The 144,179-nt window shown below is 39.1% G+C and overlaps 1 protein-coding gene across 1 annotated transcript; it reads right to left on the minus strand.

Moving 5' to 3' along the window:
- Window positions 1-5,713: 5,713 nt before the first annotated feature.
- LOC149229021 (putative E3 ubiquitin-protein ligase RHA4A) lies at window positions 5,714-101,894 on the minus strand. Its single transcript, XM_089378447.1, has 3 exons — window positions 100,412-101,894; window positions 100,057-100,148; window positions 5,714-6,834 (listed from the first exon to the last, which is right to left on the minus strand). The coding sequence occupies exons 1-3, from the start codon at window positions 100,619-100,621 to the stop codon at window positions 6,366-6,368; spliced, it is 771 nt and encodes a 256-aa protein (XP_089234573.1). The 5' UTR covers window positions 100,622-101,894; the 3' UTR covers window positions 5,714-6,365.
- Between the last annotated feature and the right edge of the window lie 42,285 nt (window positions 101,895-144,179).

Consider the following 144,179-nt stretch of genomic DNA (forward strand, 5'->3'; position numbering starts at 1 on the left):
ACATGTTGATGTAGGTAAGGGTTCACCCTTGGTAGTGTTGGGATTGCACTAGTGATATGTTGAGAAGTGAGGATAATTTTCCTTGTGAACTGATTAGTGAATGAATGTATGAACTAAAACATATTATTATAGAAATTTTGGGTTTCTACATTATTAACTCCAAGGTTGTATGTTGTTGATTATAGTTCTCTTAGTGCATCTCTTTCACTTGGGTATGAATGCATGCATGGTCATGTGCTTCTATATTCATTATGTAGAATTTCCTGCAAATTCTCTACAAATCTACCTCTAAGATCATGTAGAAAATCTGACTATAGATTAACTCGATAATGCAATATACCAAAGCAAAATACTATAATCTACTTCTACTATCAAACTTGTGGAAGCTTAAAGATTGAGCAAGATCGAGTTGAACACATATAACCAGAAGAAGAAGAATCAATGCACATGAAACACAAAAAATACTCAGGGGAAAGCCTCAGCTAAAAACCCCACTATCTGTATTATCATACAAGGTGGAAATACATCAAGATTACACAAAGCCTTAGCTCTCACAGCTATCCAGCTCTCAGTACAATCCTCTTGGATGCTCACAGGAAAACAAGGCTTCTCACAAACCTTCTCCTCTGCCCTCTAAGCCTCCTATTTCCTTGCGTTGTTTCTCCTGGGTGATCCTATTGTTACCAAGTGTAACACTGATCTCACACCCTGTAAAACTATGCAATCCTCAAGGAACCTTATTCCTTCTGCATGGATGAGTTTCCTTTATAGGAAAACTCATGCAACTGATAGTAACTTGTCCTTGACATTTAGCTCAACTAGGTCTTTCTCTGAATAGGAATGCATGAGTTAATGATGAGAGAATATCCAGTTATCTAGAGTACACTAGTTGGATGCATGCATGCATTAACTGACTGAACTCACAATTAGTTCCTCAAACAGTTTGGAACTAATTTAACTGGACTTAACTCAGTAAACTGAGCTAACTAATTACAACTCAAATACAACTCAATCTTATCTCATTAATTAAGGGATAATCTCCTTAATTTAAGGAATAATTGTTGCATGACTTCACAAAGACTTCTAACTTGAATTTCTCCAACTAATTAATCCAAGATGAATTAATTAATTATTTTTCAAGCAGCTGGTGAGACTAAATTCGAATTTTAATTCTCAATTTTATTTCAAAGAAAAATTAAAATTGGAATATACTGGATTCTTTTTTTATCATTTCTTGTTGCTATTTTTAACACATTATTGCTTAGTTGGTCGGGTTGATAGAGTCAAGGGAGGCATTTTTCCCTACTTTACAAAGTTGTTTACTTATGTGTGTCTTTAAAAGAACCACTCTTGGAAGTGACTCGATTTGGTGACTTTCCTTGATGGAATGTGCATGCTTTTGGTATTGAGGTTTTTCCTTAGAGATCAGTGGTCTTGTGGAGCATTTAATGACCCTTGAAAGCCCTTAGAAAGCTCCAAAACCCTTGAAGAAAATTGGCCCCTGGAATGCACTGTAATACTGGAAAACAACAAAATTTGTAAGTCTTTGACCCATAGGTCGCAGGTCGGAGGTTTGGGGTAGTGAAAAGGGTGTAGGTGGAAAGCTAGATCCAACCCCAACTAAGTCGAAGGTTGGAAGTTAGTAGCCCAACCCAAGTCGAGAGTCGGGGGTTGGGGAGGCATTAAAAAGGTAACTGGCACATATAGTTATGGGCCAACCTTGATTAGGTTAGGAGTCGGGGGTCAGGCCCAGACAAAAGTGGAATTGTGCATTACAGATAAGGTTGACCCCGACTGGTCCAAGAGCCTGATTACCACACAGGCCAATGGCGAGCTGCCATGTGTCAATCAGATGATGTGCAAGGTAAAGTGGGGTCAATCTTTGAGAGGTCATATCTCCCAATCTAGAGGTCAGATTGAGGCGAACATTTATATCACCGAATTCGTCTCGACGAGACAAACGCAATGGTGATGGCCATTGTGATTTTAGAGGAGTTTGAGAAAAGTCGAATTTTTTTTGTCCTATTCCCATAGTTGTACCTTGGGAGCTGGATTTGCATAGTAATTACCTCCTTCTAACTCTGGTTGGGTTATGGGGTTAGGTGGGGTGTTATGCTTAAGAGGAACCTTAAGCCTATAAAGGGCCTCCTTCAACTTGATTTAGAGATATTTGGTCATGCGCTTATTGACTTATGATAGTGACTATGGATCAAATTTCTCTTCTTATCATTCAAAGGGTTTCCCAATTTTCACCCTTGCTTCCACTTAGTACCCAAGTTACTTGTGAGAAATTAAGGAGAAGGGATTGTTAAAGGCATTGAAGACCATTGGATTATAGAGAGGTCCTTAAGAGAAATGAACCACAAGGAGAAAGTAGTTGGAGCCACGTCACCATAGCAAAGGTCTAGATATTATAGATGTAAACTTTTCTACCTGTTAAGAAAATATCCTTTTTGCCTCCCTCCATAATATTTTCTTGTAGGTAATTTCATGTTGTAACTTGAGCATCTATGCTTTTCTCATTGAATCATTCAAGTAGATTAGAAAGCTTATGTCTCACTCAATTGAAATAGATCTAGGATTTATATTTAGGATAGAGAAGGGTTTTTGTCATACTATATGCAAGTTACTTGGAGATGGTTGTTCTCCTCCTACTCTAGTTTAACTATTGCTTGGAGGACTCCTCAAAGAAAGTGTTTTACATAGTTTTCCTGATTTCATCTTCCAAACTCTAACTTAAATTTTGTGTGATTTTAATAGAATAAAATTCCATAATTATTATTATGTGTCATGGATTCCCAATCTTCAAGTAGGAATCAAGTAATACACACTCAAGAAAAATAATCCAACAATAATTACTAAGTTATTAGTTCCTACCAAAATTTAAATGAAATGATATAGCCTTAAAGAAAAATATTTATTGTCCATTATTAATTATAATCATATTTAATAAACTTAATCTTTGTAAAAAGATTGAATGGTAATAATATATACTATAATTTTATAACCTTTTAAATTAAATCTATATGAATTTAAAAAACATCCAATATTTTCAACTAAGATGAAACAACAATAATATATCAAAATTCTAACACAATAATATTAAAATTAAAATTTTATATATAAAAACTTACACTTCAAGGTTTATAGGGTTTATACTTCTAATTTTATGTTATTAATTATTTTTTTTCAAATTTAAAGTTTTTTATAGAACTGGAAAGAGATTGATCAATTTTATTTTAATACTAGCCTAGATCCATCCTAACCCGGATTTATCAAGCGCCGAGAGGGATCAAATCTCTTGAGGTGCAAACCTCCTTTTTTAGTGTAAAACTTGAGGAAATGTTTACACATCGAGAGATTTGATCCCTATCGATGCTTGATAGATCCAGAGTTAAGATGGATCTAGATTGCTTATATAATATTATATAATATCTATATTTGTATTTATGTGTCTCTTTCTTATTCCCTCTCTCTATCTCACCCCCCAAACATACACTCTCTCTCCATATCTATCTATATCTCTCCCTCTTCCTCTCCCCTTTCTCTCCCTCCCTCTTCCTCTCCCCTTTCTCTCCCTCCCTCTTCCTCTCCCCCTCTCTCTTCCCCTTCTCTCCCTCCCTCTTCCTCTCTCTCTCTCTTTCTTCCACTTCTCTCCCTCTCTCTTCCCCTTCTCTCACTCTCTCTCTCCTTCTCTCTCTCTTCCCTCCTGCTCTCCTCTCTCCCTCACTCTCTCTCCATCTCTCCCTTGTCACTCCCTCTCTCTCTCCACCTTTTTCGTTATATGTCTTTCCTCTTCATTCTCTCTCTCTCCCCATCCAACTCCATCACTCCCTCTCTCTTTCCTTCTCTCTCTTGAGTCCTCTCTCTCTTCCTTCCTCCCCCAATCTCTCTCTCTCTCTCTCTATTCCCTCCAACTCTCTCATTATCTCCCTCCCTCTCTTCTTCTCTCTCTCCCATCCATCTATGTGTCTCCAATTCTCTCTCTTTCCTTTTCTCCCTATCTCTCTCCACTCCTCTTCTCTCCCTTCCCTCTTCTCCTTTCTCCCTCACTCTCTCTCCATCTTTCTCTGTCATTCCCTCTCTCTCTAACTCTATATCTCTATGTCTTTATTCTATCCTCCCTCTCTCTCTCTCCTCCCTCCTCTGTCTCTTCCTTCCTCTCTCTCCCTCTCTCTCCTCCCATCACACACACTCTCTCTTTCTTTATCTCTCTCCAACTTTAACTATGTCATTATCTCCCTCTCTCTCTCCACCCCCATCTCTTAAATTTGATCCAATTGTATCGTGTTTAAGAAAGTGTCTAACAAAAAAAACTCAATCGGTTGTAAAATACTAAACCTATATTTTGGATCAATCATGTCAAAGAAAATACAATAATGAAAAATTTAAAAGAATCATGCATTATCTTTCCTCTATTATTGTTAGTCACTTTGCTTTGTCTCATGGCTTGGAACCTTAGTTATATAGATTTAATTAAAAAAATGGTAAAAAAATAAATTAAAATAAAATATTTAGTAAATATTTTGATTGTGAAATAAGTTATGATTTTTGGGCATTTGGTATTGATAAGTCATGGTATTGTAACAAAGCATGTTCACAAGTTCATAATATCAATGGCAAAGTGAGGGTGAATAACCATGGTTAAGAATTTTGTCATATTGTTATAAAATAAGTTGACTATGGAAAAAGTTATGTTTTTTGGGCATGTGGTATGGATAAGTCATAGTATTGGCCCATGGTATTGTAACAAAGTCTATTCACAAAGTTCATAATATCAATGGCAAAGTGGGGGTGAATATCCATGGTTAAGAATTTTGTCATATTGTTATAAAATATGTTGACTGTGAAATAAGTTATATTTTTTGGGCATGTGGTATTGATAAGTCATAGTATTGGCCTATGGTAGTGTAACAAAGCCTATTTATAGGTTAATATCCATGATAAAATGAGAGTGAATATCCATGGTTAAGAATCTTGTCATATTGTTATAAAATATTTTGATTATGAAATAAGTTATGTTTTTTGGGCATGTGGTATTGACCCGTGGTATTGTAACAAAGTCTATTCACAGGTTAATAACAAAATCAAAATATAACAAATTGAAGTTTATTTTTTTTATTAATTTTAACTTTTTAATATTAATTGAGTCAACATTCAAATGTTTACTCCCATCTCCCATCCTGGGGTTTATATTATTTTCAATTTTATATTTATTACTTTTAATTTTGTTTATTACTCTTGACTTTTTATTATTAATTGATACAACATTTAAATGTTTACACTCATCCCGTATATCATTTTTTATTTTTATTTGTTTTTTAATTGAACTGACATTTAAAATGGTTACATGCTTACATTACACCTACACATCTACCCTATACTCTATGATATCAAATTAAGCTTTTTCTTTTCTTTTCTTTTCCTTTCTCTTTCTTTCTTTGGACGTAAGGAATCAGCTTATATCATTGATTTTTTTAAACCATCCCAGTGAAAATTACAATATTTGTAACTTAGATTACATATTAATGCAAATTGAGGTAATATGGCATGTGCCTATCCTAGCACAACTGGCAAAAGGTAGGTTGGTAAACCATTATGTATTCTGGTGATAGTACCATTAGCAAAACGTACGTTGGAAAACCCTCATGTATCTAGGTGATTTAATAACTTCAATCTAAACATGCCTCACCAGCTGAAAACAAAAAAAAAATTGAGGTAACATGGAATAAGTAGATTATTAGTTGTTTGAAGAATTTGCGACATTTGTGCCTTATTTATTTTTTGAGGTTCTTCAAAGACCATTATTGCTATTCCGGACTGTCAAGTTGTTGATCAAATTCCAACAAACTCAAATGGAGCTTCAAACCTCGTGCACCAAAATACAAAGTATCAGATCACAGCCCTGGTCATATGCGGAAGGAAATTCATGTGGGAGACCGGCCTTAGACTTGCAAATTGCAATCATTCATATAATATAATGAATGAGCAAAAGAGATCAGCAACATAGTTGTCATCATCAGCAAAGGAGAGGCTTCCATCGAAATACGATTGGCCATTAATACACAAAACCATTTAACATCCCTGAAGCAAACACAATTAGCTCACACTGTAGTTGATGCACCCAAAAAGCAAACCAGGTTACACATAATCACGTGATTAAGCTCCCAGCTAGTGAATGGCTTGTGTTATGTTGGCAGCATAACCATGTACTGGCAGCCCAGAGGGATTGAACTCACTACCACCAAATTTACAAATGCCACCTGTGACAATCATACCAAATATTCTGTATTAATGATGTTCTGAAGTTGGATATAGATGTTAACATGGTAAAATACCCAGCTAGAGTACCCATCCTATTCCAATTATGTTCCATTAGGCTCAATGCAGTACACACAATCTGGTTCTACTCCTGAACTTTCATCCAGTCGCAATCTTCTAGCACTATATTCAATGTCTTGCATATTCAAGTTTATTGTATCGGTGGCTTGACCAGTTCGTTCATCTCTTGGTCTGGTGTGATCCTCTCGCATCACATCATGGATATTCGACCTTTCTTGTGCTTGTATTTCTTCCATGGGATGTCCTTGCTGGTGATGCGATGTCTGAGGTAGCACTTCAGCTAGTTCGTGAGCCAGATGGGTAGTTGCGAGTGTTGCTGCCAAATCTAGAGGAACAACTTTAGCTGCCTGGAGAAGGGATGTCCGACAAATTGGGCATGTGGTCTTGTTTGAAAGCCACTTATCAATGCAATCAAAGTGGAAGGAATGTCCACAAACTGCCAAACGCTGCAGCTTTTCGTTCATTTGGTAATCCCCAAGACAAATGGCACATCTGCGCATAAAATTTACAAAATAAGTCATGTAAGAATAAGCAGGGATAGACAGGCACTCACATCTCACCCAAATGATAGATAGGCCAATTTAGTATGAATATCACACCGTATGGCGAAATGCTAGAATTGCCCGCCAGGAACTGACATCAACAGTTCAAGGAAATGATTAAAAGGAGCATAGGACCAAACTATTTTTTCTCATTATTTAATTCTCAATTAAAGATTCACATATTAATGGGATTATGGAGTTTACAAAATAGGGAAGCTGAATTAAAATCATCTCCTGAAAAACATAGACCCAATATGCCAGGAAAGGACAGCATCATAGACAGAAGGAGAATGGCAATGGTCATACTATAAAAATGCCATCGAGAGTAACCTTCAACAACTGAAGATTTTTCTCCTGCCAAAATCTTGCTGGGGCTTACTGAAAGTATTTCTAGAATGTATGAAAGTTGGTCGAAGAAAGAAGTGCCTCCTCTTAGGTGCATAGTGGCATTGAGAATGTTTCAAGTTTCAACCTTCCTTTCAGAATAAGAGTAAAGTTTGCTTTATCTCTGATTACATTTGGAGACAGTATGACAGTATGGGAATTGACTTTAGTGGCTGACAGCTTTCTCGTATACCACCACTAGCCAAAAGAACAAATCCAGTTCATTCACAATGCCTGTGTCACTTCTAAAAACTCAAAACTGTGAACTTGAAATAGAAATGTGATACGGATATATAAGAGCAGATTCTTTTAAGACACCTGATTTATCGGAGAAGATTCTTTTAAGAAACTTGGTAACTTTAATTCTCAATCAAATAAATTAGTATAAAATTCATCTGCCATAAAAAATTAAATCATTTAGCAGGTATGCAGTGAGATAAATGTTTCCAATTGTATCCTAGATTTTTACTCATTTGAAAGTTGAATATACTGGTGGGCTAAGTTGCAGTTAAGACTTAAAATAGCATACAGATGCTTTTAATCAGACAAGCATACTGTTCCTAAGCTTTCCAAGCACTAGAACCCATCTTCACAGTGGAAATCGGACGGAATCACAATCTGTTTTCTTACTTATGAATTGTTTTTTAAATCAAGCTTGTTTTTTAAAAGATAATTAGTCTTATAAAAAGTACTGACTTCTTAAATCACAGGTTCATGTTTACCTCCCATCACATGTTCCCATAGGTGGAAATAAATGCATAAAGAGCTCCATCAATTGAGAGGAGACTCCTTGACAAAAAATTTAGGCTTACTGATAGTTATGGACAAAAGAAGAATACTGAAAAATTATTTTACTGCCAAAGTATTTGCAAGTAACTGGAATGAGTGCTGTCAGGGATTCTGCATCCGATTTTTCTGATATGAGTATTTTTTCCTGGCGTCCTTTGGAGGAGGGTAAGATCCTCACCCTCATCAGGCACTGCAGACAAAGGCCCAGCTTTGATATTTGAAGCAGTGTCAGCTGCTTTAAGAAAATAATTGAAGCTGCAAAGTTGAAGCCAAAGTCAAAATACCCCTCCTCTTGGGAAATTTGTGAGAAGGATGGAGTATAATCCTTCTTTAGATCTTCCAACAGATGTACCCAGAAAGAAGGTATTGATGCACATAGAGCAAGTACTAATCGGGAAATTTCCAGAAGCATGGCTAAATACCAAAGCAGTAGGCTGCTGGAAACAAAAGCAATTGATGTTGCAGCTAAACGGTATGGTCCAGCCCTGCATTTCAGGGAAGGAGTTTTCTGCATTCCACTATGAAAATTTGAATTAAAGGAAGACCAAGACTTTGCTTTCAGAAATGGACCTTGGTTTCTAGGCCCATGTGGCCTGTACTTAAACAGATGGCCATTTGAATATGATCATGAAGAGGATGTCCCATCAGTCATTCCAGTATGGGTATGTCTTCCTGTTGAATCTATAGAGGACGTAGAATCTTTGAAAGCAACTGGAAATAAGCTGGGGCATTATCATGATAGATCTAATCCCCAAACATGGGATTTACAGTTGTGCTGGAATCTATGTGAAAGTTTATCTGGAAAATGGCCTCCCAGAGGCACTAGAACTCATGCCAGATGGATGGACCCATACCCAGAAGCTCAATTACCAGCAAACCTTATTCAAATTTAACACCTATCATGAATATGGTCACTTTGCAAAAGATTGCAAGAAAAACTTGTAACAGCCAACACAGATCTAGAAAAAACAATTTTAAAAATCAAAAGAACAGTGGAATGCTACTTCAAACATAATTAAGTAATGACAAATACTAATCACGATGAAGTGCTCCAATCATTGTAATATAAGCTGGAATATATCTTAGGATATATATCCCAGCTTATATTCCAATGATTGGAAAATTACATGGTGCTTAGACTTCACCAAAACCCCGAGCCAATGCTCCCTCTATGATAACAAATTGGGTGTCCTGGGAGCATCTTCATCCTAGACTGAATAAAACAAAAACCTCAAACACAACACAAGGGAGAGGAGGTTAAAGAAGGAAGAAAAATTCTGTCATATCCAAAGGGAAAGAAGATATCATAAGAAGAAGAACCTAAGGTAACATGGGAAATGACCCAGGAGAAAGACAAGAAATAACGATTGGATTAGTTCCTGCTCTGTCATTGTAGGTAGCATCCCACTCCTAGCGCAGGCAAAACCCAGAACCCATGGAATTGCCTCTAGAACAGACTTCGGTCTTATCCTCTTCCTTCTGACGTTGAGGATTCTGCACACACAAAGGGTAGAAAGACGAAGGCAATAGTTTGCAAGGAAGAAGAAGCTAAGAACAAAGCTTTGAAACTCAGGCCATGATCCCTTGGGTTTGAATAGCAGGACCAAAAAAAAATAGGTAAACAATGATCTTTCTTGAGACGACTAGGTAGTAAAGAAAAAAGAATGGTATTAGCACTTAATAGTGGTATTTCTGCAAGAAACAGAACATTAAGAACACGATTTTTTCAAAATAAGAACACAAATATAAAGATCTAGCCATATCATTCAAGCATACCCTAGGGGATTTTCAGGAGGGTTATTTCTTCTATGGGATCCCTCTTCTCTTCAGTTGTGAAGGACTTTGCTGGGACAACATCGAATCACTTGTGAATGTGAGGGGATGACTACCGGGCAGATCTGTTAGATAACCAATTTGTATTTGCCTAATAATTGGAATTAAATGAAAAACTATTGGGAAAACTTCAGAAACTTTGTAGCAGAATTACTCTTGAATAATAATGTTAGTTGGCGCCTTCAATTTGTCCTGAACTCACAAAAAAGGGAGTGTTTACATTGGAGATCAGTTGAGGGAAAGTTTTTAAGACTTGATATCAAATTTGAAGATGGTAGATATCAAACCAACCAAGGAAAAGTATACGTGGATAAATAGAAGGATAGGTAGGAGCTTCATTGTTGAAAGGTTCAACCAATTTTTAGTGCACAAGCCATTTTTAGCTGGGGGGGTTACTCTTAGTTCTAGTATATTCTCAGACACGGTTTTTGACCAGAAACCTATCTCCATTTCAATCACAAGTTAAAAAGGATTGGGGCCAATCCTATTCCTCTATGATCTAGCTTGGTTTCAGCAAGAAGAGTTTTAGGACATTTTGAAAGATGGGGAACCCAACCGTACAGCTCTGCTTCTATATATGGAAAAGAAAATTTTACATGTTTGGAAGAAATTAAAAAACGGATTGTCCCCGAAACTCAAATTCCAACCATGGAAAAGAAAAGAAGAACTAATTGAAGTTCAATCCCAAAGAGGGAGAAGAGTACATAGTAGAGCTCCAGCTAAGGGAAGAAAAATTCTCATGAAGGATTTATGAAAGCACAGCAAAGCAAAGAACATCATTGAAGGCTTAAGTCAAGCAGTCTATGATTGGAGGGAGTCAAAAATACAAAATTCTTTCATAAATAGGAAACAATTATCAGATCTCACAAATATAGTTTCTGAGTGGAGAGGTTATCAGAGACTTTCAACAAATAAAGGAGGCAGCATTCCATTGCTACAAGGGATAGTTTTCGAACCTAGGTTCAACGATCCATCAATCTACAAAGGAGATGTTCTGAGTGATTCTAGCAATGTTACTTGGGAGCGGGAGCGGGGAGCAGGAGCGGAAGCGGGAGCGGGAGCGACCATTTTCAGAAGCTCCCGGTTTGGGAGCGAATCCGGGAGCGATTTTTTAAAAATATATATATATATTTTATATTTTTTAATTTTTGATACATATATGTCAACAAAAACATGTAGAATGATGAAATAGACATAAAAAACATAAAAAAACATAAATTGATCATTGAACCATATCACATCAATCATCTAGAAATTATAATCGTCATCAACCATGTCCACAAGTTAGTAAAATACATATTACAACTGCAACATATTGAGTCTTATAAATCATGATTCATCAAATTCAATATTAAAGTTTCAACTTCAAGCTTTCAGAATTGAAAATTCAATAACATTTATCATCATTGATCACCAAAGTTGTACTTGTAAGCCAAGTTTAACCATTACAAGAAGTAATATCGAAGATATTTCTAAGTCCTAACTTCTAACTGTTAACATGATATGAAATGTTAAAAATTTATAAAATGAAACATGAATAATGAGATGAAATGAAACAACTTTAGTCTTTCACAAAGCATCATATTCATAATTCACAATCATTACCAATGAGTTATAATTGCCAAGGCCCAACTTCAAACTTCAAATTTTCATTGTCACAGTGATATAATGTTTACAAAAAATATCATAATGTCATAATGATATGAAAGAGTCAAGAGTCAAGAGTCAAGGACTCAAAACTCAACAGTTATGAAAACTAAAGTCTAATAGAAGCTAAAAAAGACAAGTAAACTGTAAATCTACAAGTGGCCCTTGCCACGAGAGTCTCCAGGAGTATAAGCAGGTCGTGGTGGTCTTCTAGGAGTCTCCCGCACAGACCCACGACCAGAACTAGAACCTCCACGCAAGGGTGTCGATGGAGGTGGCGACAACAATGGAACAAGACTCGGGCCTCGAGCACTGCTACTGGATGGTGGAGGTGGAGGTGGCATGGCTGCTGCAGCTGCTTCATTTTCATCCCGTACAAGCTCCTCTTCTAGTTCTTCAATATGTACAATGCCATCCTCCAAATTGTCGTCCTCAGGGTGATTGTCCCAAATTTTATATGTGGGATCTTCATTAGCCCGATCACAGTAATGGCTCAACAACCTCAAGTTGTAGTGCACATAAACCAAGCTTTCTGCTCGGTTTTCGTTGACTCTGTTTCTTTTCACATTATGTATATAACTGTAGGTGCTCCAACACCTCTCTGCAGAAGAAGAATTTACAACCTGTGAAAGAACTTTTTTTGCCAATTTTGGCAAAAGTCCGTGGCCGCCATATGTTTCCCACCATGTGAGAGAATCAAATTTATCTTTGTCGTCCATTGCATGGAAGTTACCATACAAACCAGTGCCACTGAAGTATCTGCCTATTTCAAGGCGCACAGCTGCACATTCCTCCCTGTCAGGCACCAACTTTTCTAATGCTTCCAGATATCCTTTAGTTACCTCTTGATCTAAATGGGGTTTGGTCCTAACCCCACCCCCTGCTGCAGGTTGGCCCAACCAAGATGTAGAGTAGTATTTTGGCGTAAGGATATACGCTAAGCAATGTAGTGGAAGGTTAAGCCTATTCCACCGTTCACACACACAATCATGAATCAGTTTGTACAAGTTGGGATCTTTATTATGAACAATGTCTTTTATTTCCCCCAACATGGTATCCATTTGCTCATACACCTCGCCAATCACTGGTTTGTCTGTATCTGCAAACCGAATCATGTGATAAATTGGCTTGGTGAAATCCAATACCTGCCTCACAGTTGTCCAAAACTGCCCATCAAGAGCGGCCTCCTCCACCGTTTCAAAACCTGCCATGTCAGCTACATTTGTAGCCCTTTCCTTTAACACCTGCCAATGTGGACTTGATACCATGCTAGCTAATGCCTCTCTTACCTTCAAAAGGAGCCTGAAGGTGAGGTAATAGCTACCAAATCTAGTCCTCGCAATCTTCAGCAACTCCAATCTCGAGTGACTGCGGAAAAGGCCATGGGTATTGCTATGATTTGTAATAAATTTTATCATTTGTTTTCCTTTCTTGTACAAATCACCAATCCATTGGTATTGTTCATTTTTGTTTTTGACAATATCGTGCAATAGAAGGTTCAATGTGTGAACCAAACATCCAGACCAAAATATGTTCGGGTATTTATCCTCAATAATTGCTCTCGCTGCCTTACAATTAGGAGCATTATCAGTGATGACTTGGATGACATTGTATGGGCCAATACGCTCAATTGTTTCAAGTAATGCTTCTGCAATGTTGATAGCGGTCTTGAACTTGTCTGAGTAATCATGTGCAGCTAGAAAGATGGGACCACTAACAGACACAGCAAGAACACTTATCAATGGCTTACCTTTTACATTTGTCCATCCATCAGATACAATGGACACCCCATTGCCAGTCCAAGAACTTGTCATTTTATTCAAAGAATGTGATATTTTTGCTTTTTCATGATCAAGGCCAACAGTTCTTGCCTTGTCATACCCAGGGCTCTTGTATCCTTTAGGGGCATCATTTATGGCAGAAACCATTTCGTGCCAATAAGGTGAGTGTAGAACATTGAATGGTATCCCACATGCATAGAGGAACCTGTAAACTTTTGAATCCACATCATTCCTACACCCCTCATCAAGGAAATCTGATATGGTTCTACGCCTTAAAGATGATGACCCTGTGCCTCCATGTCTATATCCACTGCCTTGGGAGGATGCTGAAGGAGTTCTTTGTGATTGTGATCTTGGTTCAAAGGAACCCCTTGATCTTTTTGTTCTGTATTGGGCGTCCTCCTCTTCCTTTATGTATTTGGCTCTATCTGCTGTTGACACCGTTGCACAAGTTTTGATTCCTATTTGTTTCTCTCCATCCCATGGCCTTTCCCGCAGAGGTGTCTTCTAGCACGGGTGTATGAGCCTGTGTAATCAGTGTTGCAATGGGGGCAATGAAATTTAGTGGTTCCACCCCCTCTCCCTGTTTCAGCCCTGTGAACATATTTCCACAATAGAGTTTGGTCTTGTTTAGTTTTTTGAGGGTCATGTTCACCCTCCTCCACCTCCTCCTCACTGGGGTTTTCACCCATTTGACTTCCTCCGGCTTCTTCATCCACCTCTTCAGTTTGAGGCCCCCTCTGTTTCCTACTCTCCACCACCATAATAACCATAAAAGGGACCAAGAAGAGGAAAATGCCAATAAATATCCCCAGGTCCATGGTGTTTGATGTTTGTAGGGTTTTGAGTCTTGAATCTGCAAATTAATTTAGTTTATTGGGATTAATTCATTTAATTTATTAATTTAATTTAAATACATGATTTTTAAACAGTTAAACTCAAACAACTAAATTAAATCAACTAAATTAACTACCTAACCAGCTAAACTAACTAGATTACTAAGTTACTTACCTCTACAGGCTTGCTCCTCGCTCCTTGGCAGTTGCTCCTCGCTCCTCAGCACTTGCTCTTCGCTCCAATGCTCTTGCTCCAGCTCCAACTTGCTCAATGAAGTGATAATGAAAGTTTTTTTGGCCCATTGGCCTTATAAAACAAAAAAAAAATTCAAAAATTTTTATTTTTTTCGGGTCCGGCGGATTTTTTTTCCGCCGAACCGCTCCCGGCCCGACCCGATTCGCTCCCGGAGCGTTTTTTAATGCCCGGGAGCGATCACGCTCCGGGAGCGCGGGAGCGATCGCTCCCTGAGTCGCTCCCTAACAGACCAGGGAGCGTAAATTTTTTTACGGGAGCGCGCTCCCGAAAATCGCTCCCGTCCGGGAGCGCGATCCCGAGCCGCTCCCGCCCGGAGCGCGCTTCGGGAGCGGGTTCGAAGGGGGGGGCACTCCCCCGCAACACTGGATTCTAGGATTAAATCAGATTAGAACAATGTTCTATTTTGAATTCAAGTGACTATGGAGGTTCAAGGAGGGTCATAAGGGTTAGACCATTCAAATAAGGCCGATTGGCTCGATGGCTTCTCATCGAGCCTTGACAGACTAAGTTACCAAAAATGTGAACTTTAAGAGTGTTGGAAACTAGGCAATCACTGAAAGGGGGGCTGAATCAATAATTGTGTTTTTTAGCAACGACCAATTTCAAATTATTTTAACCTTTTAACCTTTTATTTAACAATTAGCAGAGTTATATAGGTGTTCAACAATTAGCCATGAATTCAAAAGCAAACAAACAAGCAACGCATGTAGACATCAAATATAGGTGGAAATCCATAAAAGGAGAAAACCACGAATTTTCGTTGTGATGTAAACTTTAAAGAAAGGCACCCACTCCCTCTTTTACATCAATTTTTGTAGGCTCCTACCTATAGGAGGCTTCAACCTCTCTTTTCTTTTGCAAGCTACAATTTGCTGGAAGCACCCACTCCCACTTCTTACAGGCTCCAATCTGTTCTTTTTTAGGCTACTACCTGAAAGGAGACACCAATCCCTTGATAGATTAAAAAGTTATTTTCTTGTCTTACCTATTCTTTAATTCTGAATTCTTCCTTCTCTTTGACTCTGTTCTATACTGTCTCTGCCCCCTCTACAACTGTTTATCTCCTCTGCTCCTCTTCCTCAAGTCTTTTTATACTTCTCTATTTTCCAGGCAATTCACAAACTAGGTCACACAAAATTCGATTCACTAGCAACTCAACACTCCAAAATATATCTTTATATAACTCACTATCTCTTTGTATTCCAACGCAGGGATTTGAAATTGAAACACTGTCTCTTTGTATTCCAAAGTTGTCTCCTTGTGGTCCACCCATTTGTTTCACATTCTTTCAAATTTTGAAGATCAAAACAAAACAAATGCACCCCGAAATATTCAAACATAAGCCAACTCCATTGAGTGCATAAACCATGCCATGGATAAATGATCATAATCATCGTAAATAGGAGGGACCTTAAAACACAAGACATAAAATTTATGAATACTTTGTTCAAATTGCAAGTTAATGATATTGTCATTTATAGAATCCAGAGAAAGAAAACATGTTCTTTCCACTTCAAGATGTTTCCCAGTTTTCATCTCTCCCAGTTTGGATCCAAAAACCATTGGGAATCTGGTATCTAAGCTGAGAAGTTTGAGAAGAATATACTCATTGATGCAATAGATAGCCTCATCAAGCACTGTTGCGTGTAGGCCTTTATATCACTTACTAACTATCACAATGTCTAATCTCATCTTTGCACTCCATAAAGTGCTAGAAGTACATCGTTTCACTGTTATTTGATGGTAAAAATAGGCCCAAACCTATCTACCCTTATCTTCATCATAACTGAGTCATATAGACATATGAACACAGGGTACCCTGCCGTAATTTAAGACTTTATATGCTAATTAAACTCTGCCCATCAAAATACTCGATCAAACAATTCTGAAAGGATAGGTATATCACTGCCAAATTTACATCCACTGTTTAAAGAGGCTGCTTTTTCTCTAAGTTTGAATTGAATAAGATCATTCTCTAACAAGCTTTGATGGTTGGCTTGCTTCAGAAATTAAACCACCAACACAAACCTGTTCTCATCAAGAATGTATATCTAGAACTTGTTTCCCTTCAAAATTGAAGTGTTTGACGAATAACAGGTGACACCAACCACTTGTTCATCTTTGAGTCTCGCCTTCCATTTGGAAATCTTCCATTCCTTTAAAGATTTTACCTTCTCATCAATTTCCAGCCTCTTGTTGAGAGATTCTTCATTCATTTGCTCCTGCATTTCCTTCAGTGTTGCATCTTCAACACCATTTACATCTGACAAAACCCTGTCAATTGCAACATTTGTTGCAGCAGATACTAGAATTCTCATTCCTTCCCCACCCTTGAAAGTTCTCGTGAGAAAAAATGATGAAAACAGTCATAATATAACTCTTTCCAGACCCAAAAGTTCCATGTACAAGACATATTTCTGGCTTGGGTGACAACAATCCTGGATTTGAACTGTTAGAGTTTGTAAACCATTTTGCCACGACATGGATAACCTTCACCTAATCTTCATTTAGATTGTACCTTCTGATAAATGGATCTACGTGAGGATATGGTTTATCATCATATGTGTAATTCATTTAAGGAACATCTTCCAGTTTTACATCACAAGAAGTACTAGGCGGTTCAACACAACCAAATGAAAATTAGTCCTCCTCACAAAGGCAGATCATGCATGATGTCTTTGTCATCCCATAACCCTAAAAAATTATACCACAAAAACAACCTCTCAAAAGGTTGATAACTTCAGTAGATATCAATGTTGTGAAAAGCGCGAGCGGGATTAAATCGGCGCGGGGAACGAATCGGAAAAAATCGTTTGGTACAAAAATATTCATTTTTTTTCAATTTTTTTAATATCTAAACCATCTACAACATAAAATAAATACATTGACACATAAATATGATAGAAAAATAATATATAAGATGTTTAATATCATTTCTAGTGCTATAATCACACATAACATTGAATCATGTCCTGAATAGTAAGTCCTGACTCCTGAGTCCCAACTCAGCCTCAAAATATCAACAAAAAATATGATAATGTATCTCATCATGTCATAATGTCATATACAATAAAATGAGGTCTAATCCTATTGATTTCCTCTGCCCCTCTTGCGAGAAAATGCCACAGCTTTCCCTTTCCCTCTAGATGTAGACGCTGGTGCCTGTGCTAGTGGAGATTGCAGTGGAGTTTGTTGTGCTCTAGAAGCTAAAGAACTAGAAGTAGGAGCTATAGGAGGTAGACCACGTCCTCTACTGGTGGCAGGGGTAGCCCAAGCAGGTGGTGTCACCTGGAAACATTACAATCTCCCAATTCTGAAAAACTAATAAGTTTGCTGGATTTTAAATGAAATCTAAAATTCTACTTTCTCCATATGAAATCCAATGAGGCTAGAACCACTCTCAAACATCCTGAGTCATTTCATGGTAATGTTAAAAATTTAAGTAAAAGGATGAAAATGAAGATTAAGGAGAATGTCACTTTTACTTTAAGAATTTAACATTACCATGAATAGCATATCCATACTAGGGCCTAGACTTGATCATTAAGCTGCCCCACTCAAAAATTATTTGTTTCTTTCAAAAAAAATTGCATGAAAAAACCCAAATGACCAAATGAAAAACCAAAATTTTTTTTATAAAATCGTGCTGTCCCGGCAACCCCGAGCTTTTTCTCGGAAAAAATCGCGCTTTTTTCGGAAAAAATCGGCAAAAAAAAAGCCGATTTTTTCGTGTAAAAAGCGCGATTAAATCGGCGCGAGGAAAAATCGCGCTTTTCACAAGACTGGTAGATATAGGTGATGCCTCATAAAACATCATTCGAACACGGACCCCAAGTTTTTCTTTTATTTTTTAAAAAACTAGCATGTCCCATATAAATGATGGGACTTTCCTATTGATAATTGTTTGCTTCTTAGCAATGAATGCAATATTGAATAGACTTTCTCGGCGAGGACCAAAAATCTTCACAATTGTTATCACCTAAAAAATGATCACCTAGCCATTTCTAACTAGGTGGATCGAAATACACCATGAAGGATTAATTTTACTATAGTCAAATCACTTTCACCATAGGAAGTAATTTAGTAAACCATTTTTATTAAATTATTTCTTATTAAAATAAAAAAACCCCCATGGGAATAATTGAATAAATCATTATTTATTTAATTTTCTCTCGAAATAATTATTGAATCATTATTTGATAATTATTTCTTAACACATTTGACTAAATCACCTTGGAATAATTAAATAAATCACTATTTATTTATTATTTCTTATTCTTATTTTTGGAATAATTGTTAAATCATTATTTAATAATTATTTCAAATTCACACTTTTCTTAATCCTTGCAAAGTGATTAATAAATTATTTTATTTGTTAATTACTTCAACTATTTTCTAAATAAATATATTTGACCATTTTGAATATCTTTTCCCTCTCCAAAAAATATAATAAAGTATTCCTAACGGCTAGATTTTGATTTGGTCAATAATATTTTATTATTTTCCAATTCCTAATTGAGCCCAATACTTTGTTATAAATAAGAGGGTTTTCCATTCATTCTTCACCATGATCATTATCATCGTCACCACTATCGTCTTCCCACATTTGAGCTCCCACTTGAGTTCCATTTTGCTTTTGGGTTTTTCTGCATATTGAGAGAGAGAAACAGATCGTTGAAGCACAAGGACATCAAAGGACCCATCCCATGGAGGGGGATTTTGCAGACCCATGTTGTAAAATCCTCTTCACTAGGTGTTTTCTAATAAAAATATTATTCATTCAAAGCTTCTATTGGGTTATTACATTGGTTATTTCTTATTGTTCTATGTTTTGGCTGCATATGATCTTTTTACTGTAGGGTTTTCTTATTTTGTCATTGTAGATCTGAAGCATAAATAACCATATCTTGTTGTTAGGGTCACTTGTCACCAGTGACTTAAGTGAAGCATTTTTGGTACACATACTAAGAATTTTCACACTAACAAATGGCAACTCCACTAGTATAGTAATTCAAATCCTTGATGACTGTCATTTTAGTGTTCTTCAATGTTTTTCTAGCTATTTTTAGCCTCTCAATTTTTATTTTTAGATCCACTTTGTTTTCTCGAAAAGTTTTTGGTTTCTATTGGTTTTCTACATCTTTCTGCAGGTCACAGGTACCAACCGAGCAGGGGACGGAAAAATATGGGTGAAATCTGCCAAGCCAGAGTTGTTGGAGCAAAACACACTTTTTGGCCCATTTTCTACATTCCAACACACTTTTCAGGTCAGAATCTGCATTTTGTCATTTTTCAGAAAATTTTCAGAATTTTTCAGATTTGCCGACTATGTTGCATGTGTACTAGGAAGGGTTTCTGTTCTTTCCAAAGTCACCCCTAGGCTTAGATTCTCTTAGTAATTTCTCATTGAGGAAGGAAAAATCCCCCTAGGGTTTAGAGTACACCTCCATCATTTAGGAAGATATTTGTTGAGTTGAGGAGTCTAGGGTACAACACTTTCAGCCACTAATTTCTAGGGTTTTGTCCACTGTTTTACAACCCTTTTAGATATGTTTCTTCATCATTTTACTCCCTTTAGAGTTTGATGTAGCCTTTCCCCCTTAGGATCCTCTTGAGTGTCCTAGGTTTTTGGAGCTTGCCTATCTTTTGCAACATTTTTAACCTTCGATTTTTGTTGTTTGTCTGCACCATTTTAGATTAGTGCCTTAGACATTAGATCCTTTGGCCATTTATGTGTCTTTGAGTAGCTTGTTTGCCACCTCTCTTTTAGCTGCTTGTTTGCCTTCTTGGGTGGGGGTTTGTGTGATTGGATTTGCTCTTCATTTTATTGTCCATTTTCAATATTATTTATAGTTTTTCTGCACTTTATTTTCAACAGCACATGGTATCATAAAAGATGCTCAATTAACTCATCAACTTGACACATTATTTTCACACACACACACACCCTAAGCAAACGTGAACATGGTTAACACCACCAAGCCAAGACTTGAAACACTACACCTTAATAATTCAACACACAGATTAAGCCCACTTGGGCACCAGGGCCAAACAATTTGTGTAGTTAGGTGTAGGATCGGTGGGATAGGCTTCCAATAACACCCATCGATCACTTACATTGAGACATAGAAGTTGACATATTAGGGAGCTTAAAATCCTTCACCATCCCATAGTCCAAAGCTGGAGTGCATCAGAAACCTGATTCAAAGGGGGTTAGGCTAGGTCATCGTGTGAGCGGTTCTCCTCGGGGCTACCCAACCCGTGGCAAGGAATCCTGTGCGGTGGCTGATCACCAAGAAGCTCAAGACTCGACCACCCCTGTGGGACAAAGGTAACCATAGTGACCAATCATAGGAAAACACCCTATAGGACTGGCTGTGGGCAGCAGTTGGTTCTCTACCCCACCTTTCTCTAGACAACTCTGCTTGCGGGGATCAGATTCCATCAAGTAAGAAGTCTTTTGGAAGGCCATCTGAAACAGTAGATTTAGGACTTATTTGAGGATTTAGATCACCTATAAGCTAGAGGTCATTTTTCTTTGATAGGACGCGTTTGCTTGAATTAGAGTAGCATATTAATATAGTTAGTTTACACTTGGCACCACTGCACTAGGTGTTTGCTTGTTGTTTGTTTCTCTTTTTCTCCTATCATCCCCTTTTAGTCTATTGAGTCATCTTTGTCTTGACATCATTGCGCCCCCTAGGCATTTGTCGCGGAGACTTCGTGGCCTTCACCCCCAGTTTCCTTTAGGACATCTTACTCCTCCCCGTCGAGTTAGAGTTCATCCTCCTAGTCCTCCATTAAGTCCTCATTCTGACTCTGGTTCTACTAATTCTTCCAGTTCTTCCTTTTATTCCGCGTCTTCCCAACCCTATACCGCCATGTCAAGCACCAACGTGGGTGTGGTAAACCAAGGTAACCCCACAAGTAGAACCTCTACCAGTATGGTCACTAACCTCCCATTGCTCCCCTATATGGTTGGTTTGAGCCTTCTTGATTTCAGCCAGCTCATCAACGATCCTCTTCTCCATGACCCCAATTGGCCTGCTATGCCTACCAAGCTTCCTTCTGACATCCCCAAGTTTGAAGGAAATCCTAGAGAAGATCCCATAAATCATGTTCACTCATTTCATATGTGGTGTTCATCTAATTCCATCACTAAAGACTCCATTCGTCTTCGTTTGTTCCAATGCACTCTTACTGGAGTTGCTGCCAAGTGGTATGTTGACCAACCGCATGCCTCCCACTCCACCTTCACGACTCTTGCCAAAGATTTTTTTCATACTTCCAGTTACCCCTCCGATATGACACTGTACCAAACTCTTGACGTCTTTCTATCAAACTTCTGCCACCCGCCTATCTAACCATGTTCAAGAATGGCGTAGAAGGAGGAGCATGTGTAGGGCTCCTGAATTTGAAGATCGTGTCTATATGGATTGGTTCCTTAGATTTCTTTTGGCCCCCATTGGTAAAGATGTTGCCTCCCACTTCCCCCAGTCTGAGGAAGAAGCGCTCCAAGTAGCTTTGAAATATGACCTGATCTATGCACAATCAGGATATGTTTATACTGTCCTTCTCAATCTGCCTCGACTTGGTGCTACTACTGTGCTAGGGGCATCTCATGTCGCTGACGATATCATTGGATCTATCTCACACCCTCAACCTCCACCATACCCTCAACCTCATATGAGTTATGGTCAATCCTAGGGGGGACCAATTCAACTTACACCTATCCCCCCTGCTCCTTCCCATGGCAACACTTACCAAGGTACAAGCATGTCATGTGCATATCCTCATCTGCATCAATCGATGCCAGGTCCAGTTGTCGCTTCACCTGGTTATCCCAATGTTGCCACCAATTCTTTCTATCCTTATGCATCGCCTAGCGCTCCAGCCCCTCCGGCACCAGCGCCCCAACCTCCCATGCCTCCTCCACCTCTGCCACAACAGAAACCACCTCCTCAAGGTCAAGTGTATGCTTAGCAAAGTGCAACCAACCCCCAACCCTAAGCGAAAGAATAAGGGGAAGGGTAACCGGAACCAACCATCTCAAGGTAACCAAGGCAACCAGGGTCCACCACCTAATGCCCCTCAGGGTGACCAACCTACTCCCGCAACCCAGCAACAGGGTGGACAACCCAAGCAAAACAAGGTTCTTCGTATGAATAAACCTTGTGCCTGTTGTGGAGTATTTGGCCATTATACTCACGAATGTCCCCTTTACCTCAGATGCGCCAAGCATGGGAAGCTCAAGCAACTGCTTCTAGAGGACCTCAGCCCATTGCTCCACCTCCTCCCCCTCCTGCTTCATCACAACCGGTTGTGCTTACAAATCCTTTTCCCCATCAAGGATATGTAGCTGCCCAACCCACACAGGGTAATGCAACTCCTCAACCTTCACAATTTGGCCAAAACAATTACCAGATCCTCATGATGAATTCTGATGAAGTCAACACCGAACAAGTCAACCTTTAGACTCGATCGCGCCAATACGACAACCCCCCTACCAAGTCAGCGACCGATCCTCAACCTAAACTTTCCACTGAGCCTCTATCGTCACCAAATGGCACCTTACAGATCCCTCTACCTAAATTTGAGGTCCCCCCCAAGATCCCCAAAGGTCCATTACATCGAAATGTTGCTTCTTCTAAAGCCGCCCATACCTATAGCATAGTAGATGACTTGGCGCAGTCCCCTGTTGCCATGTCAATGCTGGAAGTCCTCCAGACGTGCCCATCCCAACGAAAAGCTATAATATCTACTTTAGGTGTTGTGGATCCCTCTGACGATCGTCTGATTGTTTTTGACATTGACAAAGTGGAACATCCCCCCCTTCCTTCCTCAGTTGCCTTTCAAATACTAGTCTCCATAAAGAACGCCACAGTCCAGCGATGTATCATAGACGAAGGCGCCTCCACCTATGTGATGGCCACTAGTGTTTGGAAGCAACTTGGTTCCCCTGACCTGTCCCCATCCACTATCACTCTTCGTGCTTGGGGCGATCACTGTTGTCAGCAAGACTGTCTTAATTGATATTGAATTCATTGATGCCCCATTAGATTATAATATCTTGTTGGGTCGTAGTTACACCTATGCCATGTCCTCTATCGCATCCACTATATTTCGCAAGATGTGCTTTCCCCACAATGGAAAGATCATCACTATCGATCAACTAACTTACTATGACCCTCAGTCTCAGACATCTCCTCAGACCACTATCTCATCAATGAATGGAAATAAGATTATCACTTAACCGATGTGTCTCCTGGAGTCTATAAAGATTCCACGCTGCTTGGGGCTTATTATGGCCCACCGCCTATCCTTTCTGAGCCTAGCTCGTCCAGTTTTTGCATGCTTCAAGCATCACGGGCCGCCCATAAGTGGTCTAGTACGCCTTCAAAATAGCCAGCCCCTCCGCAACCTCCTACTCCCAACTCAACCCAGTATTCAGGTACAATTCCTCCAAGCCCATTTCCTTCTACTGGTATCTCTCCCAATCCTTTTCAGCCCGGAACTGTTCCCCCAAGTCTTAACCATCCGGGAGCATTTCCCCCAAGTCATTACCCTTCTAGTCAGATACCTTTCTTATTCCTGCCACCTGGAATATTTTCTACCCTTGTTATGGCTACGTTGAGTTTACCTAACATTACCTTGGGGATCCCAATATGGTACATTGATCCTCCCGCAAACACTCCTAATCAACTCAAACCTTACACAGCTTTGACCCCGATTCAACCTGTTGTTCCTACCCCTTCCTTTGCTTCAGTTCCACAACAACCTCAACAAGAAGCCAATCATGTTGTGAAAGCATCTAGTGAGGGGGGCAAAGCCCAAAAAAAGGGACCTAAAGACAAGGCACCCCAAACAACTCCAGTTCCTCCTAAATCGCTAAAGCCTGCTCCTCCATGCGCTTTGTGTGATGTTGTTGGGCATGCCACCAATAATTGTCCTAAGCTCCCTCATATCAAGAATGTGGTGTCTAATACCTTTCCCAACTCTAACATTTCTGAGGTCCATGTCACCTTACCCGAGTCAGCTAAGAAGAACAAATCCTTGCACATGAATCATGCTTGTGCTTTGTGTGATAATTATGGCCATTATTCCCATCACTATCCCTGTTTCAAATATTTTCGTGATACACTTCAAGTGCTTCGCGAGTTAGATGTCGCTCGTAGTGATTCCACTTCTCCTCTACCTGCGGATTCTGGTCCCGTTACCCACCATTTTGTGGGTGATATCCCTAGGAGAAATTTTTTTTCCAAGATGGTCGTCAACCGACAGCTCCTTGCAGCCAGCAACTAGCTCGTTGTGCCACTTCTCCGCCACCTGAGCCAGCGATGTGGTTCCTCACCCATCTATCATGATCGTATGTTTGAATGTGGGCCTCCCAAACCTAAAGGTATGCCTTGTCATTTGGTAATTGAGTATTGTAGTTTGCTTATCATGAACACTTCTAAGCATGGATTAATGGGGGGATTCGGAGAATAGAATGAGCTAGTTTTGTGCTCTTGTCCCCTAGACCCCTTTTTGGATATTAACCTTGGATTCTAATCTCGTGGGATCTCTTTTACTAACCATTTGGCTTTAGGAATCGTATTTCATGGGAAACCCTGATTTTGGTTGGGTGGTCCCACTCCCTCATCCACATATACTACCCCCATTCCACTCATTTTTACCCCACTCATCATTTCTCCCGCATGGGTCCACATAGGGCTAGCTCTCCCCTTCCTCGTGCCCACACCTTGGGTTAGGCCTAGAATGATGCCCCAGAGGTTCATGCAGCGAAAAAGAAAAGTAAAAGCACAATTGGCCACATTCAACAGGAAAATGTACCACAAAATGCAAAATATGCCCAGGACAAACACATTTAGCACATGGGAAACAGACAATACATGAGCTCAACCCCATCATCATGGCCATCACCATGGCTCCTACAGGTTCTTTGAGTCTCCTTCATCATATAGGAACCTATGATTGTCCCAACCCCTGGTGGGAAATGAACCACCCTACTATATCTCACACACCCCTTGAGCCCCAAGCAGTTAATTAAAGAAAAATCATAAAAGGTAAAAATCATATAAGGACAGGTGGAAAAATCAAGGTCGGGGCACCTCATGTACCACGATTGCTCCTTCCTATACATTATATACCCAAGTGTGGGCTTCCCTTTTACTAGCTACCCTTGTACCCCAACATGTGGCCCAGGGTTGCCCCTTTTCATTCCCTACTCCATTCATCTCTTTATCACATGCCACCACCTTTTAAAGGATGTACCTTGGACATATTATCCCCTTTAGAAGTAGAAACCACCTAATGGGATACCTCGTTAACCCCATTTGGAGCTTGGAGACATTAGCACACGCCAAATTTCATTATGGAAGGGCATGCCATTATGAAGTCCCCACCTGTTGTCCATGGTTTGTAAGCTCTTTTACTCGATTTCCTTGATGACTTGTAATGGAAGGCTAGGGGACACATTGGATCTTATGCAAGATTGCAGATGGTCTCCATCTTGGGTTTGTTCTCCCTATACAGGGTCCTAACCCTCTAGAGGACTACATTGGCACATGCAAGGTGTGTGTTGAGAGCCATGGGCCTCCACAGCGGTAGACAACACTCCATGGATCCCCAACGATGCTCAAAGATTGCTCGAGATTCACCTATTGGACGAGGAAGATGCACCTGGTTCACCTTTACCCAGCCAACCCCACGGATGTACCATGCACTTGGTAGATGGCCCAGGACTTGTAGGATGATGTAGCATCACTTACACCATCATCTGAGCCCTTACAGATGGTCTATAGGAATCTTCGAATTACTTGGAGACCCAGGAGGTCAATTGTGTGCCTTCACAACCATTGGGAGCACCACATGTTTATTATGTGGAGAACAAGGGGCCAACCCCTTGTCCATTACTTTTGGAAGTCCAAGTGATCATTTTGGCACTTATGGATTTCATCAGACCTCTTAGAGAGCCCAACAACATGCATTATTCATCATTCGACCTCTTGGGATGCTTATTATTTTATTTGTGAGCTAGTTTGGTGGGCTTGTCCCTAATAGATAGTTATTTGCACATGATTTGATGGGCTAATCTAAGCTCAAATTAGGTAATTTGAACTCCTAGTGAGTGTATAAAGAGGAGAGACATGAATTCATTTGTATCATCACTTTGGATTGGATCATTCTTCTCTTAAGAGAATTTTGCACTTTTTCTGGGATGATGAATTGGAGCATGGATGAATTTTGATGTTTGGATTGGAGTATTTTATCTTGGAGCTTCTTTATTGTCAAATTGTTGATGGTTGGATATGTTCTATTACATGTAAGTAAACACATTAAATTTTATTCTTATTTTTACTTTTGTCATATGCATTGAATGGGATTTCCGTTATACTAGGGCTAATTGCTACATTGCGTAATTGTGAAATTGTGGAATTATTGTTTCTATATAGCATCTCTCAATGTATAGGCCATGTATATTGAATGAAATCTCCTAGGGATAATTCTATCAGTGAATTTATCTTGATAAGCCATCTCTTTTTTCCAAGTGAAGTATAAAAGCTTTGAGGTCTCTTCTTATTGCCCTAAAGGCCAAGCGAAGTAGTCCTCAAGGCCTCCTTGACTGAAATACGAGTTCATTTCTCATCATTCTCCTAGACTCCATTCTTCCCAAGGAATTAGGCACTAGTCTACCAATAGGTGATCACTTAAAGAACATTTTTCTCCACCTCTTTCCTTCCTCTTCTAGGTATGGCCAAGTTGGGTCACCAAGGGCATCACTTTTCTGACGAAATAGCCATAGAAAAAGTTCGATCTCATAGCCTCTACTGCGTTGGTGTGTCCTCAAAGCTTAGCTCTGAGATCAAACTTTGCCTTGGTATTCCCTAGGCTAGCACCTCATAGGATCAATTTGACGCTTTCAATTGGAAATTATTTCTTTGATCCTTTCCCCTTCCTTGTCTGGGTTAAGAACATCATCGGTTGCTAGATTCTCTCTCCTTAACCTGGGTTGGGTTCACTTGGTCCCGTGTGGTCCCATACCTTTGAAAGGTCAATTCTTCAAGAACCATTTGGGAAGTCAAGTTCAATAAGGAATTTAGAATTGGGAAACTCCTTTACAAGGCATATTCCTCTAACCTAACCCTCAAATCCTCACCTCCTTATCCTAGAAATATTTGCACCTTGCTTGAAGAGCAAGTAAGCTCCATTCTTTACCCCCTTCTAGGAAAAGGATCATTAAGGTTGCTTTTCATCCAATTTTCGATCCATCCTTCACAAGTGACTTCCATATACTAGGTCTCCTCCCATCGGTGAAAGTCCATAAAGAGTAGGGAGTCTTAGCTGAGGTGACAGTGGGTTGAGTCTCCATTGTTGCCCTTGGGCTAGCAATTGTCTCCTTTAGGAATCCCGTTTAGGACCCCTGCTAGTTTGAGCAGTAACAGGTCCCACTGTTATGCCAGAACAAGAGGTTTCCCAACCCACTATTGTGATTCCCCCTCCTGATGTCAAGATGACGGATAGTTCTGCCCCTATTCTCTACCTGTCATCATCCATGGGATCGATCTATTGGGACTCTCTTGATGTTTCCTATTGTGATTCAGTCGAACCTTCCTCGGCAAACACTTCGATCTCAACATCGGTAGATGTTACATCTACAAGTCATTTGTTGCCCCTTGTTGACGATGCACATGTGAACCTTGTCTCTCATGCCTCGGGTAGCTTCTCTTCATCAAGTGGTCTCTCTTCCTCCTGTCCTCCCATCTTTCACTCTGATGCAGACATCATGGAAGCCATGACCACCTCTAATTATCCTTGGGATGATATGCACCATCGTGCATACTTCCTTCCGCAGCAAACCCATGATCAATATGTTGTGGAGTCCAAAGACTTCATCCATGGTGAGGTCGATTGGTTCAATAAACCCTTACTTCGAACCCATGAATTCGAACCACATCCTCCTTGTGGCCATTAAATTGCCACTCAATGTTTGGGTAAGGAGGCATACACTTTCGCGAGTCCAAGAGAAGAAATTCTCCCCAACCCTCCTAGTGTATCTGGTAGTGTTGACTCTAGTTCCACTATTCTTCCCCACCTCGAATAACTTCTAGAGTCCCACATCCCTCTAGATCACCATGAGGATGATCCACTTAATCATCCCTCTATCTTAAATCAACAACTCAGTCCCTTTGACATTGTTGTTGTTCAACCATCGTGTTGTCTAAGTGAGCATCAATTCATTATATCTGAAGCCACTCTTTGGTATGGTGACACCATGTATGCAGACCCCAAAAATTCAGTCTGTTTGACTCATATATGTAGTGCCAAATGAGATTGGTAATCCACGATTTCCTTTCTCATACTACAGCACCTATCCATTCTTCCCATGAGAAGACAACCATAAAAAACAAATGGTGAACCACATCATCAAAATGTGTTTAGAGACCACTATTCTAAATACATTTGACATGTCCATATCATGCTATAACCATACAAACAAAAAATGGGGGGCAGCCATGCCCCTACATCTCCTCATCATCCTCTAGAGGATCTCGTGCCAGTCAGGCTGAATCCTCGAATCCCTTATTTGAGCACTTGGAACACAATGGCGCTCCACAAACTCATCTAGCTAGGGGCATCATTCCCACCTTTGCATACCCAATCAGTCCCCTCCATCACATATGCTAAGGGGCAGTATCTCATGCTCGGGGGCATGATGGCACCCCTGGCCACCTTCTCACTTGATCAATATTAGCCTTCGCCTAGATCTCAATGATCTAAGTAGGTCAATTATCCTTTCCTTGCTTGCATATTTTGTTCTACCGGTCTCTTCGGCGAGCCATATACACATCGCATATCGTAGATGCTTGATACCATATCTTCAAATATTCTACTCTATGTGATGCCATACTTACCACCCAGTCCCCATGTTTGACTTGGTGGGTGGGGATGATCCTAAACCTTCTCTAGTATTTCATTCTTGTATCCCTTTCTTACCTTGATTCTTCACCGGGAACCATCCTTCCAAGAAGCATTAAGGCCATTTTTAGACAAGTAAGGACACCTACCTAAAAGTTGCAAATCTGAATTCCAACGATCAATTTGTCTGCTACGAGCTCGCCAAGATTTAGGGCATTCTCTTCTTTTCCAAATTCTCCAACAGCTCACTATGCAAATGAATTGGATTTGGGGGCAAGAATCTCTTTTATAGGAAAAACCCTATTTTTTCAGTTGCCCATTGCAACCAAACCATAGCTCAATTTGGTGAACAATCAGCACCGTTGGAAAGCTCTCACCAAGTTGTATAATGGGTCTCTTTTTGGTTTTGGTAATTTGACACTTAACCAGGAAGCCATTTTTTCCAACCACTTATTAAAATCTGTTGACACCTAATCCGAAACGGATGAGGTGAAGCTGGACAGTCATCTAGAAGATGAACTGATCCGTTGTGTATATGTATAAATAATAATTGTCTAATGAATAAAATCACCAGTTCTGTCTTGCGCTCATTAATTGCTGGAGTTACCCTGGCCTGACATGGTATCAGAGCTCAGGTCCCAGTCCCTAAAATAGTAGTAACTCCTGTCTTGAGAGCTGCTCTGGCTTGATTCCCTGGCTCTGCCTCTGCCTTTGCCTGAATTCGCTGCCCCTCTGACCTGAATTCGCTGCGCTCTCTGACTGCCAGAGACTGCGCCTCTGTCCATAACTGCGCCCTAACGCCTGTCTCAGGTCTGCTCGACTGCCATTGTCTCATTATAATTTCTGAGAAACGCATCTGCTCTCAGACTTTTCCGCGCATTTCATTCCTCCATTTGTATAGCAAATATCACTGTATCTGATAGGCTGCTGCATGAATTGTTTACATAAAACTTGTCGAGTTTGATGCCCGCGCGTTGCATTTGATAATACAATCTCAGCGTTTCTTCCCAGAGGCCGTTTTTCACATAATCTATGATCGCCTCCCTCCATATGACAGCGTTGCTCCGTCTTTTTTCGGCTACCTTACTCCACAGGACCGTTGTGATCATGCGGGCATAGAGTTTCTGTTCAGGATTTTCTGAGATTTATTCTCATTTTCTTTCACGAGCTCCTTCAGTGTGTATGTTCCAACATCATTTCGATGCCAATGAATGATGTGTCCATATTGTTGTTGCTCTCCGCCATCTTTGCCTGTGCAGGGACTGCGAAAACAAAGTAGACAAGTGCCCGGTTTGCCACATTAAACGGTTTTGTTTTTGTCATGATGGGTCGTGCGTTGCAGATTCGTTGCCTTTTCAGTTTGTAAATTGCGAGAGGAATAGGAAGAGTTTGTTTGATAACAGTTAAGAGAGAGGGAGGTTTTAATTCAAATCGTTCTCTGCTAAGTTGAAGAAACTGCTGTCTCTCTTCACCTTGAAAACGTTTCCGCTCCTGCACATCAATGTAATCCGGCCTCACCGCAGCGTTTTCTAAGTATTTATGACATGGTACAGCGATGATATAGTGGATGTGAAAGTGGAACTAGAATTTTTTCATTAGTTCTTTATATCATTTCTTAATTTTTGTAATCTGTGCATCGCTTTTGAGATTGCGGGAATTGAAAACTGATATAGTGAAGTCATTCTTGCGCTCATTGATTGCATTATATGAGCGCCCTCTTTTTCAAAACAGTGGTATATGTTGAGCGCCCTCGTTTTTTTCTTAAAACATAATATTATGGAAGTGATATAAAGAAATGGTGATATAAGAAATGCTCATGATATGCTGATGAAATGTTAGAAGAAAAATAAAATGCATAAGGCTATCATATAAGGATTTTTTTTTCTCTCAACAGAAGTTTTTTGGCAGAAATATTTTTTTTACAGAATGCATTCAATCATTTCTATGGTAGGAATAGTTCTCACTGGCAAGGAGAACTATTCAGAATGGTCTCGGATGGTAAAACACACCCTCATCTTCAATGAGTTGTGGAAAGGAGTGTGTGTCGGAGAAGAAGACAAAGACCCTGTGCAGCCTACATCAGATAAAGAACTTGTTATTTGGGAAAACAAGAACAGCAAAGCCTATGCATTGATCGCAGCATCTGTAAATGAGGAAGTAAGTCGTCATATTTCATCCTATTCCACTGCCTTTGAAGCTTTACAAAAGCTGAAAGAACTCTATGATATACATTCTGCACTTGAAGTTGTTCAGCTCATGATTAAACTCTTCACTCTTGAACTCAAAAATAATGATCCTCTTGCTCTTGCATCTGAAATAAAGTCTATAATGCATGATATTAAATCCACTAAGGTTGAGCTGGATATCTCTCTTATTGCCTTTCTCAAAGCACTCTATCCTACCTACTCTAATTATCTTGAGTCTTTACAAGCAAATGGAAATCTTAAAGATATAACCTTTGACACTCTTGTGAAAAAGTTTGCTGAAAGAGAGAAAGCCTTTGGAAAGAAAACAGTCCCTGAATCTTCTGAAGAGACTGTTTGCCTTGCTCATAAAGAAAAGCATACTGCTCAAGATTCTACAAGAGGAAGAGGTGGACGAAGAGGAAGAGGAAGATACTTCAGAGGCAGGGGGGGCAGACATCCTCAAGAAGAAAAGGCAGATCTGCATTGCATTCGCTGCAAACGAAATGGATCACATGATGCTTCTACATGCAAGCTACCATGGGACAAGGTTGAGCAGAGAAGAAATCAGCAGAAAGGTAAAACTGATGACACAGACAAAGGTAAAGCACCTGAATCCGCTCACTATATTGAGGCACAATGTAACATTGGAGTAAATGAAGATCTGTTTAATGCTTCACTTGCTTTTTCAAAAAATGACTGGTTGCTTGATTCAGGAGCAACCTGTCATATGACTCATAGGAAAGATTTCTTTGAAGATTTCACTGACAATGTTGATGGAGCAGTATACTTTGCAGATCAGTCAAAAATCAAGCCATCAGGGCTTGGCACAATCAGGCTTAAACTGCCTGGTCTTCCAGATTTTCTTCTGGATCATGTTCTATATCTCCCACAACTGAAGAGAAACTTGTTGTCCCTGGTCCACATCTGCCAGCAAGGTCACTCCATTCACATGTTTGATGGCAAGCTTGAGGTAAGAAAGGCATCTGACCACTCACTTGTCATGAGGGGTATAGAAGAAGAAAGACTTCTTAAACTGCAAGGAACCTCTGCTCATGCACAACATTTCTCATATATTTCTCATCATGAAGAAGGTGCACTTCCATCAAATTTATTATGGCATGCTAGATTTGGACATTTAAACTATGATAGTCTCCGCTTGTTGAAGAAAAATGGTGTTGTTGGTTTGCCTACAATTCCTAGAAAACATAAACAATGTGATGCTTGCATTCTAGGAAAGCACAGCAAACAGTCTTTTCATGATTCACATTCAAGAGCACATAGGAAGCTTGAACTTATTCATTCAGATTTATGTGGTCCAATGCCTGTTTCTTCTGCAAATGGAAATAAATATATCATGACATTTATTGATGATTACACCAGAATGTGTTGGGTTTATTTTTTGAAGAACAAATCTGATGCTTTTCAAACATTCAAGAATTTTCATAAATGGATTGAAAATGATGCACAATCTCATATTGGGTCTATTCGCACTAATAATGGAAAAGAATATACATCAAATGAATTTGAACACTATCTTCGCCAACATGGGATTAAACATCAAACAACTGTGCCTTATAATCCTCAACAGAATGGTGTAGCTGAAAGAATGAACAGAACAATTTTGAATATGGTACGATCCATGCTTTTCTTCAAAAATGTAAAGACAATGTTTTGGGCTGATGCTGTTCTATGTGCTGCATATATAAAGAATAGATGTCCATCTAGTGCTATAAGAAACAAGACTCCTTATGAATTGTGGTATGGACATGTTCCTTCGGTAAAACATCTCAGGATATTTGGTTCCACCTGTTATGCTTTAATACCAAAGGTACATAGAAACAAACTTGGTGCTAGAAGTCGTAAGTGTATCTTCCTGGGGTATTCAAACACATCTAAAGCATACCGCCTTTATGATGAAGTAAATAAAAAGTTTGTTTTATCTAGAGATGTCATTTTTCTTGAATCATCCAAATCTGACAGTGTTGTTGAGCGGCAACTTGATCGCTTGGATAGATTCACAAAACCGAAATCATTCCAAGAGTTTGATAATTAGATTCCACATCTTGAAGGGGGGATTCCTATACTAGATCAACATGTGGAATCTCCTTCTGAAGAACAATCTCCCTTGCATGACACTCCAACAACGGATGATGCTTTAAGTGATGTAATTGATAGAATTGGGAGACTTAATCTTGATTCAGTCCCAACTCAATCAACAGAACAGCCTGGACCATCTCAGAAAGGTCCCCCAAAGTGGCTGACAAAGACACTTGAAAGTGTTCATCCTGATGAAATTGGAAAAACAGGAACCAGAAATACAAACCGACAAGATGGAGGTGATGTAGATAACTCTAATTCACCTGTTGATATGGATGTTACTTATGATTGTGAATTGAACTTGTCTACAGATTTTGAACCAACTTCCTTCAAAGAAGCTGCTTCTCATGATGAATGGAAAGAAGCGATGCAGAAGGAGTACGATGCCCTCATAAAGAATGGCACTTGGAAGCTGGTTGATCCTCCATTTGGAACCAAACCAATTGGCTGCAAGTGGGTCTACAAGAACAAGTACAAAGTTGATGGCTCACTTGACCAGCACAAAGCTAGGCTTGTGGCAAAAGGTTTTGCACAGAAGGAAGGGGTCGATTATGAGGAAACTTTTGCTCCCACAGCAAAATGGGCCACCATCCGGACACTCTTTGCACTAGCTGCTCAGAACGGTTGGAAAGTCCATCAAATGGATGTAAAAACTGCATTCTTGAATGGAGATCTAAAGGAGAATGTTTTTATGTCCCAGCCTGAAGGATTTGCTGTGAAAGGACATGAACACAAAGTATGCAAACTTGTGAAGTCCTTGTATGGCCTCAAACAAGCACCACGAGCCTGGTATGAAAAACTAACTGAGCATCTTCTGAAACTCAACTTCAATCATTTTGATCTTGATGATGCAACTTTATTTGTCAAGAAAGTTGGCAAAACAGTTGTATATCTTGTGATATATGTAGATGATCTTTTAATGACAGGGAACAATGAAAGCTATATTGCATCCATAAAGAAAGAATTAGGAAAATTTTTTGAAATGACTGATTTGGGCTATGTTCATTACTATCTTGGCATTGAAGTAACCCAACATCCAAAGTCCATATTTCTTTCTCAAAAGAAATACATTGGAGATTTGTTATATAGATTTGGCATGACAGAGTGCAATCCCCTTTCTACTCCAATGGAACAAAACTTGAAGCTCACATCTACTGAAGGAAAGGAATTTGAGGATGCAACAAAGTATAGACAACTTGTAGGAAGTCTCATCTACCTCACTACTACCAGACCAGACATTTCATTTGCTGTTGGAATCCTCTCCAGGTTTATGCAAAGGCCTTGTGAGGGACATTGGTCTGTTGCAAAAAGAGTTCTAAGGTACTTGAAGGGAACTCAAGACCTTGGAATCAAGTATACACAGGTGGACGACTTCAACTTGATTGGATACTCTGATTCAGACTTCGATGGAGACAAAGAAACTGGGGTATCTACTTCAGGATATGCTATGAGTCTTGGATCGGGAGTTGTCTCCTGGAGATCACGCAAACAATCAGTACCAACAGATTCCACAACAGAAGCAGAATATGTGGCAGCAGCTAAAGCAACGAAAGAAATTGTGTGGCTCAGGAAAATTCTTGAAGATTTGCAGGTAAAACAAATACAATCAACTCCACTCATGATTGATAACACCTCTGCAATAAAATTGGCCAAGAACCCAAAGTTCCATGATCGTACTAAGCACATCAATACTAAATATCATCTGATCCGACATCATGTTGAGGCCAAAACAATCCATCTCCGTCATTGTTCCACAAACGAGCAAATTGCAGACATCTTCACCAAAGCGCTTGGAAGAGAAAAGCTTGAAAGATTCAAAACGATGCTTGGACTCACCAACATCCCTTCAGATTAAGGGGGGGAATGTTGACACCTAATCCGAAACGGATGAGGTGAAGCTGGACAGTCATCTAGAAGATGAACTGATCCGTTGTGTATATGTATAAATAATAATTGTCTAATGAATAAAATCACCAGTTCTGTCTTCCGCTCATTAATTGCTGGAGTTACCCTGGCCTGACAAAATCAAATTTCTTCATATGAGTCGCCCGTACTCAGGTACCACTTTACCTTTGCACCAGTCGACTCACTTGTCAATTTTCATCATGAGTAACCATTTTTTACTCATGTTTTTCCAGTCCCCTTTGGACCTCCCCCATGTGGCAGCATCATCGAGTCACCCTTGTTCAAAGCGTCAGAGATGAGTCACCATTCCATCTATGGATTCTGTTCCAAGTCCCCTTGAGTCCAGTTAAAGTGTTAATACATCTGTGTCGCATTCATCCCATTGTGCTCATATTTGGCCTCAAGCTATACTGCTCCGTCTTTGAAAAGCCTCCGTCTAAGTAACTGACCATCCCCTCTGGAATCAAGTCAGTCGCTGCCAGGTCACCCATGCATATCATGTTCTGACAAGGGAAGTCGTCAGTCTGCCTCTGTTAGTTTTTGGTATGTTCTATGCTAGAGCAATTTATTTAAATTTTCACAGTTAGCAATCACATCAGCATTACGATAAACTGTAGATAGAACATAAATATAATACGCAGAAGACAAGCCAAGACAAGAGGACACAAGATATGGCGCAAGCCAGGGACAAACCTCACAATGTGTGGGGAAACCCTTTGATCAAATCTTCTTTTATCTTCAAAGTTCTGCAGAGAAAGAGAGAGAGAGAGAGAGATAATACATTTGCAACAAAAGTCAACACTTTGACTTATCTGGATTTGAGCATAGATAATTGTTATAGACATTTTTGTGCCTCGCAGCATGGAGCATGAAATGTCAATAATTACAGGGATCCTCAGTCCCTAAACATGTTGTTCTTACCCCTAGAAGAACAAGGTCAGCAAACCACAGCACTTCCCATCAGTTCTCCACCTGAAAACACTCAAAAACAGGCTATTTTTGGATCATGTCAGCTGCTCCACTGAGCATCTGCGCTGAATGTCAACTGCTCCTCTTTGTACCTGCGCTGAAAGTCAACTCCAATGAAGGCTACCTGCGCTGGGCGAGATTGGCCAAGTGGCACAGTCATTCTGCAAGGTGTCAACTGCCCAGGAAGCTTCCAAACTGACACTTGGTTCAAGGGATTCGCCCTGTGATGAGTAAGAAGGTCTTGATCTCCAAGTGGAAGCAAGATTCTCCAAGTGGATTCAAGAACTGAAGATTAACTAAAGTGGGAGAGGACACTAGTCAGCTTTATGCCAGCCTCAAGCTGACTCATCCTTTCTCCAAATCTCCTATATATAGAGCTCTTCTATGAGGTCTAAGGAGGCTGGAATTTTGTGCAAAGCAAGGAAGTGTTGTTGGTTTACAGTTAGAGCTATTGGGTGATTGCTTTTATAGAGGAGAAGAGGGGATTTCTTGCTGCTGGGGAGGTGCTGCTGGATTGGAGCCATTGATGGTTGTAACCTTCTCAGAACCTTTTACTTCTATCAATAAAGCTTTGAATGTTCTCCTATATACTTGTATTGCATCGATGTATTGTATTTACTTGTATATCTGATTCACTCTAATCCATGCATCAGTTATGAGTACATGTTTCTTGTAGTTTCCCTCTCTTGTTTGTGCAGGATCTTTGTGTAGCTGGGCCGGCAAGAGAACAAGGAGCTGGGAGCAAGGGACGAAGAGAGAAGACAAGATCGACAAAAGCGAAGGATATCGGTTGGTCAATCTTTTCTTCCTTCTCTGTACTTTCATAAAGGAAAAATATCAAAGCTTTACTTTCAGTTGTTGCTAAGGAACTATCACCCTTAGAGTAGGGATAGGGTCATTCCGAGTCGGATACTTTTCCCCACAACAAACTAGCGACTCCACTGGGGACCGTATCCGTTTGATTGTATTTGGAGTATCTTTGCTATTCATTTCTTGAAGAAAAGAGTACCAAATCGAAAAGCTTTTGACTATATCAAAAGCGAAGTAGAGGGGCTGCTACTCTTGCTCATTTTCTGAGCAGATTCATGATTTGAAGAGCTGATCTACAAAAGACTCTTGTGCTCTTTGTGATAGCTTTTCATCCTCTTGATCATCCCTTAGCTTGTACTTGACCTATAGCTTTTTATTTCAGCAAAAACAGTGAATTTTTGAGCTTTTTATGACCCGGAAATCCTTGTAAACGCAACTCTCGTGTCTCAGTGCAGGCTGTCCAAAGGCAGTCTGCATTTCAGCGCAGGTACTCCCTTCGGGAACTGCGCTGAAAGTCAGTTTGACAGACCAGAGCCTGCGCTGAACCAGTTAGGCTATGTCTTGCTGAGGTTTCCCACTGAGTCTTGGCCTTGTTTTCACTGTTATTTTGCTGCTGATTGCTTGTCATTTGTACTTGCTGTAAACCAACTTTCCTTGACATTATTCCGCCTCAGTTGTATGATGAAACTGTGATTGTTCTTTCAGTATTTCTTGTTTCAGTTACAGTTTCCCATTGTGAAAAGCAAACCAGTATAGTTGTGGCCTCTTAGATCCTGAACTGTAAAAGTGTCTTTGTGGTCTTAAGAGCTAGTTTTGTTATTGTTCATGGCTGTTTGAGTTTGTTTGTTTTTCATTTTGTGGTTTGAATCTATACATTTCCAGTGTCTAAACAAGTCGATCTTAAGGTGTCTTTTGATTTTGGACAAGCTTGTTTACTTTCGCTTGAAATTAGATTCAAAGTTATACAACAGTTTCCTTTTTGTCTTACATCAACATTAAGGATAAAGAAAAGAAATATCTGCATTGTGCATGTGCATTATTGACAGTTTGTATGTTGATTTAGGAAAAAGTGCATTTAGTGTGTGTTCTATGATCTGTGTGAAAAGTTGATGTCTTTCTTTTCCCTCAGTAGATTAAGGTTTTCAAAGTTGAAAGATTGAAAAGTTTTGCTTCTCATCTTAGATTGCATTTAGGAAGTTGTATATATACATCTCGTGGTGATCCTCAAAGGCAAACTGTTAAGCAAGATCAACATTAAAATAAATCCAATTTACATAACAACGCTTTGTAACATAACGCAAACATCTAGAGGTCTAGGTAGAGACGTGTTCCGGTGTCGTTAAACATAGTGACTGTCGATCTCTACGAAGGTGGGTGATTCCTCCTGAGGGACGATAGCACTAATACGGACTTGTGCTCCCGCGTACCGTCGCGTATATTGGGAGACCCCTATAGGCATTTATCCTGTATCCTTAGGAAGCCGTGTCCGCCGCCCTACTGATCGCGATGCAATGAACACAGCATTCACGAAGATCGACCACCCGTACCGTAAAACATATTCTGTGGTTTCGCGAAAAGTTTGGCACACCCTCTGCCTAGAACTCCAGAGCAGTTTCTTTTGGCCTTTTTCAAACTCTATAACTGAAAAAGTCCAACCGAGCATTTGTCACTTCGGGCTCGTTAATACATCGAAGGCGACTAGAGTCATCTTTAGCTTTTTCTCGACTCTTAAAACATGAAAAAGCAAAGTTGTGTCTAAAGCGTCGTTATAAAATTTATTTTAAGCGGAATAATCATCACCCTTCCCTCGTTGATCTTCGAAGTTAGTCCACCACAAGTGGAAGTTCCTGTAGAATCGCTAAGAAATCTTTTGGATAGACTAGATATGTCTGAACAACCGTCGACATCTAGGACTGTGTCGTCCGACACAGTTGCAGCAGAGCCTCCTGCTGCTACTCCAACGATGTTCGCTGGTATACCATCTGTCCTGGCAAATTGTCAACAACAAGCCGGAGTCCAATCAGGGACAACGACATGGTTAGTTCCTATTTCTTCATCCGGATTATCATCTGGTATTTCTTATGTTGAAACTCGCCAAATTGATCCATTTGGAGGTCAATCTGGGCAATCGATCCCCTTGAGTTCCGGATTGATACCATATGGGGGGCAGTATGCCCTTTCATTACCTCCTCCGGGAGGATGCCCATCCGTGAGTTCACAACAAAGTTCAGGTCAAACTGGAATTACATCCAGCGGTTGGGTACCAATACTGCCTCAACAACCAGGAGTTGTATATTCTATGCAACCAGTCCGCCCTGTGTCGAATGTTGCCACTATACCTGGTATGGTGATTGCGTCGCAAGTACAAGCGTCGCCTACTGTATGTCAACCCCAAGTTTCTCAGGTTGCCATACAACAGCCTCTTGTCTCGACATCTCAATCGCAACCTCAGGTCAGTGCCTCCTTATCTGGAGTGACTCAGGATCAAACAAGTACTGTGACTCCTCATCTTGGTCAATCATCTAGTATTGGGCATCAGCAAATGGTCCAACAACCAGAGCTGGTTAGAACTCAACAACTGCAATTCCAGCAATCATATCAAGGACCTGAGCAACAAGTCTTTGTACGTAATGGGCAACCATACTATAATGGTTATACCCATCAACCATGTCAAAGTTGCCAACATTATGCTGGTATGCAAAGACCCACTGCTCAGGCGATTCCATCTTATCCTGGATATGCTTCGCCTAACCTGAATCAACAGTTGCCCTTTGTAGCAACTCTAGAATTACCAGATCTAAACCGGCTGACAAATGATCCAATTGCTTATGCCCCTTGGTGGCCAGCGATTCCACACAAACTTCCATCAGACATTCCTAAATTTAATGGAAATCCTGGTGAAGACCCGTCGAATCACGTGATGACATTCCATCTATGGTGTTCATCAAACACCCTGAATGATGATTCGATAAGACTTCGCCTTTTTTCAGAGGACGTTAACGGGTCCAGCGGTGAAATGGTATATTGAATTGCCTAGAGCTTCGTTCGACAACTTCAGTACCTTAGCTACAACCTTTTTAACCCATTTTCAATTACCGATAAGGTATGAAACGGGAACAGAACTCCTTACCAACTTCAAACAGACAACGGCCACTCATATATCTGATCATATACATGAATGGCGACGTCGTCGTAGGATGGTAAAAACATATGTTCCCGATCAGCTATTAGCTGAATGGTTTATAAAGTCATTACTTCCGGCCATAACGGAAGATGTGGCCAAGGGGGGAGTCGTAACAGAAGAGCAAGTTATAGCTCGTGCGCAATATCTAGACTTGGTTTATACTCAGTCTGGCACGCTCTACGACAAAATACCTGACGCCCCTAGACCGGAATTCTCAATTCCTCCTCCTCCTAAATCAAACAATGACTCTCACGCCGGCGATGACGTGATTGGCAAGCACAAAATTTACAGTCAAAATGCAAATGAAAAACTTCTTGCCTCAGAAGTAAATGCCATGTCGACCGACAAGGGCAAAAAACTGAAGCAACTAGGGGGCAAGAAGAAAAAGACAGGAAGAAAAAGGAAACCCCCGGCAGGGTGTCATATATGCGATGAGGATCATTGGACGAAATATTGTCCACATATAGCTGAAGTTAAGAAACTCTTCAAGAGTTCAAAAACCCCAGCAGTATTGACTGATCCGTTTCCTAATCCAAGTCAAAATCTGGTTGCTAATCAAAATGCTTCCGGATCCCAAGTGCTTATGTTGTCTACCTCGAAGCAACAGAATAATGCTTTGACAAGGAGTAAAGATTACGGGAATCCAAAGCTGTCGAACAACAAGGTTAATGAACGACCTAGTAGTTCAACAACAACTTTGACCGAAGTTGTGCCACCCATCGTTCCTGAGCCAATGATAAAGTCGCCAAAGGGAGTAGTACACAAATCGACATTTAATCCTCGTGCCAAAGGAGCACAGAATTATAATATAGTAAAGGACCTGGCCCAATCGCCGTCCACTATGTCGACACTTGAAGTACCACAAAATTGCCCCTCCCAAGAGCAAGCTTTATTATCAGCAATAGGTGGGATTGGCCCAATGGATTCCAATCTTGTGGCCTTTGATCATAAAGGATATGACCCTCAGTTACCAGCTCAACTAGCTTTCCTTATTCAAGTGAAAGCCCTCAACAAAACTGTTCATCGAACAATTATTGATGAGGGGGCATCTACATGTCTTATGTCGATGAGTTGCTGGAAAGATTTAGGCTCACCACCCTTGTCGAAATCGTCAACGACGTTAAAAGCATTTGATGGACGATCATACACTCCATACGGGATTTTAAGTAACTTGCAAGTTGAACTGGGGGGCAAAACAGTAGGAATTGATGTTGAAGTAATTGATGGAAACCTCGATTACAACATCCTACTAGGAAGGCCCTGGATCTATGCCATGGCCGCGGTTGTGTCGACCTACTTCAGGAAGATTGCATTTCCCTTCCAAGAAGGAATTACAATCGTTGACCAACAAACTTTTCTCCCCAACAGTTCACAAGTTACAAGAAGCATTCCAATGATCCATGGAAGGAATCATTTGCTTCAAAATATCGGAATAGGTCTCCTAAAAGACCCTGCCTTAATGGGTACTTTCGCCCTACCGCCTCCAAGTAATCTGGCGGGAGTGGCCACGGTGGAAACCTACAAAATGAAATCTAATCCAATCTTCTGGTTGGATTCGGAAGATTCCTAAATATTTTGTCGGCTTCGAGGATAGTTCCTAACTCATGTCAACCTCGTTAAAAAATGAAATAAGGAGTCCTGAGGACGGTTCTAATCTTGTGTCAACCTCATTAAAAAATGAAACAAATCCCCGAGGTAAACCTTCATTCCAACCACCAAGATGAATGCAATGAAGCTTGGGGGGCACCCTCCTTTGACATGCGTCATTATGATGCTGGGGGCATGCAAAAGAATCGAGCAGTTTTTGTGCAGAAGTTCATGCTCGTTAAAAAATAAACGTAAATTGTGAGCAATCTTTCCCTAGCAGTTCAAGCTCATCCAGAAAAAATGAACCGGTAAACAACCTCGAGAAATGTAACCTTTGAAAGCCATATTAAAAGCCCTTGGTCGTGTTTATATGCCATCACCTCCACTTTTCATTTGGCCGATCATTCACCTCCATTTGTGTGTTTACCTCTTTTGAGAAACAGCTGCGAAGAGTGATTTCACTTAGCCATCCTTGTGACGCTGCCGTGATTGGAGAATTCCAACCTGTACCTGGAATCTGCTGCTATCCCTGTTCATCACTCGTTCCTCAAAAGACGAGTCTTCTTTGAGCTCTTTTCACTGACTCGTAAAATATGAAAAGTTTGCCGAGTTTTGGCCTTCCAGCTCGTTAAAGCTACCGGAAAGCTATCCCTCCTCTAGATTTTAATCTTTTTGGACCTGAGGGATTATTGCACAAAAAGATCGAGCGCTTGTTTTGTTCGGCTCGTTAAAGCAACCGAAAATTCATCCCTTCTGTATTGTTTTATACTTTTTCGGACTTAAGGGATTAGATGACGAAAAAGGAATTTTGGAGTTAACTTTTCGTGCCTTTTCAGACTCTCTAAAAATGAAAAGGACCGAGTTTTCCTTGTCGTTAGACTCGTTAAAATGATTAAATAGCGACAAACTTGTCTTTAGACGAGAACGAGTTTCCCTATCGCTAAGCTCGTTAAATCATAGCGATGGGCTTGCCCGAAGGGCAGGTTATAGAACAAGCATATGTTATCCTCCTCAAGCTTGACAAAAATAAAGAGGTACTGGTCAGAAATGACTGGGGAAAAATTGGGAGAACATCAAAGCTTAATGGTAGCAAGTCGCTCTTGAACATGACACTTTTCTTCCGTACCACATCGGGTTGGGTTGTTTCATTCACCGGACTCATCACCATGGTCTTCGCCAAACCATCCACATTTTGGGGTAATGCTACCGATCCATCGCATCAGTGTCGTTATATGTTCAAGAGAGGTCATTCTGAAAGTGTCAACCGTGTCCCATCCACTGCCATACATTATCCTTCATCCATTCATGATCGCCACCCTGAATCATATGTCACAGTTTGTTTTCACCTCCACTAAAATCATTAGCTCCGTTCCGTGTCATTGATGTGGGATTCATTAAGACCCTCCTTTGACGGATCGCTTCTTGTCGACTTCAGCTCATTATCCAAGAAGTTGATCTAGGAACAACCCTATCAGTACTTTGAAGCTTGCATGCCTCAATGGCAAGTTTCTCACTTCCGGCGACAGGTATACATCAATGACCTTCGACCAGAAGATTTTGCGTGGCGTTCGACGCCAAGTCCTTTATTCACGCCACGCGAATTGTACTGCAGTACCTTGAGGGTCATTATCATTATCGGTGATTCCTCTCGCGCTTGTTAACGGTTTTTCATCATTGACCGGTAATCAAGCGATGTCTTTCCATGTTCGACTTCAGCGAAATTCTCACATGGATCGACTTGTACTTAGAGTGAAGATCGAACGAGTTCGAAGACCCCGGATCTAGTTTCATCCATCCGGGCTGCGATATGTATTCAGGAAATATAAAAGCATTTGTCATGTACATCATTGCAGCAGATGATCATCCTATTCAAAGGATGATAATTTCAGCAGAGAATTATCTGTCTATCATCAGACGATCGTCTGTTCTATGTACCAAAATGTATTTATAAAGCTGAGCATGGGAATGCCCGCCTCAGCTAGATCATGAAAACAGAATGAAAAATAATGTATTGTATTGTATTGTATTACAGGACACCTCTCAGCACTTGAATGAACTTCGGATCCTCTGGATAAAGCATTTCACCCGATAAACGACCTCATACTTTAGGGGGCAACTGTTATAGACATTTTTGTGCCTCGCAGCATGGAGCATGAAATGTCAATAATTACAGGGATCCTCAGTCCCTAAACATGTTGTTCTTACCCCTAGAAGAACAAGGTCAGCAAACCACAGCACTTCCCATCAGTTCTCCACCTGAAAACACTCAAAAACAGGCTATTTTTGGATCATGTCAGCTGCTCCACTGAGCATCTGCGCTGAATGTCAACTGCTCCTCTTTGTACCTGCGCTGAAAGTCAACTCCAATGAAGGCTACCTGCGCTGGGCGAGATTGGCCAAGTGGCACAGTCATTCTGCAAGGTGTCAACTGCCCAGGAAGCTTCCAAACTGACACTTGGTTCAAGGGATTCGCCCTGTGATGAGTAAGAAGGTCTTGATCTCCAAGTGGAAGCAAGATTCTCCAAGTGGACTCAAGAACTGAAGATTAACTAAAGTGGGAGAGGACACTAGTCAGCTTTATGCCAGCCTCAAGCTGACTCATCCTTTCTCCAAATCTCCTATATATAGAGCTCTTCTATGAGGTCTAAGGAGGCTGGAATTTTGTGCAAAGCAAGGAAGTGTTGTTGGTTTACAGTTAGAGCTATTGGGTGATTGCTTTTATAGAGGAGAAGAGGGGATTTCTTGCTGCTGGGGAGGTGCTGTTGGATTGGAGCCATTGATGGTTGTAACCTTCTCAGAACCTTTTACTTCTATCAATAAAGCTTTGAATGTTCTCCTATATACTTGTATTGCATCGATGTATTGTATTTACTTGTATATCTGATTCACTCTAATCCATGCATCAGTTATGAGTACATGTTTCTTGTAGTTTCCCTCTCTTGTTTGTGCAGGATCTTTGTGTAGCTGGGCCGGCAAGAGAACAAGGAGCTGGGAGCAAGGGACGAAGAGAGAAGACAAGATCGACAAAAGCGAAGGATATCGGTTGGTCAATCTTTTCTTCCTTCTCTGTACTTTCATAAAGGAAAAATATCAAAGCTTTACTTTCAGTTGTTGCTAAGGAACTATCACCCTTAGAGTAGGGATAGGGTCATTCCGAGTCGGATACTTTTCCCCACAACAATAATTTCCTATAATGATGAGATCAGTTGAAGACATTCTGCTTCAACTGAATCTCCTAGGTGATGACTTCACCTATCCATTTTGTTCATCTGTTGCACCTTACAATGTAGCATCATCACGCTGCATCATGCATCTTCATGCTGCTCATGATCACTGTGCTGCCCATGATCTCGCCAAGCTTCATGTTGTCCAAGCTGCGTCATATTGTTCTATTGTTGAGTTGATGTACACAACTTTACTACCCTCCATCATCATGCTGTACATATTTTGTTGTTGTCATCATGATGACTGGTTAGGGTACCAAGCACTATTGAAACAGTCCTTCAAACAAACTCTACTCTGGATATGTTGTTGATTTGGGCATATGTACAAGTCCTCAAACTCATACACAATCCTAGACTGTGGTGTTATGGCCTGCGGCCTAACACACAGTCTTTCTGTGGCTTCTAGGCAACATAACCCTTGCTTCTTGTCCTTCCAACGAGATCCCAACAGATCTATCCCTTAGCTCCTCTAACTTGGTTCTTCTACAAGAAGAGCAGTCACAAAAGAATATACAAACAGTCCTATCTCTATGACAGTGCTCTTACCTATAGTGATTCGAACTTTCCTTCTTGTTGTCAGCAGGCTTCGATTAGCTGTGATAGTGACTATTCTGGGAGTGCATATTATCTGTGGTTAGGGCCTCCTTAGGCCAGCGAAGATGGACTGCATTAGGCTACGTATGAGGGCCTGAGTATAAGTCTACAGGTCAGCGTATTAGGGCCTCCACATAAAACTTCTGGACAGTGTAATATATTCAACTTCTGAACAGTGTATTATGTGCATCCATATTAAACTTCTGAACAACGCATTAGGTGCTTCCATACTCAACTTCTTGACAGCGTATTATATTCAACTTCTGGACAGCGTATTTATCACTACGTACATCATTATAATGATTGTTGCGTATGTTAAGGTTGTCCAACGTTTACAAACACACTTATAAAACTGTGCAGCGTTTACAAACTGTATATAAAACTGTCCAGCGTATATGTAAGACTGTCCAGCGTTTGCCCAGCATCCAGCATTTATATTATGCGTATGAATATCCAACGTCTACGGCTTAGGGTATTTGTAGCAGTGCCATATATAGACTGCGTATATATGTTTCCATGTATAACCATGCAACCAGATTCACTGCGTGCCTTGTATAACCACGCTACCAGATTCACTGTGTGTGTATATCTATGTTTTCGGGAGCAGAACAGCGTATGAGAAGACTTGTGAACAGCGTACAAGAAGTCTTCAAGAACAACGTGTAAGATAGCTTCAATTACTGCGTTGAAATCCTTTATGACTACGGCTGGGTCTCCATAATTGCGTATAAGGTCTTCCTTTCCAGCGTATGAGATATCTCCATTTGACAACGTATAGGAGACTCTGTTAGCTACATAGATCGACCTGCGGCTAGGGCATCACCATAAGGCCAGCATATTACTCTTGGTGTCTCACTCCTTCTCCAAAAACCCAAGACGTGGAGAGGAGGAGATCACTCAAGAAAATGTGTGTAAATGACATCAAATCCTCAACTATTTATACCAAAAACACATGGGTTGAATAGAGCCTACATAAGAGCTGGTCGGCTTGATGATAATTACATAATCAAAATAAATTCATATCTCCATAAATACTTATCGGAATCAGATGATCTTAGGATCAATCCTACACCTCTCGACGAGAGGGATCCAATAAAAATATCAGTTGCCATAAATAAGCCAACCCACATGGAGTTTGGCCCTAGTTGCCAATTTAACAGCCTCTCATCTTGTATCCTTCCATCACTATCCCTGGTGTCAGTCCATTAGTCACATTGCTATGACCCTCGTGCCTTTGTTGAGGAATCCTCATTGCCTCACCTCTGGCAGGCCCTCTTCTATCGACTTCAGCACATTTATTCCAAGAGAGTGGTCTAGAGGGCAGTGTACCTTGGTTTCATCTTTCATCATTGTTCGGTTCCTTGGATCAAGCAAAGGGAATCATCATTTCCCTTTGACTCGGTTGTTTCTCGCGTTCTTGCCTCCAGCGCATTATCGCACGATCGAGAATTGTACACTTGATTGTGCGGTGATCCAGCAGATTGTACCAGTATTCCCCAGGTGTGTGTGAGATGTTCCAAACCTCATGAGGGGGTGGCCCTTCAGGTAGCCCCCCACATTCCTGGACGTTAGCCGATTATGATCCGCCTCAGATGCAGTTCCGTCGATTTGACTGGCTCGATTACCGCCACTTACAACGCCCACATAATGCATGTCTCATTCAAATGATACATTCAGATCTTCAAAGCCCTTTCCTGTGCAGCAGGGCTTCTTTGGTTGTGATCCCCCCTCCCCATGTCAGCTTGAGGGGCATTATGTCTCATGTACTCAGATCAACAGATGTTATTGTATTCAGTCCTGGCCTCTGTTTTCCAGGCACATTATGTATATGGGACTCATTGTATTATTGTATCACATTCTGGCCCATTGATGCTAGCATATCATGTACTTTGTAGCTCAGTCCCACATTGTTGGGCACACCATTATTATTTGTACTCAGTTATCTTGGTGGGTATGGGTATGCCTCCCCCGCCTCATTTGAGATCATGTACTCCAAAATAAAAGGAGACTTATATCAGCTTAGTAGGTCTCGCCCCCTCCATTCCTCCGTCCTTCCTTGCATTTCTTCAGTTGTCTCTCTCTCTCTCTCTCTCTGACTCCCCTTTGGTGTCTGTGGAAGTGTAACCTACAACGTATTTCGGTCATACGATTTGCTCTTGACACTTGTACATTAGGGGACAATCTGTTATCACCTAAAAAATGATCACCTAGCCATTTCTAACTAGGTGGATTGAAATACACCATGTAGGATTAATTTTACCATAGTAAAATCACTTTCACCATAGGAAATAATTTAGTAAACCATTTTTATTAAATTATTTCTGTTTAAAATAAATAAAAAAAACCCATGAGAATAATTGAATAAATCATTATTTATTTAATTTTCTCTAGAAATAATTATTAAATAATTATTTGATAATTATTTCTTAACACATTTGACTAAATCACCTTGGAATAATTAAATAAATCACTATTTATTTATTATTCCTTATTCTTATTTTTGGAATAATTGTTAAACCATTATTTAATAATTATTTCAAATTCACACTTTTCTTAATCCTTGCAAAGTGATTAATAAATCATTTTATTTGTTAATTACTTCAACCATTTTCTAAATAAAGATATTTGACCATTTTGAATATCTTTTCCCTCTCCAAAAAATATAATAAAGTATTCCCAATGGCTAGATTTTGATTTGATCAATAATATTTTATTATTTTCCAATTCTTAATTGAGCCCAATACTTTGTTATAAATAAGAGGGTTTTCCATTCATTCTTCACCATGATCATTATCATCATCACCACTATCGTCTTCCCACATTTGAGCTCCCACTTGAGTTCCATTTTGCTTTTGGGTTTTTCTGCATATTGAGAGAGAAACAAATCGCTGAAGCACAAGGACATCAAAGGACCAATCCCACGGAGGGGGATTTTGCAGACCCATGTTGTAAAATCCTATTCACCAAGTGTTTTCTAATAAAAGTATTACTCATTCAAAGCTTCTATTGGGTTATTACATAGGTTATTTCTTGTTGTTCTGTGTTTTGGGCTACATATGACCTTTTTACTACAGGGTTTTCTTATTTTGTCATTGCAAATCTGAAGCGCAAATAACCATATCTTGTTGTTAGGGCCACTTGTCACCAGTGACTTAAGTGAAGCATTTTTGGTACACATACTAAGAATTTTCACGCTAGCAACAACACTCAAAATTCCTAAATAAATTTTATTGTAAAGTCTAGTTACACTAGAAAATATTGTTAATGTCAAGACTGGGATATCATCCATTAGCTTCATATTGTCCTTATTTCAACGGCCTAAGTATTCTGGCTATCATTCAAAAGGTCCACACACTCGTTTTCTTTTCACACCATTGACATCAATGACAACTTTTCCAACATTCTACCCCTCTGGCATTAACGGCAACACTTTTTGCTTCCTCATTGCTTAGTTGTTTTGTTGATTCAGTCCTCCCCCTTTTTTTCCTGAGAATTATTTCTCCTTGTTGCAATTTTGTTTATTACCTCCCCCTTTGACATCAATGGCAAGGGGTTGGTTTCTAACTACTCTAGCTTTCCTCTGACTTGCATATTGCTTTGGCATCTGCACACACACAAATCTCTAACATCGTAACACATATTGATTTCGTATCCACATACATACATTGCTCTTCTCTACTCTGCCATCCGCTTCCAATGTCAAGAGGTTGGTAACTGCTCTGACATCCTTTGAAAATCTTGTGAGACTTGGACAACCACACCACACTGTAACGCTAGACTATAGTAACGTAGACTACTAGAATGCAGACTACTGTAACGCCAGACTATACTCTAATTCCGATATAGACTATGTAATAGACCACAGTTTTGTTACAATCTACGTAACACATATTGTTCTGATACTGTTGTGTAATGTTTGTTGCTAGGCTTACATGTGCTCAATCTATGTAACACACACTGTTGTGTAACGTTCCACATGTTGGTCCGCAGTCTATGTCACATAATATTTTCTCTTCAAACTTAGAAACGGTGTCATGGCACATGGGTAGCGAGTACCAACTTATAAAGGATCACTCTTTTTCCTTTATATTTCATAAAATCTGCTTGAAACTATTGAATGTGGAATAAGGACTGTTTGTTCCAATGTCAGTCGAAGAGCCCCCATTTGTTTCACTTTGCGTGGAGGCAACATTTCTCCCATTGTTGTTCATTCATGCTGCTCCCCCTGTGATTGTTTCACTTTGCATGGAGTCAGCATCTTGCCCATTGTTGTTCATTCATGTTGCTCCCCCTGTGATTGATGTAAATTTTAACAAGAATTTTCTCATTCACACCCACAGACCAAAGAATAGTTAAATCTACAAGGTTGTGTTTGAGGGAAAGACAGTTCTTTGACTTCTCATTTGAGTGAGTTTTGGCTCAAAATTTTGTTGTATCTCATGTTTCATTTTTGGGAATAATGGTTTTTGTGTATTATTTTGTGAGCGCTTCCATCATGATAGTGCAAATCCTTATTTTTATGTTTGAAATGAATTCCTGTAAATGGTAAACTTCAACATCTGAAGAGAGCCTATACGTATAATGTGTACTAGTCATTCATTTACTGCATAAGCTCTCTATATATATGCGACTTATCAAAATGACCCATAGAAATTGAATGAATTGGTGGCAAGAAACAATTATTTGTAACTGGATTCAATGGCAACCAAACTATGGGTTTCAAGTGTTGGCCTTCTGATGATTGAACCAAATTGATAGCTCTCTATATAATGAAATTAGCCCAACCTCTGTGACTTTGCATGCACAAGATGATGAATAGTCTGTCAGCTCCATTTGTTCATTATGTATGTGATCACGAGCAAATCTTCATATGATTTTAACAGTAAAAGTATGTTGTTGTTTCCGTGACTGTATAATCTCCTGGTAAGATTTTTATTCCCTTTTTCAATCATTCAACAATCTTTAGATGCCCCTTTTTTAGTTGAATTAATAAGGAGAAGGAGGAGGTACTATTCCCAATTTTTGCCTTAGATATTTAAAGGGCTCTCTTTCCAAAGGCTTGGTGAATATATTAATTATTTGTTCTTTAGTTGATATATACTCTAGCTTTACAATCAGCTCAATAATTTGTTCACTAAGGAAATGATACTTGATGGGAATGTGTTTAGCTTTAGAGTGAAAGAACTAGATTCTTTGATATGCTTATTGCACTTGTATTATCACATTTGATAGAGATTAGTTCATTGTATGTTACCTTCATGTCTTGAAGAGTTTGTTTCATCCAAAGTACTTGTGTGCAACAAGCTGCTGCTGCTATGTATTCAACTTCGATAGTAGATAATGAGACTGAGGTTTGCTTCTTGCTCAGCCAAGCAACTAATGATTTTTTTAAGAAAAATGCACTGCCACTTGTACTTTTTCTATCATCTATGCAGCTGGCCCAATCTACATCTGTGTAAGTTTTCAGTGAAAATTCTTTTCCTTTTGGATACCACAATCCATAATCCATTGTGCCTTTTAAATATCTGGAGATTCTTTTTGCTACTAAGAGGTGGACTTACTTTGGAGCTAATTGATGTCCAGTCTTGAAGCTGTTAGGTATAGTAAGTTGCCAATCATAGATCTATATAGCTTTTGATAAACTTTCAATTATTCATCATCCTTGCTTAGCTTGCATCCAACAACCATGGGAGTGGTGACAAGGGTACAATCCTCCATTCTGAACATTTTAAACATTTATTTGAAGTATTTCCCTTGAGAGATGAACATACCTTCTGAGTTTTGCATGATTTGAAGACCAAGAAAGAAAGAAAGTTCTCCAATCATTGACATTTCAAACTCTTTCATTTCATTAGCAAACCATTGAACTTGGCAGTTTTTTTTTCTTTCAAATATTATGTCATCAACATATACAACTACAATCAAAAGTTCTTCATAGTCTGATTTTATGTACAAGTTGATGCCAACTATTCCTCTCTTGAAGCCTTGTTTTTGAAGATATTTGTCCAAACGAGAGTACCATGCTTGTGGTGCTTGTTTGAGACCATAGAGTGCCTTCTTTATTCTGCTAACATCATTAAGATTATCTAATAATTGGAATCCTTTAGGTTGCTCTATATACACTTCTTCTTCAAGCTCTCCATTAAGGAAGGCAGAATTCACATCCATTTCATATACTTTGAAGTCTTTGTGACAGACAAATGCAAGAAACATCCTGATTTCTTCTAGTCTTGCCACTGGAGCAAAAGTTTCTTCAAAGTCTAATCCTTCTACCTGTGCATAGCCCTTGCATACCAAACTTTCTTTATTTCTAATGATCTTTCCTTGTTCATTCAGATTGTTTTTGAAGACCTACTTTGTGCCTATGATGTTTTTGTTTGTTGGTCTTTGTGTCAGCTCCCAAGTCTCATTCTTTTCTATCTGGTCCAGTTCTCATTCATGGCATCTATCCAATGTTCATATTTTCTTGCTTCAGAAAAATTCTTGGGTTCAATCATGGACAACATAGCAATATGAGCTTGATCTGATGTGTCAACAAGTTTTCTTCTTGTTTGGACCCCTACATTCTTGTTACCAATGATTTGATTTTTAGGATGGTTCTTTTGTACATACCTTGAAGGTGCTTTCGAATGGGTCTATGCTTCCTCAACATCTTCAAATTGTTCTTCCTCTTCTTCACTGATTGGTTGATAAGAGGGATTGATAAATCATGTCTATTTTCTTTTGTTTTAGCACCTGTACCCTTTGATTTTAGTTGAATACCCTAAGAAGATTCCTTCATCTGCCCTAGCATCAAATTTTCCCAATTTTTCATCATTGTTTTTTATATAACATTTTCTACCAAACACTTTGAAGTGTTTGATTATTGCTGGTTTTCCATGCCATAACTAATAGGGTGTCTTGCCATAGTTAGGCCTAAGATGTGCTTTATTTAGTATTGAACCGTTGTGTGAATAGGTTCTACCCAATAGGTTTGTGGTATGTTCCTTTCTTGCATCATACCTCTAGCCATTTGTGGTATGTTCCTTTCTTGCATCATACCTCTAGCCATTTGTTGTACTGATTTATTTTGCCTTTCAGCTCCTCCATTTTGGTATACTGTCTCTTTATTCCTTGTTCATCACATAAATATTCAAATTCATTTGATGTAAAAACTCCTACCCTATCAGACTGAATGCACTTTATCTTACAGCCTGTTTAGTTCTTTGCCAGTGCTTTGAAGACCTTGCATTTCTCAAATGCCTCTGATTTATCTCTCAATAAGGCTACCCATGTTAATCTGGAAAAATCATCAATTACTAAAGTAACGTTCACCTCCAGGTGCTTCTGTTCTAGAAGGTCCACACAAGTCCATGTGTACTAGTTGAAGCGGCTCGCTGGTTGATAGTTTATCTTTAGTCTTCAAAGGAACATGAGTTTATTTCCCCATTTGACATGACTTGCAGATAGGGTTTTTTGGCTTGTTAATTTTGAGCAGATCTCTTATAACACCCTTTTTGTTGAGTTTGATGATATGATCAGCCCTAGTCTTCTATGCCACAACCAACACTCATATTGTTTGCCCAAATGACATTCTTCACTATCTTCCTTTAAAACATATACATTGTTTGTTGTTTGTATTCCCTTGGCCAATATATTTCCCACTGTACTTGACTTTATTTCACATTCTTGATCCCTAAAGATTACATCGTATCCTCTGTCACACATTTGGCTCACTTAGCAGATTATGTTTCGGTTCATCTACAAATAATACATCCTATGCCTTGCCTCTGCCATTATTCAAGCTTACTGTACCTCTTCCCATTATTTTCCCTACTTCATCATTGCCAAAGGTGACATTTCCAGATTTGTTTTCATTTAGAGACAAGAACTTGCTCTTTTCTCTGGTCATATGCCCTGAACAACTACTCTCAACATACCAATGATTATTTTGGTTATGAGCATAAATAACAAGGCCACTTTTGTTGGTTTTCTTCTCTTCCTTTTTTCTTTTCCACAACATGGATTCCTCTGGCCTATGATTACCCTAAGACTGTGGTCTGAAGTTTATGAGTTGACATTCATAAGACTTATGCCCAAAATTGTGGCAATAGTAGCATTTAGTGACATCAAAAAGTGGGTCAAATGGATTGTTGTTTCTGCTAATGTTTGCTCTTGCATTTACAAATCTATTGCTGACTTCATTTTTTTTCTTATTTCATTCCTTCTGATATATTCTCTACAATTCATTGTTTTGTGACCAAATTTTTTGCACAAATAACAATAACCATAGAATAAATTTTCATACCCAGGGAAATATGGTGCTTGTGAATATGGTCTCCTTGGCATCTGATAAGTTTGTCTTTTGAAGAAATAGGGATTTTGGTAACTTAGTGCCTACTTGTCAAGTCTTCTAGTCTGTTGTTGCTGAGTAGGATTTTTTATTTGCTGCTCTTGAGTGGGATTCAACTTTTGCTAATGTTGGGTGGTGTTGTTCCTTTGTTGTTGTTGAGGTCAGTGATGATAACATTGCCGAGACATCGGCGATTTTCAGAAATATCACCGAGAAAATATCGCGATATTTCCTCTCACAAAAATATCGCGATATTTCCGAGAAATCACCGATATCTCGGCAAAAAATCGTGCAACGATTTAAAATATCGCCGGGTCGGCTGGGCTGTGGCTAGAAAAGGGAAATTTGTCTTTTTTTCCTCATTTTGGTTTCTGAGTGTTGGAGAAGGAAGGTGAAGAGCTTTGTGGTGGTTGTCAAGTAGGGATTGAGTATCAAACAGCGATTATCGCCACCAACTAAGAATTTTTTGTGGATCAAAGATTGAAGAACAGTGAGACAAACTTCATTTCTTCCATTAACAAGTATGCTCTTAAAAACCCCTATGTTAATTATTTTTTCATAGATTTAGGGTTATTCATGCTTGCCTCTTTGCCTACCAACATTTTGCTTCTTTTTTTTTCCATTTGCTATGATTTTCATGCCCATGAGCCAATGCAAGGGTTTTCTCCATATTTGAACAACAAACTCCTTTTCTTTTTTTTAACTTTCAAATGCACCCTCTTATTGCCATTTTTCATTGAATTCACATTGCAAATAATGTAGCAAAAAAAAAAATGAGGTGGTTATTACTTATTATTTTTTGTGTATGGGTGTTTAAACTTTAATCATTAATTCCATTTTTTTTGGGTGTCCTAGGTTTGAATTAGCTCACTACAAATATGCCAAAAGCCTTGGACCAATTTTGGGAGTATGGGGAGCCTGATAGTGGGACAAATCAAGCATATCTATCATGCAAATTGTGTGGGACCAGGATGATAGGAGGGGTTGCGCGATTGAAATACCATCTGGCCAGACTCCTTGGACATGATGTTGGGCTTTTTACAGTTAGTGCGGAGCTTATACAAAAATCTCTTGAAGCAATTGATGAGAAAGATAGAAAGAAGGAAGAGGCAAAAAGAAACAAGGTTGAACGTGCAGGTAGATCTTTCGGGATATCTTCTTCTGATTTTGAGGCTAAGGGTAGTAGGAGGGGCTCCACAACATCACCTGCTATTGCTAGTGCTAATGTTACTTGGAGTGCGAGGTCATCATTTTTTGTTCCACAAACAGGACATGGAGCACAACCTTCCATAAAATCAATTGTTAAAAAAAGGGAGAAGAAAGAAGCATATAGAGTTATGGGGAGGTGTCTTTTCTGGAGTGACTTACCTCTCAGCATCACCAAAACCAATCCATTTTGGTAGCCAATACGTGATGCTATTGTTGTTATGGGCCCAAGGTACAAAAGTGCTACATATGAGGAGTTGCAGGGGCCAATTCTTCAAGCAGAAAAGAAAGACATCAACTCTATATTGGCGGAGTTGAAACAGACATAGGAAGTGTCTAGATGCACAGTGATGTCTAATGGCTGGACAAATAGGAAGGGTAGGACCCTTCTAAATTTCTTGGTAAATTGTCCTAAAGTTACCATATTTATTAAATCAGTGGATGCATCAGCACATATAAAAGATGCAACAATGATATGTGAGCTGTTAGATGGGCTCATCCAGGCGATTGGTGTGCAGAATGTGGTGCAAGTCATAACAAACAATGCAGCTAATTATGTGTCTGCCAACAGGATGCTTATGGAGAGGCATTGCACATTGTTCTGGACTCCGTGTGCAACACATTGTATCGATTTGTTGCTTGAGGATATGGGGAAACTCTCCTTCATCAAGGAGGTGATTGATATGGCTAGGAGCGTCCCCAAGTTTATTTATAACCATGCTTTTGTTCTTAGCCTCATGAGGAGATACAGTCGAAACAAGGAGTTGTGGCGTCCTGCAATCACACGTTTTGCCCCCAAATTTATTACTGTCAGTCTTTGCTTCGAAGCCAATTTTAGTTGAAGCAAATGTTTGTTTCTGAGAAGTGGCGTGATTGTCCATACAGCAGGAGACATGATGGGAGATCCATTGCAAAAATGGTGTACACTGAAACATTTTGGCAGGGAGTAGAAGTGTGCTCAGTTAGAGAACCTATAGTAAAGGTTTTGAGATTAGAATATGGAGACAAGCCTACAATGGCTTATTTGTATAAGGCCATGGATAGGGCCAAGGAGGCCATTCGTTCTTATTATGTAGACAAGGGTTTTGTTGGGCTTGATAGACATATGATGTTATGGGATGTGATTGATATTTGGTGGACAAAGATGCTTTATCGACCATTCATGCAACAACACTCTTCCTCAACCCCACATTTTCATACAAATGCACCTTTGATTTGATGGCGAGGTGATGGAAGGGCTCCATTCCTGTATTCAAAGGATGGTACCTGAACATGAGCTTTGTAGAAAAATCAATCGCGAGATACAGTTTTATCGGGATTGTGTTGGCCTATTTGGCTTTGATGATGCTATTAGGGAAAGGACCCTCTTCATGCCACGTAAGTGACAAGTCATCACTCATTAGAATTTTCAATTTAGAATTTACTTATTTATAATTCTAGATTTTTAAAATTCAATTATGTAACTTTTATTTGAAAGTTTAATTATGTTTTAAGTTTTTGATTTTTTTATTTCTTTATTTTGTTGTAGATATTTGGTGGCGAAGCTATGGTGCAAGGGCACCAAATTTGTAGAAATTGGCCATAAGAATCCTGAGTCAAACATGTAGCTCTTCAGGGTGTGAGCGCAATTGGAGTGTATTTGAGAAAATACACTCAAAAAAGTGCAACAGGTATAACTTTGAGCTTCAGCCTTCAGTTGAGCAATTACATTTATTGTAATTTTAATTTTTAATTAACGAACCTTAAGTGTCAAAAGTCAAGACTCAAGACTCATTAGTCTTTTTTACACTCTTACAGGTTGGAGTTCTCACGCCTCAATGATTTAGTGTATGTGCATTACAATATCTGACTTCGAGTGAAACAAATGGAAGCACCAATGGATCCAACTTCCATTTCCTTAGACAATATTGATGTATTGTCTCAGTGGAGGGTGGAGTCTGAGGTGCCCATCTTGTTCTAGAGGATCCATTAGAACAAGGGCAACAAGAGGAGGAGGACTCGGGGGAGGAGTAGCACGAGGAGGAGCAAGAGGAAGAGGAGGAGGAGACTGTGGGAGCATCAGCATCAGCACCATCTGCTATAGATATAGGAGAGCACAGCTCCATACCTAGTACTCATTATTTGACATTAGGTGCAGGGACAGGGCCTTCTACTACTAGGGGCAAGCCTGGCAAACAACCCATCATGTTTTCCCGTAAAAGGGGGAGAGGGCATTGATTTCAGATAGATAGCTGCTAGTTTTATTTGTTTCACTACATATAACTCATGATGATAAGATACTTTTATATATGTGATGTTACTTTATATTGATTCTCCACATTTGAGTCCTTGATTGGACAATTATCAGGGATCAACACGGTTTGGTATCACCTTTGATGTATCATTTTTATTTTACATCATATATATCAGTGCTTTCTTCATATTTATGGAACAGTGTGTTTATTTCATGTTGTTATTGCCTTATATGTTTAAAAATCTGGAAAAAAAATGAATATATTATGCATTTTTTATGCTTGCCGATATTGCCGATAAGATGTTTTCTGGACCCTCCTTGATATTTTGTCGATAGCAATATTTTCAACACTAGTTGAGATGCATTGTTACCTTGTTGTTGTTGAGGTGTGTTGTTGACATCCTTATTCTTTAGTTGTTGATTGCTGTCATTATTTCCTGTGACAATTTTAATGAAGTTGATGGTCTTTTTATCCTTTGTCTTCTCCTTACTAGTTTATCCTTCATAACCCAAACCAACTTTCATAAGAGGAGATCTTTGAGCATTCAGTATCTCATCCAACTTTTCAGACCCCTTAATGTGTTTAAGGTTCATATTTAACTCAGCTTGTGTTTTCTCTAGCTTCTTTCTTAGAGCAACTACTTCTTCTTCCAACTTCTCACATTCTTTTCCTTTTTCTTTTAACTATTGTAATAGGATGTATTCAACCTTTTTGGCCTCTTCTAATTCAACTTTAACTGGAGAAGCTCTTCAAACTTAGGCTATTCTTTAACATATTTCATCAAAAAAAAAAAATTGTTTTCTATTCTTTTGTTTGAGCCTGTCAATTCCTTCTGAAGCACTAATTAGCTCTCCTTCAAGGTCAACTTCACCCTCTTCTTCTTCACTTAACTCATACTCATTATGTTTTTTAGTTTGGGACTCTAGGGCCATAAGCATAAATTCATTAATTCCTTCTTCATCAAAAGATTCATTTGTGTCTTCAAAGGAACTGCTATCTTCTTGCGTATAAAAGTTCTTTTTTATAAATTTCTCCACTCTCTTATATATGTTCTTTTCTTTACCTTTTGACTTATTCTCTTGCTTTTTAAATGGACATTTTGAGGCATATGCCCTACTCTTCCACAATTAAAGCACTTAAAAGGAAGTTTTCCTTTATACTTACCAGTCCCTTTCTTCAGTATTCTCACAAATTTTGCTTCTTCTTCATCTTAGTCTAAGCATGAACACTCTTGGTCTTCTATAGATTTATTATTTGCTTTGAATGATGCATCTCTCGATGTAGACTTTAGTTTTGTAATTCTCATTTCATATGTTGTTAGAGAGTCAAGCAATTGATCCATTGGTAGAGTTCCAATGTTAGACATTTCTTCAATAGTTGATACTTCAGGATTAAACTTAGCAGGAAGAGACCTCAACATTCTTTGGACTATGGTGGATTCCTTAATGTTTTCATCAAGGCCTCTCATTACATTTGCTATTTAATCAACTTGAAGAAAGAATTTTGCGATATCTTCATCATCACTCATTCTCAAAGACTCAAACTGCATTCTGTAAACTTGCAATTTAGCCATTTTTACTTTACCATCATCTTCATTAATGTTTTTTAACTTATCCCACATTTCCTTTGTAGTATTACAATGCATTAATTTAAAAAAAATTGATTCATCTAGTCCACTAAGGATAGCATTCATGGCTTTGGCACTGAAGGAAAATTTTAGTTTATCATCTTTATCAACAATGATAGGTGGTTTCTCATAACCATGTTCAATCCCACCCCAAACATCTACTCCAAGGGACATTAAATATGTCTTTGTTCTTGTTGGAAAATGTAACATGGTTTGGTCTTCATTATTGCACTTGAAGTCAAAATGTAATATATTTGTCAAAAGAAAGTGAAAAGAATTTTATTATTAAATTGAATTGACTTATTAAAGCATGGGTTTCATGCTTGGGTCAATTATAGGTCAAGCCTCCATTGTAGGCTTTAGGTTGTTGTCAAATTCATTTATTGTTTGACTCCTCCATCAAGTCATCCTCTTCGACAAAGTCATCTACTCGGCCTCTTCATCAATGTCTTCAATTCGGCCTCAAATAAACCATCTTCAAGCTAATATATTCATGTCAACCTTATAACAGTGACACATCTCTTCATGATACATGTCGGCTCAATTATGATGGATGAACAACTATAAATACAAGCCTAGAAGCTCGCATTTCACAATTAACAGAAGCTCGAACTTCAGAGGGGAAGTTCCGGTGGTATAACAGAGACAACAAGTTCGGACAAGAGACAAGTTTTTTAGTGTAATTGCAGGAGCTCAGATAGGGTATAGAGACTACAGTTTGGTGCTATGTTAACTACAGTTTCATGCAATTCGTTGCTCTCATAATTCGATGTTACCACAGTTCAAAACTATCACAGTAAGAAGGGTTTGAAGGTCACATAATTTCGGTGATATGTCATAGTGACTCGGTGCTACATTTTGGGTGTCATCTCAGTTTGGTGACACTACAGTGATCTCAATTCGGAAGTATCACAGTGACAGAAGTTCAGTGATCCTACAGTAAGAAGGTCTTGGTGACATGATGATGTCTCGGTGCAAACACAGTTTGGTGCTAACACAATGAGGAAGTGAAAGGAGGATGACTTGATGGAGGTATTCTCGAGTCTAAGTTGTAAGGGTCTTGGTCATCTCATCTTGAATCTACTGAAGGAAGAATTTGTGACTGGGTTTTCCCCTCGAGGGGGGTTTTTCCCTGGCAGCGTGCCTATATCTTGTGTTCTCTTCTATTTGTTGCTTGGCATTAATCTTGATGATAAGAAAAGATAATTAAGAGATCTAATAACTAATATTGAAAACATCACAAGTTAATGTCATTAAGAGGAAAATCATTTAACTGCCATGGTCAAGGTCAAAGGTAGTTTTATACATCTTTGCATTTGTCTTAAAAATCATGACAGTGAAATCAACATCCCTCAAGTTGACAACATAGTGCTATTTCAATGTTGCCACAGAGAGAAAATTCCAGTACTTCTACAGTGAGAGTTCGGTCTTTTTAGAGAATAGGTTCTAATTATTTCAGTGATGACACAATCTCTGCATTTCATTGATGGCACAATTTCTACATCTCAGTAAAGGCACACTTTGGCATTTTGTGAAGGGACTGTATTGGTATTTCGATGAAGGCACAGTTTGATAAAGTATTACTTCACTATATACATTGCAAAAGATGGTTTCGATACCACCACTGTGACAAGGTCTCGATACTATTACAGAGATGATTTCAGTAACCTCAGAACTCGCACTACAGTGAAGACTCTCGGTGATATATCACAGTAAAGTAGTATCACAATGAAGGAATTCGGTAATGAATTATAGTCAAGAAGAAAGAAAGTTGAAGCACTAATTGCTGCAGCAGTGATATATACAGTAAAGTAGTACATTCAGTCTACAACTCGTTGAAGATAAAGGATCTCGAAATAGCTGCCTATGAAAATCTACCAATGATCTAAGGTATCTATGACTACAAGAAGTATCAAGAAGTATTCAGTTTGAAGGGAACCCAAAGTCTGTCCTATGAAAAACACGAGGTACCAGCTCAAGAAAATCAAGTAAATATTGTCACATAATAAAGAACACTTGTCACAAGTCTAATAAAACAAAGGTATGTAATTCGCAAGGTATGTATGCTCATAAGCATTTGAATTTCTATCATCACTAATGGTTCATATAATTCTTATTTCTAACTAGTCTAGGATTTAGAATGTACTATCTAGTTAACATATTAGAACCTTAATCCTCTCCCTCTAGGATTTACAAGTAATCTAGGATTCCAAGCAAAAGTCCTTGATTGAAAGAAAGAATAACTTTTCATAGAATTCCATCCTCGATGGCTAGGTAGGAAATCTAACCTAAGATCATGAAAAACCTAACTTGTTAGGGTTGAAATGATGTTGTCTGAAATCCCGAACCTTTGAAATTTTGGAATAGTAGGGTTTGCTTTGCTGTGTTATCAAACCCTAGATATTTTAGGGTTTGGTTGGGTCTATAAGCAAAACCCTTGTTATGTATTTAGAGTCCTAGGAATGAAACCCTAGGTATGGGTCCATTTGGTTGAAACCCTAGTCTGTTCTAGATCGGTATATGTCTAACATATTAATATTGCCTAACATATGATATGATATGATCCTAGATATATGTGCTGACCTAAGTGTTAACGGTCATGAGTCCTAAGGTTTAGAAACAAGCCCTAGTGGTCTAGGATGATGTTTGAAAAAATCTAGGGTCTTGCAGCTAAACCCTAGTCGTAGTTAAATTCTCTAAGTATGCGTGATATCACAACCTGGAATCTATGAATCTATATAGTGATTGTTGAGACTTTGTAGAAGGAAATCTAGGGTTTACATCAAACCCTAGTAGATGTTAGTCATGATGTTGATTAAGCTGTGATTGGTTTTGATTGTTGAAGCTCATATATGAAATCTAGGATATGTATGAAATCTTAGTGAAGAGTCTAACATATGAATTCTAAAAGTTGTTAGATTCATTGATTTGATCTGTTCTAGGGTTTGCTATATGAAGGAACTTGTCGCTGAAAAAATATTGGAACCCTAGAATAATGAGTTTGAAACCTTGATGAGCTATGAATGTGATTTAGGGTTTGTAACTAAACCTGGGCGAAAAAAAAAAAATAAAAAAATAAAAAATAAATTGAAATATAGTATCTTGCTAATTATGTTTGTAAAAGTCTAATGCTTTCTTCTATTACAAGTTTTGATATGGCTAACTTCATGCTTCTATAATTTTGGTTGTACTTGTTATCTAAGTCGTGCAGGTACATCATCTTCAAGTTGGTGAAGATGATCGTAAAGTAAATTTGATATGATAAGCATGATATATGAATGACTCTGATAAGAAGGATGGAAGCCACGAAAGATTCTCTGATGGCGAAAAGAAGAAGTTGGTCTCCCTAAGTTAAGAGGGAGCCTAGATAGAAGAATCACTCTGAGTTAAGAGGGAGCCTGGATAGAGGAAATCTCCCTGGATGAGAGGGAGAGCATGATTTTGATTGGAGAATGCATTTTGAAGGATATGTTGCTGCAGGTGAAGTAGGAAAGGAAAGTGTATGATTGAGGAATATTTTGTCAAAGATTCAGTTTATAGTCCTACTGTGTTGAAAAGCAACATCAGTTGCCTGAAAGACCCCGAAAGTTTGAATTTGATTACATACATGTGAAAGTATATTATTGATTGGGGTTGTGTTTGTACAGGTGAATCTCTTGAAGGTTTTGATAACATGCTGGTTACCAATCAGTTTGATTGGGAGATATTTGTTATCTGTGATCTATTTGATCAAGGAGTGTTGAGGCTTTGTGAGTGAAGCATTGTCTGGGAAGACATTGGGCCAGCACTTTGTGTTGATGTCTAGGTCCCGAAGTTGGAAGGGTAGCGTTGGTCATTGAGCTCTAACACACACCTAGATCTTTGGGTTGATGGTTAGCAAGTAAGCCTGATGGTACCTAGCAAGGTTGAAAGCTTGAGTCCATCTTAGTCCCACCCAGATAGATTGCCCTAGTCAGGAATCTAGTCTGTGGCATTGCGGTGCCTAAATTGTTGAGAGACCAATGGATAGATTGCCTTGGCCAGGAATCTAGTCAAGGCATTGGAGTGAATAAACTTCTTCATAGATGATGTGTTTTGAGATCTTCCATGTACCTCTTTGATTATATGTAAACATGAATACCTCCTTAGTTAAGAGGGTGTGTTGGAAAATGTAACTAAGTTTGGTCTTCATTATTGTACTTGAAGTCAAAATGTAATATATTTGTCAAAAAAAAGTGAAAAGAATTTTATTATTAAATTGAATTGGCTTATTAAAGCATGGGTCTCATGCTTGGCTCAATTATAGGTCAAGCCTTGTTAAATTGGCAACTAGGGCCAAACTCCATGTGGGTTAGCTTATTTCTGGCAGCTGACATTTTTATTGGATCCCTCTCGTCGAGAGGTGTAGGATTGATCCAAAGATCATCCGATTCCGATAAGTATTTATGGAGATATGAATTTATTTTGTTTATGTAATTATTATCAAGCCGACCAGCACTTATGTAGGCTCTAGAAGCCCAAACGTCATGTCTATTCAACCAATACATTTTTGGTATAAATAGATGAGGATTTGATGTCTTTTGAAGACACAATTCTTGAGTGATCTCCTCCTCTCCACGTCTTGGGTTTTTGGAGAAGGAGTGAGACACCAAGAGAAACATACGTTGGACATGAAGTTGCCACTATGATGCCCTAACTACTGTAATGCCCTAGCCACAGCCGCAGGCTTATGAGGATGCACGCAGAGACCTTATACGCTGTTAATGGAGACCATTAATACACAGTCCAGGGAATACGCTGATGTTTTACACTGATACGCAGATCTGGGAATACGCTGTTCCTTACACGCAAGACTGTCTCGTGATAAATCTGCTTCGTTGTCATATGGAAGAGCCGCAGCCATTATATGCTGATCATGAGGAGAAAGCAATACATAAAGGTATAATATGCATATGGGAATGAACCACGCAGTCATATGTTACGCTGGTCAATAAGCTGGGCATAAATACGCTGGGCAGCAACTCATAGAAATGAACACACGCGTCTACGGTTACACAAGGCATAAGATACATACCCTGGACATGAAGTTGTTCATGGTTACACGCAGCCTAGGGTTTCGCAGGGCACAAGATTAATACGCAGGTCATAAAGATCTATCCTCCACCTAGTCGCAGTAAGGGTAGGAACTTATACGCATAGCATGAAGACAAGTCAGTCAACGTGATGCCATCCAGAATCATTACACGCGTCAACGTGAGGACATCTGGATTCAACGCAGTTAATGAAGAGTCCTTCATCGCAACAATAGCTACATATACTCAGTGAATATATACACGCTGTCACTCAGGCAATATATATATACACGCAGTCAAAGGCAGTCACAATCTACACAGTCAACGTAATGCTCTCATCTTTTATACACATGGCAGAGAAACCATACACGCTGGAAATTATGCAGGCTATGATGGATGAAAAAGGATATTAGTATATATATGTGCTCCTGCTAGCTCAGCAGTAATGTCTCAGCATCAATTTAGGGATGAGCTTCTCAATCGTTGTCACAACAGTGATCTCTCAATTATCACTACAGTTTATATATAGTGTTTATGTAACATGATGAAACTGTCATTATAATAATGAAGCCCTAAATGAAGTTATCTAACAAAGAGCACAGTGAAGATATAAATAGATCTCATCATTGGAAAGATGCTGTTGTAACAACTTCAAAAGGTACAACCAGCATGATCTCGGTAAAGGAGCAGCAATGGTGCAACTGTGATGAATGATGCAACATCATGATAAATGAGATCATGAGCATGGGCAACATGATGTAGATCATGGGCATCATGATGTATGGGCAGCGTGATGTATGAGATCATGAGCAGCATGATGATATGGGCAGCGTGATGTATGAGATCATGAGCAGCATGATGATGCATGATGGTGCTACACGGTAAGGGGCAGCAAATGGACGGGATGCAGCACGATGATAGGTGAAGGAGTCACCTTGAGAATCAGTTGAAGAAGAATGTCTTCAACTGATCTCATCATGATACGAAATGATCTATGCTAGATCTAGATAAGTCAAAGTATTGACTTTTGTTGTAAATGTACTCTCTCTCTCTGTCCTTCTCTGCTGAACTTTGAAGATAAAAGAAGATTTGATCAAAGGGTTTCCCCACACATTGTGGGGTTTGTCCCTGGCTCGCGCCATATCTTGTGTCCTCTTGTCTTGGCTTGTCTTCTGCATTTTATATTTATGTTCTATCTGCAGTTTATCGTAATGCTAATGTGATTGCTAACTGTGAAAATTTAAATAAATTGCTCTAGCATAGAACATACCTAATCTTAACAAGCCTCCATTGTAGGATTTAGGTTGTTGTCAAAGTCATTTATTGTTTGACTCCTCCATCAAGTCATCCTCTTCAGCAAAGTCATCTACTCGGCCTCTTCATCAATGTCTTCAAGTCAACCTCTTCAAGTCAGCCTCAAATAAATCATCTTCAAGCTAATATATTCATGTCGGCCTTATAACAGTGACACATCTCTTCATGATACATGTCGGCTCAATTATGATGGACGAACAACTATAAATACAAGCCTAGAAGTTCGCATTTCACAATGAATAGAAGCTCGGACTTCAGAGGGGAAGTTTTGGTGGTATAACAGAGACAACAAGTTCGGACAAGAGACAAGTTTTTCGGTGTAATTGCACGAGCTCAAATAGGGTATAGAGACTACAGTTCGGTGTTCTATTAACTACAGTTTGGTGCAATTTCGTTGCTCTCATAATTCAATGTTACCACAATTCAGTACTATCACAATAAGAAGAGTTTGAAGGTCACATAACTTCGGTGATATTTCACAATGACTCGATGCTACAGTTTTGTTGTCATTTCAGTTTGGTGACACTACAGTGATCTCAGTTCGAAAGTATCACAGTGACAGAAGTTCAGTGATCCTACAGTAAGAAGGTCTCGGTGGCATGATGATGTCTCGGTGCAAACACAGTTTGGTGCTAACGCAGTGAGGAAGTGAAAGGAGGATAACTTCATGGAAGTAGTCTAGAGTCTAAGTTGTAAGGGTCTTGGTCATCTCATCTTGAATCCACTGAAGGAAGAATTTTTGACTAGGTTTCCCCCTTGAGGGGGGTTTTGCCCTAGCAATGTGCCTATATCTTGTGTTCTCTTCTATTTGTTGCTTGGCATTAATCTTGATGATAAGAAAAGATAATTAAGAGATCTAATAACTAATAATGAAAACATCACAATTTAATGTCATTAAGAAGAAAATCATTTAACTGCCATCTCTATTTATTTTCCAACAGTTCTAACTTTTCAAAAGGTATAATTAGGACCATTGAACAAGGAAGTTTTGTTTGTAGAACACCCTTCTTGACTAGCCATTTCTATGAGCTATATCTTCCTTCCAGCTATTAGGCTGATACAAAAGGAACCAACTCTTATACCAATTGTTGGAAACTAGTAAATCACTGAGAAGGGGGGTGAATCAGTAATACTGTCTTTTAGCAATGACCAATTTTAAATTATTTTAACAGCCTTTTAACCTTTTCTTTAACAATTAGAAAATTTATATAGGTGTTCAACAATTAACCATGAATTCAAATAAAACACACAAGCAACACATGCAAACACCAGATATAAGTGGAAACCCATAAAGGGAGAAAACCACAAATTTTTGTTGTGATGTAAAGGCAAGCACCCACTCCCTCTTTTACATCAATTTTTGTAGGTTCCTACCTACAGGAGGCTTCAACCTCTCTTTTATTTTGCAAGCTACAACTTGTTGGAAGCACCCACTCCCACTTCTTATAGGCTCCAACCTATTATTTTTAGGCTACTACCTGAAAAGAAACACCAATCCCCTAATAGATTAAAAATTATTATGCTGGCTTGTCTGGTCTTTAATTTTGAATTCTTCCTTCTCTTTGACTCTGTTTTGTACTCTGTCTCTTCCCCCTTTACAGCTGTTTATCTCCTCCGCTCCTCTTCTTCAAGTCTGTTTAACTCCTGCTCCTCTTTCTCAAGTCTTTCTGTACTTCTGTCTTTTTTCAGGCAATTCACGAACTAGGTCTCACAAAATTCAATTCACTAGCAACTCAACATTCCAAAATCTATCTTTATATAACTCACTATCTCTTTGTATTCCAAAGAAGGGATTTGAAATTGAAAAGCTGTCTCTTTGTGGTCTACCCATTCGTTTCACATTCTTTCAAATTTTGAAGATCAAAACAAAACAAATGCACCTCAAAATATTCAAAAAGGAGTAACATAAGCCACCTCCATTGAGTGCATAAATCATGCCATGGATAAATGTTCATAATCATCATAAATAAGAGGGACCTTAAAACATAAGACATAATATTTATGATTACTTTGTTCAAATTACAAGTTAATGATAGTCATTTATAGAATCCAGCGATAAGAAAGCACGCTCCTTCGACTTCAGGATGTTGCCCAATTTCCATCTCTGCAAACTTCTGCTCAGTCTTTTCTTGTTTCCATGTGCATCTACTCTGGAAGATCATTAGTTATATTAGTCAGTTTGCAACTAGGTATGCAACAATCAGAATGAGTTATTTGTATTGACTCCAACCAATTCTAATGCTCCTAGCCTCATCAACCCAGTGCATAATGATTGATTAGTGTGATCGCTTTCTGCCAGGGAATGTCCAGAGCGAGTTCACTTCTCCTTGAACTTACACATGGTTTGTTGATGCAGGAATAAGTTTGGATCCAAAAACCATTGGCAATCTGGTATCTAACCTGAGAAGTTTGAGAAGAATATACTCATTGATGCAATAGATAGCCTCATCAAACACTGCTGTGTAGCCTTTATATCACTTCCTAACTATCACAATGTCTAAGCTTATTTGTGCACTCCATAAAGTGTTAAAGGGTTACCCTTTCACTGTTATTTGATGGTGAAAATAGGCCCAAACCTATCTACCCTAGTCATATAGAAATAAGAAAACAGGGTACCCTGTTGTAATTTAAGGCTTTATATGCTGATTAAACTCTGCCCACCAAAATACTGAATCAAACAATTCTGAAAGGATAGGTATATCACTGCCAGATTTACATCCACTGTTTAAAAAGGCTTCTTTTTCTCTAAGTTTGAAATGAATAAGATCAGCCTCTAACAAGCTCTGATGGTTGCCTTGCTTCAGCAATTAAACCACCAACACAAACCTGTTCTCATCAAGAATGTATATCTAGAACTTGTTTGCCTTCAAATTGAAGTGTTTGTCGAATAACAGGTGACACCAGTGTTGCGGGGGAGCGCTCCCCCCCCCCCTCACTCCCGCTTCCAATCCGCGCTCCGGGTGGGAGCGGATCGGGAGTGCACTCCCGATAAAAAAAATTGCGCTCCCTGCCAATTTAGGGAGCGACATCGAGAGCGTTCGCTCCCGTCACTCCCAGAGCGAATTTTAACGCTCCGGAGGGATCGGGGAGCGAACGCTCCTGATCGCTCCCAAGCGTTAAAAATTCGCTCTAGGAGCGAATCGCCCGACGCCCGGAATGATCCAGGCAGAAAAAAGCCGCGGATGCGAAATTTTTTTCTAATTTAAAAAAAAAAAAAAATTGTTTTAAAAGCCCAATGGGGCAAACAAACATTTCATTATCACTTGTATGAGAGCCAGAGCAAGGAGAGCAAGAGCAAAGGAGCGAGGAGAAGTGAGGAGCAAGTGCCGAGGAGCGAGGAGCAAGCCTGCAGAGAGGTAAGTAACTTAGTAATTTAGTTAGTTTAGTTAGTTTAAATTAGTTAGGTAGTAATTTAGGTAGTTTAATTTAGTTTATTAACTATATTTAGCAAAAAAATTATGAATCTAAATTAAATTAATAGATTAAAATTATTAAATTAATTAATCTAGATAAATTAAATTAATTTACAGATTCAAAACCCTACAAATATCAAACATCATGGACCTGGCTATATTTCTTGGGATTTTCCTCTTCTTGGTTCCTTTTATGGTTATTATGGTGCTGGAGAGTAGGAAACGGAGGGGCCAAAATGAAGAGGGGGATGAAGAAGCTAGAGAAAGTGGATTTGATGAAAACCCTGGTGAGGAGGAGCTGGAGGAGGGTGAACATGACTCTCAAAAAAGTAAACAAGACCAAACCCCATTGTGGAAATATTTTAACAGGTCTGAAGCAGGGAAAGGGGATGGAACCACTAAATTTCATTGCCCCCATTGCAACAATGATTACACAGGTTCATACACCCGTGCCAGAAAACACCTATGCGGGAAAAGGCCATGGGATGGAGACAAACAAATAGGAATCAAAACTTGTCCATCGGTGTCAGCAGCGGATAGAGCCAAATACATAAGGGAAGAGGAGGAAGCCCAATACAAATCAAAAAAATCAAGGGGCTTCTTTGAACCAAGCTCACAATCACAAGCACAAAGAACTCCTTCAGCATCCTCCCAAGGCAGTGGATATGGAGGCACAGGGTCATCAGGTTTAAGGCGTAGAACCATATCAGATTTCCTTGATGAGGGGTGTAGGAATGATGTGGATTCTAAGGTTTACAGGTTTCTCTATGCATGTGGGATACCATTCAATGTTCTTCGCTCACCTTATTGGCACGAAATGGTTTCTTCCATAAATGATGCCCCTAAAGGATACAAGAGCCCTGGGTATGACAAGGCAAGAACCATTGGACTTGATCATGAAAAAGCAAAAATATCACATTCTTTGAATAGAATGACAAGTTCTTGGACTGACCATGGGGTGTCCATTGTATCTGATGGATGGACAAATGTAAAAGGCAAACCATTGATAAGTGTTCTTGCTGTGTTTGTTAGTGGTGCCATCTTTCTAACTGCACATGATTACTCAGACAAGTTCAGGACTGGCATCAACATTGCAGAAGCATTACTTGAAACAATTGACCATATTGGGCCATACAATGTCATCCAAGTCATCACTGATAATGCTCCTAATTGTAAGGCAGCGGGAGCAATTATTGAGGATAAATACCCCAACATATTTTGGTCTGGATGTTTGGTTCACACATTGAACCTTCTGATGCATGATGTTGTCAAGAACAAAAATGCACAATACCAATGGATTGGTGATTTGTACAAGAAAGGCAAACAAATGATAAAATTTATTACAAATCATAGCAATACACATGGCCTTTTCCGCAGTCACTCGAGATTGGAGTTGTTGAAGATTGGAAAGACCAGATTTGGTAGCTATTACCTCACCTTCAGGCGCCTTTTGAAGGTAAGAGAGTCATTGGCTAGCATGGTATCAAGTCCACATTGGCAGGTATTAAAGGAAAGGGCTACAAATGCAGCTGACAGGCAAGGTTTTGAACTGGTGGAGGAGGCCGCTCTTGATGGTCAGTTTTGGACAAGTGTGAGGCAAGTGTTGGATTTCACCAAGCCCATTTATCACATGATTCGGTTTGCAGATACAGACAAACCAGTGATTGGCGAGGTGTATGAGTAGATGGATACCATGTTGGGGCAAATAAAAGATATTGTTCATAACAGAGATCCCGACTTGTACAAAATGATTCACGATTTTGTGAGTGTATGGTGGAATAAACTTAATCTTCCACTACATTGCTTGGCATATATCCTTATGCCAAAATACTACTCTACATCTTGGTTGGGCCAACCTGCACCAGGGGGTGGGATTAGGACCAAACCCCATTTAGATGCAGAGGTAACTAGTGGATATTTGCAAGCATTGGAAAAGTTGCTACCTGACAGGGAGGAATGTGTAGTTGTGCGCCTTGAAATAGGCAGATACTTCAGTGGCACTGGTTTGTTTGGTACCTTCCATGCAATGGAAGACAAAGACAGATTTGGTTCTCTCACATGGTGGGAAACATATGGCGGCCATGGACTTTTGCCAAAATTGGCAAAAAAAGTTCTATCACGGGTTGTGAATACTTCTTCTGCAGAGAGGTGTTGGAGCACCTACAGCTTCATACACAATGTGAAAAGAAACAGACTCAATGAAAGCCCAGCGGAAAGCTTGGTTTATGTGCACTACAACTTGAGGTTGTTGAGTCATTACTGTGATCGGGCTTATGAGGATCCCACATATAGAATTTGGGACAATCACCCAGAGGATGACAATTTGGAGGATGGTATAGTGCATCTTGAAGAACTGGAAGAGGAACTTATAAGGGATGAAGATGAAGCAGCTGCAGCTGCTGCAGCAGCCATGCCACCTCCACCTCCACCATCCAGTAGCAGTGCTCGAGGTCCGAGTCTTGTTCCTTTGCTGTCGCCACCTCCATCTACACCCTCACGTGGAGGTTCTAGTTCTGGTCATCGGTCTGTGCGAGAGACTCCTAGAAGACCACCACGACCTGCTTATACTCCTGGAGATTCTCATGGCAAGGGCCACATGTAGATTTACAGTTTACTTGTCTTTTCTAGTTTCTATTAGACTTTAGTTTTCATAATTGTTGAGTTTTGAGTCCTTGACTCTTGACTCTTTCATATCATAATGATATTTTTTGTAAACAATATATGACTATGACAATGAAAATTTGAAGTTTGAAGTTGGCAATTATAACTCATTGCTAATGATTGTGAATTATGAATATGATGCTTCGTGAAAGACTAAAGTTGTTTCATTTCATTTCATTATTCATGTTTCATTTTATAACATTTCATTTCATGTTAACAGTTAGAAGTTAGGACTTAGAAATATCTAAGATATTACTTCTTGTAATGGTTAACCGTTAAACTTAGCTTACAAGTACAACTTTGGTGATCAATGATGATAAATGTTATATATTGAATTTTCAATTTTGAAAGCTTGAAGTTGAAACTTTAAGATTGAATTTGATGAATCATGATTCACGAGACTCATTATGTTGCATTTGTAATATGTATTTTACTAACTTGTGGACATGGTTGATGAAAATTATAATTTCTAGAATCTAGATGATTGATGTGATATGGTTCAATGATCAATCTATGTTTTGTTATGTTTTTTATATCTAATTCATCATTCTACATGTTTTTGTTGACATATATGTATCAAAAATTAAAAAATATAAAAAATATATATATATTTTTAAAAAATCGCTCCCGGATTCGCTCCCAAACCGGGAGCTTCTGAAAATGGTCGCTCCCACTCCCGTTTTCGCTCCCGCTCCCAAGTAACACTGGGTGACACCAACCACTTGTTCATCTTTGAGTCTCGCCTTCCATTTGGAAATCTTCCATTTCTTTAAAGATTTTACCTTCTCATCAATTTCCAACCACTTCTTGAGAGATGCTTCATTTGCTCCTGCATTTCCTTCAGCGTTGCATCTTCAAAACCATTTATATCTGACAGAACCCTGTCAATTGCAGCATTGGTTGCAGCAGACACCATAATTCTCATTGCTTCCCCATCCTTGAAAATTCTTGCGAGAAAAAATGATGACAACAGTCAGAATGTAACTCTTTCCAGACCGGAAAATTCCATGTACAAGACATATTTCTGGCTTGGGTGACGGCAATCCAGGATTTGAACTGTTAGAGTTTGTGAACCATTTTTTCCACAACATGGATACCTTCACCTAATATTCATTTAGATTGTACTTTGTGATAAATGGATCTTCCTGACAATATGGTTTGTCATCATAAGTGTAATTCATTTCAGGAACGTCTTCTATTTTTACCTCACAAGAAGTACTAGGGGGTTCAACACGACCAGATGAACCAAGAGCCAACTTACACAGAACGAATCTACAATTTTCTAAGATCAAACATATAATTAACGTAGTGGAAACAAGTTGAAACAAACAAACTCACTCACACAACAGTGAATTACACAACATAATAGAGTATAAATGATTTCCTTAACAGGCAAAATAAAACATGACAAAGAGATAAACCCTGCAGCAGATATGTTCAATTGAACCTTTCTTATGAATTTCACACATAGCCGGCTACTAGCACAGCCTCTTAATAAAAGACGGGGGTTAATTATTTACTTATAAAATGGAAAAGGTAAAGGGGTTTATTATGTACTTGTAAAATGGAAAGGATAGAGTTTCAGCAGCTTCTTTTAATATGAAAATGATCTTTTTGTTGAATTAAAACAATTAATATTTTATTTTATATTTATAAAAAATGTTATTTATACAAAACTTAAAATTTGCAGTTTTTCGTACTGTATCCATTTCACACTCCGTTTTCTGTTTCTCATTTATAATAATCATACTCTACAAACAAGCCAAGAAGGCTAACAAATCAGGTTCTTCTCCAAGAGAGAATGGGGAGAAGGCACAATCTCCTCAATCTTAGCTCTTTTACCCTTTAGTACAGAAAAGCACTCCCCAGAAAAGTGAGAAACTTGATGAACTTGCGGTGGAAATTTCAGTGTAACATTTAGAAGAATCTGCACAATAGTGTCACATGAAAAATTTTCTTTTCTTTTGGGCTGGTGCTTTCCAACCTCAAGGTGGTGTTCCTAGACCTGCATGCTCTACTTTCCTTGTAGATCAACAAAACAAACACATGAGGCAAACATGCAATAGTTTTCTTTGACCAGCAACTAAGCGATCAAAGAGGTTATACAATAATTTGTGGATAAAGTCGTGAAATTGTCTTCTCAACGTTAGACTGAAATGGCAAAAGAAAACATAAGAAAGAAAGCGCTTCAAATGGCATATTTGTTACCAAGGAAAAGGCTTGAGAACTTCTAAAACATTGCACAAAAAATCATTAAAATGTCGACAAACCCATAGAGCCAGATAAGAGCAAAGCCAAGCTTTATTCCGCAAAAACCAGGAGGCTGGCTGCTCCAAGAAGATAGTTACAAAACCAATATAGTGATGTCTTCTGCACAAGGAAGTAGAAGATAGAAGAGAGAAAGACGATAAACGAAGAGAAAGAAATAATAATCTGCTGCTGCTGAAGAAGATCCCCGTGAAACAATGAAGAACCCTTGCTTTTAATGAGTCTTCCTCCTATGGACATTGGCGAATGAGAGGGTCTAATTAGCCATGCAAGGCCTCTCTCATGTACATTACCAAGATGAGTGGAGTGAACTCACCATCCAACTGTCAACAAGTGAGGGTATGCTTTAGTCCAAGCAAGTGTGAATCCTGTAATCCTCGAGAAAAGTAGAGTAAAGCATCAAGCGCTTTGACTTAAATTAGTGTTAAAATTGGCAACTAGGGCCAAACTTCATGTGGGTCATCTTATTCATGGATGATGATATTTTTATTAGATTCCTCTCGTCGAGAGGTGTAGGATTGATCTAAAGATCATCCAATTCCAATAAGTATTTATGGAGATATGAATTTATTTTGATTATGGACTAATTGTCAAAGTCGGCCAGCAACTTATGTAGGCTCAGAAGCCCAATAGTCATGTCTATTCATCATCTACGTTTTAGTATAAAAAGGAGAGGACTTGAATTCATTTGGACACACACTCTTCATGTGATCTCCTCCTCTCCATGTCTTTGGGTTTTTGGTGAAGGAGAGAGACACTAAGAGTACGCTGGCCTAAAGATGATGCCCTAGCTGCAACCGCAGTGATGCCCTAGCCGCAGCCACAGATGATGCCCTAGCCGCAGTGATGCCCTAGCCACAGTTATTCTACACGCAGAAAAATAACGGAGTCGCAGTCAAGGTCAAAAATCCGCAGTAGGGTATTGACTGCACCGTGGTTTTAGGTGCAGTCATGGCCTCATGTAAGGACACAGCAATTGTTTGGGTTTTTGGACACTCTCAGCATCCTGCGATGTTCTCTGATCTGGCAGCATAGATCAGGCAAGCCGTGTGTGATCTGGCAGCATAGAGCAAGCAGCGTGTGATCTGGCGAAGTAGATCAGGCAGCGTGTGATTTGGGCACTCAATTGAAGTGATTATTCTCGGCATGAGGACGCAGTCACCATGAATAGAATACCCTCGGCCTTCACACATCTATGATATACCTGTAGCAGCCTCAACTGAATTTGATGATGCAGTGATCTCACACGAATACATCTCGGATGGACAAAGAGGATTGTGTATGTATTGCAGCCTCAACATGTTATAAACAGTGATCAGGATTGCAAGAAGTAACAAGGGTTACATCTCGGCTCTGTATTTGGATCTGTCTAGACATATCACCATGATGAAATATGTGATACTCGGCATACCTGTGATTGAAGGAAATATCTTCGGATGAATAAATCAGAGAATGCTAATGATGATCTCAGAGTATCTATAAGCAGCATCTCGTCATACCTGTAAGTGTTCTCATCAACCGATGGAGCTGAAGGATCTTAAGTCCTGTAACAAGGATCTCGGCATACACTTATATTTGTTTCTATTAACTCGTATACCTCAAGGGCAATTAAAGTATTGATGTATGACATAAACCTAATCATTGTCATTGTAATAAAGCATCAGCATATTAATATGCGATCACAATGACAAGGATCATAAGCAGTAATGTTTATGATGGTTACAGTCTCAACATAATGAGAATGATAAGGATGAACAGTCTCAGATCACGATGATGAAAGATGAAGCATGATGGGCATGTTAGTAAAGGGCAGCATGATGATGAATGAGACAGCATGATGATAAATTAAGGAGCAACGTGATGATGGGAGCAGATGGGAGCAGCTCAGTGACTAGGTGCAGCACAGTGACGGGTGCAACATGAGTACAAGCTGCAACACTATGTTAGGTGAAGTCGTCACCTTGGAGAATCAGTTGAAGCAGAATGTCTTCAACTGATCTCATGTATCATCATGATAGGAGATGATCTATGCTCATATCTAGATAAGTCAAAGTGTTGACTTCCGTTGTAAATGTACTATCTCTCTCTCTCTGCTGAACTTTGAAGAACATAAAAGAAGAATTGATCAAGGGTTCCCCACATTGGGGTTTGTCCCTGGCTGGCGCTACATCTTGTGTCCTCTTGTCTTGGCTTGTCTTCTGCGATTTATATTTATGTTCTATTTGCAGTTTACTTTAATGCTGATGTGATTGCTAATCTGGAAAAGATACTGGAAAAAGATATTGGTTAAGATACACATGGATTCAGAGCTGAGGTGAAGACAATGCCCAAGCAAGAGTGAAAGAGCAATCACCGAAGACAGTTGGGACAAGACAAAAGGATCAATGGGTTCCACATCTCTCTTCTAAATTCACCAAGGGTGAAGTCGAAGCAGAGAATATTATCAGAATGGCGTAGCGGAAGTTTCTGATGGCCTACCTAAAGATCACTTCATTGGGAAGTTCGGATCTAAGGGTGGAAGGAAAGGCGGATGCCTTGGTTGCAATAAGTTCGGCCATTATGCGAAGGAGTGTCTGAATGGCAGAGACACATCTCTTGATGAAGATAACAATCATTCCAGGGACATCTTCAATGATCAAAGGAATGACAGGTAATGCAGGTCATCAAGAAAATGGTCGACTCTTCAAAGAAAGCAAGGAACCCCAGTGCCTCAAGGCACTTCATCGGATAGATGGGTGCACTCTCTAATTTGGTAGAGATGGAAACAATCATGGGATTATACTTGGAGCCGATGCCACCTATTCTGGAAAGGGTGTAGGGAATGTTACCCCTCAATTGAATGAGGGTAACTCGATTCATTTATAGAATCTCTTTTATGTACCTGATCGCACGAAGAACCTGGTGTCCATTTCAACAATGGAAGTCAAAGGTTACAAGGTGGCACTCATCGATGGAAAGGTACGTGTTTGAAAATAGAATTTTCAAAGATGTTTTTGAGTTCAAGGTTGTATCAAGTTGCAGGAAGTCCATTGGGGACCATGTCCATTGACACATAGCACCGAAGGTCTGTGAGTCAGATGGTGATAGGGATGCCTGAATTCAAAAAGAGCATGAAAGTACATGTCTGAGATGTACCAAAGGAAAATCTTACAAGGGGACCATTCCCCTCATGTAGCAGGTCCATAGGTTTGGAACAACCCGAGGAGTTTGAGATTCATGATCAAGAATCTCATGTATACAGGTGGAAGAAAGCCCTCTATGGCTTGAAGCAAAACTCCCCGGGTGTAGTATGAAAGGATTGATAGCTGTCAGATGAAGCTAAGATTCACTAAAAGTGAAACCGATCCAAACCATTACCCGAAGGTTGTGGATGATAGACCTCTCATTCTGGCACCTTTTGAGAAACTACCAATTTCTGATAGGTGCAGACCCTCTCATTTGCAGAAGTAAGAGGGAGTTGGATTTCGGATATGGAATGATAAACTGCAAGCCTGTGACTACCTCGAGGATATTAACTTTCAAGAAGTTATATGGTAGTGATGTCGAACCAGATTTGGGAAATGCCTATGAGTTTCATAAACTCATACGTGTTGATGTTCTTGGTGAACTTCTATCCGGACATATGTTTTGCAGTTAGCATGGTGAGCTCATATTTGGTTGAGCCCCACTGGATTGGTGCCAAGAATCTTCTGAGATATCTTCAGGGCACAATCTCTCATGGGTTGAGATACACTGCCGGAAATATGAAACTGCAAAATTATTCAAATGCTGACTAGGCAGGCAGTGTGGAGGAAGTAGAAGTCGAGACCAAATACATAGTTATGAGTATGATCTCGTATGAAGTTGCCTGGTTGTGAAAGCTCTTCAGTGAGCTGTTTGTACACATGATGAATACCACTATGATTCTCTGTGACAACCAGAGGTGGGATTCGATTATTGAGGAATCCCGTATTCAATGATTGCTCCAGCAGATAAACATCAGATACTACCTTATTTGGGATATGGTAAGTCGATGAGCAAGGAGGCTCCATCACACTGAGATGATGAACAGGTCACCGACATTCTGACAAAGCCCTTAGGAAAGGTCAAATTCCTGACTTTTCGAGAATGACTTGGTGTCGTTCAGAGACCCTCCGATGAGGGTCAAGTATGATGTACTGAGCTCTGGGAGCTCCAGGGGGGCACAGGGTACTTCTTGGAGCGACACATGACCACAGGGTGACTCACCATCCCCTGTTGGTGCACTTGGTACAAGGTAAAAGGTTCAACCTTCCCCTGTGACACCCCATGGAAACTATGGAATAGGATTATTAGTTCACCTATGGGCCTGGATGATGTGTTCTCCATGGCGATTGAGGACAGGATGATTCACTCTCCTGTGGAAAGGATGATTAGTTCTCCTGTCAAGGCACCCTACCCATGTAGTCCGGGACTCATGGGAAGTACCTCTCATCTGATCAATGAGCAGGGAAATGAGGATAGGGACCATAGTAGTACCGATGGACGCATCGTTGTATCTACCGTACTCCCTATGCTAGGATGACCTTCATTGATCTGGGATCAATGATACTGGTCTGGGACCAGTGAGAGTGGTACACACTCTGAGACTGACTTCAAGTCAGTGGAGGATGGTATGATACATCCTCGATCATTTCTTCTTCTTCATAATTCGAGCAAAGCAGAGCAGAACCGAGCAGAGCAGAGCAAGAAGGGTCAAGCCATACAGATCAGTGCATTTGATGGATGGACAATAGTGATGGTCCGACAGATTGCAAATGAAGTTCTCCCTAGTTGAGAGGGAGTGTTAGCAACTAGGGCCAAACTTCATGTGGGTCATCTATTCATGGATGATGATATTTTTATTAGATTCCTCTCGTCGAGAGGTGTACGATTGATCTAAAGATCATCCGATTCTGATAAGTATTTATGGAGATATGAATTTATTTTGATTATGGACTAACTGTCAAAGTCGGCCAGCAACTTATGTAGGCTCAGAAGCCCAACAGTCGCATCTATTCAACCCCAACATTTTGCATATAAATACAAGGAGTATTCTCCTCATTTTCACACTTCACTCTCATCACATCTCTCTCTCTCCTGCGCAGAAAAGACTCTTCTCTCACACGTGTGGAAGGAAGGATGCAGATTTTAGGGCTGCAACTGCAGATCGGAAGTTTGACCAGCGTTGACCATCATTCTCTCTCTGGACTACGCAGTAGGTGAACATGACTCTCTTTGGAAGGCCACATTTTTTGGTGAAGGAATCAAGGCGATCCAATGGTCGGTTTACAAGATATTGACTACCCTAGTTTAGGGTTGATCTAGGGTTTGCTGTTGCTGATGTAAATCAGATTTTTGTACTATTTCTCTCTACTGAATTATTGAAGAGAAAAGAAGATTTGATCAAAGGGTTTCCCCATATTGGGGTTCGTCCCTGGCTAGCCGCCACATCTTGTGTCTCTTGTCTTGGCTTGTTTTCTGTCGATCGTTTAACGTTCTATCTGCACTTTACTTAATGTACATGTGATTGCTAATCTATGGATAATAATAAGAAAAATAAGTAAACTGCTCTAAGCATAGAACATACCATAACTTAACAATTAGGGAGTAGTTGAGTCAACACAAGCAAAAGTGTCCTCGAGTATAGTTTGAGTGGAGTCAAGCTAGAAGAAGAGTGTTAATGTGCTTTAGTTTGAACTTTGATTAGGAGTCTATCTCAATCAAGTGGCTAAAGACTAGAAAGAAGCCATGCGCTTTGGATGGAATGGAGACGTTGTGGAGTAACACTGAGAATCAAGTGAAGGAAGATGGAGTAGACTAGCAAGATGAGTGGAGTAGACAAGCCTTATACTTCGACTTAACTAAGAAGAAGTGGAGTGAATTAAGGATGCGTTGGAGTTCAACTCTTGAAGAACTAGGGTGAGGTGGAGATGAACTACCCATGCTCATGGGAGAAGAGGAGATGATCTTAGTCCAACTTGTTGAAATTCTATGGCGAGTGTAGTAGAATACAATTTTCTGCTTGATAATTATTTCATAATGATTTTCAAACAGTATTTTTATGCCACTAATATTATTGAATAATTATACTCAAAAAATCTCAACAATAAATGCAATGGAAACAATAAAGATCATAGAAAGATAGCCATGCACATAAACACAAATTTTTACCTTGGGAGAAGACCCAACAATCTTTTCTTGAGGAAAAATTGTCTTTTCATCGAGGTTTACAAATTAGAAATTTGTCTAGAAATTTGTGCCAATATATAAGTCAAAATACTAGTCAAACCTAGTCAAACAACTGTGGTCAAACCAGTCAAACTACTCAAAAGTCAACACCGGTCAAACAGCCTAGTCAAACTGTCTACAATCAAACTTCGGCCTGTGACTGGTTAAAGTCTGCGGTCAAACCTGCAATCAAATCTGCAGTCAAACTAGGTCAAATCTTTGCAGTCAAACTCGGTCAAATCAGCGATCAAAGCAACTGTACTTATCAATCAATGCTGGTCAAACTAGGCCTCTAAGTGTAGATATGAAATGGTGAAGAGAGAGAAAAAGATAGACCCCAAAAATCAGATTTCTCCTTTTGCTCAAACTTGCTCTTGCTTCAATCTCAAATGAGATGTCACATCTTATTTATACATATCCAAGGGTGTGACAACCCAAGGGACATGTCCCTTCACTGATTGACCGACTTGACTTCTTCCTGTGCCGACTTTTCTTAATAATATATAAAAAATGCATCTAGGGCCAACTTGAAGACCCTTTAGTCATGCAGGAATACCTCTTGATGCTACACACAAAAAATCAACACATCTGTGATTGAACTAGAGAGAGTTAAACAAAAGTAAAGTGGAGAGAAGAAAATGCATGAATTTAGGTTACTTGAAAGAAAACCTCATAGACTCCTCCATTCATCCCTATGACTTGGTTAACACCAGAGGATGCCAAGTTGCTCCTAGATTCATGCATGTGCCCAATGGTCCATAGTTGACTCAATGTTGCGATCTAGTTAACTCACTACCACACTCAACCCAACTCAAATGACTCGCCACTTCACTCTAGCTCATTTATGCATCCAGATCCTGCCATGTGTCATGCTCAAAAGATGCCATGTGTCACAACCACATGTTGCCACATGTCATCACTAGAGGTTGCTGCATGTCGCCATTGCATGACCACTGCTAAAAATAGAAATTTGTTCTCATGTCTAGAAGATTATACTCATCAGACTCGAGTTTTAGTGAGGAATCTAAATATGTGATCAAAGTCAACATGCAACCACTTGCTAAAAATAGAAATGTTTTGTGTCTCTCTCGAAAGGGGCTCACCAAACTCTAGAATCTCACAAGGATGCCAAATATACCATCATCTCTAACATGCACGCCTTGAAATGTTGTCTCCCAAAATGTAGGGGTAATGCTAAAAATAGTAACTCTCTCCAATCTGATGAAAATTTGTGCAAAATATGTATTTGAATAACCATAACATCTTTGAACCAATCCTATAGTTGATCTCCATGGGAACCAACCCTTAGCTCAAGCAAAGTTGTCTCTCAATATATCTCTGAACCCACAACCCAAATGAAATGTGCTGGTCCTTAACCCTCCAGATTTGCAAGAGGGAAAATCTAGGGGTTAGCAATACCAAATGAAAGAAATCCATCCAAATCTGGAAGGCTTCATCCAATTCATTTATGCAATGTATCATATAGTATCAAAAAAGAGGCATAAAAGTTGAAAATGGTCATTGAAAAACTAATTTTAAAAGAACGAAGTGGTTTTGTACCTTGTAGGCTTCTTTGCAAACATAATTTAAGTTGCAGGAAACGTTGCCCAGGGGTCCGTATCTGGCCGAAAACGAAACGGAAATGAGGAAACTCTTACCGTACGGCCTGGAAACTCGTTTCCGACCGTATTGGCCCGTTTCACACTGGGGAAACATGGCCAACACGGCCGGAAATGAGTTTCCAAGATTTATCGCAGAGTTTCCAATTAAAACTTGACTTTTTCTTTTATTTTTTTGCTTCTATTTTTTTATTGGGCGACTAAAGTATCTTTTGGATGCTTCTAGATGCCTCTCTCAAGTTATAAAAAAGACTCTCGCCTCATTCTCTCATCACACAATTGAGCAAGTCGTTTCTCTTGGAGACGGACGATTTTAGCAAAGGAGAAGAGAGGAAGAGAGCAGTGGTTTCAGCTAGGGCGTTTTCAACAATGAGCAAAGGAGATTTCAGCAGCAAGAGAAAGAGATTTCAACAACAGATTTGGAGTGCAGAGTTTCCGGCTACGGCATTCTTGGCTTTTGGCTCAGCTACAGCCATATTTCTCTTGTCTTTTCTGGCATTTTGGGGTAGCTTCAGCTACAGAAAATTAATTTGGGTAAGAAGCATTCATTTTCTTAGTTTTTTCCTACTATTTCTTCAATTTTTCGAGGGTTTATGTTGCTAAAAATATGAAAAACGTCTTTTCTTTACAGCTGTTTAAAAAAAAAAAAAAAATTGCAGCAATGGCTTCCAACCAAAGTGCAACCGCAAGTTCAAGCCCCAGGGCCAACCCAAGGGTTGAATATTATCCTCTTTGGAGGCATGTAACAAAGCTTCAAAAATGTGGAGGTGGTGGCTCATGGGAACGGTGATGTAATCTTTGCAGTAATTCGTACAAGGGCTCCTACCCAAGAGTGAAGGCACATCTTTTGCATGGAGGAGGGCAGGTATTGTAGGTTGCACAAAAACAATAGACCCATTGGCAAGGATGGCATATCAAAGAGAGCAAGATGAGGCAGATGGAATTAAGAGAAGGCATGATGAGCTTAGTCAAGCTACTCCTCAAGCTTCATCTAACATTGAGCCAAGGATTGTAATTGAAGCAAGGAAGAGGAGAGCCAGTGCCACTCAACAACATGAACCACTAACATCCAAAAATACTAGAGGGGCATCCCCTTCAGTTCAGGATAGCAGAATTGCTAAATTGGTGAATGTGCAAGCAAGAGAAGAAACTGATTCCAAAGTGGCTAGATGCATTTATGCAAGTGGTATCCCATTCAATGTTGTTCGGTCTCCTTACTGGAAAGATGTGATAATGACGATTAACAAAGCTGCTCAAGGGTACAAGGGGCCCAACTATGAGAAAGTCAAAACTCAGCTTCTCAAAAATGAGAAGGAGCTTGTGGAAGATATCTTATCACCAATTCGTTCTTCCTGGAGTAGCTTTGGGGTTACCATAGTCTCAGATGGAGGACAGATACAAGGTACAAACCATTGATAAATATCATTTCCACTTCCCCCAAAGGAGCAATGTTTATAAAGGCAGAAGACTACTTAGGAGAGGTAAAAGATGCACAGTTCATTTGCTGATGTTATTATAAAAGCTATTGAACAAATAGGGCCTAACAGGGTGGTGCAGGTTATAAAGGATAATGCACCAGTTTGCAAAGTTGCAGGTTTAGTTATTGAGGGGAGGTATGACCACATCTTTTGGACACCCTGCATTGTCCATAATCTGAATCTGATCTTAGAGGAGATCAACAACAAAGTTCCATGGATAAAGGAAATCACAGGGGAAGCAAGGGAGATTGTTAAATTCATCACCAACCACCACCAATCTCAGGTAATATTTCGAGAGTACTTGGAGTTGTTAAAAGTCGCTGAGACAAGATATGCCTCAAACTTCCTGATGTTGCACCGCCTTGTTGAGGTTAAGCATGAATTAGTTTCTATGGTGGTGAGTCAACTTTGGGTTGAGTGGAGACCAGCAGATTCATAGTGGGGATATATGGTGCGTAGATTGTGCCTTGATGAGGATTGGTGGAGCAAGATAGATTTGAGCTTCTTCGGAATGCGGACACTGACCAACCTTTCTTAGGAGAGGTATATGATGGCATGGATTCCATGGTTGAAAAAACTATGGAAATCATTTCACAAGAGTCTCCACAACTTTTGTTTGTTGATGATCATTTTGCTGATTTAGTCAAGAAAATCATTGTTGATAGGTGGAACAATTTCAACACTCCATTGCACACTTTAGCACATGCCTTGAACCCCAAATTTTATGATGAGGAGCTTATTGCTCAAAGCAATGGGAAGAGGAAGGCACCCCATAAGGATAGAGAGGTGGCTAATGGGGTGAAAAAAGCCCTTATGAGAATATTTCCATCTCATCTACACAGGGAGATAAAGGAAGAATTTGCCAGTTTTGCTGCAAGATTAGATGATTATGCAGATATATCAGCTTTGGAGAGAGAAGCACCATTAATCCAGTTAGGTGGTGGAATTGTCATGGAGCAAATGGTGTACATTTGCACAACCTTGCCATTCGTGTTCTTTCACAAGTGGTAAGCTCTTCATCAGTAGAAAGGAATTGGAGCACCTATGGTTTTATTCATTCTATGAAGCGCAATAGGTTGGGCTCATAGAAGGCAGAGGATCTTGTTTATGTGCACTCCAACCTTCGCCTTGCATCTCGTAGGGGTCCAGAATACAACAGTGGTCCTTCTAAAGAATGGGATGTGGATGCAGAAAGCCCTGATTTAGATCTCTCTCTTGCTTCCCTGAATATTGAGGTCCAGCCTGGAAGTGGAATTGGCCCATCATCTTCTTCAACACCACCATCCACTGTTGAGCATGCTTCTGCTTCTGTTTTTTATGATGAATATGATGATGAGGATTAGTCTTTTGTCTTTATAGTTCTTGTGGCCTCATAGTCTTTATTGTACTTGCAGCCTCATATATATAATAAAGGTTGATTTTTAGATTTGGATATATAATAAAGGTTGATTTTGGACATTCCAATATTGCTATTTTTATTATGTGATCATTCATGAGCAAATGTGATGTAAATTTAATCATAATGTTTAAACTTTAAACGTAATAAATTATAATGTATCATGTATGCTTTATGATTGCACATAACATTTCTTAAATGTCCTAAATTCTAATATATATATATATATATATATATATATATATATATATATATATATATATATCGTGTTTCCCCGTTTCCAAAATTTGGGGGGGTCACCTTTCGTACCCGTGCCCATTTCGGAAACTCGTACCCATTTCCTCGTTTTGTGCAACTTAGAACATAATCATTGACCAAAATGTTATGTACAACAATATGGTGGAAAAGAGAATGGAAATGATTATAAAGCTTGAATGGCTATTGTGTTCGACAAAGTTTGTAATAGTTTTTCACGCAAGATCTTAAAGAAGTTTAAAAAATAGATAAATTGGATGCATGCATTGATAATTTGTGGATTGTCCAGCTCGTGAATAGAAGACCCACTAAGTTTTTCACTTCTTCAAAAGGAATTAGGAAGGGGTATCTTCTTTCACCCTACACATATTATAATGGTGCATTTTCTGGGCAAAGTCTAAAGGCTGCAAGAAAATAAGATTCTATTGTGGGAATCAACATAGTAAGGGGGGTGTTACCCACCAAAATGTGGGTAACCCCATAGGAGAAATTTTTTCTCCTTCTTTGGGAATCCACCCAGTCAACAACCTTACATTGCTCAATACATGACGTTGTGCCAATATACTTCCCTATTTGCATCGGTCAAATATCTCTCTTCCATTTCGCATTCCTCTTGCAGGAAGGTGGTCATCCTTTGGCAAGTACTTTAACCATCTTGTAATAATGTGCTTTTACGTAATGTTTCAAGCATTCTAACATGAATAAAAGAGTGATCTAGATGATTGACTAGTGTTGCGGGGGAGCGCCCCCCCCCCCTCGATCTCAATCCCAATCCACACTCTGGGCGGGAGCAACTCGAGAGCAGGTCGGGAGCGTGCTCCCAAAAAAAAAATTCGCTCCCTACCTTTTCGGGAGCGTTTTGCCTTTTTTGCAAATTTTTTTTGTAGTAATGTTCGAAATGCATTTTTTTGAAAGAAACAAATAATTTTTGAGTGGGGCAGCTTCATGATCAAGTCTATGGCCCTAGTATTGATATGCTATTCATGGTAATGTTAAATTCTTAAAGTAAAAGGATGAAAATGAAGATTAAGGAGAATGTTTTCATCCTTTTACTTAAATTTTTAACATTACCATGAAATGACTCAAGATGTTTAAGAGTGGTTCTAGCCTCATTGGATTTCATATGGAGAAAGTAGAATTTTAGATTTCATTCAAAATCCAGCAGATTTATCAGTTTTTCAGGATTGGGGGATTGCAATGTTTCCATTGAATTTTGTCATGTATTAGGGTATGGAACTCGTATTTAATCAAGAGCACCAATCCCTCTATGTACCTTGATGTTAGTGACATTGGTTGTCGAACTCCTCTATCATGACCCTCCTAAAAATGTACGCATCACTCAAACAAAATCTTGACTTGACATGCTATGCTTTTTCTATCTTATGTTAATGCTTAAAGGGTGATATTAATGACAAAGATCCCTATACAGATACAGAGGTAATGACAAAGATACCTCTGGATATTAATGCTTAGAGGGTGATATTAATGACAAAGACCCTGATTTTCCAACAAGACTAAAGAATTAGACATTTCTCGTGGTGGCAACAGGCCCAAGAATAAGAAATAGATAATAGATTTACTTCTCTTTTCTAGTCTCTAGTAGTTTTTATAACTATTGACTCTTTCATATTTATTATGATATTTTTTTAAACAATATATGACAATTTAAGTTTGAAGTTGGCAATTATAACTCATTAGTAATGAATTATGAATATGATGCTTCATGAAAGTTGAAAGTTGTTTCATTTCATTTCATTTTATAACATTTCATTTCATGTTAGGTATTATTTGTTGTAATGGTTACACTTAGCTTACAAGTACAAATTTGGCGATCAATGATGATAAACGTTATATATTGAATTTTGAAAGCTTGAAACTTTAAGATTGATGAATCATGAGACTCAATATGTTGTATGTTACTATGTTACCAACTTGTGGATGTGGTTGATGAAGATTATAACTTCTAGATGATTGTTGTTATATGGTTCAATCTATGTTTTTTTTATGTTTTTTATATCTAATTCATTATTCTACATGTTTTTGTTGACATATATGTATCAAAATATAAAAAATATATATATATTATATAAAAAACGCTCCGGGATTCGCTCCCAAACCGGGAGCTTCTGAAAATGTCGCTCCCGCTCCCATTTTCGCTCCTACTCCCCGCTTTCGCTCCCGCTCCCAAGTAACACTATGATTGACCAATCTTGACTATAAACTTGTTCTCTCACTTCACCAAGGAGGTTACATTTTGACCCTAGTCCAGTGGGACCTCCTTTAATGCCTTAGGGTTATAGGAAGGGTACTACATGGGAGAATTGGATTGAAGTAATGTGCCCATGATATTCCATACTTACCACTTTCCATCATTCCTTAGATTTCATCTCCATTCTTCAAGCTTGTGGTCATTGGTTCATTGGGATTGGCATCCTTCTTATCCTCATCCTTGAGTTTGGGCCGAAAACTTTGCCCTGCAGGTTGATGCAGCTAAAAAAATGTTAAAAGCATAAAATAGCCACAATGAACGGAAAAAGAAAAAGTTAAAATGCAAAAGATGGTCGAGACAATAATTAGCATGTGGGAAAAATCTTAGCATGAGGTCTACCCCCCTCATTAGCCATCACCCAATTCCTTGAGCACTTGATGCTCCATCACATAATAAAGGAACTCTTGCATGTACCAGCTTTGAAAATTGATAACTTGACTCATCATTAAGGGGTAAATGAATACTAAATCATTAAAAACAAACTTGGGCTACTAAGCTATGCTACCAATCAAAGTATTATCAAAAAGAAGAAAAAGGCACACCAGAGGTGTGGAAAAATCAAGCTGAGGAAAGGGGTAACTCATGTGATGCAAGAACATATTACTTCCAAGCAGCGTTGTGGGGGAGCGTGCCCCCCCCTCCCCCAATCCCGCTCCCAATCCGCGCTCCGGGCAGGAGTGACTCGGGAGTGGGTCGGGAGCGCGCTCACATAAAAAAAATTGCGCTCTCTGCCTATTTCCAGAGCGAAGCAGAGAGTGTCGCTCCCGTCGCTCCGAGAGCGATTTTTATAACTCGAGAGCAGTCAGGGAGCGACCGCTCCCGGGTTATAAAAATCGCTCCCGGAGCGATGAGAGTGATCGATAGGATCAAAACACGCGGGAAAAAAATAAAAAATAAAAAAAATAAAAATAAGAAATAAAAATAAAAATAAAATAAAATATAAAAATAAAAAAATTTGGCGGTAAAAAAAAAATTGTGGAAAATTTGTGAGGGAGGGAGGGTTAAATAGACCCTCCCTCATTTCATTTCATCATTGTGAGAGTGAGAGTGAGATTGAGATTGAGAGAGGGTGAGAGTGAGGAGCAAGGAGAGAGTGAGAGAGAGCAAGGAGAGAGTGAGGAGCAAGGAGAGAGCAAGGAGCAAGAGAGTGAGAGAGCAAGAGAAAGCAAGGGGAGATTGAAGAGCTTGCAAGGGTAATTGGACACAAAAGAGGTAGGCTCTACAATATTGAATAGAGTGTCTAACAAATTTTTTTTAATGTTTATTCCTAAATAAATAAATAATTTTTTCTCTATTTCCCATTCCCATTCCTATTCCATTTTTTTAAATTTTGCAGATTCAAAACTTCAAATTTCAAACATCATGGTTATATTTCTTGGAATTTTCTTCTTCTTGGTTCCTTTTTTGGTTATTATGGTGCTAGAGAGTAGAAAAAGGAGGGTTGAAATTGAAAATCCTTGGCCTGTGAGGAGGCCTTTTCCAATTTATATTGGGTTGTAATGTTATCTAATGAATTCTGCAGCTTATGTGTAGCCATGGCCTTCCCTGTCAAGGTGGAGTAGATCATCTCTCCAGCCTTCTTGTGGAATTCAATCTGGTCAATGGGATGAACATCCCTGGCCAACACTTCGAAATCAGTTTTCTTGTAGTCAGCTGATGTTTTTGGCTGCTGAACAGTAGGTTGCATGAAGGACACCTGCATTTTCCCTGCTTTGATGTCAAAAGCTGACATCAACCTGCTCTGATTAGCTGGTGTGTGCTTGAAGTATTGGGCATATGTTTCAGCCTTCAACTTCTCATTTCTCAACTTGATCTCCTTGTACCTATCCTTGATATCTTTTTCCTTATCTGTTGGCCTGGTGAAAGAAGAAACCTCAACACTGAGTTGTCTCTCAATCAGTTGAGTGTTGGATGTTGATGGTTGCTGTGTTTCTCCTGAAGCAATTGTGCCTTTGCTTCTTTCCACCATTGTATTAGTGTCAGTTATTTCCACTGATTCAATGGTTTCTTCCTGTTCAGTTACAAGATTCAGCTTGGGCCTTTTCCTGAGCTCAAAATGCTCATCTGTGGTTTCCATAGCAGAACTGGAACCCTCCTCCTTGTTTCTCTTTGGGTTTCTCTCCTCATTTGCTGGGGTTTGTAAAATAGGAGGAATATTCATGGGTTCCCCTAGTTCTGGAACCTACAGGAAAGAACTTTCATCAATTTGTTTCTCTACATCAATCAGTGTATTTTCTACATCCACTACTGTGCTATCCATGTCAATTAATGTGTTTTCCAACCATTCTGATTGGTTGGCAAACCTCTCAATATCCGGTCTAGGATGGTGGATGAAAGGTCCCAATTTGACCTTGATTCTTAACTTATTTATGACCCCATGAGGGTCATACTACCACATAAAGTTGTTCCTGAATTTCATTTCCTGCAATATCTTGTCAGCCTCTGGTCCAGCCTCTCTGTTATTACAAATGAAGGGGCCCAATTGATTTTTCATTTTAAATTGGGTTTTCTTCCTAGCTGCTAGGAAGTTGACTTCATCAGAATTGATGATCTGCCTAAAATATTCCAGTGCAAATATCCTCATAGGGAGGTATTTGGGCAGTTTGTAAGGGGCAAGTTGGCATCCATAAATTCTAATCTCTGTGTGGTTCTGGTACAAATACCAGTCTCCCACCTTGCTGTTCTTGGCTAACTGTAACACCCTTTTGATTTCCTGGCTGATTCTGGGTTGAGGGCTACTGGTCAGCGTGTTCATGACTGGATGGACAAATGAATCGATGAAGTCCTTATAAGTGAATGCAGTGGAGTATTTCTGGATCAAGGGTGTCCAATAAATAACTAACCTTGGATTCCCTTTGGTATCCAACTTCTGGATGCTGACAGGGAATTTGTCTGATTGATAATATAAAAACATATGAAATAACACAGAGGAGTACTTGAAGACTCTCTCAGTTGGTAGTCTGGTGAACTGTTCATGCATCTTGTCTGCAATGAACTGAGCATAGTTGTAAATGACAGCAGGAGGCTTGCCTGGGCTAAAGATGGAAAGAAAGGCCAGGAAAACCTCATCCACATGCTCATCTGAGGTATATCCTAGGATGCAAGAGAGCATGGTAATAATCTGTCTGCCTCTCTCTGAAAAAATGGTGGCAGCATAAGGAGGACTATCTGTGGGAGTATGGCGGTCCTCTATGATGAAAGTCTAGAATATTTGTGCTATTTTGGTCAGGTCTAACTTGACATATAGGTCCAGCAAGTCACCTATAGACAGTGGGGTCTCATCAGGGCTTGGTTGGACCTGCAACATTTGGTTAATAGATTCTGCAGTGATGGTAAATAACAGCTGCTGGTTAGGGGTGATAATAGCCCTTTGGCTAGGAATGTAATAGGCATGACAGAAGTGGATGATGTCAGGGAATGGGTGTACTTCTGGGAACAAATACTTGGGTAAATTAGATTCCCAAAGGTGGATGTCATCGTTCTGGTTTAGGAATCTGTCCTTACTCCAACAGTGGAGCTTTAGAAGGTAAGTTGGGGAAGCAATATCCTTTATTTGAAAATCTTTGTCTGCTAATGCTAGGTGGTCGATGTCCAGGTGAGGGGTTGACAGAGGTCTCACGTCTAGAGAGGTCTGGGAAGCCATGACTGAGTTTATGGATATGAATTAGGCCTGTAGTGGTTGTAGAAGTGAGGTTTAGACACCCTGGAACAGTGGGATGGTAGTTACAGTCTGTAAAAGAAGGGTTTGGGGTATTCAAGTAAATTTCTCTTCAATTTAGGCAAGTTTATTAATTAATTTCAATTAATTAAGCTTTCAATTAGACTGTACATTTTCAAATTGAGAGGTTCGTTCTGGTTTTTCTCAAGAATACCTGGAATTTGGCGGTCTGGCTTGCAAACTGGGTTCAATGGTGAATGCAGAGGGTACAGTAGCTTGAACTGTCAACTAGTTGCTTGAATTAGGTGTCTGGAGCTTCTTCAGGCGACAGACACTGGTCAATTTGGTCGCAGAGGTTCAGGGTGTCGCAGAATGGCTTGAGCAGCGTTTACAGTGAAAATGAGCGAAAAGAGTGAATTGGGGCTTTCCCGGCCTTTTAAAGGGTAACGGTCACATTTTGGCATGGAAACTATAAATGAATAGTGGGCGGTTTTTGGTCTGGGCCGGGAGGTGGTTTTTTGGGCCATCGCACCACTTTTGGAGGGCAGGCGGTATTTTTCACGAGCACGCAATCTAGCCTGAGGCCGCTACATAGCAAAAAAGAGCCCAAGCAAAACGCGAATCTCGCATGCTCTCGGGCTGTTATCGGTCAGACGGTGAACCCACGTGATATGGATGTGCACCGTCGGATCTGGGGGCAGGAGATCGGACAACTGTCGCGTGGTCACGCTGCACATAGGGAATCGAGGAAGGGATTTGTGGGGCCCGGGGTTTTAATTACAAATAATTGTAATTAATTAGTAAATAAGGTAGGGATTAGATATAAGCAGCGAGGTTTAATAAAGTGGGACCATGGGTTATGTGGCAGGATTTTTTAACTGCAACAAGGGTTGGTGGGTTAAAAGGGTTTGTCGGGGAAATATGAAGCGGGGAGTTAATTAAATAATGTGGGGGGGATAAAAACTTAGGATAAGTGGGTTTTATGGGTTTTTGAAGGGAAATAGGGCAATTAATAAGGGGGGAAGTTAATATTTGCAAATGGGGAATGGATTTCACACTAGGGAAAGGGGGTTGTGGGTAGGGAAATGATTTTTGAAGGGTAATTACTAGGAAAATGTGTGAAACCAAGGGGTAAGGGTCAAAATGAGGGGAAAAGGGGACTTATAAATGATAAAGGGATAATGGGGAAATTAGCAAATAAGCATGTGGGAGCATAGTGAAATGAGGGGAAATTAGTTAAACCAGTTTGTGAACATCTTTTCTTTCTCATAAATGCCCCTGCACATGAAACATAGAATTAAGCATGATAAATATGCTTTTGACTCAGCAACCTTGTACATTTGCAACCTTTCTTCTACCTACCCTTTATTTATCCTAACATTTTTTCTTCACTTTATTGGGTGCATTTGAGCTTGCTGACCCTTTATTTCCTTTTCTTTTGACAAGCAAACTATCTAATTCTAACCTTATAACTTCCAATGGCTCAGATTAAGCTAATGAGCTCATTTTTATTTTCTACCTAACTATTGACCTGCCAAGGTTAAACAGTTTGGCTAGATCTTTATTCTCTGCCTATCAACATGAAATTTAAAGCATGAATAAGTCAAGATTAAGCTATTTGACCATCATGGATTGTGGCATTTGTGACAAGCTGCACACAAGCTTATTTTGCATAGTAAAGTAAAAAGTAGTGGCATTTGAATTTGCACACTTTCATGATTTGTTTCATGAAATTTAAAGCATGAATAAGTCAAGATTAAGCTATTTGACCATCATGGATTGTGGCATTTGTGACAAGCTGCACACAAGCTTATTTTGCATAGTAAAGTAAAAAGTAGTGGCATTTGAATTTGCACACTTTCATGATTTGTTTTATTTTTTCTTTTTTTGGGGTTCATATTTTTCACTTTTTTTATCTTTTCTCTTTCTTTGTCCTTTGATTATTCTTTTAGGACATACCCTCTTTACATTTTTTATTCTTTAATATGGAAAACATTTTGCAGAAAGCAAAAGTATGTACAATATTACAAGACTAACCATAGTCAATTCAAAATTATGAATCCTATTATTATAAGACCCTAACAAGATCCACTTGGAAGTAATCATATATTTGTCTTTGGGCCTAGGTACGATCTCCCAAACTCCATTCTTCATTATAGATTAATACTCTTCATTCATGGCATCCTTCCATTCTTGATTATTTACAGCCTCTTCAAAAGTGGATGGTTCTGCTTCTATTAGTTTTGTCATGTATGCAGTGTACCCAAAATATCTTTTGGGTTTCTTTCTTTTTCTGAATGATCCTTTCACTGCCTCAAGACCTTCTGCATCAAGTAGAGTAGATTTTAACCAATTAGGTCTTTTTCTTGTCTCGGGAATAACCACAAGTTGAACGGGCTCACTAGGACCTTCTTCTTCATGGTGTGATTCTTCTTCTCCCTTATCCACTTCCTCTTCAAATACGGGAAGTTCTTCATCATCAAAGTCTATGGAAAGTTCCTTTGATTTCTTGAAAGCTATGCTTTCGTCAAATATGACATCACGACTAACTTCTATGTGATGTCCATCTTTCATGTAGATCCTATAAGATTTTGATGAGTTGTTGTACCCAACAAATGTTCCCTTCATTCTTGAAGGATCCAACTTCTTTCTTTTATCCTTGGGTATGTGGATATATACAGGACACCCAAAGATTCGAAGATGATCTACAGATGGATTCTTTCCAGTGAACACTTCTTCTGGAGTTTTGTTGTCTAGAGATCTGTGGGGACTTCGATTCTGAATGTAGACAGCGGTCTTCATGGCTTCTCCCCACAAGAACTTAGGAAGATCTTGATCGTGTAACATTGCTTTTACACTTTCTTCAATGGATCTATTCTTCCGTTCTGCAACTCCATTTTGCTCGGGATTGTATGGGACTATCAACTCCCTCTTAATCCCAAACTCCTTACAGAATGCTATAATTTCTTTGGATGTATATTCTCCTCCATTATCAGATCTTAATATCTTGATTCTTTTTCCTATAAGGTTTTCCACTTCAGCTTTGAATTCTTGAAATTTTGGAAATACTTCGTCCTTGGTTTTCATTAAGTAAACCCAGGTTTTTCTTGAATGATCATCGATGAATGTGACATAATATAGATGACCTCCAAGAGATTTAGGAGTCATAGGGCCACATACATCGGAGTGAATGAGATCCAAGATTTCTTTTGACCGTGAAGCACAACTTCCAAATGATCTCTTAGTATTTTTGCCTAATGCACATCCCTTACAAACTCCTTCATGATCTTCTTTTAGATTCGGAAGTCCGTCTACTAACTTAGAGTTGGAAGGATTTTGAAATGTAGATGACCAAATCTTCTATGCTAGAGTTCACATGGGCTAATTTCAATGTGAACTAGGGCTTGGGCCACAGGAGACATTAGTCTGTAAAGTCTTCCTTCTCGAATGCCAATGACTTTAGCTTGATCTATACTTGAGTCTTTACTCCATACAATGACCTTACCATCAATGAAAGCTACTCTATCACCCTTTTCTTCTAGACTTGAAATGGAAAGTAAATTCTTGTGCAAACCTGGGACAAATAGAATGTTGTTGAGGTGAATGTTGCTTCCATCTTCCAGCTTTATGGAGGTTGATCCAATACCTTTCACGGGATAGCTCTTGTTATCTCCAAGTTCCACTGAATAAGCGGATTTTCCTTTTGATAAGGTCTTCAATTGATTGGAGTGGCCAGTCATGTGCCTTGATGCACCACTATCAATTACCCAAATGTCTTCATCTTGGAATGTGCTAGAGAGAGCCGAGAAGAGACCTTCATCCTTTTCTTTGATTGATACCTTCTTTGTAGAGAATAGGAAACTCCATGCTTCCTTGATACCTTTCTTGAGATGGCTTGCAATCTTCTTGATGAACTTCTTTACTGTAGAGGAGATCTTCATGATGCCCTTAGATGACCTTAGCTTTGATACCATGTTGAGAATTCAATAGGGCAGTGAGTATGTTAATTCTCTTTTAACTTGATAATTGTTTGTGTTATCTTTTACCTTGTTAGCTTGTTCCTTATTATTACAGTGTGAGATACATCAAACAGCTACCAAAACAATAAGAACAGTGACACAATATGTAGGTTGCAAGCCAGAGCCAAAACCCCTCCTCTTGAGGGGAAAACCCTTAAATCTTTTCTCTTCTTATAGATCCTTCAATTGCAAATACCATGACCTAGTGACTTAGACAAATACCCTCCAAGATCAAGATCAACTTGGCCTCCTACTACAAGAACTTCGACCTCCTACTGTAGATCCGAAATTTTGTCTCCCGGCAATAGCTGCAACTACTATTGCTCTTCTTAGAGACTTTGATCTTCTTCGTATAGCCTCCTCTTCCCTTCGCTTGCCTCTTCTTGAGACTTAGGGCTAGTGAGACACCCTAAGACACCTTCGCTTGACTTCTTTTCTCTCTTTCCTCCAAGATCGAACCAAAGACAACTCCAGCATAGAAACCCTAGCTTTGACTTTCACGTGGGAGAGAGATAACTAGCCCAAGCACTTCGACTTCCTTTTTCGTCCTTCTTCTTCGACTTCTCTTGGTCCTCTTCTTCACATAGAATGAGATGTGAGTGAGTGTCTAATGGAGGATGAGTTCCTCTCTATATATAGGCTTCTTCAAGGGTAGATGTGGCTCTTCATGTAGGCTAACTTGACAACTTCTAGGCCGACTTGATCTTGGAGGGCATTTCGACACTTTAAGGACAAAAACAAATTTTCTTTACATGATACAATGTACCCATAGGGTCTTCAATATATGACAATGACTCTTAAACCCTAGAAGCACTCAATGGGTGCTTGACTTATAAAATAAAAGGACTTGAGCATGAAAGCCATGCTTCAATAATAATTACTTTTCATTTTATATTTTACAAGAATACATTTCATATTTATGAAGACGAAACCTAGTTACACATTTTTCAACATCTTGAACCCTTAAATTGGAAAATATAACATTATAACGGTTAAATTTCTACATAGACGCATGTCATCTTTCTTAGCTCCTTTGTGCCAATAAAACCCTATTCCTTAGCCAAGCTTCAACTTGAAGCCTATCTGAGGGTTTCCCTATCCCTTTGTTGACTTAAATTATTGAGGGAATCCTTTCTTCGAATTCTGCATGTCTAGATACTCTTTATCATTGCCTATCAATAAACCCTGACTTGTAGTAGTCCTTGGCTAGTCTAGGGTTAGAATAATTATTCCTTTATAAAGAAGACTTGAGTCTATTTCTAGCTTTAAAGTATCTTTCCCTAGGCCACTTATATCACCTTGAGACTTCTAATCAGAATACCTTTATAGGTGAATACAAGGAAGCTTCCCTTGTGGTGAAATTCCACTAAACAGCAGGAGGGTCTCTGAGGTGACAGTATCAACCTTTTCTCATTGTTTCCATAGGGTCTGGCCCTTGCCCAGTGAGTCCTCTCATTAGACCTGCTAGATTTTGCGGCAACAGGAGGTAAAGCCCTTAAATCAATAGTTTAGATGATACGCTATTCAGTAGGAGATCCATCTGTGACCATTGCAAAAAGGTTTAAGAGAATATTGAACTCATTTTGGAGGCCTGAGGCCCGAGGGGGTGAAATTAATAAAAAGAAAATGTAAAATTTATGTTTGGAATACTTTTGTAAAAACTCTAGCTAGAATGGTTTGAAACATGAAGTTTGGAGTTTTCAGTGGAAATAAGCTGGAAATCATTCAATACTTGGGAATACCAATAGCAGGAAAACAACTTTCCTTCAGCAAATGAGGGCAAATTGGAAAAAATGAGAAAGAAAATTTCATCCCGGGGTTCAAACTGGCTAAACCTTTATAGTAAGATGGCATTAGTCAAATCTGTTTTTTATTCCTTTCCTCTTTTACCTGTTTTCTTTTTGGCAGCTTCTGCTAGTGTTCTCTAAAAATTTGGGAAACTGGTCTGAACCTCTCTTGGTAAAGATAAAAATTGAAGAACAGGAAGAAACTCCAACTGGTGGGATGGTCAGGATAGGTTATACATGTAGCCTTCATGGTGAGTAGCTCTTTGGACCAATTGCTTTGTAAATGAGATTAGCTGTAAACAAATTGTAATAGGCATGGATCCAACTTAATTAGATATCATAGGCGTCATATTTCAGAATGTCATCAAATTGATCTAGAAGATCCCGTTTATGGGACAAAGTCCTTTGGATATTTAAATTTCATTCAGTATATCAATGATTTACAAGTCATAGTGTAGGAAAATGTAATAGTCCATGTTAAAACAGTTTTGCTCAGATGCCAAGTCGTCATCAAAGCTTATAAAATGCAAATCATTTTATAAATATTCAACATAAGACATGCCAAGTTTTTGGTACTAGCTCAAAGAAGCCCCGTGAGAAAAAATATTAGTCATCTAGAAATAGTACCGTCGTTCCTCAAGTTGATAGGCTATGCTATTTGCCATTATACAAGTTTAAAAAGAAATTAATATAAATATTGAAGTATAGTTGGCACTATTAGAGCTATAATATGATAAGAGGTTTTTGCATGACTGTCGCTGTACTTTTTAGATGATAAAAGGTGCCATGAACAATTAAAGAGAAACACTTCACTCCCTTTTTAGATTAAATCGTCACGTGTTCCATTGGAATAGTTTATCATAATAGATCTTATAATATTTTGAAATCTCTTATTATATAATTTTATCTTTTTTTAATTTCAGATTTCATAATACTAACGTAGTGCTCAAAATTATAGAAATAACTAAAACCGAAATGAAAAAAACAAGTACATGAAAACACCATCCACACAAATAAATACAAGATGTGACCTAGGAGACCCAAGGCAAGGGAAAACCCAACGAAAAGGTGAGGCCTAGGCTCTACTCTCCCTTTCTCAGTTAAGAAATGCAAGTACAAAGGAAGGGCACTCACTCTAGAGTCACAATCGACACTATGGCCTAAATGGTTGTTACAAAATCTTCTAAGTCCTCTATTATGCTTTAATGCCTCACTCCTAGATGCTCTACTCAACTATAGAAAAATAATGATACCAAAAGAATGGAACCCCTTCTCTTCTTAGCAGCCCAATATTTAACATACCCTGATAGTCGTCCAGGGTTAGGGTTAGCATTAGGCCTTTTTGCATGCCTCGATCCTCAATTGGTGTTAGAGCTTTGGACCCTCAAGAATCTTCTTGAAAGTCCACATGTGACTTGCCAAACATGTGTGAGCAATAGGGGTTGACATGGCATCTACTTGGTGCCGTGGTGATCAATAAAGTAGGTCAACTAGCAAGAGGCATAACTTCCCCAAATAAACTCCAATTGATGTGATTTTTATCACTGTTGGAAAGCTTATGGCATCTAAAACAGCATTTGGGGGTAACGAACCAAGATCACAAAATTTTGACACCAAAAAGTGCCACAAGATGCCTCAAGTGGACTTTGGAAGTTTTTGGACCTCAAATCAACAAACTGGGACCTGCCCCTAAAATGGACCCTGCAAGCCATTTCTTCCAATTTTTCCTCCTAGAAAGTACCATGATAGATGACAATTTATATAGTGATCTATTCCTAATCGGAGGTTCCTCCGAATTGATTCTTTATTTACTATTTTCTCATTTGCAATTCACATAGAGTTCATGCTGGCCAAAGAGAACAAAGGAGAACTTGCTGCACCTTTTGTTGTGTCCTAGACTGGTTTCATTCCCTAGTTAAGGAATATCAGTGACAGATTGAGGCAGGAGTCGCTGCAAATACAACTGAATGACTATTCCTTGTTCTAGTAAGTAGGCTAGCAAGGTTGCGCTGCTAACTGCTGCAAACTACCTGTCTTTTCAGACCCAGATCGGTTATGGCTCTCACCATGCTCAGCAAGTATGCTAGCAGTGATGCTGATTGCTTTTCCTAGTGAGTACGCTAGCAAGGTTTCCCTGCTAACTGCTGCAGACTACCTGTCTGATCGGACCCAGAGCTGTTCAGGCTCTCACCATGCTAAGCAAGTATGCTAGTAGTAGTACCGATTTGAGTAATTTTTCCCTCAAACCTGTTTGCATAGGCTAGCGAGGGATTTACATGTAGCTGCTGGAAGTTCTGTGAGACAGCCCATAATCTCATAGCCCAGCTCTTGAGTGGCATTCGAGCAGGAATGCTTATGGCTGAGAGTTTAATGATCACCGGGAACTCATGTTCTCTTGTCCAGTTATGTTTAAGATAGGCATGTTTACATCAATCTGTAATTGATACGTTTAAGTTAGTTTTTATGTTATGGTTAGTTTATCTGTTATAGCTTTTCTGAATTTACTTCCACTTTTTAAAGCATTCTATATGTGTTCTTAGTCTGCATATAGAACTTGTTAGCTTGCCTAATTCAATAGTTTTATGCGAGTGCTGTAGTTTTATGCATGGAATCAACGATGTCCGGGTAAATGGCTCGGCAAAGGAGAGTTCAGATCTTTTAAGTGCTTGGAAAAGTGGAAAACTAAGACAGGAAATAAGCACTGTTCTTAAGGAAATGGCATCGGGCACGCCATAAAAATAAAGAAGCAATACAGTGGACTGTGTTCTTTTATAAATTCATACTATACTCAATTCAACTTCTAATAATAAGAGACAGGTGCCCCATTGCTGGAGCCTGACAGTTAAATCTATCAACAGCATATGAGTGATAACCTTTTGAAATTAGTTCATATGATCTCTGAGTGTATGACAAAGGTATAATTGAACCAAAACTCCTTCTAGAGTAAGCTTAAGATGGATCTTCGTGGCTCAGAGGATAGTATGTGCCCATGGGCTACGGCTAATAACCGATAAGACTTCAGCAATGAATAGCACCCCGCTCACAAATTTAATTGTACTCAGTACAGAGCTTTTGTATCTTTCCACATCTACTCTTTATTTGATTTCTCACACCGTGACTTGATTGATTAGATAACCTCATCAAATCTGCCGGACCCAACACAGTTTGAGGGAAGGAAATGTGGTCTAAAGACAAAAACAGGATGAAATTAAAATGTGGCTTCGCAAGGTAATGAATCTATGATGCTAGCCTAAACAAAAAGACTCCCCAACTCGAAATGTCATGGCATTAAAAAAGCGCTCCCATATGCCCAAGAACGATGTTGTAAATTGGAACAAATAATACAGATTACTCACTGCTTATCTTCTAAAATAGCTGCGACGCTTCCGTCGAAAATTATTGTAGGCAGCATGTCTCTAAATGATTTGTCGAGTCCACGCTCAGAAGGCTGCAATTCATTCCAAAAAGGATCAGGGTGAAAATAGACTGCAAGTCTCTTGGTCACTTTGTATGTTGTGAATGCTTTCTAGCCTGTTGTGTAAGTAATTCTGTTTCTTTCCACTACAGTTTTCATTATCGTGTGGATTAATACAACTGCTATGAACTGGTAGCCAAAAACCCAAATAAAAAGATAACATGTAAGTGCATTAAACTTTGCAATTGGTATAAAGGACTACAGGAAAGGAAGACTACGAAGGGTAAGAAACTCACAGCAGAAACAAATCCACGAGCAAAAAATCGAGCACTTATATGTGAGCCTGCCCATGTACTTCTTCGCCTTCGTAAGCACAGCATGTAAAACAACAGAAGCAGAACCAGAGTGAACAAGATGGGTGTTGAAAATATGTAAGCTTGGTAGAGTTTAAGCTCAGCAGGTAGAGGTTGGCAATGGGAAGAGCAACCAGGCGGTGAGTCTGCCATGTCTTACAATTCTGTGGGGAAATCCAAGGCCTAATCCAACTTCAAACCCTTAGATCTTTGAAACCATAAAAATTAAGTTCCTAATTCCGTGTAGTAGATTGATGACAATTGTAAACAATAACCCAGGATTAAATCATGATTGGGTGCACTTAAAGTCAGGTAACTCGATTTCGTTAATGCTACAACCTGCATGTCTTCTCCAACCCTGAGCACTAATTCAATGCATAGCGTACTTGAACTCCTACCTCAGATCTAGTGTTAAGCGTGGAACCCATAAAGGAAATTGTCTATTTTCTTTACTGCAATTACAGCTTTAGTCGCAGATGCTAATTTCTCCCAAATTCAACTGGAAAACAAATTCAGATTGGCATGCATCAGCATTACCATTCATACCTAATAGTGATAACAGGAAGAACAATCAAAAAGCTTCCCATAGCCTATCGGGCATTTCAAGGACCTGACTTTTAACCAATGGATATAATATTCTGGCCTCCCGTCCTGCATATCTCTGGGAACCTGTTGAAAATCATGCCATTGTTTAGGCCAGATTGCATTCCATAATCAAATACTCTTAATGGACCTCTTTAGTGTTTTCTGCTCATAATGTTATACCCAAATTGATTACTATTGAATGTAGGATCGGACGCGGGCAATGGGATCCATGGTTCGCTATTGCTAATCTGTTTTTCCCAGATCTCTTTTATTTGCCCAAAAATGAAATTTTGAGCAGATGGATAGTTGAAGAGGATGATTGTGCAGTGATAGCAATTAGGTGGAAGAGGAGTTTGTCCTTTCTGATCGTTTGCTTCCGCTATCAATCTCCCCCATATGGGTAGTTTCTGTTTGATTTCTTCAAACGCGTCTCGGGTCTGTTTTTGGAAGGGAAATGCGTTGCTGCGTATTTGTGGGCCAATGTGGGAATTGCTGATCGCGTGTTTGGGCGCCTCTGAACCACAGATTTCTGATGGCTGCTTCTCTGTAACGACTCTTGGTGGACGTCAGTTATTTTATCAGAATGAGAGGATTTGGTGGCATGCTCAGTGCAGTTTAATCATTTGTATGTATTGAAGCCATGGTTACTCCTTGATCTTCTTTCAACTCTGGCCTCCGTCTTTCCCTGAAAACTCGATTAGAAAGCAGTCGTGGAAAGCAAAAGGCCGAAGATGCTGTCACATTGGTATCACTTAACTTGGAAGGTTCTCAATATTTATCCACTGGTTTTTATTTAATTGGAAATTTTCCTGTGCAAATACATGGTGTTCTGTGACAGAATGAGCGTTATAGGATGGTTTTGGTGAATACTTTAGTTTAATTTTGGTAGTTGTTTGAAGGATGGCCGTTGATCATAGTTTCTGCAGAGTGTATCCAAACGTTTTATACATCTTTTTTAAAATGGATATATAACTTTTGATTTTATATATATATATATATTTATTTATTTTTATATAAAATATAATTTTATGTATTTATATTAAATTTATATAATATAAATGTTTTAAGAATTAATATTGTTTTTAGGATGTGGTATCTATTTATATATTTAAACTGATAACTTAAAAAATAAGGGTTATATAGTAGTTAGTACTTATTGTTTATCATTTATATATTTAAAATGATAATTTAAATAAGGGTTACATAGTAACTAGTTCTCATTGTTTAGTTTAAATATAGCTTAATTAAACTAAAAAATAATAAAGACAAAATTTCATCACAAAAATAAAACAACGAATTAAATGATATCACCAAAAATTAAGAAATATGATTAACTAATTTGCCGATAGGTGTATATATTTCAACATGATGGAAATTAACTTTTCTTATTTTTCAATGGCGATGTTGGACACCTAATCCTCTAAGGGTTGGTGTGGAAGTCGAATAGACTAAGGAAGTCCAAGAGACCTTGGAATACGAAACCAAAGGTCATATAAATGTATATCATTTGTTAATAATAAATGCACTCTCATGTTTATCTTTAATATTTTGTTGTTGCCATATGTGTGTTTAACATGGTATCAGAGCAGGCGATCTACTGCCCTGCTCAAGTATGAGCCACTTGTTTATGTGAGCTTGTTTTTCTATGGCCTTTCTATACATGTCAGTCTTGTACCTCTGTTCTAGAATGTCATCTCTATCAAATCTCTGTTGTTGAATGAGCTGGTCGAAAGTTAAATGTTATACCATACCTTGAATTTCGTGAACCACCTTAATACGCTTTCTAGAATCTATCTGCACCAGTCAGAGCGCAGGTCTCAAATTAGTTTTACATAGCGTAACTCCTATCAGATTTCTCTACCATATTTTCTGTCCTCAGTGTTAGTTTTATTGAATGGTATCTTTAATAATTAGTGGGGTTGGTTGAATGATGGCTCCCTACGCACAGTCTGCCTGATTGGCCGACCTGTGGACTAATTTTCAGTTTCAGACTCCAAGATAGAATGGTCGTTGGAAGAAGATAGAACGGCCGCTGGAAGAAGATCCTTCCACTGCTGAAATATTAAGAAATGATCCTCTGGCTGCTGATTTGAACGTCGGCCAAGTCTCCATATCTTCTTTCTGATTTATAGATTGACCTTTTCCCAATTATCCTCGGTGATTTAATATCTCTGTTTGAATGGTGTCGAATCCACCCCAAGAATTTATTCGGTTCCTGTTCGCGCGTGTTGTGCACTTCAAGATATTTATTTGCAGACATCAGAAATTCAACACTCTTACATTTGTCATTACATTCGCAAAATCCAAAGGAACTACGAAAATTGTTCAGGCAGATTGGCATGGATAAAGTGGCTGAGACAACAACATTGCTCGCCTGATTTTCAGATAAATAGATAAAATTCCACAGTATTATTTCTCCTCCTTGTTCTTGATTTTGTTTTTCGTCTCATTTAAACCAGCGGCTGGTGCAAGAGAAAACTTTAGATGGAAATTTGAAGGATTCACGAGGTAGATTTGAAGATTTTGTGAAAATCACCTTTGAATTTATACGGAAAGCAGCTCATGACTTCTCTTGTAAATGGTTAAAATTTCTGGAAACTGTAGCAAAGGAAAAATATGGGCTTCCTCTGCGTTTGAAGTAGCTGCCGGACAAAATTATGTTAAGAGTTGGACGAAATTGAGGACTTTAATGGATTAAAGTGGTCCATTTGCTGGAAATCGAGATCAATGGCACAAATCGAGAGAAGTCAGGTTCTTTCTACAAATTTTGAAACTATAAGATATTGGACAGCTATCACGGAGACAAAATTGTAACCAATAGTGGATTGCCTTTAGAGGTCTCACCTAATAACACTTTTCAAGCTTTCAGCATCAAAGAACAATCGCGAGGTTGCAATTTGCCGCTTTCTTGAAAAAAATTGACCTGAAGGAAAGGGCCGTTGTAGGCTTTGTTCCATACCCGACAACACTAAGTCCAGATTGGAATCGAAAAGGAACCACGAACTAGATTGTGATGCCTATAATCCTGATCATTTTCACTAATTGCAGTATGTATAGCTGCACACTTCTTTCTAACAATAGCACACTCACAAGAAGAGGTAATCGCTAAGAGCCACTGATCCATTTGACAGCATGTTTTCATATTCTTATGGGGATGAATATCCCTTGAGCTTCTTGTGGTCTATCCCCAGGTGCTCTACCAGGTATTCACCTACAGAAGATCCGACCAGGTAATCCATAGGCAGTCCGTTGGATTTCAAAGTCTCCACGTCTTGAACGGTGGGTTGCATTTGTTGAGCTATTAAAATTGCAGTGAGGTTTATTGTGTAGTTTGATCGCAGTATAGAACCACGAAAAGCTAGATTATTATGACTCCTCGAGCCAAACTGCTGACAACTTTCTCTCCTATATAATACGAACCATTTGCAATTCTTTCAATCATTAATAAAACGATTACAATTTTACAGTGCTGTGATTGAGAATTATCTACACAGATATTGAAATTATAATGAAAAGTTTGGTGTAAGGCATTTCCTTACAACAACAACAAAAAAGGAGAGAGGCAGTACTCTTTTGTTGCAAGTGAAAATGGCTTTAATTAGTAATGTATTAGACTTATTAAATACCTTGATACATTCCACAGTTGATGGGAAGGTAAACATCAACAAAGGCTCTCTCTCAAAAATTCAGACATGTCTATAATATGCACAAGAACAGATTGATTTTTTGCAGCTTGAATCACAGCTACAACAAGAGGAGTTACAGAAGTATAGTCGTGATTCTGAACTTGTTTATGTTCAGAACAATTCTCTTTTTGAGTCAGAAATTGACTCCCATCAACATGTAGAAACTGATGAAGACAGTAAATTTGAGGTTGATTCAAGAGCAGACGTGAATGCAGATGCAGAAATTCAGTCTGCACTTCCCAAGTTGGTCATCAGACCTTGGGAAGAGCTTGTCCACAACAAGCACAGAACTGGTCTTGGATATGACAAGGACGTGTCCTTTCACATTCCAGATTACTCAAAGCCCATTCAGTTTCAGAGTGTTGGATTCCTTCATGACAGTTCACCTCCTGTTGTTCCAGATTCTGCTCCTATTCTGTAGCAACAGATTGTGAAATGGCAATACTGTGACTGAGTTGGCCATCTGAAAGATCATTGTTTTGATCTTCATCCATGTAAGCACTGTCATAAAACTAGTCATTCTTCAAACAGGTGCTTTAGAAACAAACCTCCTGCAAGAACAAAGATTCATCTTGGATGGGTCGCTTCTTGGCAATGGGCATCAACAGGCAAGAAGATATTCTAGTCATATGTTAGAACTTGTTCTAGAGTATTGAACAATCTTGCAGTTGAGATTTCTTCATCTTCTCACCTTGTATTTGACAGGGGGGAAATTATGGTCATCTACAAGCTTCAAATCCACATCAAGCGAGCCTGAGCCACAACCTGCCATACCAGATTCAGAGTTGTAGCCAGAGACAAAGATGCCCTTGAGCATGCCTTCAGTCGGTGATACCTCTTCAAAGAATTGGGGATACTTCCTCTAGCAGAAGACTTCAGCTTCCTGCCAATTTTGGAAGAGTTCCAGGAATTGCATTAAGCATTCTAGAGTTGTTGGTCATCCTTCAGCCATCACAGGTTGAGACTTCCCTTTCATGGTTGAAGGTTTCCCTCTTCAAAACATTAGGATCACTTCCTCTAGCAGAAGACCTTAGCTTCATGCCAGAATTGGAAGAGTTCTGGGAACTGCACTAAGCGTTGCAGTGTTAGTGGTCATCCTTAAACCATCGCCCTTTATATCAACATTTCAAAGAGCACATTCAGCCTAGTGCTCTCATGTTTTTTGCACATTTTGTATTACAACTCTCTTCTTGGACTCATACATACCCCTTCGGATTAAGGGGGGGAATGTTGGACACCTAATCCTCTAAGGGTTGGTGTGGAAGCCAAATAGACTAAGGAAGTCCAAGAGACCTTGGAATACGAAACCAAAGGTCATATGAATGTACTATAAATGTGTATCATTTGTTAATAATAAATGCACTCTCATTCTTATCTTTAATATTCTGTTGCTGCCATGTGTGTGTTTAACAAGCGAGGATGGAGTCTTGGTGGAATATTCTTCGTCTAAGAGGACGATGGATCGTTGGGATGAGAGGGAGGTCGAAAAGGCTTTGAGATGTAGTGGCAGTCAATTGAAGGGCCATCTGAGAGCGAAGGGTGGACGTGGTGGCGACGATGGTGTGTCAAGAGGCAACCGACAATAGTGGATGTTGGCCACTGAAAAATAGAGAAAATGTATTTCGATCAATGGAGTTCAAGCATTGTGGCAATGGATCGAGCATGGCATGTCAAGAGGGAACCGCACATTACCAAATGGAACGTTCCAGCACCGAAGAGAATATGGGCGTTTTAAAGATGGAAGAGAAGAATGGTGTGTTGTTGCTTAGCCGAGTTTTTCTTGTGTATTGTTGGACGTATTCTTTGGTCGGGATTGATCAAATTTCCAAATTGAGGCGGGCATACAACGTGCAGGCATGGAAAGAGGAGGGGACTACTTTTGGACATAGGAAGAGGTGAGTGGTTAGATAATTGCATGTAGGCTGTGGTTCCGGTTTTAAAAAAACTGTATTTTTCTTTTCAATTGTCTCGACTCATTATAGTGATAGTGTAAAAGCGGTGTCGAAATTGGGACAAGTATGAATTATATTTGGATATGATTCGAGTGTTTTTCTTGTAGTGAGTGGATGTAAGAAAGGCGCAGGCGAGCTTGTCGAATTTGCAACGACTCTTGTGATTGAAAATTGGTAGCGTGTGACAAGTACGGAGTAGGAGACGACATTGTTTGTTTTGTGTGAATAGTAGAATTTGTTATGACTTGTTTAGAAAAATCGTGTTTGTTTGATATGTAATTTCGTCTTAAAAGAGAAAAAAAGGATTTATGTTTTAGGGGCTACCGAGGAGCAACACTATATGTGCATGGAGGTGAGGTGAGAGGAAGGGACAGCAGGGAAGGTCGAATTGGAAAAAACATGATTGGAAGAAAGTAGAGGAGAGTGATAGGCGCGGTGCAAAAAACAGAGAATGAATATCTGAAACATGGTTAGAGTTGGGGTGAGTGTGGTACTCATGTGGACGGAGGTCAGGTTGTTTGAAACGTGGTCGGAGCTAAACTGAGTGTAGTGGTTGGAAGGTTGGATGGAAATGTAGAAGATTTGGATAAAACCATCAAATCGACCCCGACGTAGAAGATGTTGCGGTGTTTTGGTGGTTTAAAAAAAATGTATTATATAATTATGGTTGCATTTTGCTTTTTTTGTTTTTAGAATTGTTTCAGGAGGGATATATTTTTTTTGCATGTCTAACATCAAAGTTTGAACATTTTGATACCTGAAAAGAAGAGAAGGTGATTGGTGGCACAAAAATCAGTTAAAATATTTTTCTATTGGTGGTCGAACGTGGACACAGTAGGGTGGACAAAGGTTGGGATGGTAAAGCGTAGAAGTTAGTTGGTGGGGAGGCAGACTCCGGCATGCACGGTTTTAGTCGTGCTCGTGTTTTTTCGGCATGGGGGGAATGTAATCTGTAAAATGTTTTTTTTTATGACAATGTTATTTACGAAGAATAGTTAATTGAATTTTTTTTAAAATAAAAATGAAGTTGATTTTGAGAGAAGTAAAACATTTTTCTATTGTTGGTGGGACCTCGATACAGACGGGTGGACGAAGGTCAGGATGGTTTTTGGTAGAAGTTAGTTAGTTCGGAGGGTGAGCATGACACACACGGTTTTTGTCATAATTATGTTTTGGGCATGCAGGGAAAAAAAACAACACTCGCAAATGTTATTGTGCAACGTAGTTAGTTCAGAAGACGTTAAAAAGAAGAAAGAGTATTTTTTATAATATTGGAAAAAATTTGTAAATGTATTAAAAAGAGTTGTTGTCAAAAATGATATATTTTTAAAGAAGAATGGATGTTTTTTAATATGATGTTGTTTTGAAGAAAATGTGTTTTTTGAACAAATGTTTGTTGGCATTATGATTTTGGTATGGCTTTATGATACATATGTTGTACTCGATGGCAACCCACTCATCTCAGATAATAAATTATAGTGTAGAGAAAAGTTCACGCACTTTTATGCAGAGAAAAGTTTATTTCATGTAGAGAAAAGTTCACGCACTTTTATGCAGAAAAAAGTTTATTTCATGTAGAGAAAAAGTTCACGCACTTTCATGCAAGGAAAAGCGCGTATATGTTGGAGAACTTACCTTTGGTCCATGGTAGTTAGTCCTTGGTATTTGAACCTATGAGGAAAAGCGCGTATATGTTGGAGAACTTACCTTTGGTCCATGGTAGTTAGTCCTTGGTATTTGAACCTATGAGGAAAAGCGCGTATATGTTGGAGAACTTACCTTTGGTCCATGGTAGTTAGTCCTTGGTATTTGAACCTATGGTTTTGGACCATGGTACTTCGTCAAAAGTGTTGATCCCACGTACTTTCATGGTTGGTTCATGGTATTAGTCCAATAGTTTTTTTGATCCTATGGTTTTGGCCCGTGGTATTGTGAAAGGCCTAAGCCTATAGAAAGCAAAGGAGATCACTTGGCTAATTCATCCTTGCAATTGAATATCTTAAGATCTGAAATATTGGGTTATTGTTTTGAAAGTTTGATCTATGAAAGTGAAGTTGAAAGCGAATCTGTGAAGGGTGATCTCTCGAGCGCTGCAGCTGCGGAAGTGCGGAGGCGCCACAGAAGGCACAGTGCGGAGGCGCCACAGAAGGCGCAGTGCGGAGACGCCACAGAAGGCGCAGTGTGGAGGCGCCACAGAAGGCGCAGTGCGGAGGCACCACAGAAGGCGCAGTGCAGAGACGCCACAGAAGGCGCAGTGCGGAGACGCCACAGAGGCGCCACAGAAGGCGCAGTGCGAAGGCGCCACAGAAGGTGCAGTGCGGAGACGCCACAGAGGCGCAGTGCGGAGGCGCCACAGAAGGCGCAGTGCGGAGGCGCCATAGAAGGCGCAGTGCGGAGGCACCATAGAAGGCGCAGTGCGGAGGCGCCACAGAAGGCGCAGTGCGGAGGCGCCACAGAAGGCGCAGTGCGGAGGCGCCACAGAAGGCGCAGTGCAGAGGCGCAGTGCGGAGACGCCACAGAAGGCACAGTGCGGAGGCGCCACAGAAGGCGCAGTGCGGAGGCGCCACAGAAGGCGCAGTGCGGAGATGCCACAGAGGCGCCATAGAAGGCACAGTGCGGAGGCGCCACAGAAGGCGCAGGTGCGGTGGTCGCGGTGCCACATAAGGCGCAGGTGCGGAGGTAGTACAGATATCCGCAGATCTATACCAGTGAAGTTGCGATCCCTGCTTAAAATTTGTTTTAACTGCCTTTGACTATTCTGCAGGGTTTTGGGTGCATAACTGATGTTTGGTTACTAGTATTGAGTTCAGATAACAACATGATTAATGACTTATCTTTATGTACTAGATCTGGTTGATAACTCTCATAATATCATTGTATATGTATGGATCTGGTGATTGGGTGATTCAGAAGGTTGTTTGATTATGAGCTTCAATGTTGTTGTTGGGTCCAGTATGAAAATTGGATGAAAAGTGGCCTTTCAGATTATGTGTTGTGCTTCAGTGTATCCAGTCTAAAAATTGATGAAACGTGGTACCTGGAGGAGAGAAGATTGTAGGCCAGCGCCTATGTACTAGTATCTAAGCTAGTACAAAAGCTAAGGGAGATCTTTGGAGCACTGTAGCAGGTAGCAGCCTGCGTACTAGTAAATGGATCGGCTAGTACAAGAGCAAAGGGGGTTGTAGCTCCCGTACTGGTATAAGACTGCACCAGTACAAATATTGTAAAAGGATTTTCTTATTAAGAAGAAGATTGAGATGACTTGCAGCAGGTGGTTTTCTCCCGCATTGGGTTTCCACCTTATATCATGGTGTTCATGTGTGTGCCTTATGTGTGATGATCTATTCTCTATTACGACATCTGTTATCTGATAATATGGTTGATAATGTTCTAATGCACTCATTGAAGATCAATTAACTTAATCATAAGAAGTTGTGGAAGTAGCATATATGAATCTGATTATGGAAATGAAAAAGTTTTATTAATGTGATAATACTGATTCACCCCCCCCTCTCAGTATTATTTCCAACAATGTTTGCATAGTATATTTTTCAGGTTATTTACTAGGTTGGTTTTGATGTTTGACATGAAGAAAGTACGAGAAACTGGCTAAAATTGAGAAAATAATGAAGAAGTGATAAAAAAAAAATTATGTTATTTTGACGAAAATTGTGTTTTTGTAACAAACCTTTGTGTTGTGTATTTTTTTGGTTTTTTAATATGGTAGTTTCGATGTTTGAGAAGATGGAAGTAACAGAAAGTGGTTGTTGGCACAAAGATTGGAAAAAAAGGAATGATAGTGGTGGTGGAGATCATGATGGTTGGCCAGTCAGAGGTCGAAATGGTGTTGGATAGAAGTGAGTTGGAGGGAAGCCTGACCCCAATGTGCAGCGTTTTGGGAGATGTGGCAAAATTGTTTTGTGTGTGTGTGTGTGTGTGTGTGTGTTAGTCATTTTTGAAATTGTTCTGAAATTTTTGTGAAGGATGTTTTGTACCATTTTAAATCTGATAATTTGCATGTTTGATAGGATGAATTTTTTTTTTAGGATTTTATCCTTAGCAATGTGATGTGCAATCTTTGGTATGGTTTCAGGAAAGTTGTTGATTTTCCAATGGATCCAAGTATCTGGGATTTTTTTCCATTTGAGATTCTTGTGCTTGTATTTCATTGGCTTCCTCTATCAGTGCTCATAAAATTTCGGCTGGTTTGTAAAGAATGGAATCTTTTGTTGGAAAACCCGTTTTTTCTTTCTTCTTGCAATGGATATAGGGAAATAGAATTTGGATTTATTTCTTTGGTAGCTCGTATAGAAGGTGCTTTCTTTGCTAGATCTTACCTTAATGACAAAGGATAGATCTATAGGTTGGTTTTTCCTTTTCTGGACTCTAGGTACAAAATTCAATGAGCAGTTGGATCGATGGTTTTATTCATTGGGCATGGAGGATTTGTGCATTCAAAGAATTATTTCATAGTAAACCCTTTTATGAAGACCTATAGAAATCTTGGGAGTGTGACTATTGGAGAGTGGGGATTCTTCTCTTTGTTAGAGAAATTTAGTTCGTGGAAGTATGATTGGGTTGTGCTTAAACATGTGTGCAAAAACATGGAATCACATTTTTTTATTTGCACGAGTGTGGACATGGTTTGGAGAAGGACAAAACCCCCTTTTGGTGGTGTAACAACCCCAAAGGAGGTTATCTTTCATAAAGGGAAGTTATGATGACTGTATTTAGACAAATATTATGAAGAGTACCCTTTCTATGGCTACAGAATCTATTGGTTGGATGTTATAAAAAACCAATGGGATTTTTCATTTGTTCCTATCCCTGACATATAGTGTATGGCATTAGTATTGCACGAGAACTAGTTGGTTTGTCTTGTGAACAATGGTTCAACATCTATTTGGTAGATTGAAGAGGTTAAAAATTTCGAGTTTGCCCAAGTTTCAATTGAATAGAGCTTAGATTATTTTGAGGATGAGTGGGGGTTTAGTTGGAGATTGCTTGATATTATGTTAATGGATATAAATAGTTAATGCACAGGCTATGTATATTTTCGTGTAGTTCAGGGAAAAGTACTTACGTTGGGTTTTATGGAAGTGTAATTAAAGTTATATGATATGGTGACTGGATTGTGTAGAGCGGCAATTGCAGATGCTCTCTCGCTATCAGAAAGATCCGAGTTCCGTGTGGAGTCGGTTGAAGGTTTGAATGATGTTATTGAAAATGGAAATGTTTTCTCAGTTTCTCCAAATACATATTCAATTGGGGATATTCCACTACTGCCTCTAGATAGCCTCATTTAGCATTTGAGGCTTGATGGAGCTTTTTTATGGGATTGTTGCATATGTCATGTTTGTTTAATTATGGAGATGTTTTCGAGGTGACTTAGATACGAATTTGGAGTGCTTGGTGGAAACATATCCATGTGAAATTTTCGTAAATTTTTTTGGACATTAGTTGTATTGGTCTACAGTTTTGCAGGTTGGAGAATGCAGTTAAATGAGATTTTTTTGCGATGTATCGATGGATTGTGTAGAGTCTTTTGCTATATAATATATCATGTATTTATATTATGTTTTTTCGTTGTTTTGTTTCTGTTGTATCTTGGTTATGGATATTTTAAAAGTAAAAGTTTTTTATTGCAATAGATGTTTGTACAATTGTGAAGCAAAACAACAAAATAAGTATTGGTGATAAATTTACCAAACTTTTTTTTAATTAGTATGTGTGTGAAGTTTGTTGCTTGGTGGGAGAATGTATAACTAGCTGAACAATGAACAACTACAAATCATGAGAACACAAGTAAAGGGAAAGTGGGAACTCTCAACTCAATGCCATTTATTTTTAAAAAGATAACTTTAGTGAAAAGCAACAAATAATTGAATGCATAGGTCTCAGAGTCCCATTTATTAATGTGAAAGGTTACATGGAGACCGCATGTGTGGGAGGGGTCTAGCTGTTCTCTTGGTTGTTGATGTTTACGCTTCTGGGGTAGAGAGAGGATGGTGTGTGTGTTGATGAAATTATTTCTTCTTCTTCCTGTGATGGTGCCTCTAGGTGCTTGAAGGAAGGCTTTGCTAGCCTTCCATTTTCAGGAGGTCGGGTATCTGCCGCCAACGTCTTCGTCTTGGGGGCTAGGGAGCGGAAGGTTTTACACAACAACATGAAGTTGCTTGCAGGCCCTAGAACGGTGCAGGAAGAAAGGACTTGTGTGAGGAGAAGTGTAACCCCTTCGGGAGTGGAATCCAAACTCGTGGGGAAGAATGAGTGTTGTAGTCTTCATGCCTGGAATTCCTTGTTTGAGTTGGTGGAAAGCAGAAGGGGCACTAGAGAACGTATGAAATAGTGAAACTAGTTGGAACAAAGCATGGTAGTGGGTCTGGGAAGCTCTTATGTAGAGACATGGTCGAGGAAAGAAGCTCAACATCATGGATGTAGATGTGAGACGTGTTTCGAGGGTGGGGATGAAGGCTTTCATCTAATGCATTCGTCACGGGAGGGAAGGGATCCCTTTGTTGATTCATGGTGAAGGCAGAGAGCGAGTTGGATGCAATTGAGAGAGTAACGGTCTGGCTTTATAGTGTAGATTGGGTGAAACTTTCGTCTCCCCTGAGAGGTAAACTCTACGCATGTTGAGCGTTGGTTGGTTGGTGTGATGGTTGAGGGTTCTCGTTGGTTAGAAAAAGGATGGTACACGTGGTAATTGGTGGTTGGTTGGTGTGTCAGCAGAGGTTCATCGTTGGTTAGTAAAGACGGTACGCATGTCGAATGTTGGTTGGTTGGTGTGACGGCCGAGGGTGGTCCTTAGTGGTGAGCCCTAGTATTGCACCAAACATGTTACAACCAAGGGCTCCTCAACTCAAATTATAAACTTAGGGTTTGTACAAACTTAGAGGTGACAATGTTATATGCATAGTAGGTTAGATTCTACTCATGCCACCCTCAGTCATAGCATTAGATCAAAGTGTTCAAAGACCATTCCTCCTACTAAACTATAGTGAAAGTTTGTTGATGAAAGCACAATTGAAAATTGATTCTAGCTATGAAAGTTGAAATGCCATTTGCTCAACTTGTAGATGCTAATTAATCATTTCATGAAAGGAAAAGGGCTAACCTACTTGCAGAAAGAAAACTACTTTATCTTGCATAATTCATCAAACTAACAACATAATTTCATGTATCATCTACATGTTTCACACTTGCTTGAAAATCAGAAACCTAACTTGCATCATACTTGTGATTGAAAAACACTAATTCTACTATGTTTTGCAGTGAGGAAAAGGAGGTTGGAGTGGTCTAAGAGCTTCCTTTGAACATCAAATCACAACTTGGGGTCATTATTCATCTTAAATGAGCGAAGGTTGAAGTGGGGATCAAAACAGGTGAAGAAAAGTGGTGCTATAGTCCTGCTATAGGTGTTGCTAGCAGAGGTTCCGTATTGCTACAACGGGACCTATAATGTTATAGGAGGGGTTTCGAGAGGCTTTTTAGGGTGGATATGATGCCTTGAGGGAATTTATAGCTGGATGGAGGTTAGAGAGAGGTATATGCATTCATATTAATTTCCGACTCCCACGTAAAGAATTGGTTTTTCTGCGGCTCCAGATTTCTGCGGCTCCAGGGCTCCGCGTCTTTCTGCGGCTGCGGCTCCAGGTCTCTGCATGAGCCGATCTACAGGAATTCTCACTGTAATAGCGAACCTCCTGCACTTCTCCCGCCGATCTGATCTACAGTATCTTCTCGCCTCTACTTTGTGGTGGGTGGTATTTAAATTCGGTTTTACAATACGACCTCACGTGGGATCGATGGCCGAATGTATGAACGGTGATTCCTCTGTTTTATAAAGTAACTCCTCCACAGGTGCGTCATCCAGAGCGATCTAGCAGCCCGTATACATTGCAAAAGAAATTAGCCGAAGGATTAATAATTACGAATCGCTCAACCTGTGTCGTTACTACAGAATCTTGGTCCAGTAGTATTTTTGAAGGTAATTCCATTTCCCTTCACGGTTAGATTTTAGATCTAATTTTTTACGGCTAGATCTAGATCTAGGCTGCTAAATTTTCTGCGGCCAGATCTAGATCTAATCTTATCTTCTGCCTTATTTTTCTAAGGCTGGGTTCTACGGGCAAGTAAAATATGGCTCCGAGCTTCGCAAAAATCACTGGTGGCTCATCCGCCTCTGGAGGGCAATCTCCTGCCCATATCGTCAGTGAAGCCCCAGCTCCCACTATCCAAGTGGTCCAGGCCTCACTCGATGAAGCTTTGAAATTTTCCGAAAGTGCCCTAATTTTCCGGTTCAATGGTTTTTTGCCGCGGCTGATAGCACTCCACAATTGGATTTCAGAGGTATGGAAGCCTGTCATTTCTGATGAAATTAATATCTACACCTGTGCTAGGGGTTTCTTTATAGTAGATTTTGAAAATCCTGAAAGCAGACAATGTATTCTAGATTCCGGCCCTTGGTTTTGGGAAAAATCAGGCCTATTCATGAAGCCATGGGACCCATCATTCGATCCCTCTACAGCAGTGATAACCTCAGCACCAGTTTGGGTGAGATTGCCAAGCCTACCCTTGCATCTCTGGAATCTCTCCTCACTAAAAGCCATCGGAAATGAAATTGGGAAATTTTACTGCAGGTGCCCAGAAACAGAGGAATATGCCAGAAACACCTATGCACGCATCTGTGTGGAAATGGACTTCAGCGCCGGATTCCCAGCTGAAATAAACTTAACAAGTAAAGACTATGTGTGGAACCAGAAACTTGATTATGAAAGTGTCCTCTTCAGATGTCGATCCTGCATTGAGACAGGGCATCTAGCCAAAAATTGCCCAAAAGCCTCTGAGAAAAATTTTGCTAGAAAAAACCACCACAGATCTACATGGTGGGAAGGAGCACAAAAAGAACATTACACTGTCATCAAAGAAGAATATTCTAGAGAAAACTCTGAGTCACAAGAAAGCAGGGAAGAAAGAAACAACTCTCAAGACAAGCAAGGAGAAATCCCGCCCCAACAAATCAACAGTTATGAGGATTCGAATACCGCAGAAAATAAATCTTCATTTAATAGCAAAGCAGATCTCCCAAACCAAACTTCTTCTCCGACTATCTTCAAAAGAACGAACACAATAGATCGCGAAGCTAAGACACCAATGTCCCAAGAACCAGAAGAGATGAAGGAGATGCAAGATAAAGGAATTTGGAAGACCGTAGAGAAAAAAAGAAAGCTACAACACCAATCTCGCCAAGAAAGACGAGGAGCCAGACAAGTAAAAATTAAGAAAATTGTAGGTCCGATAGACCAATTTGGTCTCAGTGGACGTTAACCACCATCATCATCATCATCATCAGAGAGAGTGAAGGAAGGTTGGGTTGAGCCCCCTAGCCAAGCCTAGGACCCCTCAAAGGTCTGTCTTGCACATGGATGAATGCTCACGATGTCCTAAATTTACTAGGCAGAGTGACTATGGAAACAGAGTTTTGGGAACATAATTAAGGGATGGAAAGAGAAGATTGAGGAGTCCAATATGGATTTGAAAGAGGTGTATTCCCCTGTAGATCAACACAACCCTGCAACCAACCACATGCATGCATCCATTGATCATTAACACAGTGATATAAACTATGATGGAAAATATGAGTTGAATTTGAATAACATCTATTTTATGCCATAACACTAATCTAACCACTGAACTAACTTCTAAGCTACAAAAAACAAATGTGAAGAAGAACAAATAACATTCATCTATTTCCAAGAAATCATAAACACAATATTTTTGGACTGAGATTATGAATCCTTCCAACCATTCTCCCACAAGAGAGGTGATGTACAAGCTTGCAATCACATGTTTTTATAGCTTAACCTCTATTGAAATGAAAGAAATATATGAAATTATTGGAACCAAGAACAAAACACAAGTACAAAAGAGGGACCAAAGCCTCTGGGTTGGGCCCAAACCCAAGGGTCTTAGCCCTTTGAAACTAACTCATATGCAACTTAATAACCAACTTCTCATTATGAGAAAGTAAAAGTCTCATACATCACATAAAAGTTCAAAATGACAATGTCAAGCTTTGAGCTCAATAGCTACACCTAGCTAAATCAAAACTTCAAATCCTAATGAGCTTTTCATCTTGTTTATTTATACAAAAGGGTAGCTTTTAGCAACTCCCTTGAAAATAGGAGTGATTCGCTCAATCTTGAAAATGGTGGATCTAGTCTCTCTTGAGCTTCACTTGTACTAGGAGTTACTTGGCTGCCAATGAATTCAAACTAGTGAGCGAGGATGTCATGATCCCAAACTAAGTTAGGGAGTTAAGGAGGTGGACATGCCCCTAGATTCTCTCCTAGTTGTCTCCATCAATCCCCTGCATAGTAAATGCCTCAAACATGCTTCTTTTTCCTGCAATTAAACCACATTAGGCCACATACTATGACAACCACCTTTTACTCTTCTTACTAAGCATAATATAACCAAAAATGTGAATTAATGTGAGAAAATGATAATTTTAAGGTTGGAGGATGGCATGATGATCTTCAAAATATACCTATTTATGGGACTCGTCATTACCCCCTGCTGAAGGTGTTTCTCACCCTCTAAGAAACTTAGTCATCCATGTGAAGCTCTTTCATGGCCTTGGTGGCCTCTCTGACATCCCAAGGCACCTCAGATGGTGTGTCTTCTTGTGGGTAAAAACTTGCATTTGTTTCTATCTCAGTCCATTCCTTCTGCTCTTTTGTTTGGTCTCTTCCTTCTTGTAAGCCTAGCAGCAAGGGTGGACTGAGTTTGAGTCCTATCCATATGATCTTCATCCTCTGCATGATTCTCTTGTATAATGGTGTTCTCTCCAAGTCATTCCTTAGCCTTTCAGGAGAGTGATATTCTCTTACTTGTAGACTGTAGGGTAAGGCATGCCATCTTCTCTGGAAATCTTGCATACTTTTTGTTCCCAACATTCTAAAGGTGTCTTCAAAGTGTAGAATGACTTGCTCCTGGGTTGCAATGTATTTGGGTGCTAAAGTAGCATCATTGGAGATGATGTTATGATTGTTGATGACATCCTTAGGGCTCACTAACTCTTCTCTGATATACAAGGGATCCTTATCCTCTTTTGTCATTACCTTTTTCACCTCCTCAACCCTTATCTCCTCATGAGTCAACCAAAATGCTAAAGCCATTAATTCCATGTCTCCCAATTTTGAATTGGGATCCCATAAATTCAGATCTGTCAAAGTGAAATTTTGCATGTAGAATTAAACTAACTTTTCCCTATCTTCCATGCTATTTTGTTGGCAAAACTCAATAAAATACCTGTAGTCCTGAAAAGGAAAACTCCCATATTTTGCTAGAGTTTTTATTTGGAACTGCAACCATTGTTCTTTGAGGAAGAGAGCATAAGATTTTGATGGCTACTTGTATTACAAGGCTTCCATAGAGAGACTTTCCATGGTGGCAAGTTGTGTTTCTTTCTCCTGCAACCTTGTGTTATCTTCCTGTAGTTGCTCCTTTATAATAGACTCACTTAGTCTCAAATCATTCAGTTCCTTTCCCATTTCAATGACTTTCTCCTCCATGAGGCCCACATATTCCACATTCTTGGATTTGGAAATGTTCATCCACCTGTGGGTTCTGCCTCTTTCTATCTGCACCTCATAAAGGAGTGGGATTGCAATTTTTTCAAGGATAATCATTCCTACTTCAATAAATTTTTAGTAGGACCCCAAGCTAGGTTGTGGATGAAGCTCTTAGAGCTCTTGAAGCTCTTGGAGGTCCTTTCTAACTGAATTTGAGGTGGTTTCTTCTTCTTGTAGCTCTTTTTTCTGCTCTTGTAGCTTCCCCTGTTCCTTCTGTAGCAGACTCTGCCTCTTCTGTAGAAAAACCTGTCTCTCATGTAGCTTCTCTTTTTTTGCTTGCTCAAAGGCAACTTGTGTCCTGGGTTTCTTGAAGGTCACTGATCTAGTGGTGGGCCTACATGTTGTAGTGTTTTATTCTCAATGATGCATGAAAAGAACCCGCTTAAGATCGTGGATGAAAAATGATCTCAACAATAGAAATGACTGCTAAACATTGTAGATCTGCAACTATTGATAGAAACAAAACCTGCCAAAATTCTGATCTATGCTACAATCATAGTTAAGCATTTGAAATAAAGAGTAATAACCCCAAAACATCCAATGGAAACCAGATATGTAAATAATGATTTTATTATAACACCTGTGAAGGGAAAAAATATGTGTTACCAGTCCCCCTCTATGGGATGGTTTCTTGGCAATCCTCAAACACTTTCAGCTTCTGTAGAGTCTCTCTCCTCTATAATGCATAAACCCAACAAAAATATGGTGTGCGACAATGAAAATAATCAGAGTTACAACAGTGAGTGCAACAATGAAAATAATCAAAAGTGAATAATGAATGGAAAACCCTCCTATTTATAACAAAATATTGAGTTATCCTCGAATAATGAGCAATAATAAAATATTATTGATCTCATTCTTGGAATAACCACTTGGAATATTTTATTATATTTGTTTAGGAGGGAAAAATTATTTAAACTTTTATTTAGAAATAATAAATAAATAAATGATTTATTTATTATCTCAAGGAATTAGTTAAGGAATAATAAACAAATAATGATTTATTTAATTATTCCTAAGGGATTCATTCAAATTTAACAAAGAATAGTAATTAATTAATGATTAATTAGTTATTCTTAGATAAAAATAAGATAAATAATGATCTATCTGTTTATTTTTCATGATTGGGTCAAATTTGACAAGGAATAATAATAAAAAAATGGTTTAATTAATTATTCCTAGAAGAAAATCAAATAAATAGTGATTTATTTAATTATTCTTCATGGGTTTAACTATAAATTACTTAATAAAGGTGGCTTGTTAGGTAATTTCTCACAGTGAAAGCAATTTTACTAGGGTAAAATTGACTTTACATGATATACTTTGATCCATCTAGTAAATTGGGCTAGATGATCAATTTTTTGGTGATAACACTACCCACAGATGTTACAGGTGACTTGGTTTTGGTTTGAGGAGAAGTGACCTCCTCAATCTTTCCCTCACTGGGTCCTACTTCTTCCTTTTTACTTGGTGATTCATCAATAATGATAGGGACCTTTGTGGGAGTTTTTGGTTTCCCCTATCTAATTCTAGTGCTCTTCCTAGTCTTGAAATATAAGGGACCTTGTCTTGGTTGCTTCCTTTTGGGCTTGATAGGTGTGCCCAATGTAGCCAATGTTGCAGCTACTTCTTGTTTAGTATTCCCTAGAGATAAGTTTGTTTGATGTGGTTGTTTCTATTCTTCTTGGGGTTTATAAGTATCCTTAAGGTTTACTCTTTCTTCGACTTGTTTCTCCCCCTGTTCTCCTTTAATTCCTGCTTCTCCTTCCTCTGTCTCTACTAATTTTTTTCCTTTGTTTTCTCTCCTCTTCTTCTATTTTTGTTGCCTTTTCCTCCTCTATTTTTTCTCCTTCTTCTTCTTCTATTTTGAATTCTTTACCTCCAGTGCTAGAGGTTGGTGTTTATCCAGGTGTGATGGCTTGGGTTTCTATGAAAGTTTCCCTATCCATGTCCACAAATTTAGTCCATAGGACATGGATCCTTAAATGGCTCAAAGCATCCATCACAATTAACTTGATGAGGCCATGGTGAGCTAAGTGTTGGTGCTTTCCTTCCCTCACCTTCTAACTCATCTCCATGATTGACTGTAGGAGGAAATGGGGAACACTAAGTCTTTGAGGGAGAGGCAATTCTACCTTGAATCTCAGCTCATGGAGCAATATGAAGTGGTAGGCATAAACCACACTCAATCTCCCTTCACAAGATATATACTTGAGGATATGGTAAGCTACCTCATCCCAAGGGTAAGGTAGGATTTCTCTTCTTACTCCATTCTTATCTTCTACAGGCTTCTCTTTCGAAATGAAGAAGTTTTTCCTAGATGTGACGTTCATTGCTTTGTCTTTTTTATTCCATTAAATTACTAGGGGTAAGGTGGTCACTCTGCTTATGGATTCAGGACTTAAAGAGATGGCCAACCCTCTAACAACAATACTAACACTGTCTTCTCCTTGGGAATGTAATGCCATGGAAAATTCATGAGTGAAATCATCATCATACCCCTTTAAGAGTTCAAAGAATCCCAACCATTGCTGTCTTCTGAAGATGTCCAATACATGAGGGTGTTGGTTAATATTCTTGGTGTCTGAGGATTCTCTTTTGTTAAATCATCCCCCCATTTCTTCTACTATCCCTCCTTGGTGCTACTTAGGTGTGGAATTCATTTTTTTTAAACAATCTTAGTGGTGGTGTTGTATATGTTTCTCGAAGGTATTTTTTGGCTGCGAAACGACACTGAGAAACCAACTTGACCAAAATTTAGGTTCAAACTGGCCCTCAAACCAGAGGGGGCTCCCTCATGTGTTACGAGGCCTTTTTTAACGCTGTTCACTGTCACTGGAAGAAAACCTGTGAAGCAAAACAACTAGATCTATGGTTTGTTGTAGGTGGTTGTTGATGAATATCCAATATCTACTCAGAAATAAAGCACTCTCTTGCTGAAACTTGATCAAATTTCCAACGTCCAATTCCGACAGAAAAACATAGCTTAAAGTGACAACATTAGGCTCCAACTAGGGAATGATTCCCCCTGTGGGATGTAGAGAACTTGTAGACCTGTGTCTTGTATCTTTTGGACATGGAGTCATTATCAAAATTAATTGTTTGCAACCTGTGATAAAAACCTGTAACCAACGATATGAAATCTGCAATCTGTGGCCTGAAACCTATGGCCCTCTACAGGTGCCCTCTACAATCTATGGCTTGAAATCTGTGGCCCTCTATAGGTGCTTAAAGTTACAACATTAGGCGTTGTTGTCGCACAAAGTGTCCAGGCATCGTGACAATGCTCAGAGTAAGGGTTGTCACTCTAATCCTTACTCACTCCGTTTAGACTCTCTCCTAGACAAGTCAAGGGGGCTAGTCCCTAAGATGAATGAATGAGAATATCCCGTGGAACACATGCTCTAGGAGACTTAAAGATGAACAACTTGATGGATGTAAACAAGTCTTAGTTAACTGAGATGAATAGATAAAACAATTAATACAAATAAGACACAACCACAAGATAGAAATGATTATAGACCAGTGACTTTATATTCAATTAACCATAGACTAAATAAAAACAAGTTATCCAGAGCAATTTATAAATGTGGCGAAAGTGACGATCATGAACGATTAGATGTAAACGCCCAAAACTTTATCATGCAAGCTTTTCTAGCAATTAAATCCCATGAAGAATTATGAAGCTTAAGTACTAAGCAGAGATTCTAGATTTGAAAAAAATTTATTCAATAGCCGAGATCTAGAAAAATGTATCTTTCTCCTATAGTCAATGGTTTTAAAAACATTAATCGCACTTGAAAATAGAGAAATCACTACCACAAAATTTAAAATTTTACACTTAACACAAAAGACACCAAGGAACTTTAGATTATAACTTTAATTATCCCTTAGGTAAATTCTTTAATATGCTAAACTTACGAATCAAAGTTTAATGTGGCAATTAAATTTTTTAATGTGACCAAAAAATAAAAAATCAAAAGAACTTAATTAAATTTAAATTTTTATGGGCTGTAGGCCACATAAAAATAAAAATTTCTTAAATGTGAAAGCTTAGGTTCCCCTTTTGATTTATTTCATTTAATTTCAAAGTCACCAATTTTTATTTTTATTTCAGATTTTTTTAATCTTTTATTTTCAAAGCTTTTTAAAATTTTAAATGAAATCAAAATATGAAAATAAAAAAAATCAAAACACAAAGTGATAAGAAAAAAAAATAAATAAAAAAAATTGAAATTAAATCAATATAAGCAAATCGAAAAGTCAAAACACCAAATAAAATAAAATCTAACTAAAGTAAATCCTCAACTAAACTAACACAAACAATAAAAATCAAATCTAAACCCTAAACCTAACGCATAAACATAATACAAATGAATAAAATAAAAAATGTCGAGTGTTTGAGTGTTGTGCAGGTTGAGATTGGCAATGACAAGGATGGAGGAAGAGTTGCGTCGAATGATAGAGATGACAGCAAGGGATAGAGCAGAGATAGCAAAGGATGCGGTTTGGAGATTCAATGGAGAACGGGAGCACGCAGATGAAGAAGGAAGAATGCTCAGATGCAAAAGAGGAGCAAGGGTCGAGGGAAGGAGGAACAACGGTCTATTGCAGGGCTGTGAGGGCATGTTTGCTTGCAGGGAATAAAGGCAGTGCGAAGGGATAAGGATAAGCTGTGAAAGAGCTTGGGCAACCGGCATGAGCTAAGGAGATAGGATGCAGTTATGGCAGCGAGTTTGCAGCAAGATACGAAGGTCGATGAGGAGCGAATAGGGAGGCCACAACAGCGTATGGCAGTGTTAGATTGCAGGGTCAACAATAGAGGGAAAGTTGTGGGTTTGAAGAGCATTTGAGGCACAACAAGGGAGGAGAAATGGAGGAATAAGGGGTTTTCTATAAAAAAAATTGAAATTTGCAGTAGATCAAGACCCCAGGAAACAGAGAAATGGTAGCCCAGAAAACTAAAAAAAAAAATCCAGAAAATTTTGATTAAAATGTTGAATCCTTTTGCTTCGGATTTATCCTTGAAACCCTTATAAAAATTTCCAAATCCAAGAGTTTTTAAACCCCTTGGACTGTACATTTTTTCTAAAATGGGTGTTTCATTTTATGATGTAAAAAATATGAAAATCTAAAACAAAAGACCTAGGGGGAAACGAAACATCATGATTTTCATATTTTTTACATCGTAAGGGGGAAAACCCATTTGTAATAGACCCTCACAGACTACTGATTTTTGCGACACACATATAATCCATTAGACCAAGTGATTTGCAATAAAATAACCTAACCAAATAGTTAGGATTGTTCCCAAATCACTTTTACATAGACTCGATCTAAAACACTAGGACTCGCCTAGGATCTTAGCGTCAAAATCTATTCCAGCTTTGGGGTACAACTGGAGGGGAAAACTCTGCCGACCATCTGACAATGGATCTGTGAGACAAAAAACCTCCTAGAATGGAGATCATCACTAGAAAGGTAGGTTTACCTAGGTTGTTACATACATGACACGGTTCTACTGAGATTATTTACATCATATACATGCAGAATGGGTTTACATTATAACACAACGATTAGGCTGATGATGATAGTTGGACAACACAGAGACATCGATCAGGCGCTATCCATTTTGCGAAAAAATGGGGTGTACTACTATGGGTCGTTGGCATGTAGTGGTCAATAGGCGCCAACTAGGGTCTTCTTCCAACAATATGAAATATACAATATGTGGTCTAAAACTTGTGGCCCTCTACAGGTGCCCTCTACAATCTGTGGCCTGAAATTTGTGGCCCTCTATAGGTGCTTAAAGTTGCAACATTAGGCTCTAACTAGGGACTTCTTCCCCCTGTGGGATGCAGAGAACCTATAGACCTATGCCTTGTATATTTTGGGTATAGAGTCATTATCAAAATTAATTTTCTACAACCTGTGATAAAAACATGTAACCAACAATCTTAAATCTGCAATCTGTGGCCTAAAACTTGTAAAATGCCAACTAAAATCAAATTATCAGTTGTTGCAATTAAAAGTAAGTACAACATTTCTTAATCCATTTGGATAGTGGATTCAATAGTAAACAAATGTTCTTCTTCCCATCTCCTACAACTTATTGTACTTCAAGCAAACCAAACTACATAATGCAACTGGAATCTAAATTGAAACAACTGCTAAAAATAAAACCCATTGTAGATTGCACACCAAAACTAAATGATCTACTGAAAACTGAAATTGAATGATCTACTGATTTAATCCCACACACCTCTATCTAACTGAGATGAAAATATGTATTGTTATGTGTAATCAAATTTCCATTGTAACCACATGGGAAGTGGATTAACTGACAAATCACTTTGCATTCAGTTGAAGATATGAAAAATATTTACAATATAAAACTCAAATTCCTTGAGTAGTTGATACTTACAACTGAAATTTGAAGATTGCATCCTTTTTAAAGATATGAAACTTCTAGTCATTTCCATGAGGAAGCTAAACATGTAGTTGCATGCCATTATCATAGCAAGAGATCCAATTCATTTTGAACCAATAGAATCTGGAACCCAGTCGAATCACCATATAAACAAAGTGGAGCCGCCAGGTGAAGGAATTGCAACCAATATCAAATGCCTACTCCTTGTTCACCAGCAAGGAATAAATTTAGTCTTGATCATTCTCCAGGGAAAGATTTGTTCATTACTTCGCTCCCCGATAACGACGCCAAATGTTGTATCTATTTCTCGAAGTCATTTCTTGGATGTGAAGATGTGCTGACAAACCAACTCAACCAAACTTTAGGTTAAAGCTGACCCTCTGAGGGGGCTCCCTCAAGTCTTACAAGGCATTTTTTAACATTGTTCACTATCACTAGATAACAACCTATGAAGCAAAACGACCAGATCTATGATTTGTTGTAGGTGGTTGCTCATGAATATCCAATCTCTGCTCAGAAATAAAGCCCTCTCTTGCTGAAACTTGATCGAAGTGCCAACATTCAGTTCCGACAGAAAAAAACATAGCTTAAAGGGTTTGGTGGAGGAATAAAAGAGAAATCAGATAATTAAGTATTCATATTGCCTAGTTAATCAACCAAATACAGTAGATACATGTAGAAGAATTCTACATCCAAACAAATGTACATTTAAGAGATGAGAAAAGGAAATTGTAACAGCCCTGATGAAAATTTCATGTAATAAAAGTTAATAAAGGAAAAATAAGACCACGGTTAAGGGACACTTATTCCAAGGTGAATTTTGGGCAAAGATATCCTAGTGGGCATCACTGGACATGTGTTTTGGCTAAGGAAAATTGGCAAAGGCTAATCCAAAGGCATCAAAAGGAAAAAAGGCATTTTTGGCACATTTATTTATGAAAATAAAGGAAATTAGCAGAAAAGTAAGGTGAAAGGTCACAAGTTGCACATGAGGAGGAAATTGAAGGAAAATAATGGAAAATGAAGAAAATAGAGGCCTCATTCACAAAAAGGTTTCTAAGGATCAGTTGGTAACCTTTTGTTAGATCAAGTTTGGAGCTCTCTCATTATGCTCTCTCTCTCCCACTCTTCGTCACTTAAAGTTTTCTTGGAGCACTCTAGTTTGTAAAAAAGGAAAGGGAAAGCAAGGAAAGGAAATGAAAAACAAACAAGGATCAAGGAAAGGAAAGTAGGACTCAAGCAGCTTCAACGGGAATACTCGTAGGTAACCTTTTGCATGTGTGATTTCCTAGCTGGTTTGGACATGCATGGCTTTGCATGTTGGTGTATGATTCTCTTGTTGTCGGTTGCATGGTTTTGTTGGGTTTCTGATAGTGGATTTCATCCTAGTCTAGACTTTTCCAGATGCCATGGTATGTTGGGATGTTTATTTCAGTTTTTGAGCATTGGTTTGCTGGATGGATTTCAGAATCCAGGGTGGAGGTGGTCTCAAGGTTCATTCCCAAAGGCCTAGGAATCCCTTGAACGGTTTTGACAGGATACGTGGTAAAGCCTAAGGGAGCAGTCTCGATTTAGGGCCTAGTGATATGGGTTTGGATTGTGGTAAAGCCTGAGAGACAAGGAGACAAAAAATTCCTTAGGGATAGTGATGGATTCTGGATGGAATTCCAAGTTCGGTTCGGTTGTGATTGGAACACCGATTTTGGTGTGATCTTGGTTTGATGAGGGTGGAGGCGGTTGAACCTCTGGATCCCCTTGGTTGTTCTTGGATTGTTTGTTCTATGAGATCCCACATTCATGCTTGGAATATGGCTTGAGGGTGGCTGGCTGAAAGAGAGACTTGGTTCAACCATGTCTATGGTCGGGGGGTATGTGGAAGTCCTGAACTTGGTTGGATTTTCCTATGATTAATAAAAGCTAAGTTCTCTTACTTTTGCACTGATTCATATGTGGATTTAATGGTTGTCACATCTTTGATATTTATATGGTTTTATGTTGTTTATAAGCATGGTTGAATGATTGGTTTGTGTCATGGTTATTTCATATATTTACTTGTAACTGTTAAATGGATGGTTGCAAGACCTAATTGATGATGTAGTAGTTCAATGGAGAAGGAGGTGACCCTTGTGGTTATGTTTCATAATTTGTTTCAGTTTTTATGCTCTATCTTGTATCCTAGACTTGTAGGTTTCATTGATGCCAAGTGTTTGACAGAATGCCAGTCCTAGTTGGGGATGCTCAAGCCTAGTCTCGAGGGTGATTTTTGATTGATCAACATTGTTATCATGTTTTTAATGAATTCTGGAAGTTACAACAAGTTCTGGGTAGAGGCCAGGATTCTGGGCTAGAAAAGTGGCTTAAATCTTGGGGTTGTTGGCACATAACTAGAAATTTTGGTCCACAGTCACTGGCAGGTAGGCCTGTGAGAGAGAATTTGGGTTTCTGGACGCTCCCTTGCCCATAGAATGAGAGTGACTATGGCCTAAGAGCTGTAGAATAGCAGTGGGACCCAGGGACATGTTTTCTGAGTGGCTGACTTGTCTCTTGAGGGTTCTGTTGATGGTGTTGGATGACTATATGTGATGTTTCATCAATTCCACTTCCTTAAGGTGACATAGGAGGTCGAATCTGATCATAGTAGCATCTCTTCTCATGTCTACCTTGGTTGGCATGGTTACTATGGGTAGACCTGGGAGGGGGTGTTACAGAAATAATTAAATAATGCAGAGGAGCTGATTTAAACAGACTGTTCAATTAACTAATATCAGTGTAGATGATAAATTTGTAGCGGGCTATCAGGGAGGTTGATACTCAAACCTAACATTGCCTTAACTCCTATGTTACCTTGAACATATGTAGAAACAAATTATGAAATGATAGAGAAAAACATATGTGAGATATTTTTTTGTCATGAAACTAAGGTTAGAATACTTCAATTAAATTTCTTGTAATAAAAGTATTTACAAAAATGGTATGGTTTTGGCATCCAAAAGGCAACCCTTTTATAATGAAAATGAAACATTATATAGGAAAACATCTTCTTCAAATTGTCACTAGTCTATAGGAAACAAATCTTATCAAATAAACTAAAAATACAATATGTTGCAAAAAAATATGGAAATGGCAGAAAGTCTTCTACCTTTAAATCTGAGAGTGATCCTTTCGTTTATGATTCTTCTGCTAAGAAATCTGAAGTTGTTTAATATTCTACCCTATAAATTTGGAAATGATTGCTTGACTGCTGATTTTGTTCCCTCAAATCTGGAGTTGCTGAAGTTGTTGCTTAAGAATTTGTTAGTTGTCCATAAAGTTGGTTGTAATCTGCAATAATCTGGTTGACTGATCCTTTTTATAGAATTGATTAATCCCCTGTCCTTTGATAAAATCATTTGATGATTCAATTTATCTTAATTATCCTTCACGTGCTTAACCATTGTCGAGAAATTTGAAAATGATTTGGAAATCATTGATTTTTTTTCACTCTTTAGTTTTAAAAATATTAATTTTAAGTTTTTGGGAATAAGATATTTTAATAAAAATATTTCCTAAAACCTATAAAATCATATTTCCATAAAAGAAAATAATTATTGCCTGTGGTTTTGAAAAACCATGTCTTGTTTTGACCTGTAAAATTGTTCTTGTCTTCATGAATTTCATAAATCAAATCCTAAAATATTTCCTTAAATAATCTTTGCTCTTGTAAAACCATCCATGGTTTTGAAAAACATGTCTTGTAATACTTCTCCATTGTAGCATTTATTTGTTTATGAATTTCATAAATGAAATTAAAAATAATTTACCCAAATCATTCACTGTTTTCATATTTAGTTTTTCCCACTTTTGGTATACTTATGAATAAATGAAACTTCATAAATAATTCTCTTTTTTCTATGAAAACCATCTACTATTTTGCTTCCCCATGGCTTTGAAAATCATGTCTCCCTTTTCAACTCCCTTTTTTACTTCTGTAAAAGACTTTGATGTTTTCAACTCCCTTTTTTTACTTATCTAAAAACTTTGGATAAGAAATTGATCTAGGTGGATATTGGTGGCCACCCGACTATTCCACCTAGACCCCTCAGTTTCATATGTTTCCTTGTTCATTTCAGCATTTACTATTTTTAGCAGTTTTTTGGGTCGTGAACTTCCGGAGCAGTTTTGACCCCCTAAATGACCTTTTTTTGGGGTCCAAGACAAACCCATAATGATAGGTAAGGGCAAGTGGCGAAACCTTTAATACTTGGAGAGACCTTTCCAACAAGGTATCGTACGCACGAAGCAAAGATAATATGACCAATTTATGACCCTGAGAAGTTTGCTACCCAACTAACCCCAACGGGGCCCACAAACTCTTCGTGTTACATCTTCTGGGGTTAGGGTTTTGGTTTTTTAGGTGTTTTCTCATGTTTTCCAATAATAAATAGGCCCTTGAGCCTCATTGTAACATAGTTTAGAGGCATGTAGCTGCCACTTCTCTTCTCAGAGATACGCTACCACCGCCCGATATATCTTATTTCCATTATGTTTTAAGCATAGTTCATTATTTTTCTATTAATTAAATGAAGTGTTTTTTTGCTGCATCTCTATATTTATTATTATATCTGTAAGTTGTTACGTTCCAGTTTAAGTTTGGATTAGTGGTATCACAGAGGTCTTCTCTTTCTCTGTTTTTCTTTGCATGTCCCCAACGAGGGTAGGGTATAAGAAGTTAGGGCTCGATCCGGTTGAACCATTGCAAGATCTACATTGAAAAACTCGATGACCTCCCATGGTAGAAGAAAAGAAAGATGAGGGGGCAGGAGATCCTTTCAAAATGTTGCTCGAGGACACCCTCGAGCGACAGACGGATGCGATGATGGATAAATTTGCCTAGATCCTTCGACGACTACCTATAGACGATGCATCTTCATCAGCCACTCTAGAGGCACCACTCCTTTTAAGATACAAGTTAACTTCAATATTCCCATATTCGAAGGCATGATAGATGCAGACGCCATAGATAAATGGTTGAATCTATTGGAAGGATATTTTTTAGTTCATGACTTTTCCAATCGGTAAAATATTACTTTTTCACTTCTCAAAGCCGCCCCACACGTCAAGGATTGGTGGGAAACCTATTGTGAACAAAAGGATGAAAGTGAACCCTCGCTGTTTTAGCCACAACCACTTGGGATTATTTTCGAGATGCCATGAAGGAACAATATTACCCTGTTAGGAGCTATGAAGATAAATACATAAAGTGGACCACACTACGGTAGGGAAGGGACAGAGATCCTGAAGATTGAGCCTAAAGATCCAGAAGAGGGGGAACGCCTCTTCCACTCACAGATCTGGTTGAAGGGTTCTCCGTTGCGGTTCATTGTCTATAGCGGGAGCCAAAAGAACCTCATTTCAGTAGAGGTCGTGAAGCAGCTGGGCCTAAAGACTACAACACATCCATATCCATACACCATCGGGTGGCTTCACCAAGGACGAGATCTTCACGTTAGCCAACAATGTTGCCTTCCCTACAACATCAAGCCCTTCACGAATGAGGTACTGTGTGACATTGCTCCTCTTGAAGTTTGTGATGTATTGTTAGGATAACCATACTTGTGGAAGCGACATGCTGTATATGAGTCTAGACCTCGCTCTGTGATTATTACTTTGGCTAATACATTGTACATGATACCGAGGGTAGCCTTGCGTACCACCATCTCTTTGATCACTGCAAAGAAATGCAGTAAGATAATTTCCCAAACCAGGAAATTTGTTTTCCTTATGATTTTCCCTTAGGGAAAGAGAAGGTTATGGCCATGACTTCTAGGCAGGGCTCCTTTGCATAGCAGCAGTAGATGGACAAGGTCATGGAGGAGTACAGGGATATTTTCGCCTCACCCACAGGGGTACCTCTGCACTATCAGGTCAAGCACTCCATCGATCTGACCCCGGGCACGCCGCTGCCCAATGGACTGATCTATCGACGCTCTGTTCTGGAGAACGATGACATCAAGAGGTAGATTTAGGAACTATTACAGAAAGGGAACATCAGGCCAAGCTCATCACCTTGTGGGAGCCCGATTGTATTGGTACAGAAGAAGGATGGGACTTGGAGGCTCTATATTGATTATTGGGCGCTGAACAAGATCACATTTCGTAATAGATACCCAATCTCGTTGATTGATGACCTTCTGGACCAGCTCAAGGGACCCAAATATTTCATCAATATTGACTTGAAGTCAGGTTATCACCAGGTGCCTATCGAACCCTCCGATGTGTGGAATATTGCCTTTAAATCCAAGGAGAGCCTTTTCGAATAGTTGGTCATGTCGTTCGGATTGATGAACACCCCTGCAACCTTCATGAGATTGATGGATGACATCTTGCGACCCTTCACCAATGCATTCATGGTGGTGTATTTAGATGACATCTTGATCTTCAGCTAGAGTTTGGAAGAGCACCTCCACCATATTCAATAGGTCCTTCAAACCCCACGACAACGCAAGTTGTGTGCTCACTTGGAGAAATACACCTTTGGCCTGACCCTGGTTCAATATCTGGGGTACATCATTGATGAGAAGGGTCTACATGTGGACCCATCTAAGATACAAGTCATTTGGGATTGGCCAACCCAAACCAATCTAACAAAGCTCCATAGATTTTTGGGTCTTGCCAATTTCTACCGTAGGTTCGTGTTGGGGTTCTCTCATATCACTTTGCCTTTAAATCAAGTTACCAAGGGTAGAGAGAAAGAAAAGTTTTTTTGGTCGAAAAAACAACAGCAAGCATTCTTCAAGTTGAAGATTTGCCTCTATTCTACACCAGTGCTCACATTACTAGACCTGCAACAACCATTTGAGATTGAGACAAATGCCTCCGACTATGATATTGGTGCGGTTCTTACTCAACATGGGCATCTAGTGGCTTACCATAGTGAGACACTTCCAGACACAGTCCGAAATTACCCCACTTATGATAAAGAAATGCATTCCATTGTGGAGGCCTACCATCCATGGAAGCATTACATTCTGGTGAAGGAAACGATCATCCAAACAGGACCACCGACCTCTACAGTTCATACAAACACAAGGGAAGTTGCAGAACGATCGCCATAAGAAATGGTCCACCTATCTGCAACATTTCCATTTGAACATTAAGTATAAGAAGGGCAACACCAATAATTTCACTAATTACCTCAGCCGACCACCGGTCATGGTGTTGATCACTGTACTCGACTCCTGTGGGCATGAGACATCGGGGTGGCCACATCTTTACAAGAGCGATCTAGAATTCGGTAGCATATACCAGACACTCCTAGAAGGGAAGCAAGTTCCAAATTTTCACCTTTAGGATGCACTATTATGCTACTTGGGACACATCTGTTGGGTTGCTAGACATTTCATAGTAGAGAAAACAGTGGCGATATTACAAAAATATTTTTATTGGCCGAAACTTCTTTAGGATGTTGGGAAGTACAATAGATCCTGCACCGCCTGTGCCATTGCCAAACCAACCATCAAGAAGTAAGGCATGTATACTCCTCTACCTACTCCTAGTCGGCCTTGGGAATCTATCTCCATGGATTACATGTCAGCCCTTCCTTCTACTAAGGATGACAACAATTGCATTTTCGTGGTCGTCGACAGATTCTCTAAGATGGCCATCATGGTGGCCTGCAAGAAGAGTATCACATCAAATGCCACTGCTAAGATCTTCTTTGAGAAAGTGTGGGTAAACTTTGGGATCCCATAGTCCATTGTCTCAGATCGGGACAACATATTCCTAAGTGCATTTTGGTCAAGTCTCTGGTCGATGTTGGATATAAAACTTACTAATTCCACGACTTCCCATCCCCAAACTTATGGCCAAACGAAGTTGGTTAAGAGGATGATCGTACACATTCTGCGCATGTACAACTCGAAGCATCCATGCACATGGGATGAAATTCTCCCCTATTTCCAACATAGCTACAATAGAGCTCTCCACATCCCCTTTCAAGTAGGGTTGGGATTTCAACGATTATGCCCCATTGATGTGGCCATACCATTTGCAGCCACTCAGGTAGATTCGGCTCACGTTCAGTCCGAAGCTGAAAGGGCTAATAACTTCATTGAGCACATTCAAAACATCTTCTAATAGGTCCATGATATATTGGATAGAGCCAATGCTAAGTACAAGCAGTGTCATGATTAACATCGAGTGTCGCACAAGTTCGAGGTGGGTGACAAAGTTTGGCTACATTTGCAGAAGGAACACCTTGCCGGACCCCACCACAAGCTTCACCCACTCTGATATGGGCCATACACCATCACCAAGGTTGTTGGTGATAGTGCCTTCGAGCTCAACATCCCACCGTTCCTTGATCTGCACCCAATGTTCAATGCAGACTGCCTTTGATCATACTTCCCACCATTGTTGGACACATATGACATTGCAAAACAACTCACAACAATAGAGTTCAACCCAAACTACATGGAACATGCCACAACTAATCAAATCATGGACACGTAGATCAAGAACACTCGCAAATAGAAGATACAACTATATCAAGTTGTCAAAGAAGGCCATCTCCTTCACTAGAGACTTGGTTCAACAAAAATTTCCTCACCTCATGGAGGCTCTACATGCAATGGGGACCATTGCTTCCTAAGGGGCGAGGAATGATCCAGGTGGATACTGGTGGCCACTCACCTAATCCAGATAGACCCCTTAGTCAGTTTCATCTGTTTCCTTATTCATTTAAGCATTTACTATTTTTAGCATTTTTTCAGGTCCTGAACTTTCAGAGCAGTTTTGACCCCCTAAACAATGTTTTTTGGGGTCCACTGCAAGCTTGTATCCATAGGCACGGGCTTGTGGCGAAACCTATAGTACTCGAAGAGACAAGCAATCCAAGGGAAAGTGTTTTTCATCTTCAACCCTCTTAGTATTGCAAAGGTGGAAAATTACTTCATTCCAAAGTGTTTTGGGAATATACCAACACCCAGTTTCACTTCGAAGCTCATGAGAATTAGTTCTTATCTTCATAATATTCATTTTATTGTTAGTACTGGTCAAGACAAAAAGATAATTATGGTTAGCAAGAGCGGGCATAGTAATAGTAATAATATTTTTAATATTATCCTTATTCGCCAAGATGATCTCCTTTATCCCCTATTGGTTGAGCCAAGATTGGGCATCATTATGCCAACCTCGCTCAAGCTAGAGGTGGGAGTTTTGGCTAGAGTTAGAAGATATATTGGGGAACCTCTTGGCTTCCATGTTGTAAAGCTTCTTCTTATACATCTTATACCTAAACATAACCCTGCTTTCAATGGGGGGAAGGCTAGGTTCAATCAAGAGGATAGGAGTATTTCCTTCAATCTTGAGGTTGTAGGTTATAAATTATTTTTGGATCAACTCGATCTTCCTCCACGATTCTATAAATATACTGCAACCCCAAACCTCACATCCATATAAAGTAACAGGGGTGACGAGAGTCTCAAAGAGGAATTTTTTTTTCTCCAAATCCAAAGATCAATCGACTTACAATTGTTTTCAAGCTCATAATAAGCTTTCCAATCTCTAGTAATCCTTTTCTTAATGATATGATTCCAGTTGAGCTAACGATGAATGTCAATACTTAAATATTTTTATGAAGAAACTTGCTCCAAGTAATTGTTATCATAGATGAAATTTTCATGGTTGATCTTTTTGGATTTAATTATCATGACTTTAGTCTTGTTAGTATTAACAATCATACCCATCTTGGAGCTGTAATCATGGAGGATATTAAGCTAATTTTCTAGATCTTCGTGGCTTCTGGTTGGATGAATGATGTTGTCAACATAAAGGAGAAGAGTAATGATCATACCAACAAGATTGGGACCATGAAATCCCCCAACTTCTAGGCACTCTTCTAGCTTATCAATGTAAATGCCAAAAAGGGTAGGGGATAGGGGACACCCTTTCTTAACTCTGATATTGCATTTAATATCTTTAGACCAACCCTCGGTGGTCTTAAGCTTGGCAATAATATTCTCGTATATCTGAATCATAACAAATCTCAACTCGAGAGGAACCATTATCTCTTCAAGACTTTGTCATAACTTATCCCGAGGAACTATGTCAAAAGATTTTCTAAATTCAACAAAAAAATAGAAGAGATCAGTTTACTATTGTGACATAATAATTCTCATAAAGAAGTACACCAAGATATGGAAAATGGGACCCTTAGTACTCCCACAATTATTATTATAAATGATTCATAAGTAAAATACAATGTTGAAAATTCTGTAGATTTAGGCCCTTGACCAACTCCCCCAAAATATGCAATAAAACATCTCTCAATTTTCTCACAACCCAAAACCCCAAATTCACATGAAAATCACCCTACTCGATCCACTCTTTGGTTGTGAAAGGTACTTTGGTGTATGACATATGGTTGTCTCAAAACGAGGCCCCAACCTCTCGAATATCTACTACAATCACAAATCCAATCCCTCGACTATTATGTGCCTCCAACTTGTGCGAAAAACCTCCTCCCCAACTTCAGTCAGTTCAGTTTGGTTCTCTTCTCTACTCGTGAGAGTAGAGCGAACCCCAAATTCAGTTATTCTCCCCTTTTTGGCTCAGACTTGTGTCATAGTTCAGTTTCGAACTGCTCCTCATCTTTCTTGTCTTGCAAAATTTCTTTCCAAATATACCTTCCAACTTGTTTCACTCCTTGGTTACTTATATGTGTCATATGGGCATGCAAAGGGATGTGTCTCAACCAACCGATGCATTGCTTCAGTTGGCCAACCCTTCACATTCCTGAAACCAACTCTCCAAATACTTGTGCTAACCCCCTCTCTCATGAAGTTGACCCAAATCATGGTGAAATATCTGATCTGGTGATGTGCTGGTTCGGTTGGCATGACTAGGATGACTCACTCCATTATACGGGAAACCCCAAATTTTGGTGAGTGTTCAACACTTGGACTAACTTATCCTCAAATCAACTTGTCACATTTAGCATGCACATCTAAACTGATGTAATTTGGGTGTGCTCGTCTCAACCACAACTTAATTAACTTACGCAACTCATTCAGTTAAGAAACCCCAAAATGTCACATAATCCTCAAAAATTGTGTGGATCTCAGCTCACCTTGTGACCCATCTCGCCAAACTCATTGCATACACGGGCATTGAATCATGAGGGCCTAACATCCTCTCCCACTCCAAAATGTTGTCATCCTCGACAATGAACCCCCCTAGAAACCCATCCATCACTAAGGTGTTGAAAGAAAATTATCCAACAAACTAACATCCCATGTCATCATACATCCTCCCATTAGACTACATAAATCATGTGAATAATGCTCATCTCCTGAGACTACATCAATCTTTTGAAATTGCGAGTGTTCCCATAAGAATGTCATGTATTGGATCCCCCTATGTCAACAGCTAATTAGGTAGCTAATTTGATCGTACCGCCAACTCCATAAGAATTCGCAAACATGTCACATCCCAAAAATTTCCACACATAAAACCCATCATCTTAAATCTGATCATCTGGAAGTACCCCTACTAGGAACTCCACACATCTCTGGACTTTCCACCCTAAGCAACTAATGATGAACACACCTCCAAGAGCTCATAGATAAGATGAAGTGGGGTAGTCCCAATGACTACCTATCCACACTCCATATCCAACTTGACCTCCTGAAGATATACCCTACTCTCTCGAATATGCTTTATCCAATCCTAGAAATGGTCCTTCTGCCAATGGGACGACACCTCCATATCTATCTACAATGTATCTCAATAATTGGGGATAGGAACCTATCATACCCTTTCTCTCCTCAATCAATCTCTCCAATTCTGGATACTTACGTGATCCATATGATTCCATTGTCTCCCTATACTCCTCAAACTCTCTATTGGCTCATATATGCGAAAGCTCATCATCCTGAACCTCATCTCGAACTGTAGATGAAATCCTCCTAAATTCATAATCATCAAGGTGATCCTTAATCAAATCTACCTCCTCATGATAAATGTCAGAAAAATCATCACACTCAGGTGATGATGTCCTAGCATCAACATCTGAGGTCTCTCAATGAGACTCAAAACCCTCTCTTACAAGTCAGTTATCATCTTGGGGGTGAATCAGTATAATTAATGAAAATTTAAATTTTTAATCCCAATCCTTATTTCTTCTTCTAACTTGCTAATCACCCATTATCCATATCATCATTCACAACTAAATACATGAGAAATAAATTAAATCAATCATATGAACACTCACCATTAACTTGAGAAACATACACACATGGAAACAAGAATTTAACATGGAAAACCAAAAAGGAAAAACCACCAATCTATTTGTTTATATGATGTAATATAAGATCCTACTTAGTTACATCAATTTGTTTGTGAGCAACCTCTCATAGGAGGCCTCAACCCCTTTCAAATTAGTAAGACACAACTAGCAAAGAGGTTCCAACCTCTTATAAATGAAAACCACAACCAACTTCATCCAACTATCCTACTTTTCATACAATTTTCAAACTAAGAACACTGACTTGCTTATGCTACATAAAACACAAAGAACATGTTTTGTTGTCTCTTACAACTCTTTCCTCTTTATGCTGCATCGACGCTCTTAGCTTCCCTCTTCTCTGCAACTTAAACTCTACTTCACTCTCTTCTCTTACTGCTCCGCTACAACCTCACACTTCACACACATCTCACCGACACACCCCAAAAACCATATAGCTCCACACTTCCACCCAAACTCATTATTTTCTGAGTTTTTGTTCAAAAAAACATAATGAATGATGTAATTTTTTAGCTCATTAATCAACTCATACTACCTGTAATATGGCACACTGATCTTCAATTAATAACATGAGTATGGGATCAATTTACTCAACTAACTGAAACTGGTATGGTCTCCATTGCTGCTTTGTAAGGCTTCTCAAGATCTGTTAGCACACTATCAAATATATTTAATACTCAGTAAGGGTCTCCTTGCTCATTAAATGAACTGATGCATTAATGCTATGATCGAGGATGGATCTATTTAATGTAGATGATGCACCAATAGTTCTTTGAGTTTTCGTGGTCCTTGTTTCCTTGCATCTCAAATCTATCAAACACCAATAATTCTAGTATTAGGTTTTAGTAGAGGTTTTCCAATTCTAGTGACCCTTCAAATATGACTTAAATGCTAAATTTAGAGAATAGGCCAAAATAGTTGCAGACTCGTTTACTGCCGATGGTTTAACGTGAGACCCCATTAAGTGTTTTCAGAGTATGAGGGGGAGGGACCTTGCTTTTAATCTTAACCATCAATCACATGATTGGTGGTTTTGTAAATATGTCGAATGCGGGACCTCTCCTATCGTTGACCTGCGAGAGGGAATGAGCCCCCTCATTTTCTTCAATGAGATGGTGGGGACATGTGGTGTATGATTTGTCCTCGAACATGAGCGCGATTTAACTCCATCCCTCCACCAGGTGCTCCAACAATCACCCTTTCCAAGCAATCAATTCTTGCTACCTATCTCCCTGCACTAGGTCCCACTGCTTCATCACTCTTCCAACTCTTGGGCATGCCTTCCAATGCAGGTCGGGAGTTAGAGTTAGGGATCGGTATGCTCCACTTGATATTCACTTGCATTTTACTCGATTCACTGACTAGTCCTAAAGGACCAAACTACCTATAAGCCCAACTTGGGTCATTTTCTTTTCATTTTATTGAAGACCAAGTACATGGGAAAACTTCACTAAACCAACCCCTTGGAGGTCCTGCCACATGCTCAACTTATGTCATTCCTACATCATTTTGATGTCATCAATGCCTATGTGGTTCCACATGTCACCTAGATTTGGCCCACTTGGCCAAATGAAAATGCTAAAAACACATTCCACGTGTCCTCTTCCTATGTTGCTATGCCACCCTAAACTAACGTCATCCTACCACCCTAGATGCCACCTATAGCTGGTCCCACATAGGTTGAGGTCAGGGGTCAAAACACTGTCTTCCTACCAAATTTTTCTGAGCTACTGACCATTTGACTTGACTGATGCGCCCAGGTCCCACTAGGTTGGGGTTTTGAGCCTGACTATCCACCTGTGTTTTCCATAAAATGACTTGACCTCTGACTCGACAAACATGCCTAAGTTCCAACTTGGTCCAAAATTTGCCTAAGTCCAAAATTTCTTTAAAATATAAATTTCACATAAAACATAAGGAAGAGGTGGAACCTTGAGCCCTGGAACCATGCCTTTTTACCTCTCTTATTTGCATACTTTGGCCGAACATAAATCTTGATCTAGAAGGCCTTTTTCATGCTACAACATACCATTGGAAATATCTTTTTGAGCACTATCAAACTATGCCACTTCTAGGATCATATGAGTTGATCTCCCAAGGTAGAAATGCCTTCAAAGCATGGGCTTCCAAACCATCATAATTGTAAGGTTTTATGGCTTCTTTACACATCCTTCTACTATGATGATTCTCAACCAAAGACTGCAATAACTGTAGGACTCCCCCCCTGATCTTAACACTCCATGTGTCTACCATTATTTCCTATCTGAAACTAATGCTATCCTAGTGACATAAATTCCAACACACACGGTTCCACCTCCATCATAACAAGCCAACTATCCAACAATCTCCCCCTTTGGCATTGATGGAAACACTTATATTGTAACAACTCCCCATGAAATGAAGTAGGGTTCTCTCCATCTCTACACTCCCCCTATCATCAATAATCATTCAACTCAGAAAATTCTTCTCTCCCCTTTGACATCAATGGCATAGGATGTCTCCTGAAACTTTGTAGCGTACTCTCTAATTGATTCAACAAGCTTAGTAGCTTCCAATACTCATTCAAACCAAGTCATTTGGATGTAGGAGAAACAAATCCTATTTGTTTCCTGAGATACTCAAAGGGTTCTAGTGCCACAAGATCTATAAATATATTTGTGGGTTTCTCATTAGTGGCCACATATTGAAGTCAAACAATGTTAACGATAACCTGTTGTCTTAGAAAATGAAACTTAATTAGGATATGATTGGTCTTAGAATGCATGATAGGATTTTTAGAGATGTTTATCTCCCTAGTGTTGTATTACATGATTGGAATTGAACCATTCAACTCTACCTTGATGTCCTTTAAGGTATGGTTCATCTAAAAAATTTGTGTACAATAGGTGGATACAACAATGTACTCAACTTCAACCATAGATAACGAGATTGAGTCTTGTTTTTTGCTGACCTAAGACATAAGGTAATCTACCAAAAAGAATTATGCTCCAAATGTGCTTTTCCTATCATCAAGACTATCTTCCCAATTAGTGTACACTCTTAATTTAAAGTATTTACCTCTAGGACACCTCAGGAAAAATTCTTCTGTGCCTTACAAGTATTTGAAAATCCTTTTTTATAACATTGACATGGCTTTCTCTAGGGCTAGCTTGAAATATAGCTACCAAGCCTATTACTTTCATTATGTATGGTATTGAGGTGGTGAGATACAACAACCTTCCAATCATTTATTTGTAGGCCATCTGATTTTCAAGAGGGGTTTCTTCCTTTTTATATATCTTACACCTAGTAACCATGGGGGTACTAACTGGCTTGCATTCTTCCATCCCAAATTTCTTCAGTGTTTCTCTTAAATACTTGGATTGAGAGATGAAGATGCCATTTTTTGATTGAGTAATTTGGAGCCTGAGGAAGAAGGACAATTCTCCTATCATAGACATCTCAAACTCTTTCTGCATTGACTCAACAAACCAATGTCCCATCTGTACTAAATCACTGCCAAATATAATATCATCTACATAAACCACAACAACCAATGAGTGATCATCTTTATATTTTATATACAAATTACTATCAACAATTCGTCTTTTAAAACCCTACAACAATATATATTTCTCTAGTCTAGCATACAATACTATAGGGGCTTGTTTTAGTCCATAATGGGCCTTTTTCAATCTGTAAACAAAATCTTCATTCTCTGAGAGCATGAACCCTTCTGGTTGTTCTATGTATACTTAGTCTTCTAGATATCCATTAAGAAAGGTTGATTTCACATCCATTTGATATACCTTGATATTATTATGACTGGAAAAGGCAAGAAACATTATGATGGCTTCCAATATTGCTACAAGTGCAAAGGTCTCTTCAAAATCTATCCCTTCTATCTGATCATACCCTTTGCAAACTAGTTTTTCTTTGTTTATTATCACTTATCTTCCTCATTTAGCTTGTTTTTAAAGACCCGTACGGTACCTATAAAGTTTGTGTCTTTGGGCATAGGGAAAAACTCCCAAGTGTCACTTTTCTCGATTTGGTCTAATTCTTCATTCATTGCCTTCACTGATGACTTGTCTTCACTTGCTTGAATGAGATTTTTGGGCTTGATTTGTGACAACATAACAAGGTTTGTGCAACTTGGACTGTCGAGGAATTTCCTACTAGTTTGAACATCAAGTCTATGATAATCAATAATTTTACATTTTGGATGTTATTTCTACACATACCTGGAAGGAGTCTTATGCCTTTGTGTTTTCTCTTCTTCTTCGTCTTCATCTTCTTATGGTTCTTCTTTATCTAAGAATATGGAGGTTGAACCTTCTTCTTTTCCTGATTTCTCATTTTTCTAAATCGATCTGAACGTGGTAGTACTTCATCCACTCCAATATCAATGCAATCTTCAACCCTTTTTGTCCTCTTGTTGAAGAACTTGTAGCCTTTACTCTTAACTGAATATCCAAGAAATATACCCTCATCAACTCAAGAGTCAAACTTTCCAAGGTTTTTATCATTTCTCTTGATATAAAATTTTCTCTTGAATACTTTGAAATGTTTCATTGTTGTTGGTATCCCTTTCCACAACTCATAGGGAGTCTTATCACTATAGGTATGAGTCGTGTCCTGTTCGATAAATAGATAACTGCTTGTGCTGCTTCTCCCCAGAAAGTGTGTACAACCTCTACTTCATCCATCATTGCTTTGGCCCTCTCCTAAACTGCTCTGTTCTTTCTCTCTACTACTCCATTATGTTGTAGAGTTATAGCCATTGAGTACTTCCTCCTTATGCCATGTTCTTCACAATACTCTTCAAACTCTTTGGAGGTGAATTCTCCACTTCTGTCTGATCTTAAGCATTTAATCTTTAGATATTTCTCATTTTCAATCTAAGCTTTAAATATCTTGCAATTTTTCAGAGATTTTGCTTTTTCTTTCAACAACATTATCTAGGTGGCCCCAGTAAAATCATCAATAAATAAAATGAAGTACATTTCTCCTCTCAAACTATTTGTCCTTGTAGGGCCACATATATTAGTGTGAACTAGCTCCAAAGGTTTAAAGGTTGAGAATTCCTTTGTCTTAAACTGAGTCCTTGTCTGCTTGCCAAACTGACAAGACTTGTAGATTGAGTTATCAAGCTTTGACAACCTTTCAAATCTTTTAACTTCTTCCTCTTTGAGATATTCACCAAGTCATGTAATCATGTTCGTTACATCATCAACTCTAAGGAAATATTATGATATGCTTTCTTCTTCATTCATCCTTAAGCTCTCAAATCTCATTCTGAAGGTTTGGAGCTTGGCTTGCTTGACTTTCTCATCTCCTTCATGACTCTTATTAAGTTTGTCCCACACTTCCTTGGCTGACTTACAATGCATAACCTTTACAAGTTTATATTGACTAAGATCGAAGAGAATGGCATTCTTGGCCTTTTCATTGTTCCCATAAACCTTTTTACCATTTGCATATGTAGGAGGGTTGTTGGGAAAACATAATGTACTAACACAGAGCTCCAAACATCTACCCCTAGGGACATGAGATAGGCTTCCATCCTAAATTTCCAAAAACATAGTTTGCCCCATCAAAGACTGCCATCTTCCTTGAGTAAGCATCCTGATTCTCTTGTCTAGACATGATTCCTTATAGATCTACCTTCTAGTGGTTAAACTGTTCTTGAAGGAACTTGACTTTGATACCAATTGTTGGAATAAGAAATTATTGAAGGCGGGTGGTGGGTGAATCAATAATTAATACTACTTTAAATTTCTAATCCCAATTCCTATTTCCTATTCTAACTTGGAAATCACTCGTATGAGCATTCACAACTAAATACATAAGCAATAAAGTAAATCAATCAACACACACCATTAACTTGAAACATATATACACATGGAAAAAATAATTTAACATGGAAACCCAAAAGGGAAAAACCATCAATCTGTTTGTTGATATGATGTAATCTAAGCTCCTACTCAGTTACATAAAAAAAATTGTGAGCACCCACTCATAGGAGGCCTGAACCCCCTTCAAATTAGCAAGCTATAACTTGCTAAGAGGCTCCAACCTCTTATGAATGCAAGCCACAACCAACTTCAACCAACTGTCCTACTTTTCATACAATTTTCAAACTAAGAACAACGATTTACTTTTGTTACATAAAACACAAAGAACATGTTATGTTGTCTCTTACAACTCCTTCTTCTCTATGATGCATCCACGCTCTTAGCTTCCCTCTTCTTTACAAATTTAGCTCTATTTTACTCTCTTATGTTACTACTTTGCTACAACCTCACACTTCACATGCATCTCACCCGTGTAACCCACAACTCATACAACTTTGCACTTCCACCTAGATTCAATGTTTCTTGAGTTTTTGTTCAACAACAACACAGTGAATGCTGCATTTTGTTAGCTCATTAATCAACTCAGACTACCTACAATTTGGAACACTAATATTCAATTAAGAACATGAGTATGGGCTAAATTTACTCAATCAATTAGCACTGGTATGGTATCCATTGTTTCTTTTTAAAGCTTCTCTAGATCTATCAACACACTATCAGAGATATTTAATACTCAACATGGCTCTCCATGCTCATTAAATGAAGTGATGCATTAATGTTGTGATCGGGGATGGATCTCTTTAATGTAGATTTTGCACCATTAGTTCTCCAAGTTTTCTTGGTCCTTATTTCCTTGCATCTAAAATCTATGCAGAAGCCATTAATTACAACAAAATGTTTTATCGTAGATTTTCCAATTCTAGCAACCCTTCAAATATGGCTCAAATGCTAAAATTAGCACATATGCCAAAATAACCATCCACTCGTTTACCACCAATGGTTTAACGTGGAACCCCCTTGAGTGGTTTTGGAGTATGAGGGGGAGGGGCCCCAATTTTACTATAGATCGTTGATCACATGATTGTTGGTTTGGGAAAAATGCCCAATGCGAGACCTCTCATATCATTAACCTGCAGGAGGGCATAAGCCCCCTCATTTTCTTTGATGAGATAGTGGGGATGTTTGGCGTATGATCTATTCTAGAACATGAGTGTGATTTAACTCCTGTCCTCCACTAGGTGCTCCAACAATGACCTTTGAAAACCAGTCAATGCTTGCTACCTATCTTCCTGCATCGGG

Source organism: Pinus tabuliformis, chromosome J (genome assembly GCF_031772625.1).
Source record: "Pinus tabuliformis cultivar Carrire ecotype Pingquan chromosome J, CPIR1, whole genome shotgun sequence".
Classification (NCBI taxonomy): Eukaryota; Viridiplantae; Streptophyta; class Pinopsida; order Pinales; family Pinaceae; genus Pinus; species Pinus tabuliformis.

Bases quoted from the DNA above. Each gene is read 5' to 3' on its own strand.
- LOC149229021 (XM_089378447.1), bottom strand. From the start codon at position 100,621: ATGGCAGACTCACCGCCTGGTTGCTCTTCCCATTGCCAACCTCTACCT. The intron at 100,149-100,411 runs GTGAGTTTCTTA...AATGAATTGCAG, and splicing joins CTCGTGGATTTGTTTCTGCT to CCTTCTGAGCGTGGACTCGA. The intron at 6,835-100,056 runs GTGAGTAATCTG...TTTTATGCGCAG, and splicing joins GCTATTTTAGAAGATAAGCA to ATGTGCCATTTGTCTTGGGG.